This window comes from Lytechinus variegatus, chromosome 10 (assembly GCF_018143015.1).
Source record: "Lytechinus variegatus isolate NC3 chromosome 10, Lvar_3.0, whole genome shotgun sequence".
In the NCBI taxonomy this organism is placed as follows: domain Eukaryota; kingdom Metazoa; phylum Echinodermata; class Echinoidea; order Temnopleuroida; family Toxopneustidae; genus Lytechinus; species Lytechinus variegatus.
The window spans coordinates 30,766,841-30,890,304 of NC_054749.1; the positions used below are offsets into that span (position 1 = coordinate 30,766,841).

The 123,464-nt window shown below is 36.1% G+C and overlaps 2 protein-coding genes, 10 non-coding genes and 1 pseudogene across 17 annotated transcripts; 3 read left to right on the top strand and 10 right to left on the bottom strand.

Moving 5' to 3' along the window:
• The first annotated feature begins 14,292 nt into the window (after positions 1 to 14,292).
• LOC121423301 (cAMP-dependent protein kinase type I-beta regulatory subunit-like) lies at positions 14,293 to 50,064 on the top strand. 2 transcript variants are annotated; one of them, XM_041618642.1, is made up of 11 exons: positions 14,293 to 15,006; positions 32,241 to 32,423; positions 34,188 to 34,279; positions 36,673 to 36,734; positions 40,957 to 41,003; positions 43,068 to 43,166; positions 44,202 to 44,261; positions 45,760 to 45,820; positions 46,502 to 46,623; positions 48,382 to 48,463; positions 49,030 to 50,064. In XM_041618642.1, the coding sequence occupies exons 1-11, from the start codon at positions 14,938 to 14,940 to the stop codon at positions 49,200 to 49,202; spliced, it is 1,050 nt and encodes a 349-aa protein (XP_041474576.1). In that variant the 5' UTR covers positions 14,293 to 14,937; the 3' UTR covers positions 49,203 to 50,064. The 2 variants fall into 2 exon arrangements, with proteins under 2 accessions (XP_041474576.1, XP_041474577.1); XM_041618643.1 differs by lacking the exon at positions 14,293 to 15,006 and adding an exon at positions 31,266 to 31,345.
• A 3,753-nt stretch (positions 50,065 to 53,817) lies between these two features.
• TRNAR-CCU lies at positions 53,818 to 53,890 on the bottom strand. Its single transcript has one exon. It is a non-coding gene; the product is annotated as a tRNA-Arg (tRNA).
• Positions 53,891 to 56,090: 2,200 nt separating this feature from the next.
• On the bottom strand, positions 56,091 to 56,163 carry TRNAR-CCU. The gene has a single exon. It is a non-coding gene; the product is annotated as a tRNA-Arg (tRNA).
• Positions 56,164 to 56,407: 244 nt separating this feature from the next.
• On the bottom strand, positions 56,408 to 56,480 carry TRNAR-CCU. Its single transcript has one exon. It is a non-coding gene; the product is annotated as a tRNA-Arg (tRNA).
• A 2,506-nt stretch (positions 56,481 to 58,986) lies between these two features.
• Positions 58,987 to 59,059, bottom strand: TRNAR-CCU. Its single transcript has one exon. It is a non-coding gene; the product is annotated as a tRNA-Arg (tRNA).
• Positions 59,060 to 59,606: 547 nt separating this feature from the next.
• Positions 59,607 to 59,679, bottom strand: TRNAR-CCU. The gene has a single exon. It is a non-coding gene; the product is annotated as a tRNA-Arg (tRNA).
• Positions 59,680 to 60,259: 580 nt separating this feature from the next.
• TRNAR-CCU lies at positions 60,260 to 60,332 on the bottom strand. The gene has a single exon. It is a non-coding gene; the product is annotated as a tRNA-Arg (tRNA).
• Positions 60,333 to 60,926: 594 nt separating this feature from the next.
• On the bottom strand, positions 60,927 to 60,999 carry TRNAR-CCU. Its single transcript has one exon. It is a non-coding gene; the product is annotated as a tRNA-Arg (tRNA).
• Positions 61,000 to 61,787: 788 nt separating this feature from the next.
• TRNAR-CCU lies at positions 61,788 to 61,860 on the bottom strand. Its single transcript has one exon. It is a non-coding gene; the product is annotated as a tRNA-Arg (tRNA).
• A 21,540-nt stretch (positions 61,861 to 83,400) lies between these two features.
• On the top strand, positions 83,401 to 83,473 carry TRNAR-CCU. The gene has a single exon. It is a non-coding gene; the product is annotated as a tRNA-Arg (tRNA).
• A 153-nt stretch (positions 83,474 to 83,626) lies between these two features.
• On the bottom strand, positions 83,627 to 83,699 carry TRNAR-UCG. The gene has a single exon. It is a non-coding gene; the product is annotated as a tRNA-Arg (tRNA).
• Positions 83,700 to 83,771: 72 nt separating this feature from the next.
• LOC121422451 (DNA polymerase subunit gamma-2, mitochondrial-like) lies at positions 83,772 to 120,149 on the top strand. Of its 5 annotated transcripts, XM_041617511.1 has the most exons (12): positions 99,181 to 99,414; positions 99,904 to 100,142; positions 104,248 to 104,425; positions 110,893 to 111,024; positions 111,814 to 111,863; positions 113,806 to 113,932; positions 114,530 to 114,635; positions 115,905 to 116,078; positions 116,953 to 117,171; positions 117,771 to 117,865; positions 118,878 to 118,974; positions 119,500 to 120,149. In XM_041617511.1, exons 3-12 carry the CDS (start codon positions 104,268 to 104,270, stop codon positions 119,557 to 119,559), a joined length of 1,218 nt encoding a protein of 405 aa, XP_041473445.1. In that variant the 5' UTR covers positions 99,181 to 99,414; positions 99,904 to 100,142; positions 104,248 to 104,267; the 3' UTR covers positions 119,560 to 120,149. The 5 variants fall into 5 exon arrangements, with proteins under 5 accessions (XP_041473443.1, XP_041473444.1, XP_041473445.1 ...); XM_041617509.1 differs by lacking the exons at positions 99,181 to 99,414; positions 99,904 to 100,142 and adding an exon at positions 83,772 to 83,802; XM_041617510.1 differs by lacking the exons at positions 99,181 to 99,414; positions 99,904 to 100,142 and adding an exon at positions 83,777 to 83,808.
• LOC121422452 lies at positions 105,386 to 107,866 on the bottom strand (annotated as a pseudogene).
• Positions 120,150 to 123,464: the final 3,315 nt, after the last annotated feature.

Here is a 123,464-nt window from a genome sequence, read left to right on the forward strand (position 1 = left end):
ATTTTAGAGTCTTCATAAACATTATTATTAACATTTATTATTTTTGCTGACGATAATACTTTTTGGCAAATATTCAAAGCGATGACAAATTAAACCAAAAAATATAGAAAATTCTACGTACCTTGAACGAAGCCCCGCAAGTGCTACCGTTTATCAATTAACGTTCCATCAAAGTCTTTACAGTAAAAAGATTGGACACTTTGTTGACTCGCATAACGCTTTGCATCGATTTACGTGTAAGATAGTTTTTGTGTTTAGTCTTTCCCTTGTAGTGTCTTTGAATCGCTGGCCCTCTTTCACTCATTAGACAAAAAATTTGAGAACTTGTAAGGTTGATCCCTATTTTGTCAATGAGAAGAAAAATCAATGCTTAAATTATGCTATTTGAGGGACATTTATCATATTAGGAGGAATTCAGTTCACATCATTTGGTAAGTTTCGTAGGAGGACTTCATTCTGTAAATCCTCTTATCAAATTTGCAGGAATTTGTTGCATTGTTGAATGCGCCATGCCTTCATTTTTCCTGTGCGCAGCAGCAGAGATGCACCCATGGGTGATAAAATCATGTGTATTTCTGTAGTACAAATGCAATGTTGGATATTAATGTCATAAATTATAATCATAAAAAAATATGGTAGGCCTCAGATCTACATGATCTAGACGGAAATTATTTAGGGCTTACTTACTACTAGACAGCTGGCAGCTGTCTGTTTCGAGGAGTTTTTTAACATTTTTCTTATATTCTCCTCGTACACAGACGGCTCGCTATCGTGCAGCCACCATTAGGGGACTTGCAACGCAAAATCCCCCCGTCGGGGCTTTTCAATTTTTGTCTTTAATTAATAAAAATTTTGAAAATTAACGTGACCAAAATGCAAATTTATATTCCCTCTTGGCATTAATTGCCAAGAAACGGAGAAAAATGAAGTTAAAAGGAACAAAAACAGTGACTTACCTCGGCTGTCCCGCATATTCACTTCCCCGTTTTATCCGATCTTAAGTACATAAACATATGGCTATTGAGTCCCCTGTACAGATCGCGCTTGAACTTCGGTCTCTGTATTTGGTGAGTGAAGCCAACGAAGTTCAGCTGAACAACCAACAAAACAGAGACCAAAGCTTTTGGTCTAACTCACTACCAGAACTACTAGTAGCTCGTTTTTTTCCACTCACACGTATTGATTGCGAGGTTAGTTAGTATACTAACCTCGCACCATGAACCGTGTTCGGCAGTGGATTTCTAACTAGTGGGTCGTGCGCGCTGTGATCCCACTTTTGGTGTCCAACAAACGACTTCTATGGCTTGATTTTTCTGCACGTCGGCTCGGCGACATTTAATGAACCCTTGAGTAGTTTTTTGCCAAATATCAGACGCAATTTCCAAATATAAATTCAACCAACCGTGTGTATGTCAAATGATTTTTGGCTGACAATATATTCAATACCTTCTAAGTAAAATATTAAAAAGCTGGAGACATATCATACATGTATCTTGTTTGATTTCTAGCTGTCCTGAAAGTTGACGTCCATGTACATGATACTCACTACAGTCCCTCACATATGTATGTAGGATGTAGTGTTGGATAGCCTGGAGGCTTTTGGGGAGTAAAAGTCTGATCTACTATACCAAGGCTTACTCCCCATGAAGCCTGGGGTAGGATACCATTGGCTCACATGCACCGACGAATTGGGCAACAACAATAATGCGCCAAACTGCTAGTTATGTTTAGAATGTGATGTTAAAACTTAAAGGGGAATGAAACCTTTGGAACAAATAGGCTTGTGTAGAAACAGAAAAATCAAAGAATAAGAATAAAGAAAGTTTGAGAAAAATCGGACAAATAGTGAGAAAGTTATGAGCATTTGAATATTGCAATCACTAATGCTATGGAGATCCTCACATTGGCAATGCGACAAGGATGTGTGATGTCACTGATGAACAACTTTCCCTTTGATGGACTATAAAATACCCTCAAAATGTCTCTTTTTGCTTTTTCTTATGATGATACAAACTCTTTATCCATGATGTATTCTTAAAAAATGTGTATTACATGCCCTCATGTAGAAAGAACAGTATGATTTATGGATCGATGTGATAAAAGAGGCAATTCAAGTGAAATATACTAAAGTAATGGGGAGAGTTGTACACAAGTGACATCACACATCTTTGTCGGATTGCCAATTTGCTATCTCCATAGCATTAGTGATCGCAATATTCAAATGCTCATAACTTTCTCATTATTTGTCAGATTTTTCTCAAACTTCATTGATCTGTTTCTTTGATTTTTCTGTTTTCACACAAGCTATCTTGTTCCAATGGTTTCATTCTCCTTTGATATGTCGATGGGCAATAATGTTGGTTGGCGACGTTTGGCAAAAAATTGTTAGTTTTTGTTACAGAATGACACTAAAATGAAATTAAATTATTAAAAGTAGAAGAGTGTTTTACTTACATGTTATTGACGCCATCTTGTCTCCTTTGTGATTGCATCCTAGTGATGTGACGCATCTATAGAGGGCAGCAAAATCATGAGCAGTGCCAACCTAGATTTGAAAAAATACTTGCATCGGCCGATGAATTTCATGAATCGTAAAAAACTTGCAGCGGCCGGTAAATATCATGAATTGTATGTTATGATATTTACCAGCCAATGTACTCGTAATTTATCTCAATTTTGGTACATGTAGCAACTAGCATTAAGATATTTTTTCAACTTGCTCTCGCTTCTTTATTTTTGCATCAATTGTGTTCATACTTGGTAGAAATGGTTCTTACAATGTGTAGGTAATATCATATGTATGATAATGTGTTGAATTTGTTCATTAGGATGATGGGGTTAAAATGTCAAATGATATGAGGCCATGCCCATCCTTTTTTTCAATTTGCTCTCATAGGCCTAGTAAATCACTTTCCTGTTGGTCTATTAAAAGATGTTTTAACAATTTTTGTTCAACTTAACTCTTATTTCTTCATTTTTGCTTCAATCATAACTTAGAAATTACATGGACCTAATTCATAAAACTTGGACATAAGGGTAATCAATTATTACTGAACATCCTGCCTTGGTTTCAGGTCACATAACCAAGGTCAAAGGTCATTTAGGGTCAATTAACTTATACCATATTGGGGCAATCAATATCAAATTCTTTATCCAAGACTAACTTTTTGAAATGTCATCATAACTTAGAAAGTATATCGACCTACATGTAGTTCATGAAACTTGCACACAAGGGTAATGAAGTATCACTAAGCATCTGCCTGAGTTTGAGGTCATATGACCAAGATCAAAAACCATTTAGGGTTAATGAACTTTGGCCATGTTGGGGGTATTGTTAGATTGCCATTGTACAGTGTAACTTCAAACTGTTTATAGAGCTAGGACAGAAGAGTAATCAAGTATCACTGAACATCCTGTGCAAGTTTTAAGGTCACATGAAAAGGTCGAAGGTCATTTTATCATTTTTATGTCGATGAACTTTGGCCATGTTGTGGGTACACAGTAATTGTTAAATTGTTAAACTTTGAAAGTTTATGGATACTGTACTACATGTAGTTAATCAAATGTGGACAAAGGGGTAATCCAGTATCTTTGCTCATCTTGCACAAGTCAGAGGTCACTTGATCCAGGTCAAATGATGTTTAGGGTCAATGAATGTTGTAATATATGAATGGCATTTTTTTTGCGGGAATAATTAATTTATACTCAGTTTCAAAGTCTGCACTGAGCACTGATATATTGAATGGCGTAATGCAGACGGGACTGCCAGAGGTGCATCAACTGTTTTTACACTTGGTACAAATGATCCTTGGTAATACCACACGTGTGTTCATGAAGATGATGGGGTCAAATGTCAAATGATATGGCTCATGTCCAGACCTTCATTTTTGAGGACCGCGATTGTGCCGGCACTCCTAAAAAAAAATAAGGAGAACAAAAAAAAGGCTAAAATTTCACATTTTACATCATTAAATCCATGAAATGGCCATCTATTTTCTCCTTAATTCCTTAAAATTATTTTGATTTAGTTGAAAATTATCGGAAAAATGAAGAATGTTCACCTCTTTCCCTACTCTGATTTGAATTTAAACTCGGTGAATATTGTAGTCCCATATGTAGATTTTCATGGCAACACCATGGAAGTCTACATGTGGGACTACAAATGATCATTGGTTAAATTATTAATACCACATGTGTGTTCATGAGGATGATGGGATCAAAGGTCATACATGGTTCAAAAGATCATTATGCACGTTTTTACTGATCCCAAAATCAGGCGAACTTGTGATTCGTGAACCACCTTTGTTTAATATTTTGCTTAGAAGGTATTGAATGTACTATGACGATTAAAGGCCAAAAATGATTTGACAAGCAGTATGTGATTGAATTCAAGGTCAATGTATTCAAACTTGCTCCTATATAAAAAGTAATATTTTAAATTTAGTAGGCCTGAATCAAACTGGTCAGTCCACTGGTGTCAGCACAAGGCTGTCTGTCTGTCACAGATAAAATTTGTCCCAGACTAGTTGACCACTAAAATAAAGAAAACCATTTTAGGAATTCAGTGTCACCAAAGACACAGCAGAATTCATATGAATCACTTGAAACTTTTTTCCTTCTAAATTTATATCAAAACTTTTATGTGGCATTTCTGCAGTGTCAGAGTAACTAAAAATGCAAACAATGCAAGAAAATTGAGAAATCCTGCTTGGCACTACTGCTTCTAGCAACTTGGGGAATTTTATGTTTGGAAATATTCTGTAAACTTTTTGATATACATGTAGATCTTGATATTTAAGGATATAAAGGCCTGAAATATAATACATATAGTCTTTAGTGACACTGAATTTCTTTATGTTTATTATGGTGGTTCACGGGTCTCTGCCAAAAAGTCCCGGGTCAGGGTAGGGCTCAATCACAAGGTCAATTACGTAATTAATTACATTTTTTTTGAGTAATTGTAACTGAAGTTTTAAAACAGACATTTATTGTAATTGAAAAAATGTAATTGACTTCAATTACTGTCAATTACATTTAATTATTTTACAATAAACCTATTTAGTTTATGATTATGGATGATTATGGAGAATGGCCAGCATGACTGAAATACATAGAAAAAGTCCAATACCCCATCTTTCATGCCTGTTGTAAATAAATTTTTAATGTTTTCTTTTGTACAGCCAAATTATTAAATTGTATTTACCTTCTTCAAACTCCTGACGTAAAACTATGAAGCACAACAATATAAAGTCAAATTATACAAATTACCACTATATACTTTTGAAGTCTCTCCAGTCTCCAATCTTCTGAAATTGATTAAATACCCGATGACTTAAAGTGCAATCTCTTATACTACTTTTCTCCATATTACTTTCCTTCAACAGTGATGTTTCCTAAATTTTGATTTATATGTTTGAGTTTTTTTTACCATATAGATTATATCTTGATTTACATTGACTTCAACATTGTATTTGCATACCCATGATACCATGTACATGTATGGTATATGCCTTTGTTTTTTTTCTCACTTTCCATTACATCCCTCTTCTTTCAGAGTACTCTCCCTACACCTCCTTCAACTCCTTTACCTGTCTATACCTGCCTATACCACCCTCTGTATTATCTGTCACTTATTCCTTCTAGGTTCTCCTAATTTCTTTCTCTTTCCTTTATCAATCTTTGATCATAATTTGAAGATGTTACAGAATGGGTGTTAAATGTACATACATGTATGTTGTATTTTATTATACCATGTAAATTTCACCCAATTCAGCCTTGGGCTGCCATGTGATTTCTAATACAAATACATTTACCAAATTCAAATTTCATGACACTTTTGTCTCACTTGCGAAGCAAAGTGAGACTATAGGCGCCGATTTTCCGGCGGCGGCGGCGTCAACATCAAATCTTAACCTGAGGTTAAGTTTTTGAAATGACATCATAACTTAGAAAGTATATGGACCTAGTTAATAAAACTTGGCCATTAGGTTAATCAAGTATTACTGAACATCCTATTAGAGTTTCATGTCACATGACCAAGGTCAAAGGTCATTTAGGGTCAATGAACTTAGACCATGTTGGAGGAATCAACATCGAAATCTTAACCTGAGGTTAAGTTTTTGAAATGTCATCATAACTCAGAAAATATATGGACCTAGTTCATGAAACTTGGACATAAGGTTAATCAAGTATCACTGAACATCCTGCATGAGTTTCACGTCACATGACCAAGGTCAAAGGTCATTTAGGGTCAATGAACTTTGGCCGAATTGGGGATATCTGTTGAATTACCATCATAACTTTGAAAGTTTATTGGTCTAGTTCATTAAACTTGGACATTAGAGTAATCAAGTATCACTGAACATCCTGTGCACGTTTCAGGTCACATGACCAAGGTCAAAGGTCAATGAACTTTGGCCGAATTGGGTGTATCTGTTGAATTACCATCATAACTTTGAAAGTTTATGGATCTGATTCATGAAACTTGTACATTAGAGTAATCAAGTATCACTGAACATCCTGTGTGAGTTTCAGGTCACATGATCAAGGTCAAAGGTCATGTAAGGTCAATGAACTTTGGCCATGTTGGGGTTTTTTGTTGAATAACCATCATATCTCTGTAAGTTTATTGGTCTAGTTCATAAAAAGTGGACATAAGAGTAACCATGTATCACTGAACATCTTGTGCGAGTTAGAGTAGTATTCAAAGTGAGCACTGCTGCTATATTGAACCGCGTGATGCAGGTGAGACGGCCAGAGGCATTCCACTTGTTCATTTCAAAGTCCTGCTTTGAACAGCATCAAAGAGAGTAGCAGGCAAAAACCCATGCTCTTAAACATAAACTCTTCATCTTGTCAGGTTCTCTGGATAACTCAGAAATATGTTGAAATACATCATGTACATGTAGGTGGTACTGTGTACAGAATGAAAATGGCTATCATTTATGACTTTTCTAGAAAGTAATTGAAGTTGTAATTGTAATTGACAAAAGTAATTGTTACGGTAATTGTAATTGAAAAAATTGTAATTGAATTGAAAATTAATTGTAATTGAACATTTCTTCAATTACATAATTGTAATTGAAGAAAGTGATTGAGCCCAACCTTGTCCCGGGTGGTCACCAGTCAAAACAAGAAAACAAAAAACGGGATGACTCAGGCCTATTGGCAATGTGACAAGGATGTGTGATGTCACATGTGAACAACTTTCCTTTTGATGGACTCTAAAATACCCCCAAAATGTCTCTTTTTGCTTTTTCGTATGGTGATACAAACTCTTTATCCATGATGTATTATTTAGAAATCTGTATTACATGCCCTCTTATAGAAGGAACACATGATCTACTGATAAATGTGATATTAAAAAGAGGCAATATAAGTGAAATATATAGGCCTATATACTAAATTAATGGGGGGAGTTGTTCATAGGTGACATCCCACATCTTTGTCGCATTGCCAATGTGAGGATCTCCATAGCATTAGTGATCGCTATATTCAAATGCTCATAACCTCCTCATTATTTGTCCAATTTTTCTCAAACTTTCATTGATCAGTTTCTTTGATTTTTCTGTTTTTACACAAGCTACGGTATAAAGGTTTCATTCTCCTTTAATTGTTACTGAAAACAGTACTAGTTAACTATCTTTATTGTCAATCAACGTAGGGAATGCATGAGGGCAACAGGCGATTTTACCCTCATGATGGCCCAATCGGCCTTTAAATTTATCCAAAATGCATGCTTTGGGGCAACCATTCTTTCTATAGTTGCCCCAAGATTTGTCACAAGCTATACAAGATTATTTAGAAAACTGATATAAGATAGCAGAAAAATGATATTTGCATAAACTGCATAATTGCTTATTGCCCCTAAAAAGTACAGCAGCCCTTAATGAAAAAAATGTCCCCAAATCCTGCAATTGCACCAATGGGGAGATAAGATAGCCAATGAAAAATGAAAAATTATTTTTTACCCTGTTGTCAATGGCTTTCTAATAATGGCTTCTTAGAAAATTAATATATTAATATTAATAATTAATAGTCCGGGGTTAAGGGTAGTATGGGGTTAAGGAAATGCAGTGTGAAAAGCACATCGGGGGTCTAGCAAGGAGCACGAATGTAGCACCCTTTGTTGTCAAAAGTGCACATTCGATCATCATCAGTTGTACCTTTCTCAGTATGCATGCTGAATAATTAATAGCATTACATGTCAAATCTGTATCATGGTTTGAACTCCCACTTGGAACACGTACATGTAGCAAAATGTGCCATTACATGTAGGCCGACTGTAATCATTCATGTATTTATGTAGTAATTAAATTCTGTACAATGCGGTGATGATGTGAAGAATATTCTCTGTGGCAGTCGTTCACATTTCATATCTACATACATGTGTACATGTACATGTACATGTGTATAGGCTAGCTTTATATTCCTTTCCAATGCACAGCTGCATAGCTCATACATGTACATGTACCAGGCCAGCTCAGTTGTTCAGTCTTATCATGTATAGAATCATTATGATGAATTATGAATGCATGGAAAAAACAGTTTTGCAATATATACAAGCCTTTTATCCCTGTAAGGCTGTACTGCTGATGTGCATTGAGGGTGATTATCATATCGGGTGGGTATAAATGTCTGTGTGATATGATGTTATATGTGTCACGTGTTATGCAGCCAGCAGGCATGAAGCATCACTTTTCCTGATTTTGTTTGGCAGCCTGAGTTTCTGCATTTTATTCGTAAATAATGTTCATGTGATAAAAATTATATAAATGAATCCATTGATAGATTTATACAAAGACTGATGAATGCATAAAAATACAGGGGCCAGCTATTATAAGCACAAACTGCTTCAAGCAATAAATTAGCAGCCAGCTTATTTGGAATGTATGTATCTCCAAGCAAATGTATGGTACATACCGTAGGCATGTAGCACTGCTGGGCTTATGATTCAAATAACCCCCATTTTGTCTATAGAAATGCACTTTCAGTTCAGGCATTGGGGAAGTAAATTCTCCCTTTTTAAATGGGAGGAGGAGAAGAAAATACCTCCCCTAATCTTATGGGTAGTACCTTTACACCGGGCTGGACAAAAATACCTTTCAGTTTGCTGTCATGGAGCTCGAGTCGGTAATCTGGGTTTCCCCGACGCAGTTGTGTAGGCCCATTAGATTTTCTAACAGATACATGTACCTTGGGGTTTATCGTTGGCAGGCCACCACGGTATATTCTGTAAAAAAACTGGTCACGCCAGGCTTATTCCGCCCTAGTTCCGGTTCACTTTTTATCACCTCGGATAATGGAGCTGATCGGGCATGTTTTGACCTGGACATACGCGAATTCATGCTAGCACACCTAGCAGGTATTGAGTCCCTTTCCCACACATGAGCACAGGCTTTGGGCTTTCGCTGCTCTGCCCCCCCCCCCCCCCCCAATGCTGTCGGGAATGGGCTAAGGTTGGTTACCTCTCCTTGAGGGAGCATTCACACCTCATCCTTTTGTGAAAAGGTCCACTTCTTCTGAGTTAGTCTTTTCTAACTTCAGCGCAGTGGCGGTTTGGGGCTTAGTACATGTATATGGGACTATTCACCCAACTTCCCTTAGTGTAATACGCCGCTGTGGGGGCTTTCACACCGCCCAGTTGGCTTTACTCATTGTAGTTTTTGCCTCTTTCGGTGAGGAGTCTGTTGGTTTTTTTACCACAGATTCATCAGGGTGGAACACACCCGAGCTGGGCAACACCCATCAGGGAGGCTTTCACACCCTCCTGTTGTAAGTTCCTCACCTTTTTGCACAAGTGTGCTCTTTTGGTGTAGGATTCTGTGAACAGGTCTCAGGGCTTTTCAGCACAGCCAGACCTGAATCTCCCTGGGCCAAATCTTGTTTTGCCTGGATGTGTTATCACCTTCCCTTTGGCATAAATTCTTCACCTTTTGCACAGTGTGCTCTTGGGTGTAGGAATTTGTGTACAGGTTTCTAGTTTTCAAACACATCCAGACCTGGGCCTCCCGTTTTGCTACACTTCGGGCCTTTCACACCACCCCAGTATCATTCCCTTCCCCTTAGCACTTTAGTGCACTACAGGCTTGTTCTTGGACTACTTGGACGATCGACTTAACCTTAAGCTGTTTTTGGTGTGGTGAGGTAGTACTAGGATACCTTTTACCCTCTATAGTGCACTATTTATCTGAAGCCTTGCCTCCCCGTCAATTTTAAGGGGAGTATGCTGGGCTGGAGCTCACGCCTTCACGCGTACCTTCATTTCTGTCGTGGAAATAGACTTCAGATTAGACTAGGTTTTTACACATGAAGCTTTTCAGAGATGCTTGTTGTGTCTCCTCAGACCGGGTGTATATGAGCTTACTTCAGACTTGGCTGCCAACGCCAGTGACAACTGTCTCAACCTGAGGTGCCGTTGTAAGGTAGTCTATGGCGCCGGGCTGCACCGTGAAAGACTGAGGTTCGATTCCTGGCTAGGTTCTTGTCCAAGACATAACAACTCTTGTATTCTCGCATGATTCCTGCCTTTCCCGCTTTTTTGTTTTGGATTTCTTGGGTGATCCAAGTGGCGGTGTAGGAGCATTGCTATAGATGTGAGGCCGGAGGCTCTCGATACTAAGAAGTATCCATTCGTCTTGAGCTTAGTTCCTTTTTGTGACATGCCTCCCACGGTTATCCGTGCCAGTTTAGCAAAGTAGATGGATACATCACGATTATTGAAGTAAATCATGAAAATACCTGATTTTCTTATGAACAAAATAATCAGATGTATCCATCTCTATTCCTGCCCTCCGTCTCCTCTCCTTGCTTGGCAACATGTCACTTTTGCGAGTGCTCAAAGAGGAGGTTTAACGTACGTGTGCTAGCTTGATATAGGTGTGAGCAGAAGTAGAAGTGGTCATGGGTTCGCCGGGAGATGGCGCTATTGTGCTGAAATCTGTGTACATATATTATTCGAGGGCAGTCCATGAAACATGAACTAGCAAAGTAGATGGATACATCCGATTATCTCGTAGATAAGAAAATCAGTTAAGTATTTTCATGACCTACCTTTTTTAATGGACAAACACACGCATACAATCTTTGTCACTTTTAATTCAGACGTTATAGAATTTAGGAAAGTGAGAATTATGCGATAAACCTATCAAATTTAAGCTTGCAAATTCAGCTCTTTAAGGCCTGGACACAACGCCTGAGCGTTGTTGGAGCGGTCGTGGAGCGGAGAGAAAAAAATCATCACTGCTCTCCACCATTCAACATTTTTTATTTCGATTGTTTTTTTTTCTCGATTTTTTACCCCAATTTTAAGAGCAAAATTCGACCCTCTTTCCCTACCGCTCCACGACCGTTCCAACAACGCTTGGGCGGTGTGACCAGGCCTTTAGAATTAAAAAATGTGAGTTATGTATAATAGCTGATCAAAATTAAAATGCATGTGATGTGTGTACATTGTTGTGTTCTGCTATTAATTTTCACTCATGTATGGTACGGTAATAACATGCACATATATGGCTTATGAGGACATTGATAAAAAAGGGGGAAAACGTGATCATTTGAATAAATCTAGATGTAAGGATAACCGAAAGCCGTAGTCTCTATAAGCTCAGAATTGTTTTGCTGACACTTGGTTCTGCTGGTCATTGTATAAAAATTGTCCAAAACGGGCAATAAAGTTTTTTTCAGAGGCTACTTTTTACAACCTACTCCCTATATCTACATTAGATAAACCTTAACATGGCAGTGAACAGGAATTTTCTAGGGCTTTTTTTTCTTAGGCTCTATCGAGCATTTCAGGGGCAAAACTGCTCCAAGCTCCAAATTAATTTTTATGTAGCGTAAAACTCCTGTTTGTTCTGAACAAACAGATTGAGCCGTCAAGCATTACGGTACACTGTACCCATGTACGTGTATAAACACTCAATCCTCTACAATAGCCATCATCTTCATTGAATCTTTAAAAAAACACTTTTCTTGATGAAAGGGGAAAAATAAAAGAGAGTGGCCGAGAGAGAGAAGGGGGTGGGGTGGGGAACCTCTCAGCAAAGCACAAATGAAATGCTGTTCTCCCATTGTCAAAAGAGGGCACCAGACCACAAATGCATGTACCTGCACGATTAAAACTCCAAAGGAGAGGCCTGGAGGGGGGAACGTAAAGCGGCAATATGGCAGGTTGTAGGAAGATCCTGATTTAATTGAAAATTTTCGGCATGGGCTGATTTGTCTGGAGAATTTAGCTCGCAGCGCTGCATGCTTTACATGCATGTTCATCCTGTGTGTGTATTAGGCAATGCCATTCCTATGATGTCTGTACATGTATATATAGTATGGCAGGCAATTTTGCAAGAATCCTGCATTATATTCTGTATATATGGGATGAAAAAAAAATCATTACAAGGAAAGATCATTTCGGTGGCACGACATGCTCTTGCGACATTTGTTCCTGTTTTTTTGTTCAGAATAATATAAAGATTATTAAAGATTAGGGTTTATTTAATTCTGCAGGCTAGGTTTCATGTTTGGCTAATAACATGCAGATTTTTCACTGTGGCAAATGTCATGGAACCATTATTTCATGTGGGTATTTTTTTTAGAAACATACATGTACCCTACAACTTTAAGGAGTATCATCTGGTTGTTTGTATACATTATGTAATTGTCGTCAGTAGCAGCAATGATATCGTCGTATGCAATAGTACTTTACAAGTTTGTGATACAGCTAGAACACATGCAGTAAATGGTTTCCACAAGAAGGTTATTAGCACTTTGTTCATGTAATAATGATGCTAACAATGTTCTTCCTGGGAACTGTCGATTGGTGATAGTTAACACCCATTTTGATTGTCGGCAAATGATAGATCTTTGAAGGAAGCAGGTGCGTGCATTTGCATTGTGCTACTATTTCTTAAACCGAGATGGCTTGCTTCATAAGAAAGTAATCGAAAAAAGGAGAACCCTTACACAGCGTCGTCTTGGTGAGAAGTAATAATAGGGAATGAATAGGAGAAGATGTGTCGCTCATTAGCTATGCCATCACTAGCAACCTGCCATATAACGGAGCATTGTACATGAATGTACTGCAGCCAATAGAAACACATTTAGCCTAGGTTAGATCAGCCTATTAGTATATCATTAGATGAGAGAATGAGTTAGAGAGAGAGAGCGGGGAGAGTGGGGGGGGGGGGCAGATGGAGGGGGAATAGATAGAGCATAGTGTGAGAAGGAGAGAAGAAGGGAAAATACTGGGGGATGAGAATACCGGTAGCCATTGAAATCAAACGAAAGGGAAAGATATAAGAGCTGGGGGCCGTTTCACAAAGCTGTTCGTAAGTTAAAAGTGACTTTAATAACGACTAGTGATCCTTTCCTACGCGCAAAACCATCGCTAATATGAAGATACCATTCACCGTAAAAAAGGATCACCAGTCGTTCTTAAAGTTGCTCTTAATTTACAAACAGCTTTATGAAACACCGACCAGGAGAGATAATAACGAAGAATTAAAAAGAAGGTGAGAAATCAAATTTTGAAAAGGAAGGAAATTGAGAGGAAAGGGCAGTTGAGGAGAGATTGGTAAATATAATCACTTGTGTCTAGAAAGCAGAAATAAGAAAACCAAGGTAAAAAAAAGAAGAAATGTGAGAAAAGGAGAGAGAAGGGAGGGATGTTGTTTAGAGGTACATGTAGGTAGGGGATGAGAATAGCCATAGGAATCATATGAAAAGAGACAAATATAACAACAGGAAAGAAAAAATAGATGAGATAAGTGAAAATTTGAAAAAGGAAAGAGATAAAAGAGAGGGAAGGGCAGTTGAGAAAGCAGGGAGAGAGGAAAAAAGAGAGATGAAAAAAGCCAATGTAAAAAATAGGAAATGTTAGAAAGGCAGAGAGAAAAAGGGGGCGGGGGTAATTTAGAGGTGGGTGAATAATCACAACACTGTAAACTTGTGTCTAGTAGGCAGGAAGAAAGAGATGATTAACACCAATCTCTATGATAGAATAGGGGTTGGGGTTGGATGTAAGAATTGAGAGTGTATTTATCAATTTAGGACTTCAGTTCATCAGCATATATTTGCATTATGTATTTATTTGGGCTTCCCAGATGGATGCTTTGGGTGTCCATCCCTGCACCATTGTCCATGCATGCTGGCATCACAATACACAGACCAGAATATATAGAGCATACACACCCAACACATACACACACACATATACACAACCAACTGTAAACGTACACTGAGCATTGATCATTTGCACGTTCCCATATGCATGGGCTCTATCTCATGCAACCGTGGCGTCGTCATCTTCAGTGTTGTCCGCCGGCGAAAGAGGGAATAAGAAACCTGCAGCGTCCCTCGCTGGAGAGCAGGCCTCGCATGCATAATGCCAACATCACCCTCCCGTACCCTGCCACTTTGCTCGGAAACTCTGCAGCTGTAGCCTTGCACAGGGAGCAGTAATCACCTCTTCCCAGCGCCTGCTATCCCACTCGCGACTCAAAACATGCGCAACCACCGTGCCGAACCCAATTTGAGTGTCTTTGATCTCGTCGCATAAGATTCCTCTCTTCTGATCTTCCGCATTCCGTTTCTTCCTTCCAGCTGTAGCGTCTTTGCTTTACTCATTCATTCTTAATTCTCATTCCAATCCATTCCATACCAAGGATGCTGCCTGTCAGAGGTCTCTTGGATTTTAATTTGAGGATAACCCGTGAATAATGTACTTAGAGGAGAAATATGTGTTCATATTGGTGTTGATTGCAAGGATTTGAGCACTGCCAATCTGTGTCTATCGTGCTCCAGGGGGCACTCAAACACTGGGCAGAGCCCCCAATTTGAGCCAGAGTGCTTTTAGTGCTCACATTGTGCCACTGCACTGGCAAAAGAAAAGCATTCCAAGGAGCAACTTTCCCATTGTATTTTCATTGTACACTCTTTAAGATGAGCTTCATCAAGTCAGCCATTAATCGTAGGAGAAAAACTTCCAATGGTGGTAATCCTACCGAAACAGTAAGTTTTAAATCTTTAAACCAACAGGTGTATTTGAGAAGGTAGAGGAGGTGACAGTAGAGGTCTTCTGTAAGGTGCTAAAGTGGTATTTTCTAGCCTGTTATTTGCCATTTGTTATGAAAGTGCACCATGTACATATGAAATTATAAAGCAGAGTTGTTCTTTGCTTCTCATTTTCCCTGTAGATTTCACAATTTATGCAAATTTTGCATCATAATGTGTTGGAGCACTTTCCAGTAAATAAGTATGTACACACAGTTGCTATCCAAGTTAATTGTAGCAGTTTGCTGTTAAGAGGGGAAAATTCAGGTTTTGGAAAGGGTGAAAAGGGTCATTGTGTCTTGTGTGCTTTAAAGTTTCTTTCATGTTATTTAAAAAGAGAATATAGATAGACCCTCTGCGTAGTGACTGCCCTTACAAGGCTCCTTAATTTGAGATATAATATCATCTACATGTACATGAAGGTTTTCACCTTTTATTTTCAAATCGTATTTTTCTCATTCCTTTTCTGACTTTTTTCAAACTTTTTTTATTCTCTCTCTCTCTAATTTTGTTATTTCACACGAATAATGTTACTCGTACCAGGGTTGCATTCCTCTTTAAAATTCACCAAAAAATTATGCATGCAGTAGACATGTGATTATTCTGAATGGATGTTTGAAAGGCCTTTGCAATAAGGTATTGAAAGTTCTTCTGAAAAAAAAACCCAGTTGAATTTATATGACTAGTCCACCTTTCATATGATAGCCATTGTACCATCTGAATACCAATGGAAGGTGTACAATGTAAATAGTTTTAAATAATGGTTGCATTTAGCAAAATAAAACACAGAGATGCCAAATTCAAATATCAGCTATGCGTGAGATTTTCTGTGAATCTGAGTGAGATCACAGACATTGTGTACAAATGTATATGGGAATAGGCTGTGATAGTTGCGTGAGACAGAGATTTGAGGGATGAACAAGAGTCCAAAATGCTTGAGTCTCACGCATAATGCGTGAGACTTGGTAGCTCTGAAAACAGAAGAGAAAGAAAATATGATACAAAAGGAACAATGCAATGAAAACAAACTACATGTTTATCCTGCACAGTACATGCTCGTGTGGTTGTTATTGCATCAATAGGCAATATTCTACACTATGTAAAGTCCTCTTGCCACTAATTGCAAACACTATTCAAATAATGGGTCCTAATTGGGACAAATTGAGGAAACCAGTCTGATCAAAAGCCTTGTGCTGTTATAATGTAATGTATGGATAAATGAGAGAAGAGAGAGAAAGGGAAGGGGCACAGAGAAACTGGAGAAAGTAAAAAAAGATTCTCAGTCGGTACGTTCACACATAGGTATAAACATACATTACACTTAATGGATAACTAGGGGGATGTGTATTGAAACATATCCGGGGCTCTGTATCACAAAGGTTTGCGATGGATTGCAAATATGAAAGAACCGCACTGATTGGTCCGTGGTCAGTTTTTTAAACCAAATGCGCATGTATCGTTGATATTGATTTGTTACGGAGCCCTGGTTCCATGCAAGTTCATTGATCTCATGAAAGAAAATGACTGCAAATTTTACTGGTAGGATGAACCCCTCCATTATTTACAGCTACATACATGTCTACTGGTACTTGAGTTTGAGTGAGCAATAATTTAAAGATACCTACCATATTTAGAATTGAAAATGAGTTTCTAATTGATCAGCCAACAGCATTCAGATAAAATATGGAGCTCTGCAGTCCTGGCTTTTACAATACCCCCCCAAAAGAATATCATTGAATAATAATATGTTAAAAACTTAGTGAATAATAATATTTTTATTATTATCATCATCATTATTGTTGTCATTAATAATGATAATTACAATTATAATAGTACTAGTAGTAATACATAAAGAAAAAAAAACTTAATAAATAAAAATTAAAGAAACATCAAACATATATTCAAGAATAAATTTATTGGTTTTTAATAATTCAGGTCATCTTACAAATATCAAAATCACATTTAGTGTATATCAAAATCACATCCTTTTTTCTTTTTTTTTCCAATTTAGAGGTTATCCTATTGAGAATGTTTAATGGTCTGCAGCCCATTGTGTAAATTAAAACATATTCTTATCAGTAATCTATGATTTTACCATAGTAACCCGTCAAGAGACGTTTCGTCTCAAACCCTTGAAACAACAAATTAATTTTTTTAGATCTTTCAATTCTTATCTCAATACTACTTAAATATTCTAAATCAAAAGAAATGAGTAGTTTAAAAAGTGGTGCTTACATGTATGTCAGATTTGTAGATAAATGCATTGATATAGGTGGAATTGTACTGCAGAAATGATGTGATAGAATCTTGACATTTTATCCCACAAGGTTTTAGTATTTGATAAATTACTTTCGGAAGGACGTCACAGATGTGGGAAGCTAATGCATTTTCCTGGGCTTGTTGACATTTTACCTGACCCATGCATTTTGCTCCTCAGCTCTTAGAGTGACCGGATAAAGCTTCATCTGTCCCATCATTGCCAATTCAGGTCACTTGAAGGAGGTTCCCACAGCCTAAATAGTTATTAGTCATTGAAAGAAGCATTTGTATTGTAAAAATATCATCAGAAATTATGGTGTCGCCAAGTTATAACCAAAAGTATGGTAACAGTTCAGTCTTTTTTTTTCATTGCAGAATCACATTTTCAATCATGTGGAAGCCATGACCTCATTACCTTCTAATATTGCATGCTTGGTATTCTGTACATTCAAGTGCAAGTATTGCCTGGAATATTTAGACTATCAGGGCCAGATACATTTAATACTAACATGCATTCATTTTGACTAAAAGATCATTTTTTATGGAATTCTGATTTCAATCATTTTACTATTTTTTGTTTCACCTTCCAGTTATTACCTTATAATGCTAAGATCACCAGTCAAGTTGGTTTTAATAAAAGGAGAAAAATAAGAGAAGTATGAATGAAAGATTGTGAAAATTTACCAATAAGAGTTCATTATAGATTGGTCTATACATGTATATGTGACATGCAAGCACCCAACTCCTAATTATGTCATGGGATATTTAAACTGGCATTATCTCATATAATACATATAATAAGAAAATGATAAAATAAATAAGAAAATGGTGATGATTTCGCCTGTGCATCCATATTACATTATCAGACACCTTTTTTTCAATACATGCCTCTTTGTGAATATTTTTTCAGTTCAAGTTGTGAACCACTGGATAAAAATTGGAATTTGTAAATGATGTGACATTGTATAGCAACACTTAAAACATAAAATGAATAAAATTTTGATAACCAATACTCTCTTTATTGGGTTGTCTTTGCCTTTTCTCCTTTTGCTATTAAAATGCAACTAAAGATCATGGTATATTTCCCCTTGATGAATATCATATGCAAAGGTGACTCAGATTCAAAGGTTTTGATGGATGCTCTTAATAACGCCAGTTTTTCTGCTCTACCCCATTAAGTAGAGTAGAATATACATGTACGTACATCATATCGAATTTGATGTATAAAAGATCACTGTTTGTCCATCTCGGTAGGAAATGCAGGCTTTTATTCCTAGTTAATATGAGAGATGATGGTATTGCCGTGCATCCCATTTTCTCTAATGAAATTGTAAGCAGATATACGGGGTGTATAATATGGGTTTCATGTGGGTTGGACAGCGTCTGGGATGTAGATTGGGCCTAGTTTGACTTTGCTTCTCTGCTTTCCCGGAAATCCATGCATTCTTCAAAATCTACAAGCACAGTATGCGTATCCATGCCTAAACTCCCGTTTCGTAAACCGTCCGATCGCTTTTCATTACGGGAATATGAACCAATGGCGGGTTTGCTGGTCTGGCTATTAATAACCATAGGATTTAGGCAGATTGATGATCATGGTGCTGATAGCATTCGGCTTTGCCAAAATAACCTTTGTTTTTATGTGGCTGCTGTACTTTACCAAGAAAATTGATCTATATATTTTTTTTAAGAGAACCTCTGTGAAGTGCATATTCAAAGGTATTGTTTAAGTGCAATATGAATGTTGTTCATCATATGCAGACGTTTCTGTGTCACCTTTGTGCTGAATAAGCAAAAATGAATATTTTTTCAAAGTCTGGAATATTTGCTTAACAACTTGCAATCTACTCAAGATAGCAACATGCGAAGTAGCTCATTTAATAGTGTCTGAAATCATCTCTTCTCTGTAAGAGCTGGGTTTTTTTTTAATTACCTCACTGCTACATGTACTTATACTGCTAGTAGCTTTTGTTGTTTTGGAAGTATACATGGGGCAGGGATGTGTAGTCTAGGCGGGCATTGGCCACATTTTCCTGGCCATGTGTAGGAATAGTAGTAGTAGCTACATAGTATACAAATGATGCATGGGTTAGAGTGGGTCAGTAGGAACTGTGTGCACAAGGTAACTCTGGCATGGTTTAACCCACGAGGCACAGCCGAGTGGGTTTAGACCATAATGCCAAAGTTACCGCGTGCACACAGTTCCACTGACCCACGAAAGAAACCCATGCATCATCTGTTTTATAGAATGGAAAAAAATTATTGAATAAAATACAAAAATTAATGATTTACCGGATGCATGATAATTTCATGCGTCCGGTAAATTCAATTTACCGGACGCATGATTTTTTTTACCGGACGCATGATTTATTTACCGGATGCATGAAAATTCCAAAATGTAATGCAGACACTTTGATAACCCTGGACAACATAAATATGGGCTTAACTGCATAATATGTTGGCACAAAGGCATTATTATACCCAAAATGCCAAATACAGCTTTGCATTGACAAGATCTTGAGGCAGCCTCCGACCCCCAATAGCTGCGTGTGCATGCCCGGGCCGCGCCGGGGGCCAGCGCTTGCAGCTGCCTGGGGCCCTGCAGTGCAGTGGAGAATTTGGCTGTTCACAGCTCAGGGCAGTAGATCTAACATTAGATCGTATGTCTGGACTTCTCTACTAACAAGTATGCGGGCAGTTTTAATCCCAATGACGATTACGGTACCGTATTTGTACTTACAGATCATTTTGCATCCTTTATTTGATTCATTCTGCCTTGATCGAAAATTCAAAATTTTGATGTAAACAAGCGTAACAGTACATGCGCGATGACATCACAATGACCTTTTCGGGCGATAGCTTGTTTACAGTGGATATCGTTTTGATTATCGGGATATCGTTCGTGCAGCCCAGTAAAAATACTTGCATAGCTCTCAACCAATCAGATTGCAGGGATTTTCTCATCCATTCTATAATAGTACTTGTAGTTGTAGGCGATAGAGAGAGAGAGCAACAGAAAGTGTGATAGTCCTATCACTGCATGTCATGTAGTAGTACACACAGACATAGTAGTTGCAGTACATATAATAGCAGTTTCCATCATAATTTTTTACCGAAGTAGTCAAAGTAATTCAGCAGAAAGAGGGAATCGTACTGTTAAGTGATGCTAATGTGAAAGATAAAAAACCAAATGATTCATAAGCACTTGCCCATCCTGTTCCCCTCTATCACCACAGACTATATACAGCTTACCCCTTGCCATGGAACACTACATGTACATGTACACGAATTTATTGTGCAACAGGTGCAATTTTTTAAATTCTTTGATTCATTTCGAGATTAGAACTTGTTTATATTCACTGTTTTGTCATATCTTTTCCTCTGGATTTATGATGGATTTCAGCATATTTCAGACAAACACCATTGATTCTTTGTCCCTTGCTAAAGATCATTAACGTTGACATTCTATTGCCAGCAACATTCAAGTAAGGTCTCAGGACTCTATTGTTAATGAATACAAATCATACTCTAGAGATTTTATTCATGAACGATCACATAATTGATAGTTAAATTGCCTATTTCAGTCCATGAGTGATGTGTTTGGTTTAGATTGGTGATGAATCATGATAACTAGATTATTAAGATCTATCATTTTAATATCAAAAGTAGGGCATAAAAGAAATATGCCAGACGTTACTTTTAATTATTTCTCCTCCGTTGGACTGACAATATTGCTATTTTTCCATAGGAAATTCGCCCCTAGCTGTAAAAAAATAGTAATTTGCTAGTCCATTCATAGACAAATAATTTGTGGTTCACTCCCTCAAAGCCTGGTATACTTTAAAACTAACTTGCGATCTACTCGAGATAGCAAAATGCAAAGTAGCTCATCTGTTCTTTTAGGAGCTGTCTCTTTGCATTAAAAGTTTGCCTCACTACTACTAGTATTTGTGTCTCTCCTGAACAAAGTTTCGCAGAGACCTGCATGAACATGTAGTTATCACTTTTCCTGTTAGACCATTGTCTGTTGGATTGGTTGAAAATCTTAAAGTTTTTGTCCACCTTGCTCTCATTAATTTATTTTTTTGCATCAGTTATGTTCATACTTTATGATCCTTGGGTAATACCACATGTGACCTTATTAGAATGATACAAAGTTTATGGGGGGAAAGGTGTTTGTCATGACTCTGAACTCTCAGTTTTTATTACATCGCTGTTAAAGGCGCTGTCAGTCCTTGGCGTTTTAGACAGCGTATGCCCGACGTATGAGGAATTTGGCGAATATCCTGGCGTACGCCGAATGCGTAACGGGTAAGTTTTGCATACGTTAAGAGTACGCTAAAACACGCTGGTATACGTCGTCATACGGCGAGGTCGTCGAAAAATTTTGTGCAAGCACAAAATTTTTCGACGTATGCCAGCGTATGGCTCATACGTCCCGCATACGCGGGTCATAAGTTGTAGGCAGTTACGCGATCGTTGACACACGTTACTCGTAAGTTACTCATAAGTCGATGTACGTCGAGATAATGTCCAGCGTACCCTAAAACTTACTTCTAACCTATGAGTAACGTGCTTTGAACGTATGTGTAACTTAACTCCAACGTATATTGACGTATGAAGACGTGCTCGGACGACCACAAAACTTACTGAACGTGTTTATAACTTACAGCTACCGTATAATGGCGTATTGACAAGGTTTATAGAAATATAAAGGTGGGGTTCACAGGAGTTTTCTTCGACATGGCGGTGGTGTTGATACGGTGATGTATCGTACGGTAGCCTTTTTATAGGCTACGACACGTGTTCGTCAGCGATACGCTGCCGCGCGCTATGCGTAAGTTAGGCTATCGTAGGGCATAAGTTGTGTACACCAGCAATACGCTAAGCATTCGTTGGAATACGTTACTTATAAGTTAACGAAGCGTTCGATATAAGTTACTAATACGTTATGTATACGTCTAACTCGTTATGAATACGCAAAGTATACGCCCAGAGTTGAAAAAAAAAAACAAAGTTCAGCGTATGCCGACGTTTTAGAGAAATTTTGATACGTCGGGCATACGCTGTCTAAAACGCCAAGGTGTGACAGCGCCGTTTAGGAATAGCAGTAATAGTTACATGAAGAGCAGCAGAAATTTTGATAGTCTTTTCACTGTATGTCATGTAGAAGTACACACAGACATGCATGTAGTAGTTGTAGTACATGTAATAGCAGTTGACATCATCATTATTATCGTAGTAGTAAAAATACAGCAGAAAGAGGGAATATTAATTTTTAAAAAGTGAATCTGATGTGAAAGATAAAAAACCAAATGTTTCATAAACACTCGCCCCTCCTGTTCCTCTCTATCACCACCGACTATATACAGCTTGTCTTGCCTTGGAAGTTGGAACACTACATCAATTTCTTATGCAACATTCTTATTCTTTGATTCATTTCTATATTAGAACTTCTTTATTATCACTGTTTGTCTGTCTTTTCCTCTTGATTTACTACAGATTGTAGCGTAATAGTGAAACACCATTGACTCTTTATCATCTTGCTTTGAGAGCATTGCTATTCTATTACCACCAACTTTCACATTCAAGAAAGGTCACATGACTGAAACATATCGTTGATTAATACAAATCATACTCTAGGCTCTTGAGATTTAATTCATGAATAATCTCCTAATGGATGGTTAATTTGCCTACAGACTTTTTTAAATCAAATTTTATTTCAAGTTTCGTTCTGAATGGCAACTGCTTGCTATAAGCACTTACCTAAAGTCTGTATGTTGTCTTTAATTAAGAATCCCGCTATAAGCGTACAGCTGCTTTTCTGTATTGACTGTGTTTAGTCTGAAATGTGAGGATTACTGATCAAAAGAGGCTTGCGGACTCCTTTCAGAGAGATCCATCTTGTTATTATTTGTTTTTACAATTCATGAATAACCCTGCTATTTCTGGTTTGACAAACCATCAGAATAAATCAGGGGACAAATTGTTATGAGAAAGTAAGTGGGCTATTTCCTTGGCTTTACCAGGAAATTTTGATCTTGGGTCAAATTAGGATTTTTTGCAAAATATGTGCAATTTCATGACTTTTCCAGCTGTGTACATGTATTTGGCAAATAGAGAGGTACTCCAGTTTTTTAGGGGGATAATTCATCTCTACCATATACCAATTCCATGGTTTTACACTTAGAGCCCACCAAAAAAAAAATATTTGGGGCTACTTTTTGAGCTCACCAGTCCTATTTTGCCACATTTTATTACAGTTTATGATATTAGACCCTATGATAATTCAGGGGCTTGTTGAATAATTTCCAGAGCTCTATAGGACATTTTGGGGGTCAATCCGCCCCAGGCTCCCCCCCCCCCTTAGAACCTAAACTGAGCATGCTACATGATTGTATACATATAACCCAAGGTCACATTCCTTGCTCATGCGAGTATTCACCACTCAAGCTGGTGGATGTGGTGTTCTTTGAATCTCAAGATTAATTTCAAAGAGGTTCTCATTAGCTAGTATTTTGAGATTGAACAAATCAGGATGATCTAGGGGCAGAAATACAGGGAGTAGGGGCTATCCTATGATTTTTCAAGAAAGAAAAAGGGAAGAAAAAAGGGGCTTTCCTATGTTTTTTCAAGAAAGAAAAAGGGAAGAAAAAAGGGGCTATCCTATGATTTTTCAAGAAAGAAAAAGGGAAGAAAAAAGGAACAAGAATAATTAAGAGAGATTTAGGTCATGTCACTCTTCTATTACCTCGGTTTAGAAACAAAATTATTATACTGTGCACCACCGCTAATGAGGACTGTTCCATATTTAAAGCTGTTCGTAAGCTAAGCATGTCTTCACAAGTAATTATCCTTGGGTTCTATAAAATCAGATATACCGTTACTTTGTTGTACAACGCTTGCTTTTTTGCTCTTATTCCACATTTTTGACCTTGCATTTTTGAATAGTGCATATATATCTTCTCTTTCACCCTAGGCAAAATTTTGTACCATGTCACACTCAAAGATGGCCTATATGTGTGTAATGAAACACAAAGGACAATGTGGAGTTTCGAATTTTGTAGCCTTAAATCCACTCCAGTCATACATATTTGTATGGACACTAATACCCCTTTCATAAACCCATCCTCCAATTATCCGCCTAAGAGTAATGCGGATAATTCAATAAAAATTGCAGCGCCCAACCTGAAAAAGGCGGATAATTATCATGGCAACTGCACACGCCCCCTGCGATGGGGTTGCGTTGGAAAAGGGTGACCTTGTGACGGCACCATAGCAATTATCCTCATTACTTTGGAAATGCGGTCATAAAGTCAAAATCTGGTCCCGATGTTGCTATAATGCGGATAATAGCAGCATCGAAATAATGCGGATAACTCTGGTCCTGCTCCGATTTTACGACCAAATTATGCAGATATTATCCGCATAATTGAGTTTGTGAAAGGGGTATAAACAAAAAGCTTTGAAACAATCGCCTGTATTTCCTTTGCATGACCCGAAGTGGGTCATGCTAGATGAATATGTCATGGATTGTTTATGTGGACGAAAATGATTCTTGACTGTATGATTTCTATAGACATGCAGGTGCATCATTAGTCTAATTTACAAGTATACCGTGTTATCTCTTGCAACCAAAATCATTCAAAGCAGAGTAGTTACGTGGTACTACATGAGGTGGTATAAGGTAATTGTTGCTTGAAGAGTGGTCTCCATCTGTGCCTTGTTTTTATTCTCTTCAGTGGATAGGATGTTGTGAAGGGTCTTTGAATGGAGAAAAGGTCAATGTATGATCCAACAAAGCTGAACAATATTTTTTGTCTGTTCTTATATGGTTGGAATATTTGCACCCCTTACTAATGCGCATTATATGCATTTTATCTTTTGCATTGACAAACATACATAATATGAGATGTGACGTCATAAGTTTGTATACATGTGTATATATATACAAACACTGGACAAATTTTATTCTAACTCGTAATTCTGACTAATTTTTAAACAGTATTCTTGACTTGAAAAGACAGTGCCCATGCAACAACCCAAAAAATTTGCTTGCCTCTGCAACTATTTTTTGGCTTAATATTCCAATAAATTGTGCACAAAATATTGATACGCTTTTGCAACATGTCAGAACAAGCCTTACTCTTTTTATTAATTTACACATGTATACATGTAGATCTCAATACTTTGCAAATGTATACACATTTGCAATTGTGTATTGTAAAATAAGCTGAATTTGGATTTATATTAAAGGGTTTAGGGAAGACCAGGCTAGTCATACATGTAGGTATCACAAGAATAAATAAAAGTGGATTGATCTCATATTGATAATCTAGGCCAGAAGGATTTTAATTAGGCCAGGCAGGCGGGGCTGGTGGCAACCAGTGTAGAGAATACTTCAATAAATCCTTGAGGATAGATTGAGATTCAATCCATGGAATCCTGATAATACCTTATGATTAGATTGCCATGGTTACAAAGGTGTTTTTATGGCTGTCACTTTCACCTGCCTTTGTGTACCGACATATTTTATGTATGAAGCGCATGCCAGGCTTGCCGCGTGTTGTTTGTACATTTAGACAGCGGAGCACTTTATTTGCATGATGGTTTCACAAAGGGAAAAATTGATCGGTGATTAGCGGCAAGTTTGCCCAGTGGCAACTGCACCAAGGAGAGAAGGTGGAAAAAATGCAGGGAGTTTACATGGCAAATACCGGACACCTGCTTACGATTTGCATTCCTGACAGTGATGGTGAACGTAGTCGGCGGCGGCTTGTTTTCCCCCTTGTTATGAACAGCTCATTGGGTTTGTCATGAATCGTCTGACCATGCCATTGCTTGTGGAAGCAGCCATCGCTACTCCCCGCTTGCTCACTGTAGGGTGCTAAATGCAGGTATGCGTTGTAATCGATGGCAACATGTATTGGCTTTTTGGTGTTGAAGGGAGACGTATGCGATGTAACATGCCATTCATGGCACATGAATGATGCCATATTAGGTCTTTATTGATTGACCAAGTTAAACAATGCATACTGTATAGCGAGGATATTGGTTGATCAAGAAGTCTGAAGGTTATCTGAGCAAGTTCCGCTATGATATAATTGTATTCACATGTATAACATGATGAATATTTTAGAAGCAATTATTATCAATGTCTGGTTTTCAAGAGATGAATTCATTTATTCATTCCTTTATATAATGCAACACGATTCGATTAATGAGGTGATTAGAGAGGAAGTCCACAACATCAATTTGATTTTGATAAAAGTAGAGAAATGAATGAAATTTTGAAATCAATCTAATGATAATAGAGATATGACCTGTTTTACTTTTGAATTCTTTAAGCCGTATGCAAGCAGCTTCCCCATATGTCATGTGATAAAGTTTATCAATTCCTGTTCTCATAGAAACTTGCAATAGGAAAATGACACATAGCACAGATTATGGTCCCTTGTCATAGGAAAGAACCTTGACTGGCCATTGTAATGTCTGTTGTGTTGGGTAAATCAATTAGCCAGACTCCAAAATGCCTCATTCGGGTAATAGTTACAAATATGTATTAAAAGTGATATTCTTTGCATTGAAGAATAAAAGAGAAAGTTTTCTCCCAATTATCATTATTGTAATAGAAGCATTTGAACTATCAATCCTGTTCCGATAGCCATTATTTTGATGGAGTAAAATACATTCATGTGTGCAGCTATCTCATGTAGATGTGAATGTGTTTGTGAGAATGGACAGTTTGACACAGAATCTATATAGACTTTACACTGCAAACTAGTGGTGTTGCACCACCAGTATTTCACAGAGGACTACACCAAGCATTTTACACTTGTCAGTGTTTATTTCATGGTGTTCATGAAAACCTATTGGTGAGAACACTCATTCTCTCATGCTTGACCATCCATGCGGAATACTCTACTATAGCAACTCCATTTTACAGAAAACGTTTTTTAAAATATCTAAAAAACCCAATTCTTTTCAAGTGATGTCCTTCAGATATGTTAGATTTCACATCTCGTTTTTCCATAGGAGTTCATTATTATGTACATGTATGTACAGTGCTCTGATCAGTTATCTGTAAAAGTGCTGAAAAAAGAACCAATCTTTATTAAATTGATATGTAACAGATTCTGTTTATTATTCATCTTAAACACTGTTTGACATTAAATTGGTGTTATATTTGTGATCAGCATCTGTAAACATTGTAGTGTTTACACTGTATAGTACAGTGAACATGTAGGCATTACTTTGGGTACTAGTGTTTTTATAATGTATACACCACTGGCGGATCCAGGATGCACAGCCAGCCCTTGCCCCCCCCCCTTGAGAAGCAAAATAAAAATTTGTAATTTTTCTCTTTTGCTTCTTGTCAAATTTTTTTCGGGGACGAAATATTAATTTTTGCTTAAAACCCCCTTTTTTTTCTTATCAAATTCTACCTCGGAAAAATGTACCCCCTCCCCTTGGAAAATCCTGGATCTGCCCCTGGTACACATCTACATTACTCTCCTTTTATTCTGGCTTATTTCAAGGGAGACTTGTTCTGGGCATTGAATTGAACAGGAGAACTTCTTGAGGTGATTTTAAACAATGATGATTATCATGGCTATTACATTTTTTTTACTTCTACATGTGTACGCTTCATATGTATCTGCTTTTGGAATCACCAGATTAATGAATGAATACATGTAGCCATTTTGGTCAGTTTTAGGTGCTCCACACACAAAAATATACATATGGGACAACAAATGAATGGTCACCCATTGTGAATATTTCATATACTTTTGTCATATGTTTTTTGTGAGGACATCTGTTAGCAGTTGTTTGCTTTAATGATATGATCAAAACATGAAACTGCACAATGTTAGTTTTCCACTTCCATAAAACTTGCCCTTTTCTTTACATTTGATCAATGTCCTGATGATGTTTAGAGGCAAACAAAAATTGAAATTTTTTGAAGAAAATTAAGATATTAGATGTAAGTGACATATACTCATGTAGGTGTTATTTCCTCTGCAAAAAAAGAGAAGAGTACTAAGACTTGTAAGAAGTTGTTTACAGAAACAACACAGTGGATCACTATCAGAGGTTTCATCCTTTCATCTACTCTTTGCCTCGGGGTTAGAAAGTGTGAGCGTGTTGTAGCTTGGTGTCTTGAACTGGCTGAACAGGCTTTATACTGGTTTGCTTTTGAATGATCGGTATCAAAAAATAGACATAGGCGCCGGGGGCTCATTGCTCTGCTTCTGTCATGTTGTATGCATGTTTACATGTGCAGTTGGGTTAATTCTGTACCCAGTCTTGTCACCATTGATAATAGTAATTATGTTTCCCCACAGTATGGCTAGTTCAATCACCTAGCAGGCATGTACTGTAGGTCCCATGACATTTGCTCTGGCGACAATTGCTCTGATGGAATTCAGCATAATGATAATAATACTCAATATTTATAACGCGCTTTTCCCCACATGGCCCAAAGCACTCACAATTTCAGTTAAACTTATTTATATAAACAAAAAATCAGAATGACATACATGTAATAAGCCGAACATAAGATTTAACCTCCAAAACTATAAACCCTAACTAATCCATGTCTTAATATTTTGAAGCAGAAACTCTTCAATATTACAATCCTAAACTCAACCCTATGCCCACTGAGATATTAACACCAGAGCAAAATATCTGTCATACAGTTGTCTCTATTTAATTTACCTCTTGAGTGTTAATTGCTCACAAAGATGTTAGCTTCGATTGAAATTTCACAAATGTACCTGCATTGATTTTTATTAGAACTTTTAATTTATTAGGTGGCATTCATACACAAGGCAAAGAGTTCCATTTGAAAATCAACATTTGCTTGTTAATACATACATCCAAAATATGTGATGGAGAGGCTCATTAGCATTTAAGTTTTTGCTATATAATCAATCAGATCAAATAACGACCCAGTTCAATCATGCATCCTTAATATAATAGGAAAACAGGGATCTGTGCTCCAACGTGAGCCATTATTCCCAATTTAACGTTGGCATGGCACGAAGTCTTGCCTGGATGTGCTTAACGGCCTTGATTTTCAGTTCATCATTGGACGGAATGGATGCACAATCTGAAACTGATTACATTAGTAGGGCCTTGATATATCTTCCCAGCATTCTCTTTTATTGGGAGTGCGAGGCAAACCACACACTGACGTAAATGGCGTAAATTGCACAAATTTGCTTTTAAGAAAATTATTAGTGATTTTGTTCAACTCCCATGTAAATGTATAATTCAATTTTGATGTGTGCGTCTAGAGAATGGGATTTCTGATTCTGTAGTATTTGAATATTCATAGAAAATTTGCCGGTGATAATTGTTCAGGGAGCATTAAGCTAGATTTTATTGACATTTTCTCCTCTCTTTTTCACTGATTTTTTTTTTCATTTTCATTTCATTTATTTCATTTTCAACAAAATATTCTCTCTTTCCTCTCATGTTCTTATTCTTTCTTTTTCTGTCCCATCTTCTCCCTTATATTTTTACAACCTACATGTAAGTATCTAGTCTACTATTTCTTTCACTCTCTTCTCTCTCTTTCTGTATGAATCCCCTCTCTCATTCTCTATTTCTCTTTTATCATAATTGTTTGTTGTCTTGTGTTTATTTTGTTTGAGAACCCTGGAGAGTTATTAAACTACAAGATAATGTTTTTAATGGGTTTTCTTGCAAAATTTTAATTTAAGGATGCACATACTGCATCATGCAAATAATTTAATCTAAATGTACATGTACTTCCTTTTTCAGCCTCAAGGAGAGTGGCTACTCCCTGCATGTTGTGAATTTAAGGAGTGTTTCCATGAAGCAATTTGTCAGTGATTTTCATTTGATATTGCTATAAGCTACTGAAATCCTTGCATCTGATCGGCTGATTGCATGTTTGTTCACTGATAAGATACTTCATGAAACACTTCCTTGTCCACTTCAGCATTGATTACATGTATATGTTAATATGACAGACAGAAGGTCACAACTGGTCTGGTGCCACTCTTCATTGGCTTTACTAGGATTCACCCGTGTTCTCTGCAGGGCCCTGGGAACGTGTTTTTTTAGCAAGGGGTGCTGGTTGAAATTTGAAAAGCAAAAACAAAAAAGGGTTTTTACTGCAAAATAGGGGTAATTTTGGTCCTGTAAACTTGGACAAGCAAAATATAATAAGAAAAAAGGAATTTCAATGAAAAATGTACATTATTTTGATTATATTTCTTATTTAGCAAACCTACATGTACCAGTTTACAGGGGATGCTGCCTATGGAGAATAAATCCCCAGGTAAATCTTGTTGGTACTTCAGCACCCCTGCTTCCCAGGGTCAGGTTCTCTTGCTATTGATATATGTACCTGTGGACTTCCCCCTCTCCCCATCCTCTATCTAATTAGTGTGACTCACGACAACTGGATCAAGCAGGAACTACCATGTTAGCGTACAGTTAGTTTTCTTAACCCTCAACAGTTCAAATAATGTTTTCCAGGTTGTGTCGTTTAGAAAGCGTAGGCTTATATTTTAAAGGGTGGCAGCTTAGTGGCAGTTAAGAAAATTTACTTTACCATCAAAGTTTTACCAAGGAAAAAGGGCAAACTTTGGGCTGTATTTTAATGTTTTTTTTATGGCTTTGCATTGTTAATACATATATGAGGGTGATAAAAACTTTGTAAATGATCACAATTGGCAGTGTGGTATGTATGACTTATACCAATATTTTGCAAAAAATGGCATTATTAATGTGCATGGTATAAAATATCTATTTGGTTGATATATAATTTCATCTGAAATTGACAGAGTATTCATACACCAAATATCTGTGGTGTATCATCTGAGAGGAAGTATTAATTTGTGTAGGCTGTGAGATAATTCTGAACGGTTATATGAGGAATACCCCTACCTCCTACTCTTGTGAATGCTTGAATGTTTCTACCTGCATAGTTTCTGTGTATTGTGTATTTGGGGTCTGACTTGGAAGGTGAATTGGATTAGAAGTTTCAAGGCCTAAATTAATGGTAAATTATCGTACTAAATTTGATTATGAGCAAGTGTAATAATAAGCAGTGTTTTAAGAAATGTTGATGGTAGTAGACAGTGTTTCCAAGTTATAACAGTACAAGCATAGTACTCAGTATGTTATGAAGTTGTTGAACTTCCCATGTACATATATGTGCAACATCTATTTTTTTATGTACTGCAAGAGAGGTTGTTCATCTACATGTACTGTGTATGTGATTATCTTATGAGCGCATACACATGTCTTCACATGAATGCTGTTTTGTGTAGATGACTTTGAGATTTATTTGTCTGGTAGAAAGGAGGATTTGATTGAAAATTAAGAAACATTTGCTGAGGTTTTGTAGAAGGTGCATTCTGAATTGGCAGTTGTGTCTTGGATTGTAGATAATAATGAGAGATATTAATGTCAAATGTCCAGTGGGTTCACAGTTGACACCGATTAATGTGTGAACCTCAAGTAGATACATTAGGTCTAATGAAGACATGTTCATTGTAAAGTATTGTTTATGAAAAATACTTACATTAGCTTTAATAACCATTTGAGACAAAGTGACCGCATGTTTTACCTGATAAAAACTATGAGAGAGAGAGAGAGATTTTTCTTCCATCAGCAATTTTATTGAACTGGTTGTTTTTTGTTGTTTTGTTTTTTAACGAAATGTATGGCAGTGTGTTGGAACACTTTTTTCTCTAGGATGCCAGAGTAAAGACCTAGAAATTAATATGTACAATATGATGGATTGACTGACCCAAAGGAGTCCAAATCACTGAATGTTTTCACCTTTACATGCCTACTATAAACAAGCACTCTTCGTGAATTATCCAAATGATTATACTTTTGAAAAAAAGTTGTGTTGCTATAAATCTACAACACTTTTGTTTTGTCTATAGGATACCAAACCCAAGTCCTCTCAGGGGGCCCAGTCTTCCCAGGCACAGACCTCAGTGAGTGAGGAGCGAGAGGAGGAGATCTCCCCTACCCCACCGGCAGTTCAGCCCAAGGGCCGTCGTCGCCGCGGTGCCTTCAGCGCCGAACCGTACACAGAGGAGGATGCCACGTCATACGTCAAGAAGGTAATTGCTCTCTCCATCTCATGATTGAAACGAAAACAAATAAGATATTTTCTTTTTCGAAATAAATGTTTTACCCTCCCCCCCCCCAAAAAAAAAATTGAGCATAATAAATTTGCAGAGTTCCCACAGTCATGGAAAATCCTGGAAAAATTTGTGGTCATGGAAAGTCAGGAAATTTTGAAAATATTTGAAAATTCATGGAAAAGTAAAGGAATTGTATTTCCCTCTTGGCTATTGCAGCTGTCCAGTTTGTCATGTCTCGCAACTCTCGTACTCTGTGATCATACTCTGCTATTACAATTGGTGTCCATGATTTCCATTTTTCCCAGTTTTTTGACATCCATAATTCTACATAACTCTTAGGAAGTCATGGAAAGTAATAATTTAGTCATGGAATTCTATTTTCAAATTTCTGTGGGAACCCTTATTTGGATCGTGGTCCTATACGCATCGACTAATGTTGATCTGTGAAGAAAGCCATGAGGCAGCAGGTTTTAAAAAAGTTGTATGGCATTTGAAGAGAAGAAAATTTATAGTGTTAAACCATAAAAAATAAATATAGCGCAACTATAGGTAGGCCTACCGTTTTTGGAAAGCGGCAGCATCAACATAGAAATATTAACTAAGTTTTGGGTGTATCCATAGCAGATATAGGTCTTAGAGATGCAGATAACGTACATGGTTAGCTTTCTATATTGGGACTAAATGCATATGACGACATTGAAAATAAGACACAGTTTTTGCTTCCTCACTCAATATGAAAGGGGTATACAATCATGTAGCACATCTACTGTATGTAACATCTGCAGCTTGTTCATGCCCTGGCGGCATGTAGACAATATGCGAAGAGAAAAATGTGGTTATATTAGATTTTGATACAATCAATTTTGGATGTTCATGTACATTGTATAAGGGAGGGAAGGTAATATTCTTAATCATATTCTGAGAAACAGGAAGCAGAGGGTAGCACTGAGTCAGGTAATACAAGAACAAATATTCTCAATACTTAACATCTCTACTGGTATACCCTTTTCTATGTAGATAGAAATTGTCAATATATTAAAGCAAAGCACTCATTTAAAAGTTGTGAAGGTAATACTTGTGAGCAATATGATATTGTTTGGTTAAAAAAAATAATATTGTACATAATTTCAACTATACTTGTTTAAATTTTGCCCCTCTGCCTACTGAAAAAAAATGGGGCTGCGATGAAAAGGATAATTTAATCTGTAATATTTTTTTCTCTCTCTTTTTTGTGTTTTTCCCCTGCCATTTTCGTCCTTCAATTACCAGGACTGGTTCAATCAAGCATCAGTTATAAACATGTTTTCCCTAAGGCATGTGGAAGACCTTTTAATTATTGACGAACAGTTTTTTATATTTTTGCATTACATGTCAAATATTGGGCTCTGTTTATTGACTGTTTTTCTTTCATTGTGATTATTATATTAACTTGGAAATGGGGAGGGCTATCAGTGAATATGCAGAATTAGAGTATACTTTGCAAGAAGCCCCATAGGAAAATCTTTGCGATTATGGGAACATCTACTATTTGTGAAATTATTTCTATCATTGATATTTTTGAGAAAGCATAACTTTAGATGTATGGAAAAATGTACATATGTAGAGGGCAAGCAAATAGAGGGATTTCATAGAGTACTTTAATTATTTTACTTGGCTTCTTTTCTGCAAAATTTCTTGTTACTTTTAGAATTTTCTTATTATTGTTATCTCTGATATGCTTTCCTTTTCTTTAATTCTCAGGTGATTCCGAAAGATTACAAGACTATGGCAGCGCTTTCCAAAGCCATATCAAAGAATGTTTTATTCTCCCACCTGGATGAGACAGAGAGAAGGTAGGTTTCTCATTCTGTGTCTGAAAAACAATTGTTTTCATCAGGGCTCAACTTAATCTTCAGCCATCTTGGCCATTGCTGTATACTCTTTTGATTGGCGTCAGTGCACCTGACATTGGCCTAAGAAATACATGTACAGGAATGTGACCTCCCCCCCTGTTTCTTCCTCAGAGGGGAAAAAGCGGTATTACCTTAAAAATGAATATTCATACCTGACTTTCGAATTTATCAGAATTGAAGGTAAAACCCAACATTGATTATAAAAAAGAATTAATAAATCATCATGCAGAAAAATAGGAAGGAAAGCAAGCTGCCTTTGTAATCAAAATTCAACCCTAACTTAATTTGGAATGGGTTCAATTTGACCGCCCACCTTGACAAATTTCATCACTACGTGACCACAAGAATTTTTTTAACCTCACCGCTCAGTAACTTTTTACCTTCAAGCCTTGCGCATCTTCTGAGACAAAATTTGCGATGCCTTGGTGCACGGTTTTGAAATTATGCAATATTTAGTAAGTGCTTTGTAAGAACCAAAATTGTTCAAAAATGTGATTCTGTGTACAGAGTCAATGCAAATAGTGTTATTAAAGGTAAATGCTAGTTTTGGTAACGATATCAAAATGAGTTCGTACAGAATCCAATGAAATGACCACCAAAGTGTCTGTTTGTATAAATAAAATGCATGTGCCAAAGAATTCTGGAAGAAATTGTGTAATTGCTGAGAAATCAGCAAATAAGCACAGGAATCGGGTAGGGCGTCGGGCCCGACGCCCTAAGCAATAATTATACATTGTCCCACGTGCGCTTATCTGTGTTGGGGATCTTCGGTGTGAACATTTTTCAGCGTAGATTTCAAGATTTCACAAAGTTCAGTTAATGTAACTGTACCAGATCTAGATCCTCGATGATATACTGACAATTAAGCCTTGTTTTACAGACTTTCTCATGAAATCAGTGTTTACTGCAACTACTGGAATTTCTCTTTAACCCAATGTGCACTAACTTTACATTACACGTAATCATGTTTTTGAGCAATTTTGGGTCTGATGTGCACTTCGAAAATGTTGCGGAATTTCGGAACCATGTATCTGGGCATCACAAATTTGGTCTCAGAAGATGCGCAAAGCTTAAAAGTTAAAAGTCATTGAATGGCTAGGTCTAAAAATGTCTTTCGGTCGCATAGTGACAAAATTTGTCAAGGGGGGGGGGGTCAAATTGACCCCATCCCAAAATAAGTAAGGGTTGAATTTTAACCACAAAGGCAGCATTTATACATCTTTTTATTGTTAAAAATAAATTTCTTGTCCAAATCAACATAAAAATTGACATAAAAATCATTAAAATAACTTATGCAGATGCCGAGATATACAATTTCGTTGAAAATGGGTTGGAGTCAATGACCTTTTTGCCCCAAATCATTTTTGGGGGGCGGTGCCCCCTCAATGTTTGACCGATTTTTCCAAAAAAGATGCTCAGGAGCACAAGCTGCATCTTATAGCTGGTCCTCTGTGATCTGAAACATCAACATTCTATAGCCCACCACTGCTTAAAGAAATATTTTTCTTTCTGATGAGCTAATTATCAATTTTGAATCTTGAGGTCCAAAATCAAAATGACCATATAGCTCATTACAGAAAAGCTGGACTGGCTATTGTGGTATTCAGCTGGGATGTCATGTCACATAAATTTGACATATATTTTCATGTGAAGTTAAAAATAGATCAGATTCAAAATTAAAAAGTAATAGTTTTTATTCAATAAAATATAAAAAAAAATAAAACTTTATATTTGATATCTTTATGGGAAAAAGCATTGGTATTTAAATTAAATAGGCATTTCATCATTATCAATCTTGCTTTGAGAGATCTTCCCCAAGATAGCTTGCTTAGTACCATTGGGTATGCCATTTTTTTTTTTACATGTAATTGGATTTGTTTCTACATGATAAATGGATCTCATCTAATGTCTTCTCATGAAGATGATTTGACCACACATTGATAGACCCTCTCCTTCTTTCTTTGTTATCTTTCTTCTTCCTTTACCTCTTTCTCTCCCTTTTTATTCTATCCATTATCTTTCCTTTGTTTTCTTCACTCCTTACCTCTATTACACTCAAAATCCCTTCATCTTTTTCATTTATCTTGTTTCACTTGCTTACTAGTCACTTCCCAATTCTTTCAATGTCCATCTTTTTGTTTCTTTGTTACCTGGTATTGATGAAAATTGGCAGAGGCACAGTTGCACACTGCTTCATGCTTTATTGTACTAAGTATCTGTGTGTGTCTATTGACATAAATGAGAAAACAATTATTTTATCCACAGAATAGTGCTTGATGTAGCCAGCCAATATTAATGTTATTTTCTTTGATGTTCCCTTTCAATTACTCCAGTGACATATTTGATGCCATGTATCCCGTCAAGCACGATGCTGGCCAGGTGGTCATACAGCAAGGTCAGTTGACTTTAAATAAATAGTACTACAGGAATATAGCCTACCATATTAGTTATAGAGGAATCCAACCCAGGTGGAGGTTGTTTGGAAAGGAAAGGAGAAGAATCAGAATAGCTTTATTGGTTGAATACTTCAGTAATATATGTAGTGCAATATTTGTCGATGGTCCTAATTGCGAAATAACTAGTAAGAAAGGAGGAGGTATTAAAAATTCTGGAATATTCATTGACCTCATTCAAATATGCCATCCAAAGTGGCCTTTATTTGTATGTGAATGTTACATGGATAGCTGGCATACATTATGTGAAAAGGGAAGAGAAGATGCAGTAGTATTGTTATTCTTTGAAGTATGTGAGCTGTTAAATCCCAAGATGATAACTAGGATTTTTGGACTTGCCCGATCTAACGCGACGGGTGTGGCTCGTGCCCTTTACCCCAAACTCATTTGCGTAATTTATGTTACCACGGGCAAGCGGTCTTAAAGAATAGAGTTCTACAACAGTGATCACCTATCAAGCATATTTACAACAGATCGCAAAGAACTCGCTTTCGCAGCTTTACTAAATTAATCAAATCCTTGAAAATTATTCTAGCTCCTTAAACTAAATTAGGAATATAAATCACAAAATGTTAATTTTGAATATCCACTTGTGACAAAACTTACAGCAAGAAGATAATTATTCTGTTGCACAAACAACAAGCTGCACTCTAGCAAATTATGATACGGAACCATCATTGATATTAGAAATCCTTCCTACCTACTCTCATAACTGACAGTGAACAGTCATGATAAAACTAAATGTTGCTTTTGACAGGTCATTGGTAAAATCCCCAAATAAATGTATGTGCCCCATTGCATTAAAGTTACAATTATGGTAATCTATAATCAACTCCCGCCCTGAGCAATTTTTAAGGGGAGAAAGAATATGAAAAGTATTTGGTTGAATTCATGTAGAAATTGGCATACTTCAATTTTACTTGTAATTGAAATAAATGGCAATGATGTGTTTGCAATCACCTTCCTATGATTAAGGAACTAGTTTTAAACTCTCATGCAATTGGTATCATATTGTTTTCATGATGCTATCATTTTTCATGTGGGCATTAAGCCCATTAACGTAATGACTGTCCATGCTCTAACGCTGACATATTCCTCATACCATATCATATTGGCTGTTGCGCTAATTTTACTAATACCATCTTTGACTTCATATTTTAGTGTGATAATTCAAACTTTTTAAGATTAGTCTATGGCTGTACACCACAGCATAGTTCCATAGTAAATTTCGTCTTTTTTTCAAGCAATTACTTACATGTAGGTACAGTAAAACAAACTATGTACATGTATGTAAAGTGTAAAATGAGATACAGGAAAAGATGGAATTATAAAGCTACATGTAGCTTTTTGCATTTTTAAGAATTGATACAATTATCAAATTGTAGTCAACAGGTTTAATGAAAGATTGATGATAAATGAATATGCAAATTACATATAGTGAAAAGATAAAAGGAAATAAATGCTATAAAAATCTTAACAGAAATGATGGAAATCGAATTGTTTTTAAAAGCTAAATTGTTCCCTTTTATTGGGTAACAGTAACCTTTGTAGTGTTTACACATCTACTTTAGATGAAACCAAAGAGATATCTTCCTCATTACATGTAAAACATATACTTAGCTGGATTTTTTTTGGTGAAAGGACGTGTTTGGTCACTGTGCTGTATATTAAGATGAATGTAGATATTACTGCAAGTACAATGAGCCATTTCTATTGTACCATCTATCTTTATAAACGTTCCTATTGATTTGTAGTATTCTATCTTTGTTAAAATATGTTTAATGCAAGTGTGGAAGTGATTTGAGTGGATGTAGTTGGGAATGATGCTGCCATACAAGTAGAAAGTAGGCCAGGTATTTGCTTATTAGCTATGTCCTCACATAACACCTGAAATTGGACGTATACCCCCCCCCCCTTGAGAAGTTAGTTGTAAAAAGCCTATCAAAATTTGGGCTAAAATTATATTTAAACTTAAGAAATTAGAGACTATTTTTAATACACTTCTAGGGCCTTTATAGAACACAGCATTGTAAGAGACCTATGCATAAAATGTCAGAAATCATTGGGTTTTTTTTTTATTTTTTACTTCTTGGTTTTGAATGTTTTGTATAAGTAAGTAATTCCTTTGTCAGCACTGAGCAAGTAGTATGGCAGATACATATAAGGGCAAATATATACAAATATCTATAGGGCCTGTGATCCTTGCTTTATAAGTTAGATCATAAAAAAGTGATTTTTATTCGATTAACTCATCACAAATGATACAATTACAATGCCTTGTTGATATTCTATATATATATATATGCCTTTAATAACATTTCATAAATGTGCACATAGGGAACATTGCAATAAAGAAATCATCACTATTTCCACTTGTATAGTAATCAAAACAACTCATCTGTTACTGTCATGTTTGTTGCACTGTACATGTAATTATCACATGTGGACTAGGCACTTTAAATGGGAAGGAAACGCCCTAGGAATGTTGTCAGCGTTTATTGAAGTGGAAATATGCACATTTCTGATTGCTCAATTTTCACATCAGGCATTGTTTCTTTTGAATTTTATACTTTTATATGATTTTTGTTTTAGATTAGAAGAATTTAACGTTGATGTTAGAGACTTAGGAAGCAATCAGTAATATGATCATATAGAATGTAACAATTTTGAAATATTCATTATTTTTTTGTTTCTACTAGTCACTTTATACAAAAAGGGGAATAAATGAAATGGATCGTTTCAACCAATAGGAACTTAGGAAGTATCTTATTCATATGACTAAAATGAACTTTTTTCTCCCCATCAGACTGGGGGCAAGACTAATTTACTGTTAGGCCTTAAAGGGGAATCCAACCCAAATAAAAACTTGTTTTTATATGGAAAAGAAAAATCAGACAAGTTGATAGGTGAAAGTTCGAACAATATTGGACAAACAACAAGAAAGTTATGAATTTTTAAAAGTTGTAAATATTGGTAATCACTATACCCATGGAGACTTCAAATTGGCCGCATATGGGATGTCATAGTGATGTAAGGCAAGGACTACTCTTCCATGTACTCCAATACATATTATGGCTAAAATGTCATTTTTCCCAAAAGTTTTATTTCAAATTATATTTTTCTTTCATGAGGACATACTACAATATACTACCTGGGTTATATTTAGATTACTGCCCCAGGGGAATGGGTACTTAGGAGAAAACCACAAATCACTGATAATAAAGTACATGGCCTATGGGAAAGTTGTCCTTGCCCCTTGTCATAATTTACTTACACAGTTGCCAATTTGAAATCTACATAGTATTAGTGATCTCAATTTTAAAGCAGCTATAACTTTCTCATTGCTTGTCCGATTTCTTTCAAACTTTCACCATTCTGTTTAATTTATTTTTCTCTTTCCCAACATAACTTTTTATGGCCAAGGCTGGATTCCCCTTTAAATAGCCAATCATTGCTCACTATTTTGCACTAGTCTGATTACGTGCCATTTGTTATATTCTTTTGTTGTGTTCGCTTCCATTCAATTTTGCATCATCCTCTGAAGAGTGCACAACGAAAAGCTATAGTATGGCTCCTCTTCGCGTTATTTTCAAATGACAAAATAAAAGTTTTTTAGTGTTCATATGTGTGGGTGAGTGTAGAAGTAACACTTGCCTACATTATTATGATTAGGCCCAATTAGGCCCAAAGCGCTTACAATGTAAGATGTAATATTTCAAAAACTACAAAGTATTAAAGAGATAAGTTTTTAATGACATGTATAAAGATACATGTAACATGATAAACTTTTTATACTTGAACATAATAATATATCTGTACCTTTCAGAATGAAATATAACGATTTCAAAAACAAAACAAGCAAGGTGTCTGTTCATAAGCGATGAACTGAACTTCACAATTCTCAGATATATTGCTAGATAGAGTGGAAGAATGAATTAGAATGGTTGTGAGTCGGATGCTTAGATTTTCATATTGCCCAGTTGTGTGTAATCATCAGACTGTTCACATCAATCGTTCATCACTCACTCGTGGCTAACCGGACCGATTCACCATGAAAAGTTTTAAATGCACTGAAAGGAATTTATCAACATGATTGTCACTTTCATCTATCGTTTTTTTTTTCTTTCTTTTCCTCTCTTCCCCTTGCTCCCTTGGCTTGTGTAGGAGATGAAGGCGATAACTTCTATGTCATTGACTCCGGAGAAGTTGACGTAAGTACTATTCCCTAATTGATGTTTATATCTCCTCTCTGTGATGGTATTACCCACAAATTTCAATGATTTACCATATGGCTAATTTACCTTCATGTAGAAGGAGAATACACGAATATCCTTATTTTTCGGTTGTAAAATAATTTCTGTGTACTTTGCAGTTTTATCCTCCTTATTCCTCAAAAACCACTTTGGATTTTGTGATTTTTAAAGCCCCTCTCACCCCTTTATATTGAGAAAAGAAATTACATAGATTACACAAAACCAAAAGAACAATTGCATGGAAATTATGTCTGTCGTCTATTGCAATGACTGTGTTGTGTTTATTGTTTTTTACATTTCTTCTTCCAAATTCTATAATCAATACAAATTTTGCTTCTATGAATTTGTTTGAGTACTGTAAAGAGTATATATTTAGGCATAGGCCACGGTACAGTGTTAAAAGGGGGGGGGGGGGTTGACCAGGAAAAATGGACAGGAGGTCCCCTGTTATTTACTCTTGATAGTAATTTGACACCCTTCCACAAAGTTTGGTAAAGGCCTTAATAATGTGAAGTATGTCCGCTTATCACCTTGCGAAAGTGTGAATAATAACCATTCTACAGTTTTCATTAATTAATTCTATAATACAAATTCAAATTAAGGGGGTTAAGGGGGTTAAGGTGGTTTTTTAAGGGGATTGAGGAGACCCTCTCAGGGATGTTCTCATTATGTTTATTAGCAAATGCCCTTGAACAATTGCTTGTGAATTTGGTTATGTTAATGTATTTCTGAAAAGTACTTGTACACCCTTGAAATTTTTGTCCCATTGTATTCTTGAGAAGTGGCAATATACCTTAAAAAAACAGCACACAATGAAAGTTGGGAACCCAGCCATTTTTATTTTGATATTTTGAATGTACATTTTACCTATAGCTGTACGATTTTACCGCAGATCACATCTGTTACACAACAAATACATGTATTTCATGATAATCATAATTTTTGTGACAATGAGTTCAAATTTTTAATCTGAATAATAGTTAGATTTAGCCAAATTTGATTCATGCTTTCAAGGATAAGAATAAAGAAAGTTTTATTGGAATCCTGCTATCGATCACTTTCACAACATAATCCAATGAAATACATTTACCTATAATTCTAGACATACATGTACTTGATAATTCTATTCATGCGGAGTTAATTGTTTGTAATTCAATCGTCTGATCGTGCATTGCCTTGGAGTTTGGGTTTAGATTAGATAATTATAATGGTTGTTGCGGCATATTATGATAAATGACTGTTCATGCACACTCGATTAGTATATCGTAAAATTTGATATGGATGTTAAAATGTGATTTCCTTGGGAAATGTGTACGCATCATATGTACATATTGCATGTACGTGTACATTTATATCCTTGTAGACGTGCAATTAATGTTGTAAGCATTGAGAAATTCCCAGGGCATTAATTGCCATCATTTACGTACTTAATCCCCATTTGCTTTGCAGTGAAATCTCTGTATTAAGGCATGGTATCTTTGTAAGATTTGGAAAAGAATTATTTTGTATTACTTGAGAATGATGTTAACATATCAGTTACAATTAAAGACAAATATAGATGTCTAAAATTGTATTCTAAACCAATGTTTGAAATTGATATGAAGCAAATCAATCTGTCTCTCTGTTATGTTTTATCATTTATTTTTGTCTTTTGATGAGAATATATAGTGATATTCTGAGGATTCTGGACCCAATATTCTTTCAATGTTTCAGTGTGAGAATATTTCATCACCATTGTCATATTGTGATGCAGCCATATAATATATTCTTATGAGAAAATTTATTCAAGGAAAAAAGAAATCATAGTCTTTATAATAAAAACAGAGATGCTCACCTCACCAGGACATTGCACTGCTTAATGAATTTCATTTTCAGTACATTCTGTCTCACAAATTTGCTATACGCTAATCAGAGCCTATAGTTTCAATAAATTGTCACAGCAAGTTTTGTGAAACCTGTCCCAGATTTGACTGCGCATATGGTAAGATGGTATCATTTTGTGACTCTCTTGTGTACGTGTAGATCTTTGTTGATGGTGAGCGTGTCGTCACTCTGAGCGAAGGGAGCAGTTTTGGAGAACTGGCCCTCATCTATGGCACCCCAAGAGCTGCAACAGTCAAGGTACGTGTTGGATTGTTTCATGATTGTTTGTTTGTCTTTTTGTCTGTCTGTGGATCCTATGACTATGTTCAGAGTTGCCAATTAGTAGGATTTAATCCTGTTTAGTAGGATTTTGAAGGGGAAAGTGCCACTAACTAGGATTTTCCCCTAGAAATAGGATTTTTGAAACTTGTATGATTTTTGGTATGTTTTTCAAAATTTTTAAGAAAAATTATTATTTTATTCTTGAAAATAGGTTAAAAAGAAATGAGTTTTTCCAGTTTGAAGGTTGGCAATTCTCTATATCTGTAGCACTTTAAGATGATGTTCAAGTTTTGTGCCCGATTACATATAATATATAATCAGCCATGATATTAAAGTGATGGGTTAACATTGGTTTGACTTTCAAAAAATCTGAGCTAGAAGGTCACACTTGTCACCTCTGTCTGTGATATGTTACAAAAATGAAGCCCAGAAAAAATTGCATTCGAAAATAATTATTTAGTGCTTCAAAAATTGAAATATAAAGTGACTGGAAACACCATCCTAATTTCATCCCATACACTTATGTGTACTATTTAGGCGTCTATAAGACGCCTATTTACAAAATCGGGGTTTGCCTTGTAGTTTTAGCTTTTCATTCTCAATAATGGTTGTTTTCAGGGTTTATTAGTTCTAATACATGCACTTGTACACATATTTCATCTTGGTTTGAGAATTTTTTAAATCGGCTGCTCACAAAGTTAAACAATACCTTTAAGCCTAATTGTAAGCTATTCATTTCTGTTCAAATGTAATGAATGATTTGTTGCATGTATGCATTTATATCTTTACATTATTGGAATGGGCTAAACTCAAGGATGATTTGATGGTTGGTCACAGAGAGAAGCATCTATAGCAAAAAAAAAATAGATACAGATACATGTAAACACAAGATCATCCAAATAATCGTAAAGAAAAAATATCCCGTATATGCTTCTATCTACCCTAGTACATGTATGCAAGATTGTAATGTAATAATGTTTGTAATAATCTCTTCATGTGTTGTTTTGTCAGGCTAAAACTGATCTGAAATTGTGGGGAATTGACAGGGACAGCTACAGACGAATTCTCATGGTAAGTAATCAATCACCTACGTCCTTGGGATTACAAGGGAAAATCAGGGGCAAAGAGGTTTTTTGCGTTCAGTCACACTCTCCTAGTTTCTCTCCTAATCTCCTAGTTACATGTGTTTTTTACGCATCACCTCACTGCGCATTTATTAATGAGATTACTTTTTATAAATGTTGTTTGCAAGTTGGTATTTCACAAGGTTATTAGAATTCCTAATAGAAACAGCAAATTTTTCAAATTTTCAATTTGTAAGTGCATTTGTTTTTGATGGATGTTTTTTGTAATCCATGAAATTAAAAAAATTATTAAGCCAATGAAAAAAAAATATACCATATTGCCAATTTGAAAATGTAAAACTGATCAAATGGGGAATATGCTCCTAACCAATCAAAATGCTCTATAGCAGTAGTATGTAACACTTTCCATTGATCAGTGGTTTTATGAGAGTGGGCCCTGATTTCCTAGTTTTAGCAGCAAGAAACCATAATGTAGTGTCCTGGGTGGGATGACAAGTCAATAGAAAGATATTGATTTCTGTGTTAACTCACCAAATTAGCCCATACTGCTGTAGAAAGTACAGCTTTTACACCGCATGCCCATAATGAATGTTCTCTGGAGAAGTACACGTCCAAGTGACGTAGGGTAATATGATAGGATGAGGGAGAGGGGTAGGTGTTTTATTAAGTGCTTGGGGGTATCGATCGGCAAGGAACCTTCAGACTCTTGAGGTGTATGGCCGATGTTTATACAGCTCTATGACATCATCCATGTAAAGGATAGTGCTCTTAAATGAGGCAAGACGACAATGGGAGCGCGGGTGGGAGAGATGTTGAATTATGGCTGTTTGTGCCATGTTCATCAATTATTGGGATGAATGTGAGACTGTAACATTGACTTCAGATTTATTTTTGCCCTAATTGTACGATGTCCCAAAGAATCAATGGGCAATGACTCTACAAATCTTTAATGCAATTTGAATTTACTTGCAAGCATGTTTAAGCATTTGATTTGTGGACCTAAGTCTTTATTTTTCATTCACTCTTTTAAATTTCATATTTGGAATTATCACAAATTATTTTTACACCAAGCATGCCAAAAGTTTATTGCAAAACAACAAATTTTATTGTAGAATAGTAATGATGAATTACTTCTAAAAAAATGATGATGATGCCAGATGACGATTATGATGATGATATGAATTGTTGCAAAATCGCACATTCATACAATTAAAAGCAACAATCTGGATGACAAGTTTTCTCCTGTATACATTTTGTACCACAGAAGCTAAGATATGTTTATTGTTATTATTTAATAAAAAAAGTCCATGGAATCGGTATGAATGAAAAGAAGATTAGAAGAAAATGGAATTTACCAAATTGAATTCACCAATTGTCATTACTATCTGATCAGAATTACATGAACATAGCAGATAAAGAATTGTAATCCTGTCTGTTCTTATCAGTTGAGTAGCTTGTAATTTTTTTGATGTTTCGTTTTACAGGGAAGCCAGGTACGCAAGAGGAAGATGTATGAGGAATTCCTCACTAAGGTTTCAATCCTTGGTAAGTCAATAGTTAAAGTCAATTCATGTAATCATGGTAATGATAATGCTGGTGAGGCTGGTGATAATAATGATGATGTTTGTGATGATGATGATGACGACGATGCCGATGGTGATGATGATGATGACGACGATGCCGATGATGATGATGATGGTGATGATGATGAAGATGATGATGATGATAATGGTGGTGGTGATGATGATGATGATGATGATGGTGATTATGATGGTAATAATGATGATGATGATGATGATGATGGTGATGATGATGATGATGGTGATGATGGTGATGATGGTTATGGTGGTTATGGTGGTGGTGGTGATGATGATGATAATGATGATGATGATGATGATGATGATGATGATGATGATGATGATGATGATGACTTTGCTAATGATAATGATGATCATAATGATAATGGTAATTGTGACAATACCAGTAATGCTGGTGAATGGTGATGGTAATTATGATTGTGATGGTGATTATAGTCTCATTGATGATTATGGTGGTGTTAGTGGTTATGGTGATGGTGATAGTGATAATATTGCCAATGATTGTAATAATGAAGATGACATGATAAATATGATTATCAGACTAATACCAAACCAACATTAGCTAAATATATACACACACAAGTCAATCCAGTCAGTTTGAAGAAGAATCATCAATCTTCTCTTGCAGAAAACCTTGATATGTGGGAGAACTTGACTGTTGCTGATGCCTTGGAGCCAGTACAATTTGATGATGGTGAGAAGATTGTTGTACAAGGAGAACAGGGTGATGATTTCTTCATGATCATTGAGGTAGGTATACATATGGTAAATCACCACTTGGTTTACAACCACTTGGTCTACAATTGGTTTGTTCTCTTCTTGCTAGGTCTACTTTCCATTTGGTCTCATCCAACTTGGTCTAGTCATAGTTCCTCTGGTTTATTTCCAATTTGTTTAATACCAATTCAATTACCAACTCATCTACTATCATTTGGTCTACCATCAGGCCGTCCACTATCCGCACAGTCTAATTGCCATTTCGTCCACGCACCATTTCTTCCAATAACCAGCTGATCTTATCGCCATTTGGTTGTAATGGGAACAAACCTAGCTGTATGGCAGAGCGGCCTCTCTTAATACAGCTAGGTTTGTTCCCATTACAACCAAATGGCAATAAGATCAGCCTCCTTTTGGGTCTCTTATGCTGTAAACCAAGAGGCAGTTTTTACTTGCACAGTGCACATTCACTTTTAATGTATATAAGTTAAATTTCAAATTACTTCACCATGACACCTCGCACTGATACACAAAATGTTTTCATCCCGGGATAGCTTTGAAGCTGATGAAAGGGATTACTATTCAAGGTTCAAGGTACTTATACCATTTCATGTAATTGGATTAAGTGTTAATTGGGCGAAATGAATGAAAATGAAATGGGTATTTGACCAACTACAATTACATTATTAGACAAAATGGTCGTAGACGAATTGGTGATTAGATGAAGTGATTATTGGACCAAATATTTATCGGACCAAATGGTTGTTAAACAAAATGTTGATGGACAGAATGGCATTAGAGTAAATGTATGTAGACAATGTGATGGGTGGACGAGTTGGCAATAGACAAATTGGCAATTTACTCTTCCTCTACACCCAATTATATTTAGTCCATTTACCATTTTGTCAAAATTGCAGTTAGGCTTTTCCCATTTTGTCTAATATCCATTTGGTCTAACACCACTTAGTCTCTATGGCTCGTATTAGAGGAATTGCTTATGAACCAAATTTACACACGACAAAGTGTGAAAAAGGGGAAGTAGGAATCAGACCATATCTGCATTTGAGTAAGTGACAGTCCAAGTGATGTTGCATCAAATATTAATTAGACCAAAGTTGGAGTAGACCAAGTGGGTGTAGCTATATGGTAGTGCTAACCGATCTGATAATTAAACCATCTGCTAGTAGACATAGTTTTCTGAAGTTGGGTTTAATTTAAACTCTGATTTTAAGTTGTGGTTTAACTATGGAACGCCAGTTGTTTCATAAATCTTTAACTCTGGAGGTTCAATGTATCCGCTCATTTGCTCCCAAAACATTCTTAACTGCCTGGGAAAGATAAGTATGACAGTTGTCTTCACCTTTAAAGAATTAGTAAAGAGCACAGTAAACATGTGAAGCAATCACTGTAAACAAAATTTTGAAACATTTGGCTTCCCATAATTTTAGCATAGAGTTAGACCATAGTCTAAGTTAAACCCCACTTCAGAATACTGGCCAAAGTGAATTCAAACCATCTAAACAACATCTTGCATATTGCACTATTGCATTACTAATTTGAAATGCCTTTTTAAGTATCATAAGATGCTCTGCTTTATATCATCTGTAGTTCCTCCCATTGTAATCTTATCTCAGCTAAATATCGGAATACCAATTTTCTTTTAAATGTAAAATCAAACAGATTTAAAAATAAAAACCTTTCTGAGAATACTACCCCTAAAATGAAAATAACCTGGTTCATCTGTGACTTTATGGTGATGTGTGTTTTTTTCTTTCCCTGTCCTTAATCTAGGGCCAAGCAGCTGTTCTTCAGCGCCATGGCAACGACTCAGACATGATTGAAGTGGGCAAACTAGGACCATCGGATTACTTTGGTAAGCCCATGCCGAACCCGGGGTGTTGCCAGAATTTATTTGTGATCGATTGCAAATTTATTTTGTAATCAATTTTAAGCTGTATTTGATCAGTGTATACTCCTTATGGCAAGTAGCAAATTAAAGTGCAAATTTGCAATTAATTGCAAGATTTGATTGATGATGGAACCCAGAAATGGCTTGCAATTGATCACAAGTTTCTAGCATCGTCCCATTATGATTCTATATTTTTCATGAGGAATCAAACCAAATATTTCAATTGATTCAGAGGAAAATTGAAACATACCATATTTCATTTAATAAAATACAAAGATAGTGAGTGTGTGACATCATCCGTTCCCTTATTTTCACTGTTTGATCAAAATAAGCGTAATAAATATCCTAACTTTCTTATTTTCCATCTGAATTTGATGAAATTGTCAGTGTTATCCTTGTTTGATTTATTATGTGTTTAATTAAATCAACTTTTGGTCGAGGTGGAGTTGCCCCTTTAAGGTATTTTTTTTAATGAAATATCGAGTTCAATGATTTTCATATTGTCACTTTCTTTTTATTTTGTCAATTAGGTGAGATTGCCTTACTGCTAGACCGACCCCGTGCTGCCACCGTGGTGGCCCGTGGCCCCTTGAAGTGTGTCAAACTGGACAGACAACGCTTCGAGCGTGTTCTTGGACCTTGTCAGGAGATCCTCAAGAGGAATATCTCCAGTTACAACAGCTTCGTACAGCTCTCTGTATAGATCTCATCTCTCGTACTATTCCTCTCCATTCTCCAGCTTGCTCCCTCCATCCGTATCCCATTCTCTCCTACTGTCTGGAAACCTCCCTTGCACACCCCATCATGTCCCTTCTCTCTATTCCAATTCTGTTTGTCTCTCTCAGTCTCTCCTTCCTAGTTTCCCTCTGATCACTTCTTTCTTCCTTTCATAACTCCTCTTGTTCTTCCTCTCTTTCTCTTTAAGAAGATTACTAAGGTTTGTCTTCATTTTAATTCAACAATTAAGAGGGTATGGTGTAGGACTGTAGCTTCAGAGATCCACAGTGTTATGTCATAGGGTCCCCTTCCCATGTTACGTTACACCTCAATTGTCTGGTTCGGAAGGTTTCATTACCTCTGAGTACAGACCCTCTTATTAATTGCCATTAATGTGGTAATAGAGGTTGAATATAAAGGTAGTTTCTATGGTATTAAGGTATTTTTAAACCCAGGAGGGTAGCTCTAGCATTGATCAGGGTAGCATGTCATGAACAAATAGTCAGTGACATTGGCCGACTATTTGTTCATGAAATGATACTGCAAATCCTTGCATCTGATTTGCTAAGAGCCATTTAGTAAGTGAAATCACTGACAAAACTGTTCATGAAACTCCCCTTGTAATACTCTTGATTGATTCTCTATTATTATGGGGGGCTGCTATGGAGCTGTGTTATTTTTAATCTGCGTGTACATTATCCCACGACAGATATGCATCTCATGCTTTGCAGAACAGTAGTATGTACATTTAATTATGCGGATTACATTGAGGCAGTGCAGGAAACGCCTTGTGTCCTACATATTCCAAATCAAAGGATTCTAGGTATTGGATATGCCATGATATACTAGTAGGTGATTTTGACTGAGAGCACGTCATGTCTCATTATATCTGAAGAAATAGGAGGCTGAACACTAGCCAGCAGTACCATTTTTCTGAAGATACATCATTCTGTAGAATATGTACACATTCTCGAGATAACACCAATGAAGGAAAAATAAATTGTGTCTTTCCTCTAGAATGAGGAGACAATTGATGTACTTCATTCTAATCTTTGTTATCTTGGAGTATTCATTAGTCATTAGAGTATTGAAGGGTATCTGAAAACAGTTTCTCAACATGCTTGGAGTGCTGAAAGTCCAATTCTCATTGAGAGAAACTATTATGACACCAGTATATGAGTTTATCCCTGGCAGATGTACATGTAATTTGCTTTCATATAATATACCTGCCTTTTAGCAGTTGGAGAGGAGGTGGGATGTAGACTACTCTAGATGAATAGATAATATCTTATTTATTGTGATTGAAGGTCCCCGAACCGATGAGGTGGGTGGGCTTGAATTTACCATGCTTGGATTGGCATGGGTAGTCCAGGATCCTTGTCTGTGTCCCATGGGTTTCTGTTTAACCCTGTGTATGTATATAGATGACATTGTTTATTCATTAGTCACTGGTGCTGTGTGTTAATGGAGAGAGAGGGTTTGACATCGCTCAATAGTACAACGTTTAACTTGAATTTGTTCTTGTAAACTTTTAAGAGGTTATGCATGATTTTCATAACTCTTCTTATCATTCTTAACATGAATATTTGGATTTGTTTTCAACTAGTGCATCATTGAATTTCTCAGTACAGTTTTGTGTGGGGTAGTATTGATAATCGAGACTCGACCAACTCTTTGTTTCTCTCTCTGATTTCTCTTATTTACTTTTGTTTCATTGTACTTCGTATGTACAGAATTTTATGTGCGTTGATATCAGCAAAATATTTGAGATCCTCTAGAGAAAAAAAGGTAGAGGAAATACTGCCTCTGGACTTCAGTATTAAATTCATATCAATTCTGTTTGAAAATCTGCCCATGAAAACTATATATATGCTGTAAAATCAATGTTATAATGCCCATCTTACTAACAGATGCAATCGATCCAATCAATAATAATTATGGAAATCAATGTCAAAGTTCTTCATATAGGAAAAGTGCACAAAATGTCTCTTTGGAAATGAGGAGCACAGTTTTACTCGCAGGAATATATATCTGGGGCCTGTTTCACAAAAGGGCAGTTACAAGCTACTGAAATCTTTTGATTTGATTGGCTGATGGCAAACTTGTTATAGAAATTATGCATTTGTTATTACTATTCTTTATGAATTGGGACTGTTATCTAGAAAGTTCCTGGAATTGACAAAATTATAAGATTTTGGGGTCATTAGCTTTCCATATTTGGGGTTAGTTGGATCAATCGCAGCTTGTTGTAAGACAGGGCCCTGGTTAGTACATCGACTCCGGGATCAGACTGAGAAGCACAAAGTTTCTTTGCATATTATTATAAAGGGGCACCACTCTTGCAGGAAGCCGATTCTTGTTTCATACACTGCAAAAATCAGTAGTGTTGAAATTACACCACAGGTGTTTACAAGAGGATTACACCAGTGTTAACTTCATGATGTAAGTTACTAAAGAATATTCTGCTTGTTAGCACCTTTGGTGTTATATTCAAACCTAGTCATGTACCTTTAACACTTTAGAGTAAAGTCCTCTCAGAACATCTATTGGTGTTATTCCTAACACTGCAGTTTTTGCAGTGTACTAATATCTTCTTGGTAAGACGATTAACAGATATGTCATTATGACTTCATCGAGTGATGAATGTCAATGGTAATTGGAATGATTTTTAATGTGTTTTCTCATGTATCAGATAAGTGGTGTGCTTTTATTATTGTATTAATGTTAATATTCCAGAACAACCTTTGAAATGTGTTCAAGTACTTGTCTTTTTAACTACCCGAAGCTTGTAAATAGAACCATGTGTAGTTAGAATCCCTATGGTCTTTTGGAGATATCTCTTATAATTTTTGCCCATTATAAATAAAGCACCAAACGTCTCATTTGATATGATTACATTTTTAAATTGATATATTATTTGTTAATATTTTCTGTAATTCTACATGCCACCATGAAGGGAATTATGATAATATCATTCTCTGGACTTCATGTATACCTTCTTTTGAACTATTTTTTTTCTTGCACAATAGATTGTTTATAGATATATAAAAAGAGCATTAACTATTGAATATCTGTGTGTTGTCTTTTCTTGTAGAGTATACCCTGAAAAAAAATGTTCTGTGAAATTATATTATACTATCATTAAATTCAATGAATGGTGGTGTCTAAAGAAATTACCTTGGTTTCTTGAGCTTGTTTTATTTATATGTGTCCATAGTGTAATGTTAAAATTTAGCGTAAATATTAGCATTATTTTTTTTTCTTTCTTTCTGCTACAAAATAAGCATTAAAGGAAAATCCAAACCATATGAAAGATTTTTTTTAAATAATAGCATAAATATGGAAAGGAGCATAAAGGTGAAAGTTTGAAGAATATCAGACAAAAAATGGAACAGAAGAGAATGGAACAACATCTGAAGTTGCAGACTGGAAATACACAAAGATAAGAATACATGTACAAATCTATAGTTTCCCTATGAATAGCTCATAGATATTGTTGATTTGTTGTAAATATCAGGGTGGATGAAAAAAAGTGAGAAATTTGTCAAAAGTTTTAAGATTGACAGGTGGTATTTTAAAGCACTTACAGCTTGAATATTATGTTAGTAATAGTATAGACCTGCTAATTACATGTATAAAACTGTTTATTTTTTTTAGTTTCTCAACATTTCGAGGGGGGTTATGTTGGGGGGCAAATACCTGAATGCATTCCACCTCCATTATTTGGTGCTCCCACGCTGTTAAAGACATTTTTGTTTTACCTGGTCCAAGAAGTCCTCTTTTTCCTGAACCAGTGGGATAGTAGTCCTTACAATTTGTCACAATCTACTCACAAGGATGCCAATTTGACATTTAAATCATCTATAAAGTGATTTTATATTTGAAACAGCATTAATTTTTCAGATTACTTTTTCTTTCTTTCAGTCTTTTACTTATCTTGTCAGTTTGCTCCTTCCAAATAATCATTTATCATTTTATTATTTCAGTGCTTGTATGTATTATCAAACAACTAAAGGACCAGTGGCTGATATGCTATCCAAGGGATCTGGTAATGCAGATTAATCAATGCCTCACTTTAGAGCACAAACACATGCATCAAGGGAATCGAACTAATCTAGTGACATGAAGAGGCAGGAGCCAGGGAGACCCCCCCCCCCCTATTTCCATGATTTTCAATTAATTAAAAAAAAATGACGAGAGCAAGGGGGAAGGAAGATTAGTATAAAAGAAAATAAGAGAATGAGGTTTGGATCGTTTAACTTTATATACCTATTGTTGAATCGAGAATAAAAAAGGATGTTCCTTAAGGTCATCTTGCCTCCCCTCGTCAAAATATTAACGAGGAAACTGGGCCGCTATGACTGTACAAAGTTTTCACACAGTTGTCAAGAATAAATGGTTGTAAATAAAATAACACCTGCCATCAGATCATGGTATCTCCAAATTATTTTTCAACTAAATGAAATTTAAAAGATAACTAAATGAACTAAAAATATCGATTCAGGGATATACATAAAGGGGACATTCGTAATTATGTATGTTTGTTTTTTTCATTCGACGATGGCAATTTAAAAAAAAGGAAAAAGGTTTGGCCAATTTTTCACCTCCGGTGGGACTCGAACCCACAATCCCCGGTTTAGGAGACCGATGCCTTATCCATTAGGCCACGGAGGCAGATATTCTACAAACAACCTTTAGGCAACCGTAGTCCTCGGATTAGAGATCATTATGGAAGTGCCGTGGCCGAGTGGTCTTAGGGGGTCTAAGGCGCCAACTAGACTTTGAAAGTCCGGGGTTCGTTCTATGCCCGTGAGCAAAGTATTTAATCGACAGTGCTCTTTTATCCTGCATTCAAATAAATGGAAATGTTATATGCACTCTTCGAAACTAGGTGTGGATTTAAAAAAAGTAGTGACCTATATTTTGGAGCCAACCCGTTTTTGTGATTTTCCTATTTCTCCAGACGAAAATTACCTTCCTTTTATAGTGAACCCTTTGTTTTTGCTTGTCAAATTTCTTAGGACAAAAATAACTTTCATTTTGGTAGTGAAACCCTTTCTTCACTTTTTTTTGAGGGGGGGGGTCGTCAAATTTCTTGGTACCAAAATGTCCTTTATTTAGTAGTGAAAGCCTTTTTTGGGGTTGTCTTATTTTCTCTGTACCAAAGTAACCTTAACTTTCTAAAGTGACCCCCCCCCTTTTGTCATTTTTTTTTCATCAGCACCCCCTGTAAATTGTTTCCCAGCTAAGACCCTGGTCAAATCCCAACCTTGGAAAAAAAAAGGAAGAAGAAACTAGATGCGCCCCTGCAATGGCTATTCTAAACATTTGATCAACTATCATGGTCATCTTAACTGTTATCATAGAAGGAAACCTGATGATGATCTAACACTTGACCTAGTTTTATTATCATGATTTTCTCAATGCATTCAACAAAATATTACAAAAAAGTGATAGAGAAATGGGGAAGAAAGGCATGCAAAGAAAGGCGAGCTTTAAAGAAAATGAGAAGTTTGGGTCGTTTAACTCTTTAATAAACCTTGAATTGAGCCAAAGTCATGTTCCTTAAGGTAGTTTTGCCCCCCCCCCATAACAAATAATGCCGACCCTGGTAACATGGTGAATGTAGTAACATGGCAATATGAATAGAATGGAGGGAATAGGGCCGCTGGGATTATAAAAGTGTTTACAGACTTGTCAGGGAGGGGGGTGTGAGTATAATATAAACCGATCTGCAATTAATGAGATCTCCAAACCATTTTTCTTTCAAGTTTTACTTCAATTCATATACTGACCGTGTCATGGTCATTTGAGGAGATTACAGAGTGTCGAAAGAACAAGAAATGAGAGACAGAAAATTTCATGATAGGGGGTCGGACGTATATGGAATTTAACCAATTAAAAATATCGGAACAGACATAGACATTACGGGAAATTCTTTGACAGTCGTATTTGCTACTTTTTTAACGACGATGGCAACTTTTAAAAGAGAGAGGGGGAGGGGGTTATGGTCCATGTTGACCATTTTCATCTCCGGTGGGACTCGAACCAAAAATCCCCGGTTTAGGAGACCGATCCTTATCCATTAGGCCACGGAGGCAGATAATTTATAATAAATCTATAGGCAATTACTGTCCTGCCATTGAGTATAGGCCTTTCTAGTCTTACTCCGGATATTTCAGCAGAAGCTTGCAAAAAATCGCTGTTCTATACATTCGACCAAATATCATCGTCATCTTATTTGTGATCATTGAAGTAAGCCTGGTGATATTCTAATATTCCTAACTTTTCATTATTTGCTCGCTGTAAAACGTAGGCCTATATAATATATATATATATATATATATATACACATATATAAACGTAGGACATATACTTATCAACACAATTTTCAATGCATTCAACAAATAAAAAAGACGAGAAGACAAAAAACGAAAATAGACGATAGGGTCGTTCAGTTTCATTATACGCCTATTATTAAGTTGAAAAAAAAAAAACATGTTCCTTTAGGTCGTTTTGCCCCCCTCCATTAAAAATAGTGCCGCCCCATGCAACAGTTTGAATAGTTTGACGATTTACAGTAAATAACAAATGGATGGAGGGAAGCAGCTTGTAAAGATACACTAAGTTGACCCCTATGACTGAAGAATGTTGAAGAGTTGTCAAAAATAGCAAGCCTGACAGTGGCTATAAACCAGAATACTTGCCATTAGATCAGTGTGTCTCCAAACTATTTTCCAACTAAATCTAGTAAAAAATATCAGAACAGCCATAAACATAACGGGAAATTTGCTACTATGAGTTTTTACCGACGATGGCAAACTTAAAGAGAGAGGAGAAAAAGGATTTGTTACTGTCCATGTTGGCCAATTTTCACCTCCGGTGGGACTTGAACCCACAATCCCCGGTTTAGGAGACCGATGCCTTATCCATTAGGCCACGGAGGCAGATATTCTACACATGGTATTTAGGCAATCACTGCCCTTCCATTGAGTAGTCCTATCTAGATCATAATTATGAATGGCGGAAGATTTTTTTCTGACTCTTGGTGCTTTATTCAAGCAGTTATTCGCCCAAAATCATCGTCATCTTATTTTTCATCATCGAAGGAATCTTGATGACATTCTAATACTCCACATTAATTATTTTGTTAGCTCTAGAAGGTATCATTACTTAAAAAAAAAAACTTTTCACCTCCGGTGGGACTCGAACCCACAATCCCCGGTTTAGGAGACCGATGCCTTATCCATTAGGCCACGGAGGCAGATATTCCGCCAGATATCTTAAGGCCATCACTGTCCTGCCATTGTATATAGAGATCATAATCATGGATGGCAGCAAAAGCTTGAAAGCAATCGCTGTATTAATTCGGCCCAGGTTATATACTCTCCATTCATTATTGTTCTCTCCCAATAGATATATGCTAATTTCGTTCATATGGGAGTGTTTTGATAAGCTTCTGCTCGTCAGTTTAGGCCTACTAAAGAAATTACCAATGATGAACACTCTGGTGAGAAATGTTTGATACTGCATGCCCCCCCCCCTGCGATATGCAGCTTTCGCCAATAGGGGGGGCCGAAAATATTTTCATCAAAATTTTTCTCGATTAGCCGCTATAATCTGATTTTTTTTTTGGTTTTTCAGGGGGTAGTCCTAACTAAAGACTGAAGTTTTAAATATATGTTAGTTTTTATTGTTATAAACAAGATAAGGTATCTCATGTGGTCTTAATATAATGCGAGCGCGAAGCGCGAGCTAAAATTCTTTGATATTTTATGTCCTTAGAACTGAAGATTCTGAGCAGTTTTTATAATCATGAAAAACAGATAAGTATCCAACTAAACAATGCGAGCGCGAAGCGCGAGCCGAAATTTGATTATAGTAACGTGAAAAGGGACTCAATTAGGACTGTTTTTAGTGATTAATGAAGAGGATATCAGCAATAAATAATGAGAGTGCGAAGCTCGAGCTCAAAATTTTTGATATTCCGACCTGAAAACTGGACTGTCTAAGCGCGTTTTTATTTAAATAAAGAACAAGCTGTGTGTCTCAAGCAATTAAATGCGAGCGCGAGCATATGAGCTTAATTTTTTGATATACTGACATGATAAAAGAGCATTTTGACAAATTTTGGAAAGAATTTCCAAAGAAGATAGGTATCTCACAAATCAAACAATGCGAGCGCGCAGAATTTTGATATAAGAATTTGTGTAAATCAAACAAAATAATGAAAGCTTGATGTGCGAATATTGTGTGCAAATTGATTTCAGAAGTGGATATAATAGGAAGTGTCATTTAATCCTCTTGAATGGGATTCATTACACAGGCAATGCGAGCGCGAAGCGCGAGCGAAATTTTTCATATAAAGTCTATTTTACAATTGTTTCCCTAACCTTTTTCTTGTTTCCTTTCGGGGTCGGGCCGGCCGTTACGAGACTGTAAGTTACACATCATGGGTATAATACCTCTTTCTTACTTTTCTTTCTGTTTTTCGTAGTTTCTATCAAGATAAAGAGTACACTTTTTCTGCAGGTTGTCAAAAAATAGGGGGGCCGGGGCCGGCTCGGCCCCCTCCTGGATCCGCGCCTGAAATGGTTAATGGATGGAAGGTTGGATGGATGGATGAATGAAGTGTATTATCTCGACACGCTCTAAAGAAACTCGGCAGAAACCTATGAGAATGGAATCAAACAAAATGATAATAATAATCCGCTTTTATCATGTTTATATAGCGCTTAACATCGGAACGACGTGTCTCAGCACTTTACAGATATATTATTACCCCGGTCATCAGATTCAATCAGACATTCCGCACACAATGTGTGCACATCCTCCACTCCCTGGGGAGTATTCCAGTCAGTCAGTCATTTAGCAGCTGGGTCGAGAGTGGCAAAGTGTGGATTAACGTCTTGCCAAAGGACGCCAGACCGCGGTGCATGGGATTCGAACACAAGACCCTCTGTTTATCAGAACCACTGCACTACGGCTCCTCCAGTGATACCAGTGATAAACAAAAAATGTTTGATACTGCATGCTCCACCCCCCCCCCCCCGCGATATGCAGTTTATCATCAAAGGGTTATATGGTTAATGAATGAATGAATTAATGAATGGAATGTATTATCTCGCCACGCTCTGAAGAAACTCAGCAGAAACCTATGAGAATGGAATCAAATACTAAGAATAGAGAATCACCTATTGATATTTTTGGCATTAATCGAGATATCAAAATTGGCATCTTAAATGAGAGGAATTTCTGTGACAATGTATTGTTTTTTGTCACCGACGATGGAAAACTAAACATGTCCGTGTCCCCTTTTCACCTCCGGTAGGAATCGAACCCACAATCTCCAGTTTAAGAGACCGATACCATATTCATTTGGCTACGGAGGCAGATATTTAACATTTGATTTTCAGCAAAATTCAAAAATTCAAGCATCATCAGCTAGTAATCGCTGTTAATCCGCGCAATGTAGCCTAATTGTCATCATATAAATTCTTCTTTATCATCACCGTTTCATCATCAATCATCGTCATTATCATCAAATCTGTTAAAATTATTTGTGTATTAACTCGTCATAAATGATTTTTCGTTCTAAAAAGCCATCCCCCCTTCCCAACCCCCCCCCCAAAAAAAAAACGTGTTGTCACCACTATGCCCCCACCCTTAACTAATTTTTTTCTCCTCTCTCTCTCTCTCTCTCAACCTCCTGCAAAGTACTGGAAATTCAACATGGCAACGAATAAAAGTTATAGCTCATGGCCTATTTTCACCTCCGGTGGGACTCGAACCCACAATCCCCGGTTTAGGAGACCGATGCCTTATCCATTAGGCCACGGAGGCAGATATTCTTAAAGTGCATCTTTGGGATATGTGTTTTCTGCGATTGTATCATTATGGATGGCAGGCGTTATGCTTCGTATTGATGGTTTAAAAGAAATATTTTACAAGAAATCGCTATTAATGCATTTGGTGCAAGTTTTATCATTGTATTCACAGCATACTCCCCATTTATTGTTCTCTCTGAATAGATGAAATTTCCTAATACAAATATGGGACCAGTTCTTATTACCATTTATAAATCACCCACAGGACAGGAGATGCAAAGAAAACATAAACGTGTGTTTACAGGGTAAAGGAATGCCCGAATATTTATTAAAAATCCTGGAAAGATTTTAGTATATATAGGATGGCCTGAAACCCACCAAGATGTAAAAAACCGACAATAGAGAATCACCCATCAATATCTTCGGGTTTTTTTTCGAGAAAATGAATTGAATTACTGTAATAGGAATTTAAAATGAAAGGACATTCTTAGTAATGTGATTTCTTTCTTATTTGTCACTGACGATGGCAAATTAAAAAAAATTGACTTTGCTAGTCCCATTTTCACCTCCGGTGGGACTCGAACCCACAATCCCCGGTTTAGGAGACCGATGCCGTATCCATTAGGCCACGGAGGCAGATATCTATCGCTTGATTTTTAGCCAATCATTTTCCTATGATAGAAACAATCGTTCTGTCGTCATCACTTAACTCATCTTACCGCCTTCTCCCTCTCTTTTTTAATTATATCTCATCCATTCTCTCCTTTCCTGTTTTTTTTTTAGTTTTTAATTTGTGACTCCATGTGCAATTAAGCAACTTCTAATATTATGTAATATAAATGCAGTAAAATAATTTATTTTTGGAACATGTTGAACGAAATTATTTTTCTTGTGTGAAATTATAAGTTACCCAAAGGACAGGAGATGCAAAGCAAACATAAACGTATGTTTACAGGATAAAGAAATTCCCGAATATTAAAAAAAATCCTGGAAAGATGTAAGTTTATAGGATGGCCTGAAACCCACCAAGATGTAAAATACTGACAATAGAGAATCACCTTTCAATATCTTCGGATTTTTTTTCTCGAGAAAATGTATTGAATTGCCGTGATATAAATTTAAAATGAAAGGACATTCTTAGAAATGTGATTTCTTTCTTATTTGTCACTGACGATGGCAAATCCCCCCCCAAAAAAAATTGCTATCGTCCCATTTTCACCTCCGGTGGGACTCGAACCCACAATCCCCGGTTTAGGAGACCGATGCCTTATCCATTTGGCCACGGAGGCAGATATTTAACGTTTTGATTTTTTAGCGAAATTCAAGCATCATCAGCTAGCAATTAAGCAATCTCTGTATTCCGCGCAAAATAGCCTAATTATCATCATAATTATAATATTCTTCTTTATCATCACCATTTAATCATCAGTAATCATAATTATCTTCATTATCATCAAACGTGTTAAAATTATTTGTGCATTGACTCGTCATAAGTGATTTTTCGTTCTAAAAAAGAGGTTTGGATCGTTTAACTTTATATACCTGTTGTTGAATCGAGTAAAAGGGTGTTACTTAAGGTCATCTTGCCTCCCCTCGTCAAAATATTAACGAGAAAACTGGTCTGCTATGACTGTACAAAGTTTTCACACAGTTGTCAAGAAGAAATGGTTGTAAATGAAATAACACCTGCCATCAGATCATGGTATCTCCAAATTATTTTTCAACTAAATGAAATTTTAAGAAATAACTAAATGAACTAAAATTATCGATTCAGGGATATACATAAAGGGGAAATTCGTAATTATGTATGTTTTTTTTTCATTCGACGATGGCAATTTAAAAAAAAGGAAAAAAGGAGCAATTGTCTAGTTTGGCAAATTTTTCACCTCCGGTGGGACTCGAACCCACAATCCCCGGTTTAGGAGACCGATGCCTTATCCATTAGGCCACGGAGGCAGATATTCTACAAGTGATCTTTAGGCTATAATTTCCCTACGATTGTATCATGATGGATGGCAGGCGTTATGCCTTGTATTGATGGTTTTAAAGGAAAAACCTTACAAGAAATCGCTATTAATGCATTTGGTGCAAGTTTTATCATTGTCTTTATTGTCATCACAGCATACTCCCCATTCATTAATTGTTCTCTCTAAATAGATGAAGTTTCCTAATACAAATATGGGACCAGTTCTTATAACCATTTAAAGGGGAAGTTCACCCAGACGATATAAGTACAAGCAGAAAAAAATATTAGATCACGATATTGGTGAAGGTTCGATGAAAATCCATCAAAGATTGAGGAAGTTCTGTTGTTTTTTTTAGTTCTTAATTTGTGACTCTATATGCAATTAAGCAACATCTAATATCCATAAAATAATTGTTAATGAAACATGTTGAACGAAATTATTTTTCTTGTGTGAAATTATAAATCACCCAAAGGACAGGAGATGCAAAGAAACGTGGGTTTACATGGTAAAGGAATGCCCGAAAATTTGTTAAAAGAAAAAAATCCTGGAAAGATGTAAGTTTATGGGATGGCCCGAAGAAACTTGTCAGAAACCCACTAAGATGTAAAATACCGACAATAGAGAATCACCTATCAATATCTTAGATTTTTTTTCGAGAAAACGAATTGAATTGCCGTAATAGGACTTTAAAATGAAAGGACTTTCTTAGTAATGTGATTTCTTTCTTATTTGTCACTGACGATGGCAAATAAAAAAAAATTGCTATCGTCCCATTTTCACCTCCGGTGGGACTCGAACCCACAATCCCCGGTTTAGGAGACCGATGCCGTATCCATTAGGCCACGGAGGCAGATATCTAACTCCCGATTTTGAGCCAATCAATTTCCTATGATAGAAACAATCGTTCTGTGATCATCGATCACTTAACTCATCTTCCTGCCAGCTCTCCCTCTCTTTAATGATATCTTCTCCATTCTCTCCTTTCCTTGAATTATTCCTGTTTTTTTATATGCCATAATTTGTGAGGTTTGTTTCTCGTAATAAACTTTTGTTTCATTCTTGGTATGTTCTTTACTATATCTTAACCTACTATTCGAATATCCTTTTCTTTTCTGCGAGTTTTCTCGCCAGAGCCACCGTAGCACATACCCTTATCCCTCTTTCGCCCGATTTCTTTTTGTTTTCCTGTTTCTTCCTCGTCTTCTCTTTTTTGTCAAATTCTTCTTCTTCCTTTTCTCCTCATACGTGGGCATCATCATCATCATCATCACCATCATCATCACCATCACCATCATCATCATTATTATCATTACCAACACCACCACCATAATCATCATAATCATCACCATTACTTTGGAATAATCAAGAGCGCCATGCCAGCACTCACTATTGACTTCTGCTGTGTTTTTTTTTTCATTTTTATTATAAGGGCCTATACTATATATCTATCGTAATTGCAATCGGAATATAATTTCCTCTCGATTAAAGATGTTTTAGAATTCCTCTTGATCATTGTCATTATCATTACTGTTATACTGCAACTATCATCGTGTTCATCATCTTCATCATCATATTAACTACAAATACTGCAATTAAGCATCATATAATTGGTGTAGTAATTAACATCACCATGAAAATATTATCTTCATTATACACAGCAAAAACTGTGGTGTTAACCGGTGTACATATAAAGGACAACACCAGTTATTTTACACCGGTGTTAAATACATCTATAGGTGTTATTACAACACCTTTGGTTGTTACATGAGTGTACACTCTTTAATGCTATGTTCAATCTTTAGGGTGAAATTTAACACGTCAGGGAGTAGTCCTCTATTCACACCAATTGGTGTCAGTTTTAACACCACAGTTTTTACAGTATAAGAACAATGGTAATAACGGATCATATAAAGCGTGCATTGCATTCGAATCAATTCGATTTACCGAATCATAAGGCCTTTGCTAAACATTGCCGTAAGTTTATATTCAGTAAACTTTAATAAATCTCGTTGTGTTTTGGGAGCTCTTTACCTACCGCCTGCTTTTTAACATTACTACAATCATTATATTGTAGTTATTTTCACGCTATGATACTAAAAGTTTAAACGAATCACAATCATGACTATCTAAACGCATTATATACACAGCAAAAACTGTGGTGTTAACCGGTGTACATATAGGACCACACAAGTTATTTTACACCGGTGTTAAACTGATGGTGTTAGTTTTACACCTGTAGGTGTTATTACAACACCTATGGTTGTTACATTTACACTCTTTGGTGTTATGTTCAATCTTCAGGGTGTTATTTTAACACATCAGGGTGTGGTCCTCTATTAACACCAATTGGTGTCAGTTTTAACGCCACAGTTTTTACAGTGTAGGGTATACATATTTTTAGCTTCATACAATGATCAAATGTTAATGTTTGAGTTTTAAAACACGGTTCTTTTCCTTTAGATTAACCGTTGAACAGCATTCACTTATTATTACATTTTTTATCTTTTAAATTTCGTAATGTAGATAACGAAAAAGATCAGTTTTATTTGTTAAACAAAAAGATATGTTTGTTTCTCTTTGCTCGTGAGGTTTTGCCTACATGTATTTCTTAAGCAAAATGATATGAATATTAAGGCTATCTCTTTCTCGCTATTAAGCCAGTCATTATGCTAGCTGAGACGATATTTTAGGAATTGACCTAATAAATCTGATGTGATTTTCTCCGTACAGAAAATCACATCAGTCTCCCAAAACCAAAGTCAAACAGCTGTAAACGGACATTTTTGTATAGGGGGGCTACACTTTATAACAAATTACCAATTCATTTATCGTCTAGTTCAACGATACAGTCATTTAAATCAAATATTCAATTGTATCTCAGTTTTCCGTAATGATTTGCCTGTTGTTGCATTTTCTTTTTTTTTGGGGGGGGGGTGGGTAGTGATTTTTCATTCTTTTCATGCATTCGATTAAGCTTTGTGTATATTTTGTATATTTGTTTTATATGCATGTATTTATGTTTTAAGGACCCCATGGAAGAACAGTGGTATCTTATTGATACCGCTGAAATGGGCCATCCATCTGTATGTTATGTTAAATAGATCATGTATATATTTTATCTTTTTATATGGAAATAAATACAAACAAACAAACAAACAATCTTTGTTAGCAATCATGTCGGAACACGACACATTTTACTAACATTTTCACAGCTGATATTTGAAAACAAAAAGTGTTTTATGATCGCCCCTAATTATCGATGGGGATCATATTGAAATTTATGTTAACTCAGTTCGGAATTATTTACAAGTCTAGATAATTTATTCCAGTAAAAAAAAAAGAATTTAACTCCATCTAACGGATGTTCAGCCGTATAAAGCATCATGAAGTGTAATAATGGCCTCGTTCTTCATTAGTGCTTCCATACATCGAATAAAAATATCATGAACTCCCAAAACTCCCTTTGATTTCACAAAACATCCTAAATTTGTTTTCTTTATTTTCTCTAATTTTAAACGAATTCTAGGGAGATTAAAGCAAACAGTATCACCACGAACGTTCTGCAATAATATCAACTTGCCAGTTTGAATTCTGCGAACGGGTGTGTAAAAAAAAATCAGAGCTCACTGATCATGAGATTGTCAAAATGTTGCACTATATTTGTGCGTACCAAAATGGTACCAAAACATCCTTTACATCAATGTTGGAATTAGCTAATTTCTAAGAATTAGTGGAAATTTGAAGACATGGAAGCACTGTATAAACATGTATGCTGGAAAGAACATAGTACCCATAATGTGACAAAGTGTGGCACACAATGTGTTTCATAATGTGCTACACTGTGTGTCCCACAGTGACACACTATATGTCCCACAGAGTGACACACTATGTGTCCCACAGAGTGACCCACTATGTGTCCCACAGTGTCACACTATGTGTCCCACAGAGTGACACACTATGTGTCCCACAGAGTGACCCACTATGTGTCCTACAGAGTGACACACTATGTGTTCCACAGAGTGTCACACTATGTGTCCCACAGAGTGACACACTATGTGTCCCACAGAGTGTCACACTATGTGTCCCACAGAGTGACACACTATGTGTCCCACAGAGTGACACGCTATGTGTCCCACAGAGTGTCACACTATGTGTCCCACAGAGTGACACACTATGTGTCCCACAGAGTGACACTATGTGTCCCACAGTGTGTCACACTATGTGTCATACAGTGTGTCACACTATGTGTCCCACAGAGTGACACTATGTGTCCCACAGTGTGTCACACTATGTGTCCTACAGAGTGTCACACTATTTTCCACATTTTGTGTTACACAATGTACCCCCACAGTAGGTTACACTATGTGCTCAACAGTGTATTACCCACACCCCAACAGTGTGTCACACTATTATCCACACAGTGTGTTACACTATTTTCCATACAGTTTGTTACACTAAGTTCCATACAGTGTCACACTATATATTCCATAGTGTGTTCCACATTGTGTTACACAATGTGTTAATCAGACCCCGCAGTGTATTACACAATGTTCCACAAAGTGTGTTACACTATGTTCCTCACAGTGTGTTACGAAATGTACCAAAATGTATCATATTGTGTGCCCAATAGTGTGTAACACTACGTGCCCCACCGTGTGATACACAGTATGTAATCATCTTTATGCTGTTAAATTATAGCATTTTAACAGTGTGAGTCACAGCTTAATGTGAACACACTATGTTACACTGTGTTCTTTCCAGCAAGCTAGGCCAATCAATCCGATGACAATGTTGGTTCCCTTAAAGAACTGGCTCAAACTTCGCTTGATATTCTGGTGGCTTCAAGAACAGCGCACTGTAAACTTCATTAATGTTAACATTTACATTCGGCACCAGAGACATCCTGAAGTTCTGAACTAACCGTACGGTAGTCTTGAAGAAAATATTGCGGGCGAGTAACTCACCGGGGCAAGATCTCCTTCCTAAATGTTTATGAGAGAGAATAAAAGAGAGGGAGGGAAAGAGGGAGAGGGGGGGGGGCGCAGACAGGGATAATAAATCGGTTACATATAGACCTAAAGGTAAAACGTTTTTAAAACCTGCTTTCATATTGCTATCAAAGTGTAACCATTGTACCATTATCATACATTTTTCATTTGATCGAATATAATTATAGGCCCATATGATCTGTACAGATTCCTTTTATAAATCATAGCATTGGTCGCTTGATAAATATATTTGGCAAAGTCATCAAACAATAGCTAAGCATTGGTATTTTCGATGATTAGTGTTATTCAATGGGTATTACATTGGAATAATAAATAAACGCAAAATAAGTTTCCTGGACAAAGAACCCCCATCATGCCCACCCTACTGGTATTTGGAATGAGGTTTGATCCTGGGGTTTGATGTAATAATCCACTTTGACTTTATCTATAGCTCAAATAAACGTTTAGGGAACTACATTGGTTTGCTGAAATGGTTATTCGTATTTGCGAAGAGGAAGAGAGACCTACCAGTGGAGAATGAAATAACTCGGGTGGCATTGACAGATCCAGAATCAAACGTAAGGTCTCCGTCGTTCAATTGCAGAAACCTTGTGGTGTTGAAGACTTCAGGGTTCTTCCAGTAGACGGGGTCGTTGTGTATAGAGTAGATGTTAGATACGATCCTTGTATCCTTGTTGATATCAAAGCCACCTATCTTCCCATCGGCAGAAGCCACGTGTGTGACTCCAAGAGGAACCAATGGATGAAACCTGTATACCTCGTAGACGCATCGTCGTAATTTACGTTGTCTTCAAAGTTCGCGATTTCCTTGCGAATCTGAGAGAAGAAAACAAATTCATGCAAAATTGTAAAAGATCAATTTCTCATTCATTATTATGATTATATATAATCCATTTGGTCTTTGGACAATAATTTGAATGTTGATTTGATTTAGTATAGTGATCGATGGCGAATCGAAGCTATAGGTACCCGCATGAATGGCTGAAGTCCCCCCATCAGCCTTCTTTTTTTTAAAGTAATCTTATACTGTTATGATATGGTCAGAACAGACTTAGTATTTTTTATAATCAAATCTCTGTGGTACAAGAAATAACTTTCTATAAGAATTACCCTGTCTTGGAGGTTCTGATCTTCGGCAAGGCGATAGATGATAAAAGCGAGGCCCACTCCAATGTTAGTCCTGCCTCCTACAAACAGGTCCATCATGTGACGCCAAACATCCTCAGGTCGGGCAATAGGGGATTCAAGGTTGTTGATGTAATCGTGATACAATCCGACGAGAGATTTCTTGTCACCCGCGGAAGCTGCCGACTGATCTTGAAGATACTTTTTCACAATGTTGAGCTGAAATGAATAAAGGTGGAAATTAACCTCAGACTTCAATATGCAAAAAGAAATATCTAACCAACTTTTCCCATGGAACTAGAAAAAGGGGGGCAGTTACATTCATTAAAATAAACATATTTACAAACAGGCTCCTTTTTTATAAATTTTAAAATTGGGAATAAAATTAACGAAGTCCTTGACAAATACTAAAGGCCTAATTTCAATAAAAACCGTACTGATGGTTTTCAAATTTTGCAAGATCCTTGAAAGACAAATATTCATGTGAGGAAGTAAAGAGACCATGATCTAGAAAATTATGGCGTTTTTATTTTAAAACCTCAATTGTTTCATTTTTGGGTAGTGAACCTTATTATTTGATGTTTAATTTTACTTAATTTGAACGTTTTACCTTTTCTTTTTTTGTGTGTTTTCTGCAACCACTCATATCGCTTCCTTACGAGATTCCTTTCAAATGAATGTTAACCTCTAATGCTGCTAACTATAGATCACGCCTTTAAAAATGTAGTTTTGATTCAGAACTATCACAGCGGCGTGAAATTAAGCAATCCTTAACGGATTTACACGAGTAAGCAGCCAACTATACCGGGCTTTCATGGATGTCCTCATCTTCGATTGAGAGAACTGCAAATGTTTTAAATACCCCCTTTAGTTCCTCTTTTGTTTGCTTCCTTCTTTTGCGCCCACCAGTGGTGTAATGACTAAAAAAGATGGGGACATGATATGGCATTTTGGGGGCAAAAAGTTCTTAAATGTCGCGAGCGAGTGAAAAATTTTGGCATTTTCAACTAAAAAAGTTCTCTATTTGTGATAGATTTTGACATGCTTTTTATGAATATGTTCATGTTTCGCTGTCTTTAATTCCCCTCTTTTCATTCTTTTTCTTTCTTTTCTTAGTGGTAATGGCATAGCTATCCAAGTCCCCGCCGCCTACCCCGCCATGTAAACGCCAGTGGCTCCGGTTCAAAGTACCCCTATACGTAAAATATTGGGTAACAAAATATTAAACCTATTATATAGGGATGCCAATGAGTATATTGATCAATTCAGATCATGGAAGAATATATAAATATAGGTCGATGACCCAATGTGAACCTTTTTCTATAAATATTGGTTTATTGAATATTTAAAGTTTAATTTCCGTCTTCGCCTCTCCAAATAATATCAAGGGCCTTGCGGCTTCCGTACCTTATACTTTGGTATTATTTGTCGGGAAAATACTTATTAAGTTCTGCTTTATTACTTTACTAATACTTCTTACTAAAACTATCTGCATAAAGAAAAGATAAGTATAGCGCCAATTAGCTGACAAACTTCGTCAGAACAACCAAGAAAAATAGTCATCAAATTTTATCAGGGGCACCCCCCCTATGCACGCTAGAGATAGGCCAATCCACTTTTCTTTTACTATGATATTTTGAACATTCATGTTTTATTATTGTTTTAATTTATTTTTATTTGAATATGCATAGTCACCTCCGGACTGTTGCCTGGTGTTGGGACGAAGAGCTGTGGATTGAAAAGTTGGTAAGCCAAAATACTGAGATCGGAACCGAAAGTGCCTTGTGCCAGGTCATAACTACCAACTTCGTTGAAGGTGATGCGGTGAAAGAGGTCATCGGCGTAGCCTAACATTGGAGTGATCACTGTGGTGTAATCAGGGTTTGTTTGCAGCTGGCTTATCAAGCCCGTGATGGCTGTGTTCATCCGAGGAGTGATTTCATTCCTCATGAATTCGGGATTCTTGATGTATTTGTGGACAAATGCTTGCGTTTCGTCATGAGCAGGACCATTAGCCTGAATAGAAGCTATAAGGAAAAAGAGGAAAAAATGTCCAACTTATGTGACTGGTTAATTTGCAAACAAAATATTTAATGGCAGGTATCTCGACATGGAGTAAATGCAATTAAAATCGATGATTCTTTTTGTATATATTTTGATCTATCTTTGATTTTTTTAATGTAACTTTTACAGTGGAATTTGATGTAAATGATTTGTATGTTGAGGATTTATCAATAAAAACATAAATAAAAAAAATCAACGATTCTGCTTTTGTCAGATCATAATTCACTTATGCAATTTTAAAATAATTCACAATTAATTTCACACGCAGGGCGGAATAATAAGGAGCGGTGCAACCGCTTCGTACGATTTATTTTTTTTTTCAGGTAGTACTAAAAAGGGGAGGGGGGAGACATACGAAAAAAATTCTGGGCTGTTTGACTCCATAATCTAGAGAGTGGCGGAATGACGTCACTTCAGATCAGTTTGCCCCGCCCATCAAAATACCGGCTCATCTTGCACAGTTTGCAAATGAGCCAAGATTATTTAAATAATAAGAGCAAGTACTCAAATTATCATTTATAGGAACGTATAAGCTTCAGAGGGACAACGCTGTATATTAAGCACGTTGTTGAAGTCCGTCACTCTAACAATCATTATTTAAGCTTTTCTACAAGATTTTTAAACATTTAAACAAGTTGTTTAACAAATTTAATTGTATAAAGCTTTAAAAAATAATTGTTGGAGTGATGGGTTTAAAGAATGTGCTTGAAAGTTCAAACAACGTCTTTGCGGTGTATTCAATGTAATGGCAAGATTCCATTGATTCAAAAGAACACTTATACCTTGGTCACATTTGCTCTACGGGGACCGTACGGCGAGTCGAAAACAGCCGTTTTATCAATTTTGATTCAACCTACCTATATGTAGATGGTTTTAAAAAAATGTTTTCTAAAAAAAAAAAGTTTTCTACTCGCCGTACGGCCGCCGTAAAGCAAATGTGACCAAGGTATTACTGTCATTTTTTTATACTAAAATCGTGTTATGAAAGGAAGTTAAGTTCCCTATTGTGTTAATAATGAAGGCTACATGCATCGAGCTTAAAGTTAATCTCTCTTGAAATGGCTGATGGTGTCTGAAGTCAGAACCTATTACGTCCTTAAGATGTTAAAAATCATAAAAATAAAATAAATGACTCTAAAAATAGTTTACTTCACCTGTGAAGCTAGCATTCTTACCAGTCAATGTGACCCATAAGTGACTCTAAAAATAGTTCACTTCACCTGTGAAGTTTGCATCCTTACCAGCCAATGTGACCGGGATATTGACGGTATTGACATCTACATCGATATCTAAAAATTCTTGTTTGTTGAATGCCTCCTGTAGATAATCAAGATTGTTGATGAAGCACATCTTAAGTCCCAACTCTTCGATGTTCAATTGAAGAAGTCCATCATCCAAACCAAGTTCGGTATTCTTTTGAGCCACCTCGAAAAGCAACTTATAAGTCGGCGTCTGTATCATGGTAGGTTAAGAGATCCAGCAGATAAATGAATTGATACTCAAACGTCTCTCATCAAAATTTATTCTGGTCAACGACCTTAACGATACGGGGGCCCTAAGGCCAACTTTAATGATTTAGTAGTCTGTAACGATTTTCATTGCAACATCAATGAAGAAAACACTGAACAGAATACATAAGTAATTCTAAAACAAGGATATGAGAAGGATATAAGGACAATTTGACTTTCACAATGTTTCTCAGTCACAACACTTCAATGAGATTACATGACATATGCAATACATTATGTATATATATATATATATAATGGGGGGGGGGGTAATTCGTACGCCACTGCTTCTACCCCAGTCACATGACTCCTGAATAGTAAGCCACGTAGGATTATTCTTACATGTTTTTTTTCCTTCATAAGTAGTAACATCGAAAATGAGAATGATGTTTTCTTGTTTCAAAGGGAACTCGTAATACATAAAACGGGACTTTCTCACAAGTGATAGGGCACAGAACACGTAGTCTGCAAGCACAGATCCTCATTGGAACTTTGATCAACAAGTGTGCCTCCACGCAAAGACTAGCACATACAAAACTTGCTGTTCTTCATTACACAAGGCATGAGTAGGCTGCACATTCAGACCCTTATTTCGAGTGAAGGGTTTTCCCAGCAGACTACAGAACACGTGAGGAGCACTTTTCGTGGGTAAAAAGGGGCACTGATTCGAGAAAGGGTATTATAAGGTGGCAAACTGGCACTTGCTAACGGCATCAGGGGGTATGAAAGGGGCACAAAACACGTACGTTAGTAGAGGGCAATTTTCTTGGGTAAAAAGGGGCACTGACACGAGAAAGTGCCCTTACAAGAAGGCAAGGGGGCAATAGCTTACACATAAAACGGGCCCTTCTCAGAAGAAAGGGGCATAGAACACGTTCGTGAGGGGGCATTTTGTTAAAGATTGACACTGATGAGAAAAATATTGTACTTGCTAACACATAAAACGGGTCCTTCTCAGATGAAAGATATATAGTAATAAAAATGCACCTACATCGAAAGCATTATGATTACCAGATAAAGTATAAACAACAGTGAATTATTTCAATCTGGACTGGACAAATCCAGATTTTGTCAAAAAATTATGCCAAATTGTGTTTTTCTTAACAAAAAAGAGGATAGGAATATCTTTTCCTTTTCAGACATATCGAAAATAATGAAAAAACATGTTACAACTCACCATTCATGTAAAACAATCCCGAGGTGACATTTTAGATTTGAATCATTCACACTCATTCAATGACTCATGATAAATTACTCTAGCAATTCACACTGGGAATTCAAACATCAAATAAATTGGGAAAGAATAGGGAAAAATAGGTTTAAAATATATCATTTATTCACAAAACGAATCCAAAGAGAACTTTACAAATATTCAACAATAAATACAATTGAACATCATTGGGCTTAAACCTGTATGATACTCTACAATGTTTGAGGCAATACAAATCAAAGGGATAAGCTTATACTTTTAGGATACTCTTCAATGTATGAGGTAATACAAATCAAATGGGATAAGCTTATACCTGTAGGAAACTCGACAATGTATGAGGTAATTCAAATCAAAAGGGATAAGCTTATACCTGTAGGATACTCTACAATGTATGTGGCAATACAAATCAAAAGGGATAAGCTTATACCTGTAGGATACTCTGTAATGCATGAGGTACTACAAATCAAATGGGATAAGCTTATACCTGTAGGATACTCTGTAATGCATGAGGTACTACAAATCAAATGGGATAAGCTTATACCTGTAGGATACTCTACAATGTATGTGGCAATACAGATCAAATGGGATAAGCTTATACCTGTAGGATACTCTGCATGTAGGAGGTAATACAAATCAAAAGGGATAAGCTTATACCTGTAGGATACTCTGCAATATATGTGGCAATGCAGATCAAATGGGATAAGCTTATACCTGTAGGATACTCTACAATGTATGAGGTAATACAAATCAAAAGGGATAAGCTTATACCTGTAGGATACTCTACAATGTATGAAGCAATAAAAACAAAGGGATAAGCTTATACCTACGTGATAGTCTGCAATGTACATGTACGAGGTAATACAAATCAAAAGGGATAAGCTTATACCTGTAGGATACTCTACAATGTATGTGGCAATACAGATCAAATGGGATAAGCTTATACCTGTAGGATACTCTTCAATGTATGAGGTAATACAAATCAAATGGGATAAGCTTATACCTGTAGGATACTCTACAATGTATGTGGCAATACAGATCAAATGGGATAAGCTTATACCTGTAGGATACTCTACAATGTATGTGGCAATACAGATCAAATGGGATAAGCTTATACCTGTAGGATACTCTGAAATGTATGAAGTAATACAAATCAAAAGGGATAAGCTTATACCTACGTGATAGTCTGCAATGTACATGTACGAGGTAATACAAATCAAAAGGTATAAGCTTATCCCTTTTGATTTGTATTACCTCATACATTGAAGAGTATCCTACAGGTATAAGCTTATCCCTATTGATTTGTATTACCTCATACATTGCAGAGTATCCTACAGGTATAAGCTTATCCCATTTGATTTGTATTACCTCATACATTTTAGAGTATCCTACAGGTATAAGCTTATACCTTGTGATTTGTGTTACCTCATACATTGCAGAGTATCCTACAGGTATAAGCTTATCCCATTTGATCTGCATTGCCACATACATTGTAGAGTATCCTACAGGTATAAGCTTATCCCATTTGATCTGCATTGCCACATACATTGTAGAGTATCCTACAGGTATAAGCTTATCCCATTTGATCTGTATTTGCCACATACATTGTAGTGTATCCTACAGGTATGAGCTTATCCCATTTGATCTGTATTTGCCACATACATTGTAGAGTATCCTACAGGTATAAGCTTATCCCATCTGATCTGCATTGCCACATACATTGTAGAGTATCCTACAGGTATAAGCTTATCCCATTTGATCTGTATTTGCCACATACATTGTAGAGTATCCTACAGGTATAAGCTTATCCCTTTTGATTTGTATTACCTCATACATTGTAGAGTATCCTACAGGTATAAGCTTATCCCTTTTGATTTGTATTACCTCATACATTGAAGAGTATCCTACAGGTATAAGCTTATCCCATTTGATTTGTATTACCTCATACATTGAAGAGTATCCTACAGGTATAAGCTTATCCCATTTGATCTGTATTGCCACATACATTGTAGAGTATCCTACAGGTATAAGCTTATCCCTTTTGATTTGTTTTGCCACATACATTGTACATGTAGAGTATCATACAGGTATAAACTTATCACATTTGATCTGTATTGCCACATATATTGTAGAGTATCCTACAGGTATAAGCTTATCCCTTTTGATTTGAATTACCTCATACATTGCAGAGTATCCTACAGGTATAAGCTTATCCCTTTTGATTTGTATTACCTCATACATTGAAGAGTATCCTACAGGTATAAGCTTATCCCGTTTGATTTGTATTACCTCATACATTGAAGAGTATCCTACAGGTATAAGCTTATCCCTTTTGATTTGTATTACCTCATACATTGCAGAGTATCCTACAGGTATAAGCTTATCCCATTTGATTTGTATTACCTCATACATTGCAGAGTATCATACTGGTATAAGCTTATCCCTTTTGATTTGTATTACTTCATGCATTGTAGCAGAGTATCCTACAGGTATAAGCTTATCCCTTTTGATTTGTATTACCTCATACATTGCAGAGTATCTTGCAGGTATAAGCTTATCCCACTTGATTTGTATTACCTCATACATTGAAGAGTATCCTACAGGTATAAGCTTATCCCGTTTGATTGGTATTACCTCATACATTGAAGAGTATCCTACAGGTATAAGCTTATCCCTTTTGATTTGTTTTACCTCATACATTGAAGAGTATCCTACAGGTATAAGCTTATACCGTGCGATTTGTGTTACCTCATACATTGAAGAGTATCATACTGGTATAAGCTTATCCCTTTTGATTTGTATTACTTCATGCATTGCAGAGTATCCTACAGGTATAAGCTTATCCCTTTTGATTTGTATTACCTCATACATTGAAGAGTATCCTACAGGTATAAGCTTATCCCGTTTGATTTGTGTTACCTCATACATTGCAGAGTATCCTACAGGTATAAGCTTATCCCTATTGATTTGTATTACCTCATACATTGCAGAGTATCCTACAGGTATAAGCTTATCCCATTTGATTTGTATTACCTCATACATTTTAGAGTATCCTACAGGTATAAGCTTATACCTTGTGATTTGTGTTACCTCATACATTGCAGAGTATCCTACAGGTATAAGCTTATCCCGTTTGATTTGTGTTAGCTCATACATTGCAGAGTATCCTACAGGTATAAGCTTATCCCGTTTGATTTGTATTACCTCATACATTGAAGAGTATCCTACAGGTATAAGCTTATCCCGTTTGATTTGTATTAGCTCATACATTGCAGAGTATCCTACAGGTATAAGCTTATCCCGTTTGATTTGTGTTAGCTCATACATTGCAGAGTATCCTACAGGTATAAGCTTATCCCGTTTGATTTGTATTACCTCATACATTGAAGAGTATCCTACAGGTATAAGCTTATCCCGTTTGATTTGTGTTAGCTCATACATTGCAGAGTATCCTACAGGTATAAGCTTATCCCGTTTGATTTGTATTACCTCATACATTGAAGAGTATCCTACAGGTATAAGCTTATCCCGTTTGATTTGTATTACCTCATACATTGACGAGTATCCTACAGGTATAAGCTTATTCCATTTGATTTTTATTACCTCATACATTGAAGAGTATCCTACAGGTATAAGCTTATCCCATTTGATCTGTATTGCCACATACATTGTAGAGTATCCTACAGGTATAAGCTTATCCCTTTTGATTTGTTTTGCCACATACATTGTACATGTAGAGTATCATACAGGTATAAACTTATCCCATTTGATCTGTATTGCCACATACATTGTAGAGTATCCTACAGGTATAAGCTTATCCCATTTGATTTGTATTACCTCATACATTGTAGAGTATCCTACAGGTATAAGCTTATCCCTTTTGATTTGTATTACTTCATGCATTGCAGAGTATCCTACAGGTATAAGCTTATCCCTTTTGATTTGTATTACCTCATACATTGAAGAGTATCCTACAGGTATAAGCTTATCCCATTTGATCTGTATTGCCACATACATTGTAGAGTATCCTACAGGTATAAGCTTATCCCTTTTGATTTGTTTTGCCACATACATTGTACATGTAGAGTATCCTACAGGTATAAGCTTATCCCATTTGATCTGTATTGCCACATACATTGTAGAGTAACATACAGGTATAAGCTTATCCCATTTGATTTGTCTTACCTCATACATTGTAGAGTATCCTACAGGTATAAGCTTATCCCTTTTGATTTGTATTACTTCATGCATTGCAGAGTATCCTACAGGTATAAGCTTATCCCTTTTGATTTGTATTACCTCATACATTGTAGAGTATCCTACAGGTATAAGCTTATCCCGTTTGATTTGTGTTACCTCATACATTGCAGAGTATCCTACAGGTATAAGCTTATCCCGTTTTATTTGTATTACCTCATACATTGAAGAGTATCCTACAGGTATAAGCTTATCCCATTTGATTTGTATTACCTCATACATTGTAGAGTATTCTACAGGTATAAGCTTATCCCTTTTGATTTGTATTACCTTGTACATGTACATTGCAGACTATCACGTAGGTATAAGCTTATCCCTTTTGTTTTTATTACTTCATACATTGTAGATTATCATACAGGTATAAGCTTATCCCGTTTGATTTGTGTTACCTCATACATTGCAGAGTATCCTACAGGTATAAGCTTATACTTTGTGATTTGTATTACCTCCTACATTGCAGAGTATCACACAGGTATAAGTTTATCCCTTTTGATTTGTATTACCTCCTACATTGCAGAGTATCACACACGTATAAGCTTATCCCTTTTGATTTGTATTGCCTCATACATTGCAGAGTATACAGTTGTACATACACATGTTTATTTATATTCCATTGAATGACAAATTAAATCAAACATATATACTGTGAAAAGATTTTACATGGTCTAATTGTGATGTATTGCTGTTTTGAATTGTGCCATATGAATTAAATCAAGTGATAGAGAGAGAGAGGATGGTTGAATTGGTGATTTCATTGAGCTAATGGCACTAATTTTTCAACTTTTTTATACAAAATTTGGACCAGATGCCCTTACAAGTGGAACAATATTACAGCAAAAATGCATCTTTTTTGTGAATTTGAGCAGTCCATTTTTGGTCATTTTGTCCAGATTGAAATAATTTACTGTTAAACCCAGTCATTCGGATCTTAATTTAAAATTAAAATAGAATTGGTCAACTAATCTGCTGATTTAAATGTGTCCACCCACCAAAATAAATCATGAATAGATAGATCAATAAACAAACAAATAAAATATACATTTAAATAAATGAATAAATAAATAAACGATAAAACATCAAACAGCATTTTGGCAGTTTGGTACATGTAAACAAATTGACAAATCTATTTCTCATCTATTTCCTTTTCTTCTTTTCTCTCACGACTTTGCATCAACAAATAACAACTGTGTATGGTCTGATTTGTTTTCAAATGACTTCATGAGGGTGCCTAACTAACGAACAATAGAAGAAATAAAAGATGGAAAACTTACCGATGGTGGGAGGTCCTTTAGAAATAACTTCAGGAAAAGAAACCAACTTGGAGAAGGGTAAGTAGGACCCGGCGGGGGGGTTTCTAGTCTTGGTGTCGTCCAAATCATGTTCGTCAGATCTACTTTCGTCCGGTTGGCTGTCCATGGGTTTTGGCCGGACCTTCCCACCATTGCAGCTTGTGGTCATCACCATCAGCCCAAAGAGCAATGCTGTCCAAAGACGAGACATATTTCAACAGGTAACAGGTTGATTGGTTGCCGAAGTTTCGAAGTTGATTTGACTTTTTGAAATTATTGGCAAATAGAAAAGAACGAATATAACACGCATTAACTTCTTTGATGGAATAAATGATAACAGTTTTATAATTTCCAAATACGATGAATCACGAAAACACATACAAAGAGTAGTAGCGCTAATTAAAATAAAATAAGAGCAATTTTGATTGCTTGAAGTTTTCGATTTTTTTTCTGACAAAAGATATGCCTTTTCGTAATGTAATGAGCTCTTGAACGGGAAATCGTTTTGCATTTATGCTCTCTAAAATATTATCGAATATCTGCCATTACATACAAACGGTTTATGACGGTCTGGAAAGAAAGCTGACGAACCACTCTCGCCGAAAATTTCTTTCCAACTGGCTGAAAAATGAATGTGAAGGATTGAAAAAGATTGATCACACAACATAGACAGAAATTCTGTACTCGACTTTTTCCATAATATCTAATTTGCAAATATTTACACATCTTGTTATATACCGAATACTAATTAGGAGAATAAATATGTTTAGAAGATGTACACTGTATGTATTCGGATTCAAGGACTCCGAAATAAAAATAATGATTTTGTATTTTCTATTTGTATAATCTAATAACAGTTTTTTTTTCATGATGATGTCTTAGAATGTTTCTCCTCCAAACAAAAATCCATGCTTTGTCTACATGATGTAGGGGAGAGCGTGGCTAGTCCGCCCCTTTACACTCTTTTATATAGAATCGCCATTTTTTTTTAGCAGGAAGGTCGTGTTTTCAGATGTATAAAGGTCTATGTAATATCTACACAGCACAAACTGTGGTGTTAACCAGTGTACATAGAGGACTACATCGGTTATTTTACACCGGTGTTAAATTGATGGTGTTAGTTTTACACCTGTAGGTGTTATTACAACACCTATGGTTGTTACATTTACACTCTTTGGTGTTATGTTCAATCTCAAGGGTGTTATTTTAACACCTGAGGGTGTGGTCCTTTATTAACACCAATTGTGTCAGTTTTAACACCACAGTTTTTACAGTGTACCTAATCCTCTATTTTCGGTGAGGTAATGCATACGGTCTTGGCAAAAATGGGCCATAAGGAAAATTTTCGCTCCAGGGCGAACCTGTCAACCCTGGAGCAAGTTCGCCGGTTAGGCGGGGCGAGTTCGCCCACGGGAAAAAAAACAGTGATATATGAAACAAAAATGATGTGTTCAAAGAGATTTTTTCATATTGGAACATCGAATGACCTCTAGTTCGATAATCGATGAAAAGTTATCATAATTTAGCACATATACTGACATAATTTCATGTCATGTCATGTCTACGTGAGGATATATTTGTAGGCGTATGTGTCTATAATGTAGATAAAGGGGGGGGGGGGCGGACCTGCCCCGTCGCAAATAGAGCGAACCAGTCACCCCTCCACCGACAGCCATTTTCTTTTCTATTGTTTTTCGCAATATTTACAACACATTTTGAAGTATCAAGGGAATATTTCAGTATGCAAATCACTCCTTTGTAACAAGAAATATCATAACTGCATTCATGAGTGTCTATATAAAAAAAAAGAAATTTGAAAATTTCGTTTTTTACAAAATGGCCTCGAAATGGGCGAGTAGCCTTAATTTTCTGGAATTCCGAGAAGATGACCTCTCGTCAAGGTATGTTACTACCGTTTGGGCAGGTTAACATTACATCATCAACAAAACCTACATCCAGTCCCAGCAAAGTGGAAAATCACGTGGTAGGCGGGCTTGCCCCCGGGCGGATTAACCCCTCTCTCCCCTTATTGCTAAAAAGAAATCATTATTGTGTAAATGTGATACAGGACCTGGTCACAAAACGGTTTTGAAAGTGGAGGCTGAGCCAAAAATGTGTGTGTGAGAGGGGGGGGGGGCTGGTCTGACCATACAAAAATCACAATATTAGAGCTTTTTACGCTTTTTTACACGATTTTGGAAAAAAAAAAGTGGGGGCCCAGCCCCCGGTTCTGCGGCCCCTGGATTATTATTGATAAGAAACAAAATCGTAGTTGTGCTTTTTATGCCTATATTTGATAATTATTTAGGAGTGTTTTCTGTGTCAGAATGTCAGGAAACCCAACTCAACATCTTTAATCCAAACCCTTTTAAGAGGTACCTTAATAATTGGAAAGGTATTTCACCAACCGAAATTACGATCACGTTTTTCCCCAACTTGTATGAATCCAAATGGACATAGACTATATAGGCAATTCTTTTTATCTATCTTATCCATTCAAATTCATCGAAGATCAGTGGCGGACCGTGACCCCGAGAAGACAGAGCATTGGGGGGGGCACGGCATTATTCACAAACAATGCAGTGCCCCCCCCCCCCCCCCAATGCTTTGTCTCCTCCGGGTCACGGTCCGCTACTGTCGAAGATGATCGAAATTTCTTTTTTTTATGTTTATTATCTTACATCTCGCACGTGATGTCAGAGCCCGTGTCAGAGTCACATGTGTACATGCCTAATGCAAATATCGTTGTCTAAATTTACTCAAATGTTTAAATAACATAATTATGTAGGCTTTTGCATGATTATAATAGATAAAAAGTCTACATATTTTCCTCTTGTTGTCACGTTCATTTCATTTGGTGCAAATATTTTTCAAAAATTGACAAGAAACGATGACTATATAGTGAACATGAAGGAATGCCATGCACTCGGGTGGTGTCATGCTATCATTTCATTTCGCAAGGTATACATTTTTGTAAACATAAATTGATACAAAAATTAGTTTGTCATGAAGATGTACGTTCCATGTTTATAGAAAAACTTGAATTTGCAAGATTAAAAAAATTAAATCCCGCTTTGATTTAGATTGCAACTGTTTGGATTTAAAGTTAAAGTCAAGTCCACCCAGAAGAATGTTGATTTTGATAAATAGATAACAATCAAACAAATCACTGAAAATCTCTTCAAAATTGGATGTAAAATAAGAAAGTCATGACATTTTAAAGTTTCGCTTACTTTTTCACAAACAGTGCACTTCTATCCTTTCATTGAAATCAAATATTCAAATGAGAGTCGATGATATCCCTCACTCACTATTATACTGTGTTCGAATTATACAATATTTCAATTTTTACCGATTTGAATAAGGTCAAATTTCACTGAACCATGGAATGTTAAATCAATATACTACACGTTCAGGGAAGAACAAAACTTTGTCTCACAGGACATGACAATGAATGAGGAGAAAATTTTAATATTTTATATTTTTAAGTAATAAAATACAAAAGTAATAATGAGTGGATGACGTCATCAGTTACCTCATGATACCGACCAGGATGTGCATGTATCTATTTTGTGAAATTGAGCGAAACTTCAAAATAAAACTTTTCTTATTTTACATCTGATTTTGATGATATTTTCATTGTTATGCTTGTTGGATTTCTGTCCTTTTATTGAAATCAAATTGTTGTTGAAGTGGACTATTCTAGAATGCAAATAACATCATTTGAACAGATAATCTTAATCAGACCAACAAACCACGATTTAAAAAAAAATCAAAATCGGGGATGGAATAACGAAGTAATAGATTTGTTTTATCCGGTAAAACAGTTCTATGCCTAACTGTTTTCATGAATATTCAGTGAGCAAACTGATAACGTCTTATCTCAACCTATTTTTCCTTTTTGTTAAATTTAATTTTATGTAATTATGTTTTTTCAAATTCTGCCGAATAATAATAATAATAGTACATTTCTTAAATACGCATAACACCTACAGGTCTCTATGCGCGAGTGACATTCTGCCGAATGTGTTGAAAACTTATTTAATGCTATTGCTGCAACTTACTTTGTTATCAGAGAGACATACCATGCACATATCAATGAAAATGTATTATATTCATAATTATTTTCATGTAAGAAAGAGGAAAGTGGAGATATGGCACTCAGCCCACCTAATGAATATTCGTAATGGGGTGCATTTAAATGTTTTCACAAAATTGATAAACTCTAAAATTCGATAACCTCGTGTATTATCAGATTTTAATGAAACTTTCATCATCTTACTCGGTGAATTTTCTTTATTTATTTGGATGTTATCATTTTAAGCCCGGTTGAATTTCAAAACCGTTGGTAATCGTACGTGGCACATCCCACTCTGGTTGTCAGTTTCAATTTTTAAATTCGGAATATTGGAGTGTAACGGAGACGTTTGTACCATAATACCTTGATCAAGCGCCACGCTTCCATCTTCACTTCAAGTGTGCATGGCAGTGTTAAAGGTCAAGTCCACCCCAGAAAATAGTTGATTTGAATCGATAGAGAAAAATCAAACAAAAATGACGCTGCAAATTTCATCGAAATCGGATGTAAAATAAGAAAGTTATGACATTTTTAATTTTCGCTTATTTTTCACAAACCAGTTCAATGCACAACTCAGCGATAAAAAACGAAAGAATCGATGATGCATGTGTTGATGTCCATCACTCACTATTTCTTTTGTTTTTTTATTGTTTGAATAATACAATATTTCAAGTTTTTACATATTTGACAATAAGGATCAACTTAACTTAACCATAAACTGTTGAAATAATGGTAATTCCACATGTTCAGGGAGGAATAAAACTTTGTTTCACTTGATAAGGAGGAGAAAATTAGAATATTTCATATAATAAAACACAAAAGAAATAGTGAGTGGGTGACGTCATCAGTCTGCGATTTGCATGTCGACCAGGATGTGCATATGTTTTCTGAAATTAAGCGAAACTTTAAAATGTCATAACTTTCTTATTTTACTTCCGATTTTGATGAAATTTTCAGTGTTTTGTTTGTTGGATTTTTTCCTTTTTTCAAATAAACTTTTTGTTGGGGTAGACTTGTCCCTTAAGTTAAGAGGCTTTGTAGCCAACAAATTTTGATCGCCTTAAATTTGTTTAGTAAAGGGGAGGAATGTTGGCGACATGATGGCTGTTTCAGTTTATTTCAGCTATCGATGGCTTTTTGCTGAAGAAATGTTTCCTCATTTCTGATCTGGAATGAGTTTTTGTATATAGGGCCCCCGGATAGGGCCTAGCTTTAGGAATGAAGTCTGGTACTCAGATACTTTGCTTTCTTTGACATCGACCAATAATCATTTTGAGTTTGACCGCGCGTGTTGGTATTCTTCTTTCCTTTCTTTTCTTCTTTCTTTCATTTTTTTCTCTCCCTTTTTTCAAACGGAAAGATCAGTATACACCTTTCCCCACTTTTCATAATATTGGCCGGATCTATTCTGATGATGTGTTTTATTAAGCATAACTTATTTTTATACCTTACGTGACGATCGTAGAATGCATGCACATTGAGAGAAATTATGTTGACTTTAATTTCTCTCTATTTACAAAAATGTACATGGGGAGAGTTTCATCAACGTTTTCGTCCGACAACTTTCCTAGATTTTGATTGGCTCACGGTGATTGTTACTATGGTAACTGTCAGATAAAAAGTCCATGCAGACAAGTTCATAAAATGCTTCCCAGATAATAATTTCTCTGGCAAACATGATCAGTTGGGATCGGTGGGAGGGTCGTGGATATAGAAGGGGTGATGTGGGCAAGCTTGATAGGCCTTATTGATGGTTTCCAGTGGCGCAGTATTTGGGTATTATCATGCAGGCATTTAGTGAGATGGATTAAGGAAAATTGTATTTAAATGATAACATTAATTTGCTGTTAACTGCCTCCGTGGCCTAATGGATAAGGCATCGGTCTCCTAAACCGGGGATTGTGGGTTCGAGTCCCACCGGAGGTGAATATTTTTTATTTTATATATTATGCCTAATTATTATGTTGGTCTGTAGCGTCTTTTTCATTTTATTAAAATGATTCTAATCTATTTGCTATTTACTGTAAGTGCAAGTGTATTAATGAGTCAACAAATATTATTGATGATAAAAAAAATTGACGACCACGAAGGGACTCGAACCCTCAATCTTCCGATCCGAAGTCGGACGCCTTATCCATTAGGCTACGCGGCCAGTTGGCATCAAAAGAGGACATCTTATTCCTATATGCTATGCATGGATATGTGCAGTACACAGACATGTGCATATTTTCTGTGTGTACCGAGCTGCAGTGACTGTGTCTGTGAGTACCGTACTTTATCAATTCTTGTATTGTCTTAATATGTTCTAGAACGCTTTTTATATCGGTTAAAAGTTTATTTTACGATGTGTTTTGCCATGTCTGTGAGCAGTAATCAAAATTTCTACAATGTAGACTGTTACTTGACGAGACGAATAAATGCCCGATTTACTCGGTCGTCCATGAATTTTAGTCCCACACGTGTTAATTTATGTTGTTGCTGAGGCGTTAATGCAGTTTCGCACCGGCCGACTTCGAGAGAATTTCCCCAGCAGGCCCCACCAGTTGAACAGTCAGTAGGTCCCCTGTAACCCAGGAAGCTCCGGCCCGCTTCGCGGGCAGCATCCCTGGACTCGTCCGTGTAATTAGGCGGACATGTGCTCTTCAAAATGGTAGAAAGAATCACTTGTTCACTGCTACCACCCTGCCTGTGGGCACTCTAGGCGACACCGCAATACTTACCCGTGTTAAGAAACTGGGACTCCACTCATGCGCATTTGGGCCGCCCTAGCTTAGAACTAAGCTTTCTTTCCGTAAAAAAAAATTATTCTTATGATTAAATAAATATTAATTAATACATGAATACTGTTAAATCGGTACTCACCGGTTCTCTTCTTGAATTTTCTGCCAATTTCCCACGCTGCTGGCTACAATTCCGCGTTAAATTTTGTCGCCATAGAGAGCTGTTCATGCAACTTTATTTATAAATGGAGCGCCCTTTACGAGAGTTGTTAATGCCGCGGAGAAATCGTTAGGCATTTTGGCCTGTGTTCAAGGCGTAGCTGTTCTATTTTTTTATAAAATTATGTGTGAGATCGAAATCTCAGCGAGTAAACACAATATGGAAGAGTGTATACTCGCTGTGATATGATCCCGATAGGGAGGCGCAACACCCCCACCCACATGGGCGCAAACCCCAGGGCCGGGGGACATGTCCCCTCACCCAAAATAGTAGGGGGCACATTATGAAATGTCCCCCTACTATTTTTGGTCATTTCGTTCAAAATCGAAATGTATTTTGGAAGAGACGATCTTACTTTTGGCATGCCCCCTTTTTTTTGCTTGTTTGCTTGTCAAATTTCTTTTGGTCAAGATGACCTTCTTTAGAGGGTGATAAACCTTCTTTTTTTGTTTGTTTTTTGCTTGTCAAATTTTCCAGCCCCTGGTCCCCCTACCTTTGGGGAGAGATTTCCGCCCTTGCAAGTAGACATACTCTTGATATTGTTTGCGAATCTGCACGGGCGTCGATCGAGGGCTGGGGATGAGGAAAAGCGGTGAGACGAGAAAAAAAATAGAACTTAGAAGGGAAAAGGCGACAGAAAAAAAGTGAACGAAAGAAAAATTAATGGAAAATAAAAGGGAAGAGTAAATAGGGAGAAATGTGATGGGTAAAATAAATTATGGGAAAAGAGGACAGAAAAAAAGTGAACGAAAGAAAATTTAATGGAAAATAAAAGGGAGAAAATAGGAGAAATGTGATGGGTAAACAAAATTATGGGGAAAGATTCTGGACGCACTATTCATGTTTTATCATGAAAAGGATAAGTTATTTATCCGCGAGCAGACACTTTTTGATATTGTGATCTGAAACTGGATAATGATTTAAATAGAGAACAATCTGCGTATCTGAATTAACGTGTGTTTTAGATTTCGACTTTGGGTATTCTAAGTAACTTTCTTATTTTGGGTATTCTAAGTAACTGAAAATCAATAAAGAGAGCGCAAAGCGCGAGCTAAAAATATATGATATAACAAAGGGTGAATTTAAGCTCTGTAATGCAAACACTTTGTGGGAAAATTGTGAATTGTGATGGATCACAGTTAAAAAAGAGCTGATGTATTTTATTTTTATTACTTTGAGTTTTTACATAGGACCGGAACATGCTATGAGGGCATTATGTCATCATATGAAAATGATGACCATCTTCCTATTTCTCTCGCATGGGAGCGCAAAATGTGTTAATTTTATGGCCTGAAAACTGGACATTTAAAGCACTTTGTAATTATGCATAAGAGGCATTATATATCTATCAATGCGAGCAGAAATCGCGAGTCGAATTTTTTGATAAACTGTCATCAAATTAGTTTGATTTAGAATTAATATTGGGATATACATAACCGACTAATCCAAATGCTATAGCGTGCGGCGCTAGCTGATACGTTTTAACAATCTGACCTGAATAGGGAACTTTTTGAGAACTTTATGGAATACAGGAAAATAATACGTACCTGAAAATTCAAATTTTGCGAGCGCGCAGCGCAAGCAGAAAATGATAATGTTCAGATGATAACACAGACATTTTTACAGAGCACTTTTTAAAAATCAATTTGTAAATGAAACAAAATAATGAAAGTTCAATTTCCCAGCTGAAATATGTTTTGTATAATGACTTCAAAGTTTGATTTTTCAAGCTCCATATTGAGCAAGATATGCAAATACCCTAAAAGACAATAAGGCGCGAAGCGCGAGCGAAAATTTTTTATCCTAACAAATAGATTTAAAAAAAAATTATTTTCAGAGTCTTCCCCTAATGTTATTTCATTTAATCATGTTCCTCCTCTTATGTTTGCCTTTCTTCTTTTTTCCTCTCTTTTCCCTTCCTTTTCTTTTTTCCTTTCTTTTTTTTCTTTTTTTGCTCCGCCAATAGGGGGGCCCGGGCCCCTCGGCCCCCCTGGATCCGCCTATGTTAGCGGTTGTAGGTATAAATCGCGCTCTAACGCTCTAAAACTGTGTTCTTTATCAAAAAGCTGTCTTTCATATTCATTTTGTTCGCAAAAGAATATAAAGTTAATTTCAATCATTGTATATAGTTATCCTGTTTATGATAAAAATACTTAGAAATTGGGTTAGGTTAGGGTTATCAAATTATCAGGGCAGAAAATATATATTTTTTTCTCATTTTGCGCGTCGAGCTGGCACTATTTGATCTGTGTTATTATGTTTTTGATGACATTCATTGTATTCACAGCAATAATTATTAAACATTGCGCACGCGCCGTGCGCCGCATGAATTATGTAGATCAGGTGAATAACTTACCGCTACACACAAGCAGTTGCTCTATATTCTATGTAATATAATATATAGAGCAACTGCCCATTTTTAATGGTCCATAATATACCCACTTTCTTCTTTTTTGGAACGAGTATGAATTTATCTACTGATATACTGAATGTACAATAAAAGTCATTATCATGTATTTCTTGGCATTTCATTTACTTTTTTACCATAATTATATCACACAGCTGCTCGCATAGGCCTACGCCGTCACAAATAACAAAACAAAATCTCACTTTTTTTCTTTTTTGGTGGGGGATGGATTTTCCATACGCATACGTACAATTTTTCAAATTATTTTTTTCTGCTATTTTCATAATAAACTTTAAATGATTTCGCCTTTGCACTATTATTTTTTTAAAGACAAAATAAAAAACTCAAAATTACATCATCATCATATCATCGTCACCAACTTCATTCTCATCTTTATCACCACTACCACCATCATTATTATCATCATCATCATCATCATCACCGCCACCATCACCACCACTATCATCTTCACCAAGATAATTTTCATCATCATTATCATCATTGCCATCATCGTCTTTTTTTCTTATTTTTTCTCCTTCCTGCTTTTTTTCCTTCCTATTTTCCTCTTTTTAGAGGGCACACCACCACGCCCCCTTACTGGATATCCGCCTCTAACGTTTGTTGTTGTATATAAGTTGGCGGATGCCTCATGAAATGAAATAATATAAAATAAGGAAAGGGAAACTAATTAGAAAAAGGACTGAGGAGAAGAAAAAAGAAAGCCAAACAAACAAGAAAAAACAATATCAAAATTTTGTTGTAAAGTCTTCTACGTCAGTTTAATAATTATGTTTTCAATTAAATGAGAACATAAAAAAATGAAACAAGTAAGATGGGCTATACATCGTAGCAAAGAAATAGAGGGAAGCTCCGAGACAATAAAAAGGGTGAGAAAAAGAAAAGACTTTGAAATACTCACAACACGAGCATAATAAAAAAATATGGAATAAGCAAGGACAAGTAGCTGAGGGACACCCCCCCTCTCTCTCTCTAGTTATTTATGTATCAAACTCGCATACACAAGAATTTCTTACTAATCAAAATATTGCGAGCAAAAAGCACGAGCTGACATTTTTTTAAATATTCAAAACTGATAGAGAGACACATTTTAAACAATTCATGAATCATAATAATTATACAACTAGCTTACCAATCGAATCATTCGATTGCGACAAATGATCTGAGAATTAATGCTTTTAGGAATTCATTAAATTAAAGCAAAGTATCTCAACATTAAAATAATTAAGGCGGGCGCAAGGTATCAGCTAATACACCGATAATTTTTTTTGGACATTTGAAGTATTTTCGGTAATCATGAAAAAGATTGATATTTCATGAAAGCTCAAATCCCGAAGAGCGGAATATTTTTATTAATTGACTTTTTAAAAAAATGTTCTAAGCCCCATTTAATATTTGATTATAAGTCGATGCATTAAAAGCTGAAAAAATAAAGTATTTTGTGTTCCTCTATCATAATTGTCTTTCTCTTTAACCCTGGTTCTTTTTTTTCTGGGGGGAAGCATTTTGGTTAAAAAAAGAGAGAAAAAAGATAATTGCTGGCTTGTGGACGCCCGGTGTGGACGGTGGTAGGGACACCCCCCCCCCCCCCCGTAGTTACGCCAATATGGGACCAAATGATCCTAAATGTCCGAGGCGAAACTTGTGCAATCAAACGTTATTTCTGAATAAATTAAAGCTTGCGCTGTTCAACTTCAATCTCTTTCAGCTAAATTTGCGATGAACGCTGCGTTATGAAATATATAATTATCAACATCTGGCGAAAAGAATAACCGACCGATCACCTGACGAGAACGCGTATACGTGATCTGCATATCAGGTCCGATCGAGAGTCAGAAGTGAAGGACAACTGCCAAGAAAATCAGGAAAAAGTCGTCAAAATGTAAGTTCCCCTTCATTTCTTTCAATTTTTTGTTACTTATTCAAGCATAAATGTATCATTAAAGCAAAATTTCAACAAAAGCCTCAAATTTAGCTAGTACTTTTGTTGAAATTACAATAAATTTAGATCCACATAAATCTCTAACCCAATTTTAGCACTGATGTCGCCTATGAGGTCCATACATGTAATGTTTGGACCTCATTGGTACTAGGAGTGCCTGTGGGGAATCTACAGGTAGGACTATGGAGTATGGTTAGACCAAAAGCTTCGGTCTCTGTTATGTTGGTTGTTCAGCTGAACTCCATTGGCTTCACTTACCAAATACGAGGAGAAATAAAAAAAAATGTTAAAAACCTCGAAACAGACGGCTGCCAGCTGTCTAGACTATGGTATGCCAATGTTGTACAGAGCACACACTTTAAAAAATCATTGAAATATCACTTTTGTGACCAAAATTACTAATTTCCATACAGTTGCAATTTATTTTTCATTAGTAACTTGGGAATAATTTTTGTATTCACTAGAGCGCTCAAAAACTTGAATTTTGGGCATATTTTTGTGTACGCCCTCTATTGGTGGAAAGTAATATGGCAAGAAAATTTTCTTTTTTGATCTCTGTTTTTAATTAAGAAAAAATGATTTTAAGAATCAAATTTAAATAAGAGTCAAGTTGTATGAATAATAAGTGTATTGGAAACTGTCAGTGTAAAGAAATCAGGCATTTGCCCCAAAGAAAAAGAGAAAATAAGCCAAACATTGCCACCCTTCTTTTGCCACACATGGAGATATAACTGAGAACAAGGTTATATCATAACCTTGTTCATTGAATGAGTGGAAAGAATAGGGTCGCAGTAGCACTCCAACTCCAAGAAAGGGGATAATTATGCACTTCCCATATTATTATTGGTGTATCGTGAGACACAGAATAGATATCGACTCAATCGAGGCACACCTAGCCTGGTCCTGGAGGCGTCTGGGGAGTAAAAAAATATTTTGCTACGGTAGGCTTACTCCCCAATGACGCCTGGTAGTGGATCCCATTTATCTCTTCTTCTTCTGGAAACAGTACAGTCCACCGTCTGGTGTATTGTCGTACTGGGTATCTCTGTGTATCACTGTATGGATGAGATTCCCGCGGTCAAAGTAAGGCTAAATCAACAGTTGTCCGTGACGTTCGGAGCCCAAACTAACGTAAATGGACCCAAACCATATTAACCCCCCGTTTATAATAAAGGTCTTTATAATATTCAGGGCTCCACACTTACCCATTTTTTCTACTGGTTTAACCTATTCATGTCGGACCAGTAGATATACCCAATTTTTCAAATTTTTACTAGTCCGAACCTAAAATCTACTGGTCCCCAAAATATTAAAAGAAAACATAAAAAAAGGCGCAAGTTTATTTTTCTAGCCTTTCATTACCCCCCCCCCCCCTAGAAATAAAATGAAGGAATGAAGGACAAAAAGAAAGCAAGACAAATGAAGAATGAAAGAAAGAAAGAAAGAAAGGAAGGACAGAATGAAGGAAGGAAAAGAAAGAAAGAAGAAAAGAATGGAGGGAAGGAAGGAAAAGAAAATAAAAGAAAGGAAGGAAGGCCGGAAGACAAAAAGAAAAGGTAAAAAAGGATAGATGTGAAGGAAAAAAGGAAAGAACTAAAGGAAAGGAAGGAAGGAATAAAAAAGGAACAAAAATTAAGAAAGAAAGAAAAGAAAAAAGAAAGGAAGCAAGCAATACAGAAAGAAGGAACAAATCCAGAAGGTATAATAGAGGAAAGAAAGAAGAAGCAATAACAAAGCAAGGGTAAAAGGAGAGATGGAAAGAAGGACAAAAGAAAGAAAGAGGAAAGAAGGATTGAAAGAAGGAAGAAAGGAATTAAGGAAGAAATAAAGGAAAGGTAAAATGATAGATAGAAGGAAAGAAATGAAGGAAGGAAAACAAGCAATATAAAAAAGGTAAAAGAATAGATGAAAGGAAGAAAAGAGAAAGACTGAGAGACAAAGATAGGAAGGAATGAAAGAATAAAGGAAAGGAAGCAAGCAGTCAAAAAAAAAAGAAAGGAAAGGTAAAAGGATACATTTAACAAAGGGAAAAGGAAAGAACAAGACAGATAGAAGAACGGAAAGGAATGAATGAAAGAGAGGGCTGAAAGAAGGAAGAAATAAAAAACACAAAAACAAAGGGTAAATAAATGATGGATGGAAGAAAGAAAGAAACGAAGAATGAAGGAAAGGAAAGGGTAAAAAGAAGGAAGGAAAGAAAGGAAGAAGAGAAGAGATGAATATAGGATGGATGGACTCGAGAATTAAAGAAAGAAAAATATCAAGAAAGAAAGCAAGAAAGAAAGAAAGGAAGGAAGAAAGAAAGAAAGAAAGAAAGAAAGAAAGAAAGAAAGAAAAAGAAAGAAAGAGAAAAAAGAAATAGAGAAAAATATTTTTAAAAGGATAGAAAGAATGAAAGAACAAATTGAAGAAAAAAAAAGGGAAAATAAAAAAGAAAGACAGTAACAAAAACATGAAAGAAGAGAGGGACGAAACAAAGAAAGATTGAAAAGAAAGAAGGAAAGAATGATAGGTAGAAAACAGAGGAAGAAAGCTAAATCTATCATCATAAATAATTTATCAGTTTCTTTTTGGCTCAATTAAAATAGCTACGAAAGAAAGTCAGAAACCAAGTGTATCAACACACATAAATGCATACATGTATGTGGGGCTAATTTGTATTCAGACGATATCGCCCGAAACCCGATCTGTTTGAACCTAACAGAAGTGAAAATATCTCCTACTGTTTATAAATGACAGAGTTACTCCAATTTTTAGGAAATATAAACATAAGAGCCTTTCATGAGTATGAACCGTGAATTTTGACAGTTCTGTGAGAGATTTCTGCCAGAGTTTAGCCAAGCTTCGTTCGCGTAGCCTGCAGAGAATCTACCACGTGGGTTGTGTGGCTGGTGGCTACATGTACATTGTATCTGTAACACTAATACGTGTGATTCATTCTGTGTGTATTCTGTGTGTGAATGACAGAATTTATTGGGGGAAATGGTTTGCATTGAATTTGACCATTTCTGGAAAAGTTATTGCCCAACAATGATTTTAATAACTGGTCATGTCGGACTCTTAAAATCTTGCTATTTTTGGAAAAATTACTGGCCTGACAATGATATTTTTCTGAAAATCTACTGGCCCGACAGTGATTTTTACCAGTCTGGGACCGTCGGACCGCCGCTAGTGTCGAGCATTGTTATATTTATTAAATAAATAGTACTAAATTTGAAAAAACATAAGAGCACGAGCGTTAACTTACCCATTTACGTCGCCATTTTTTAATCTTTTGTTATCGATACCAATATACCACACGCGTGTAGAGCTGCCAACTTTAAAAAATACTTGAATCGGCTGATAAATATCATGAATTGTAAAATACTTGTTTCGGTCAATAAATATAACAAGTGCTAAATGATATTTTTTTTGACTGAAACAAATATTTTACAATTCGTAATATTTATTAGCCGATGCAAGAAATTCATCCACATTGTGCTGCACTCGACCCAGGTGAGGTGAATGTGTACCCGGCAGGATTTATTCCTTGAATGCTTTAACGCCTATTAATATGGCGGCTTAGCTACAGCCGGGGTAATAATATGATACCAAGTATCAAAGCGCAGTTGAGTATATGCACATAGTAACTGCGCTATATAAATGGACATATTATTATTATTATTATAAGTATTTTTTAAATCTTAGATTGCAGCTCTACACGCGTGTGGTATCTGTGAGTGGGCATGGAAAAACACGCCCAAAATCTCACAGAATTATGCAGATTTTACGGTTTAAAGATTCAGCGTAGAGTAAAGAAGAATTGAATGTATTGATTATTCTGAACAAATTAACTTGATAATCAAAACATACGTTGAAAATGATAAAGAAGATGTACACCCCCATCCCCTGCATGTGTCAGAAATGCCACAATCATCAATCAAAAAGAAATCTGTGGAGTGGGTAAGGCACAGCAGGACAGAATGCAACAAACTTGCTGAAATAAAAACAGGATGCTTTGGAAAACCTCCAAAACGAAAAAAGAATGGGGTATGTGAGGGAAAAAAATTACATCCAACCACCACCTCGAAAAATCCCATTCAAATGTTGCCATGAATGACCATAATTATATATGTACCAATCCAAACATTTAAACAAAACAAGAGCAAGAACAAATTGCTTATGAAGCTATTAAAGAAAAAATGACTCAATCAGAGGATGGTGCAACAGCCTTATTGACATGAGAGAAAGGACAGGTACAGTAGACTCTACATTATTATTTAAGTGTAACATGATAAATGCACATACTGTAGCACTTTTATATTGATAAAATATTCTAAAAGCAAGTTTTGAAATTGCATTTACTTATCAGTTATCAGCATTTTTACTTTGAAATTTGAATACATTAATATTAGCATATTTCATGTCTGTTTTTTTAAGTACATAAAAACATTTAATACTGCCTTAAGAATTATCTTAAGAAATTAAAACCTTTACTTGTTTACTGGATAGACTCAAGGCTCATTGAGATGCTCTCTTTCAAGCAACATCATAGGCCAACGGGGGGAGGGGGTGTTTTTGTTTGCCACCAGGAGAGGGGGCATACAGTCTATTTCTCATTCTCCAGCTCTCTTAGACGATGGGGGCATATCTCTCATTCTATCTTTCAAGGGGGGGGGGTTCTAATTCTATACTGGGCATTGAACTCTTAGTGGAAGCATTTGTTGAATAGATATAGGTTTTAGTGTTCAAACCCCCTCTTCTGGTAGCCACAAACAAATAAAGGAACTTATTTTGGTACAAAAATTGATAAATTACAAATTTGAAGCATGCCAATCAAATTTAATAAATATATTTTGCTATAAAAAACAAACATTTTGTGTTTGTGAAAAATCATACTAAATATCAACATATTAGTTGGCAGCTTTGAAACATTGGCATATACATGTATGTAGACCTATTTTGAAATTCAAATTAAGAAAAATAAACTGTTTCAGAAAGCAAATTTAACTGTTACTCTTTCTGTCTGTTACTTTTCTTTAACAAATTCATCTTAGAAAATATGTCTCAAGCACGTACCCCACGCAGCTAAACCGGATGTCTGCTCCAAGACACTTAGAAAGAGAAAAAAGCTGTCTCAAATATCAAGGAGGCTCTCCAGTTATCCCCCAAAACAGACCTTCAAACTCCCATTCTGTACCTATCAGCAGAGGAGATGTTGGACTTGAAAGCCATGGCGATAATGTCTTGGGCCTAAATGAGGAAGCTGAAACAGTAAGTGATGTATTGACATATAAATTATTATATTATTGAACAGTAACTCATCAGACTTTACCTCAATAGGAAATATAGAAACAGACATGAAAATTAATGTTCAATAAAATTTTTTCCTATCATTTCCTAAATGGGCATTTTCACGGTAACTGACGTTACACGACACAATTTTACACACTTTTCATTGTGTGTATGATTATCTCTCGAACAACAAATGATGGGAGTTTGCATAAATTTTTGTATGTTTTTTATGGCCAAATAAATAATAATGATAATACTTCCATCATTTGTTGTTTTAGAGATAATCACACACACAATCAGAAAGGTGTGTAAAATTGTGCCATGTAACGTCAGTTAACGTGAAAATGCCCCAATGCCAAAATTATATATATTTTGCAGATGGCTGCTGAACAGAGGAATAACAACTGGGGGAGAAAAAGCAACAAGAAACAAGAAAGATTTTGGGCGGCATCATAGATAGGATGTTGCAAGGGAATATGCTGCCATTGCAGAGTTTCAATGAAATAGAGAATGCCTATGAATTTGTAGAGAGACCAGTGGTAACAATGCACAGTATAACATGTACTGTAATACACCTGTTGGAGCAATACTATGAGTAAGTCATGAAGACAGAGATAAGATGAATATGAATGAAAGAACAGTATAAGTGAAATTGATTCAAGAGAAAAACATGCTTTTAAATCATGTCCTATGTGAATAAGGACAACCGTTTGTGAATAAGGATATAAGAGCGATATGTACAGATGTTGGTATTTGTGCTCTTCTTCCAACTCACCGATCTTCTTTGTAAACTGCTTCTTTGTTATGAACCTGCTCAAGGCATCATCACTATTCCTTATATCTCCAGTGGCTAGGATGGAGGCTGCCTCTAAGTCAAGTGCATGGAATTGATGTTAAAATGCTTGAAAAATCCCAAAGAGAGGTGGAGTCAAGATGGGCAAATCTGAAAAGAAAGGCAAGTAGTAATGAAAAACAACTGTTTCTTATTGATTTAATCTAAATTAATGTAATTCAAATTTCATATTTGTTATCTCCTTTTGCAGGGCTTTTTTGTTATTCCTATGCAATAATATTTTGTATGCTCTTTTTTTAAATTAATTTTTTTTTTTAGATAATACCAAAATATTACAGACTTTTCAACCTGTTCAACCAACCTGATTCAACGGAATTCTGAAGAGTGGTTGCCTGATTACATTGTTACACTCACTCCTTTGGGACATATTTCATCTTGAACTTTTCAAGGTCTTCTGCCATGGTCTCAAGATCTCTCTGTTGATTGTTTCTCTCTGACAGGTGTTGCAATGTCTGCCTTTGTTGCTGTGCAAAACAAGCAGCAATGTCGCCCAAATGAGGATGAAGAAATTTTAAGTAATTGCAACAAATTGTTGCAATTACTTAAAACTAATCTTGGTACTTGATATGATGTTCCTCCGAAATACTCCAAGAAGAGTTTTAACTGGAGGTGTGCCGGAGAGTGTGATCTAGTTTTTGTAAATTATTGGGTCTTTTAGTAAGGGCATTTTTGAAAGTTGTCATTGTTTGCTGATCTACAGTTTTTGGTAGAAGGCCATTCCACTGGTTGATAGTTCAGATGAAGAAGGAATAGGCAAATGAGTTTGTGTACTGCTGTTGGAATTGTCGAATGTGTCCTCTTCTGCCTCTTGATGGCTTTTGCTTGGTCTCGACTATTGACTGTACATAGGATCTGTGCCTTGCAGAGGATTCTGTCCACTTGCGAATACAACAGAATGTTACCCAATCAACTCTGGAAACCACTTCTCTTTGCTCTTAAGTAAGCCTTTTCCTTCTTACTGCAGAGATGTTTCAGCTTTGAGTTGAACCACGGTGCAGATGGTTTACCTTTCACACGCTTATGTGGAACTATTTCAGCTAAATCAATGAATCATACTTGTGTGATATAATATAACAAGAAATTGAACAAAGAACAAGAAAAGAAGATAATAACATACCACTTGCACCTCATATGCTATGCACAAGAACTCATAAGCACCAAAAAAAAATAGGTGTATTTTCTTCTCTCTGTGTTTGGAAAGAAACAAAAAGTGTGATGGAGTTAATATGTAAAGTGAAATGTGATATATGAATTATATTATAAGCCAATCATCAATACATGCTTTGCTTGTGTACTCTGTAGAGATTATATTTTTCACTTTAGGTCTGATAATAGCAATTTCAGACATACCTTCATGTGATGGTTTGAAGAATTTCAACATCTGCAGCCATCTCTTGCATTGTCACTTCCAGATTGTAAGCAGAGTCCTGAAGAGTGCAACCAATTGAGTGTTGTGAAGGCAGTTAGGAGACCTGACATTGGCAATCTGAATCATCATTTTGAAGGTGTCCCCTCCCTTGTCTCTACCTATCTTGACCCAGACTTCATCACTGGGTACATTATCAAGTTGAATTAGCTCATCAAGCCTAAAAACAAACAAAAATAAATACTATAATTACTTTCATCATTTTACACTGAAGTGTAAAATGGCCTGTAAATTCGCAAAACAGACTGTAGAAATGCTAATATAATATTTGCAAGGATCTCTTCTTGCGAATGGCAAGTTCTGAACTTTTGTATGAAGAGAGAAAAGAACATCTCATTTAGGTTTTTATTCTTTTGACATGTTTGACAAAAAAGAAAGAAAAAAGCAAAAGCAATAAAGCTATTCCCAATTCTCCCTTCGCTTTTTCTTTTTCTCCCTTTTCCTCTTTTTTTTTTCTTTTTGGGGGGCGACCGCCCCCTGGCTACGCACCTATTTAGGTCAGTAGCAACAGTCTTCTATAGCTTATTGGTTGCTCCAGTTTCCAGGTAGGCACGCATCTTATCCTCAAGAAAATACACAATACATGTATGTAGCATTGAAGAAAAATATGTTAAAATGGTTACCTCTGAATGGCACATGGGGTAACAACCTAATCTTGTTCTCCAAAAAATCCTTGCATTTTGTCTTAAACTGACCATGATTCCCAGACTTCTCGTCTCCACCTCAGGCGAATGCTTTCAAAGAATTCTTGATAAGACAAAGGACTCTGTTAGGTTCGGCCATGAATGATAAACCCTTCATAGCTGCCCCTGAACCATTCCCTTCAAAGAGCTCCTCTTCTATCAAAAGTAATGTCTTCTCATAGACTTCAGCATACTGAACTAAACTACGGAGACCACAAAAACGAGATGTCATGCTTTCTAACAGCTTGTGCTCTTCATCCCTAAGGTGCTGCCATTGGTTGATGACTTGCGGCAAGACTTCTTTTCGGTGAATCTCCAACAGTTCATGCCATTTTAGTACTGTCGCAGCATGATCCGACATAGTGTTCCTTACATTACCTAGCTTGGAGCTTCTTTCCTGCTGCACTTGCCATAGATTTGTGTCTGGAGATCAATTGCAAATTTGGTTGCAATGTCTCTCAACCCCAATATATAATATCTTTTGTGCAGTTTTGGCAATCTTTTGTTCTTCTACCTTTACTTTCTTGTGATGTAACTGTGCTTTTGTAGTTTCAAGTTCTGTTTTATTCTGCTTGAATTCTTCGTTCATTTCCTTTGCAGACTGTTCAAGCGAACATACTTCATAAAATATTTTGAACACATCTCTGTAGTGTGACCTCTTCTACCAGGATCTGAATCTGGATAATTGAATATTTCCTTGAGGAAATCATCATAGAAGGGATTACCTGGTGCATTTGTATTCTTTTCTCATTTTCTCCTTCAATCTTGTGAGGCAAACAAGCAAAACTTAAAAGTAGTTTTTCCACTCAGCAAGTTTGCTGATTTCTTCCATGATGAGAACCCTGGCACTATTGAAAACTGTGTGGCATGAGCCATACAATTTGAGCAATGTGTTGAACTTCTTGGCTGATAATTGGGCCTTCTCGCATAGAACAGGGCACACTTCAATTGTTTTGTCTATAATGATGTTGGTTATCTTGTCAACATTCTCCTCCTGAGAAGATAATAAAGAGCACTTGGTTGATGTATACTCTCTTCTCTTATTTATATCTCTATAGCACTCATGCATAATCTGAAGTGATCAGAAACCATTTCCTGTCAACCACGAACGTAGAGTGGTAAAAAAAATCTGTCTATCCAGGAGCAAGCAAACATAATAATTGAAAAAAAAAATCATGGTTTGCTTGTTTTAGAAACATATTTTGCTTCAGGTAAGAGAGTTCATGTTTCTGGCTACTGATGAAGAGCATGCATTTTTCAATTAGTTTGAACTACATAAAACATCACACATTGACCAGAATAGAGTAACGTGCATATTTTCCCTTACAAGGAAACAATGAAAGCAATCATAAGTTGCCTTTGGCATATGTGAACATGATTGCCTACCAAACTCTTGCCGTGGTTTGCCTGCCTCTTCACATTTATGGTCTGGAGTACACCATTCAAAGCCTTCACAATGGGTCCCTGTCCTTCGGTCATCTCTGGTATTTTCCTTACCTCAGCTTCCTGAAAATATATTTTATTTATTTAATTAAACTGGTTTATTTCAAGAAGGGTATCTATAGCGGCTGAAAAACCGAATTGCATTACCTTTTACAATCATTTAATACATAAAAACACAATATCATATAAAAAAACTAAATTTACACAAATTCTACATTATAAGAAGTATCAAAACACATAAAAAGGTTGTTTATCATGTTGGGGTGCATGTATTAAATTACGACATACATCCCCATCATGATAAACCAAAATTAAAAATACATACTGCCAAATAACATAAAAACAATGAGTTCTGTCGAACCAGAAACTAGCATGGAAGAGATGGGAATAAAGAAAAGAATAAAAAGAGGAAGAGAGAGAGAGTGTGTGTGTGTGTGAGAGTGTAACATTCAGAATTTCTACTATCATAAGATACAAGTTTAAATTTTCAGAAAAATGTTTAAAAATATGTTGATTATTTGAGTGCGTTTTATTACTTGTAAACATGATTAATATCGAATTTAAAATATTGAATTGAAATAAAACTCATCAGTTTCTTCATCTCTCTTCTCTTTTCTTTTGCAGTTTCTTGAAGAAGAGCAACTGGTTGTGAATCAGGATATAAGAGCAATATGTACAGATGTTGGTCTTTGTGCTCTTCCTCCAACTCACTGATCTTTTTGTAAGCTGCTTCTTTGTTATGAACCTGCTAAAGGCATCATAATTGTTCCTTATTGATTAGGATGGAGGCTGACTCTAAGTCAAGTGCATGGCATTGATGTTCCAGAGCATTAAAGAAATTTGTGGCTATAGTTTTTACAATCAAATCTGATGTGACTAAGGTAGGTGTTTTATATCACTTTTGTTCTCATTTTTGTCTCACCTGTGTAGCAGAGTGAGATTATAGGCACCGCTTTTTTTGACAGCGGCGGCGTCAACACCAAATCTTAACCAAAGATTAAGTTTTTGAAATGACATCATAACTTAGAAAGTATATGGGCCGAGTTCAGGAAACTTGGACATAAGGTTAATGAAGTATTACTGAATATCCTGCCTGAGTTTCATGTCATATGACCAAGGTCAAAGGTCATTTAGGGTCAATCAACTTAGACCATGTTGGGGGAATCAACATCAAAATCTTAACCAAAGGTTAAGTTTTTACATTGAAATTATACTTTTTATTCAATGAAAACTGTCTAATGTTCTCTTCATCATATTAACTCTGCTTTGCCCAATACTTAGTTTCACAACACATTTTCAAAATAATAGAATCATTAAATAATAAAACTAAAGCAAAACAAATGAAGTCATTTTCTTCTGCTTTACTACAGGCGCAAATACACAGGCCAGCAAAGGAGGAACAATGGAGATCTTTTTCTGATTGCACGCTTTTTACGGATGTATAGACTGCAGGAAATATGCACGCATGGAGGATTCTTAAACCATACAGTTTATCAAATTTTTCAAGTTTGTAAAGAAGTCTTTCTGGTATGGAATCACGGATATCTTTATTGAGATCATGTTAATAGATATAAGTCATGACGGGTACTTGATGTCATGTAGATTACAGGTATGCGCATTATATTCTTAAAGGGGAATGAAACCTTTGGAACAAATAGCCTTGTGTAGAAACAGAAAAATCAAAGAATAAGAATAAAGAAAGTTTGAGAAAAATCGGACAAATAATGAGAAAGTTATGAGCATTTGAATATTGCAATCACTAATGCTATGGAGATCCTCCCATTGGCAATGCGACAAGGATGTGTGATGTCACTGATGAACAACTTTCCCTTTGGTGGACTATAAAATACCCTCAAAGTGTCTCTTTTTGCTTTTTCTTACAATGATACAAACTCTTTATCCATTATGTATTCTTAAGAAATATGTATCACATGTCCTCATGTAGAAAGAACACATGATCTATGGATAGATGTGATGAAAGAGGCAATTCAAGTGAAATATATACTAAAGTAATGGGGAGAGTTGTTCATCAGTGACATCACACATCTTTGTCGCATTGCCAATTTGCTATCTCCATAGCAATAGTGATCGCAATATTCAAATGCTCATAACTTTCTCATTATTTGTCCGATTTTTCTCAAACTTTTGTTGATCTGTATCTTTGATTTTTCTGTTTTCAAACAAGCTATCTTGTTCCAATGGTTTCATTCTCCTTTAAACATGAACAAAGGCATAAAAGCATAATGTGTGGAGCGTTGTGGCCAAGTGGATAAGTCTTCTGACTTTGAAACAGAGGATTGTGGGTTCAAATCCCAGCCATGGCGTAATTTCCTTCAGCAAGAAATTTATCCACATCGTGCTGCACTCGACCCAGGTGGGGTGAATGGGTACCCGGCTAGATTAATTCCTTGAATGCATGAGCGCTGAAAGGCAGCTCGAGCTAAAGCCGGGGTAATAATAATAATAACAACGTGCCTCGCAATAGAATATTTCTAGATAGATGGCGCTATATAAATGCCTATTATTATTATTATTATTATTATTAAAAGCATGGAGTCAAAATGTTGTATACTACATCTACTTATATCCTATTAGTGCATAATAAGATGGATAATATGAAGTAACTACCGAGTGATCATTTTAATCTTGTATACTTGATACAAATTACACAAGCTTCAATGGAGTGGTATAGATATGAGATATCTTACATCCTATCATTTGCATAATATATTCAGATATGTATAAGTAATTATCAGCTATCATGTGCATATCTAATAAGCAATATACATGATCAGCAAAGTAATGTTATTATCACTTCATAACTTCCTAAATTCATACATCATAATCCAATCTACATAAGAAATCCTCTGAATAAACATGAAGGAACATGCACTGGAAATGTTTAAATGTAAGTTGTTAATATACAAATGATGCATGGGTTAGAGTGGGTCAGTAGGAACTGTGTGCACAAGGTAACTTTGGCATGGTTTAACCCACAAGGCGTAGCAGAGTGGGTTTAGACCATAATGCCAAAGTTACCGCGTGCACACAGTTCCACTGACCCACGAAAGAAACCCATGCATCATCTGTTTTATAGAATGGAATTTTTTTTTTGAATAAACCACAAAAATTAATGATTTGCCGGATGCATGATAATTTCATGCGTCCGGTAAATTCAATTTACCGGACGCATGACTTTTTTTGCCGGACGCATGATTTATAATACCGGATGCATGAAAATTCCAAAATGTAATGCAGACACTTTGATAACCCTGGACAACATAAATATGGGCTTAACTTGATAATTTGTTGCCACCAAGGCATTATTATACCCAAAATCCCAGATACCGCTTTGCATTGACTAGATCTTGAGGCAGCCTCCGAGTCCAATAGCTGTGTGTGTATGCCCGGGCTGCGCCGGGGGCCAGCGCCTGCCTGGGCCTGCAGTGGAGATTTGGCTGTGCACAGCCAGCCCAGGGCAGTAGATCTAACATTAGATCGTATGTCTGGACTTCTCAACTAACGAGTACGTGGGCAGTTTCAATCCCAATGACAATTACAGTACCGTATTTGTACTTACAGATCATTTTGCATCCTTTATTTGATTCATTCTGCCTTGATCGAAAATTCAAAATTTTTACGTAAACAAGCGTAACATTAATTACAAGTACATGCTCGATGACATCACAATGACCTTTTCGGGTGATAGCTTGTTTACAGTGGATATCGTTTTGATTATCGGGATATCGTTCATGCAGCCCAGTAAAAATTCTTGCATTGCTCTCAACCAATCAGATTGTAGGGATTTTCTCATCCATTCTATAATATGGCCAATCAAACAGTGATTCATTGCTTATTTGCTTGATTGAGATAATTACTGTAGTAGGGAGAAATGCCATATGTTCAAATTTCATCAAAGTGACCAGGTAAAAGATATTGGTTTGAATTCCTCCAATAATCTAGTGGAAAAATATTGAAATTCGCCTCATTAATTATGGGCTGATTTTCATATACATGTATATGAGAAAATCACAAAAATCGTCTTCTTATCAGAAAGAGAAATGATAAAGCTTCAAAATGAGTACAAACGTGTATGACTTTTTATGAAAAAAATAAAAATCATGTGATTTGGAATGGGGGAACCAGCTTGGAAAATTCTCTTTAGAGTAGTACACACTGGTTCTCATTTTGAAGAGTAGAGTAACCTAGTTTACTAGTAAGATTTTGTCAGTGACGATTGTGAGAGGTAAATTTCACTAGTAAACTGTATTTACCTGTGGAAATGGGAACCAGCGTGTATTATAATTTTGCAGAATTTTCGAAAAGCTGGTTCCCATTTTCACGAGTAACGTTGGTTAAAAATAGATTGCTAAAACAAGATTTATCTCGTTGGTGAAGATTCTGACAAAATAGATCTCACTTGTAAACTGTCTTTATCTACTCGTGAAAATGAGAACCAGCATGTACAATTCTGGAAAATTATATAGCTGGTTCCCATTTTGAAGAGTAGATATAAAGACAAATTACCAATGTGATTTATTTTGTCAGTGATGATTCTGATGAAATAAATATCACTAGTAGACCTAAAGTTTATTAAAGTGATTCATCCCAATATACAGTATATCTTGTTTTTTATTTATTTAGTGAATCGATTTTGTAACCTTTTTTTTCAACATTGTGAAAGTGGCAGAGTGGTCTTGAAGAGCAGGGAAATGTGGAGTAGATGGATTAGTTGCAAAATTATAATTCCACTTATGGCTAATTAAACACTTGCGCGGAATCGTCAATATCATCTAAAAACCTGCCTACCCATGGATATCTGAGCTAAATGAATATCGCGTAAGGAAAGAGGGAGCCAGTTGTGTAAAGAGCTTCGCATTGTAAACAAAGCATTTTGCATGAAATGACCAGTTCCCAAAAGCATGGAATTGCTGTCAATCTACCACTTTAGCCCAATTTAAGCAAGTGGTACACGAAAGTCAGCTCCGCAAGATGGGGTCACTTTTACTAGCTGCAGTCATGGCAGTGTACATAGCTAATGACATGAATTTGTTTTGCACTGTACATATTAGAATCCACACCATACACATACCTGCCAAAATTATTAATATATATATACAACAGAGGTGGACTGTACTACATGGAAGAATAGAAAGAGGAAGAAGAAGAGGTGGAAGGAGAGAAGGAGGAGAAGAAGAACAAGAAGGAGAGATAGTCATAAGTGAAACAAATCATGTTTTGAGACTGTCGGTGTTTGTTTATGAGGACAGTTTTTTTTTTAACTCCCCCCCTGTGGATTGAGAGTGCTAAAATAAGATTCAATAAGTGTCATGTGACCTCGATTCCCCCCAGTTCACTGCCTTTTCTTTATGACTTGCTGCCTTCCATCTCCCTCCATCAACCTGTTATGATATGAAACCTGACATTTGTTTACATTGACTACTGGTACTCGATTGATGTCCGAACTTGACAACAGGTGAATGAATGAACTTTCCTAGATGGCTTGTTTGGAGGAATCTTTGAAAACTGAAATGATTTCCTTTCTGCTAAATCTGCATCCTGGATTAGATACTTGGTGTGGATGCGGGACTTAGCTGAAATGAAAGCAAAAAAGGGGGGATTTTGTATTTTGAGCTACCCTGAGTGAACTTATTAGCATTTGCTGTAGATTTCTAGGTGTTATTTTCATAAAATATTTTTCTCATTCTTTCTAGTCAATAAACAGTCCACAAGCATGAGCAGCAGAGATGTGTTGGGAAGAGTGATCTCTCTATCAAGTCGCCATGGTTACGTGTACTCCTCAGGACAGCTGAGGCCAACAATAGGGATCAAAGGATGCTTCGACTATGGACCTTTGGGAGTGGAGTTAAGAAGAAATCTTGTTAATGAATGGTAAGCGCTCTAAGAAAAATTGAGTAATATGGTCACATGGTCGGAATAGAGTAGAGTTTAAACTACTCTTAGTTGAGTAAAAGTTTGGTCATATTTGAGCTAATCTTTTACCCAATGAAGAGCAAAATTTGCTTTGCACTATTATTTAGTAATTTGACTTTTACTCATGTTTGACCATGTGTCCTTTTTGATCAGGGTTATGTGTAAGTTTGATTTTAATCCCAAATGACCAATCTGATTTTTACTCATCTTTGACCATGTGTCCGTTTTGATCAGGGTTATGTGTAAGTTTGATTTTAATCCCAAACGACCAATCTGATTTTTACTCATCTTTGACCATGTGTCCGTTTTGATCAGGGTTATGTGTAAGTTTGATTTTAATCCCAAATGACCAATCTGATTTTTACTCATCTTTGACCATGTGTCCATTTGATCAGGGTTATGTGTAAGTTTGATTTTAATCCTAAATGACCATTCTACAGAACTTGAAGAAAGTGTTACCGGTAATTGTATTTTACTTTTGTGACAAAACAATTTTGGTCCACTTGCATATATATTTGCAATGTACAATTCATTTTAAAAGTACAGAATGATATACATGACATAATATGTAAAATGTGACTTGAAATTTTTCATTTTACAATTAAAAATGACAAGACAAGCCAGCAAGTGCATGCTATTGACCTAAATAGTTTTCAACATAAAGCCCAAATAGCTACACAATGCATGACAAAAAATATATCATTATTACCTTAATTGCATGTAAAGGTAAACAAATAATGTTTTTCAGCTGAACTATTCATCTTAGTTGAAGTCAAACACATATTTAAAAAAACATACACAAAAAACTTGTATGTTATACTTTAAACTACATGAATTAAGAAAAACACCATGGAATTGAGTTGCTATATTTGCAACTTCTTTTTCTCTATAACTTTGGAATAAACATGTAAAACTGAAATAAACTGATTTATGTACAGCATTACGACATACTACATGTACATGTATACATCACTTCCTTTCGAGTCTCTGGCAGGAATGGCACTCTGAGTCTAGATCTCATCAAAGCTTCAATTACTACATTTACAACTTGTTTCTCTACTTTGGTCCAATCCAAACATTTCTAAACACAAAAATCAAAACAAGGACACCTGCACAAAGTAGAGTTTTCTTTCCTATTAAATGTATGTTCAATATCCTTACCATTTTGAAGGCACAAGTATTTTAACAACTGAAGGTTATAGCAATGTTAGTACAGCTTCAGTTCTTTGGTAGCTCTACATTTATACTTCCAGCAAAGTCTTACATCACATTATAAATCTTGAGCATATGAACACCCTTTGCAAAATATATGCTGGCCATATGAAAAAAACACATGAAAATGGGTTATTTCCAACTTCCTTTATACACTGCAACATTGAAATTGACTGTCTTTTGCATGCAGAGCTTGTAAACATGTAAAGGTTTACATGATAGGAAAATAAGGCATGCAGTTGAATGATGACACCTCAAGGCATATTTTTCTACCAACTTGAAGGATTATTGATATATATTCATTGTTTTTAAGAAGATATGTGTTTCACTGTTACAAAGACAGGTCGATGAATTTTCACTCTTAGATTTCTTAATCTTATGCAAAACAATGGTATTCAAAGAGATCATGTATGTGCTTGTAATTGAGAGTTTACGATATTTGCCATGTTGGGGAAATTTTTCACAAGAAGATATCAAACTAAAAATGCCATGCAACTCACATTAACTAAACTCTAAATGAAACAATATGTACCAATAAATTGGTATAAAAATGGTGTACTAAATATGGATCTGAAATGGAATCCTCTAAACAGATTATCATTCTTTTTTTTTTTTTACAACATACGGGCATGTCTTCCCCTTACCTTCCATCAATTGTTCGTGCATGTACCTGTTTTCATGTGAACATTTGTCTACTTCTTGTTAAAATGGTAGCAGGCTCTGAAGGCCTTTACTGCCCCTGTTTCTTGGGCACCTGCTTCCACCTCATAAACCACAGTGTCCGGTAGCAGGCTCTGAAGGCCTTTACTGCCCCTGTTTCTTGGGCACCTGCTTCCACCTCATAAACCACAGTGTCCGGTAGCAGGCTCTGAAGGCCTTTACTGCCCCTGTTTCTTGGGCACCTGCTTCCACCTCATAAACCACAGTGTCCGGTAGCAGGCTCTGAAGGCCTTTACTGCCCCTGTTTCTTGGGCACCTGCTTCCACCTCATAAACCACAGTGTCCAAGACCACCCACATTGGCCGTGCCTGTGCTGGATACTCCAGATCAAAGATCTGAAATATTTTATAGCAGAGATCAAGAGCAGATACGAGGCTCTTCTGCTCAAACACTTGTCTCTCCAGAATGACAAAGCACTGGGTTGGCTGGCAGACATCGTTTCTATAGCCAGGACGAAAGGCTGGTTCCTTGTATGGTCCTTTCTGTAGGCCTCTAGACTTGTTCCTTCCTGCAAAGAATAAAGATAAAAACAGTACATTTTATCTTATGGTTCATAAAGTTTGACGAACAAATTTTACTGTTTCTTCCCCTATACTGGAAAGCAAAAGCTTCAATTAAAAAAATAAAAATCTGAAAGAAACGACCTCCATCAATAGTGATATGAAACATTACATTCCCGTGGTGATATTTTTAAATTATTGATTTCAGTCAATCTTGCTTTAAGTTTAACATCTGCAACACATTACACTTGTTGAACTGCTTCAATTACATTTGTGAACAGCTCTTGTGTGTGAGTGTGTCACAGATTATACTTTGCACTGTGGAAGATAGCAGGGATGAGTTTTTTTAGTTTTGCTACATATTCAGAAACAGACTGTTTGATTGCTGATGAAATTTCCTCTGTGGGTTTTTCATTTGGAAGCACTTCTGACTGCTCTGATGCACTTTCATCACTAAAAGCGGTGTTTTCAACAGAATCTCCATCACTGACATTTTCTACAATGGAATCATGATCTTGTTCTAAATGCAGCTTGTAGCTATAACCATGATAGAATGTTTTAAAACATTCTTGCACATGACACTAGTTTTGTTTTGGTCTTTGAGTTTATGCTGTGTGGACCTTTAAGTGGTTCCACAGGTCTGCATTTCTTTCAAAGGACTTTACACATTTGCAACAAGCAAACATTTTTGCAGGAATAATTTTTTAGATGTATTTGGCAACAAAACTGACCTGTTTCTTCCATTTTTTGAAATGGTGAACAAATTTAAGTCTTGGGCCCAATTGGGAGATCACATCCTTCACAAGACTTGCATCCAGCAGCTTGAATGCTGACAGATCAATGCCACAATCTAAAATAAAAAGAAAATAAGGTAAACTCCACTTAGAAAAACAAACAATAAAAAAGCAACCAAAATAAAAAAAAAAGAGAAATGAATGATACATTAATTAGTGAGCCATTATACAATTCATGAAGAGCAAAAAGCCAAGTTTCAAGTTTGTTACCATTAAAAAAATAGTTAAAATTGCCTTTTTACTTTATTGTCATTTAAAAATCATGAACTATGATGTTGCTTCAAAAATGATTTGTGCCCCCCCCCCTCCAAAAAAAAATGTTACATCAACATTTTTCATTAGGGTCTAGATCGAGGCCTAAGTATTTTGTTTCTAATTGTTTAGGTAGAGGTCTAGGCCTAGATATACATTTAGGAGTAATGCATGATTGGAGAAAAAATTGAAATGTCAAGGCATGGCCTATATCTTACCTTTTAGTATTTAGTCCAGGTGAAGGTTTCAATCTGTGTCTGTTTGGCAGATTTTGACATTTTAGAAATGTGTCTTGAGGCAGATTATTTTCCAAAATGTCAGATTCCACTGAACAGGCAGATTGAAGCCTTCAAACTAACTCTAAATTAGATCTAGATTCTAGTCTCTTCTAACTTTAGATCTACATATGGTACTGTTCATTTGATAAATTATATTTCCTAAAAAAAAGAGAGACTTTCTTTAGGGTTAGTTTAGTTTGGACCAGATGTGGAATTTTATTATGCAAAAAAATAATGAAAATATATTTTAAAAAATCCCCATTGTGGGTACGAGTTAGACATGGGAGCTAAACATTAGGTCGAACCCGGGGCCGAGCCGGGCGGTCGGTCTTTGAAATGTCATACACAGTCCGAGCTGTTCACTGACAGCTAGCTCTGTCGCAAAAGCAACAGCGCTGTGGTCGATCTATACTGCTACTGAACTGTACCATAGAATACAAAAAAAAAATTAGAAGCATCTACACTATTATAAACAAATATATTGGTAAAGTTTGCTTACTTCTAAAGTTGGGGATTTGGTCAACAAGACCCCATTGACGCAGCAAAAAAGCGACTTCGCTGTCTGCCATAATGCTTAGTCCCTGCCCTTTCGAGTCGAAATAACCACATGCGCACGTAAGATCGTGCATGCGCATGCCTGGTGGTCCTTTTTGTCTCACCTGCATAGCAGAGTGAGACTAGGCGCTGCTTTAAAAAAAAATTTTGAAATTCATTAAACATGCTAATTTATTCATGTATTTTCAAAACTCACAAAAATTACTTATTTATTTGTTGATTGATTTTGATTATTTTTGTTTCATCTGAGAGCTACATGAGGTTCACCAAGGTTCTACACAGAGTTAAGAAATTTTGACTAGAATGTTATTTATGCTTAATTTATATAAAAATTATTCATAGTTTCATACATCACAAAAAAAATGCTTCTATGTCATTTGTTCATCAATTTCAATTCTATATCCTCAATTTATGTCACCAATATAATTTACTACAGTGTCAACTGGGCTGGAATTAAAATTGTGTTAAATTTCGTTGGGAGATGCCAGATGAGCTCCACATCATTGATGTGCTAGTTTTCATTCACACTAATTGCACAGTAAACATGCAGTATTCTGTATGATGAGTACACCCCATACATGTACAAACATTAATGTTGCAATTGAAAATTTACTAAAAAATTTTCCCCCAATGTAATCATTTGACCACCAACAAATCAGTGTCAGAAATATTGTGTATAAGTGAAAAAATTATGGTCAGATTTGAGGGTCATTATTTAATGCAAATGATTAAAGTTTCTTCAAAGCAGTGACAACATTCTATGTAGAAATACTGGTGTCCCAGGAAGGGGGGTGTATACATGACGTTTATTTGTGAAGTGAGATGGTCAGGGTCAGTTCTTGGAATCATGTAGCAGGAGGGGTAGAGAATACAGTCCTCTGACGTACAATTCAGGCTGCACAGACCTTGCCATCGGCTGGGCACAATATAGCATCACAACTCATCTCCATTTTACCCATGTTTTAACTCTCACTGATTCAAAATCAATTTGTTTGTGTTTTTGTCTCACCTGCGAAGCAGAGTGAGACTATAGGCGCCGCTTTTCCGACGGCGGCGGCGGCGGCGTCAACATCAAATCTTAACCTGAGGTTAAGTTTTTGAAATGACGTCATAACTTAGAAAGTATATGGACCTAGTTAATAAAACTTGGCCATAAGGTTAATCAAGTATTACTGAACATCCTATTAGAGTTTCATGTCACATGACCAAGGTCAAAGGTCATTTAGGGTCAATGAACTTAGACCATGTTGGAGGGATCAACATCGAAATCTTAACCTGAGGTTAAGTTTTTGAAATGTCATCATAACTTAGAAAATATATGGACCTAGTTCATGAAACTTGGACATAAGGTTAATCAAGTATCGCTGAACATCCTGCACGAGTTTCACGTCACATGACCAAGGTCAAAGGTCATTTAGGGTCAATGAACTTTGGCCGAATTGCAGATATCTGTTGAATTCCCATCATAACTTTGAAAGTTTATGGATCTGATTCATGAAACTTGGACATAATAGTAATCAAGCATCACTGAACATTTTGTGCAAGTTTCAGGTCTCATGATTAAGGTCAAAGGTCATTTAGGGTCAATGAACTTTGGCCGAATTGGGGGTATCTGTTGAATTACCATCATAACTTTGAAAGTTTATTGGTCTAGTTCATTAAACTTGGACATTATAGTAATCAAGTATCTCTGAACATCCTGTGCGCGTTTCAGGTCACATGACCAAGGTCAAAGGTCAATGAACTTTGGCCGAACTGGGTATATCTGTTGAATTACCATCATAACTTTGAAAGTTTATGGATCTGATTCATGAAACTTGTACATAAGAGTAATCAAGTATCACTGAACATCCTGTGCAAGTTTCAGGTCACATGATCAAGGTCACAGGTCATGTAAGGTCAATGAACTTTGGCCATGTTGGGGTTTTTTGTTGAATAACCATCATATCTCTGTAAGTTTATTGGTCTAGTTCATAAAAAGTGGACATAAGAGTAACCATGTATCGCTGAACATCTTGTGCGAGTTAGAGTAGTATTCAAAGTCAGCACTGCTGCTATATTGAACCGTGTGATGCAGGTGAGACGGCCAGAGGCATTCCACTTGTTTTCTGTAGGTGGAGCGAGATGGTCAGTTCTCAAGAACATGTTGTTGGTGTAGAGAATTCAGTCCTCCAAGGAAGTAGAGCTACACAGATCTCACCCTCACCTGGGAACAGTGGTACTGCGTCACACCATCTCAATGTCAGGTATGCCAACATATAAAAGCACATGTGGGAACATGTATTACGGGTTGGGGAAAAGACCTGCTACCGTTACTTGGCAGGAATGTTTCTCTGTCATCATAATAGGACAGGAGGGTTGTGTTTACATAGGTCTGTATATAGAAAAAAAGATTGTTATTGTTTTTTTTTATTCAAATTAAGTATTTCATTACACTACATGGATATATAGTGGAAAGCATTACCAGTAACTCTGGACTATTTGCCACATGTTTGGCACAGCTTTTTTTTTTATAATTTATTTGAACAATATTTCAAAAGGGTGCACTTTCAGCAGGTATCAAGTTGGTATCTGCATTTGGATTACTTGTAACAGGTGTTTTTCCTTACATAACAATCATGGATCCCAGGAAGCCTCTCGATTTTAAGATCAAAGGTTAAAGATCAAGGTCACAGTGACATGTTTTCATCTTACCCTTTTGAAGTCCCTGTTAACGCAATAACTTTAGTTGAACTTAATTTAGGCTCATATAATTTGGTGTGTATGATACTAGCATAGATCCTAGCAATTCTATTGATTTTGAGGTCAGAAGGTCAAAGGTGAAGTCGCCATCTTCCACTTTTCTTGCCTGACCAATAGCTCCATTTTCTGCATTACAGACGGGCCCGTCTTAGCGACACTCTTGTTATATATGGAATAACAATAAATTTGTAATCACAATATAAATCTATGGGGATAAATTAAACAAGATTTATTTCCATACATTTCATCAAAGATGTTATTCTAAGTTTTGGTCTAATGTTTTGTCCATGTAGATTTCATGATGATGAGGAGGAGGCGTGGCTTCAAAGCTCCCTGCATGATGGTGAGTGTTGCAATGCTCTTCTCGATATGAGGTTTAGCATTAGGGGGTCACATGATTTAATATTAGGGCTCTCAAAACTTGCGACTATAGACCAGTACGTAGTTACTTCATGGACAATTTTGGTCAATAACCTTTTATTTCTTTGATTATGATAGGCACATTTCAAAGTAAGACAATACCTAAGCATTCCTTACATAGCAGGATGAAGAAATTGAATAGACCAGGCGACTAGAATAGCACACCAATGAACACTCTATGAACATATTTGTTGCATTTCTATTTGAATGCATATTATAGCATGCTGCATAATGTACTTGGCAAACTGTGAAATACCACTCATTCTTGGACGCATTGTTGGAAATGGAAATGAAAAACACAATTCAAAAGAATATATGAATAATCAAGACATCAAAGTTGGTGCTTATCTCATTAGATTTCAAACCACCATGTCACTTTAGTACCAATGACCTTCCTCTGATGATGCGCAGAGTGGAACTACAAACCGGCATGTTAGTTGGTATCATAATGGTAAACTTTAGCTGCCTTGGGTGACCCCCATTTGAGGAAATATGTCCCCTTACAGTCTGATACCATATTTGCAGTAGGAATGATAAGTAGAGAACTGCATTAAAAAAAAACATCCACAGATAGACAAGAAAAGCAATAGGTGGTGTTCGGGGCAGGTTCCTGTATTACATGTTTCAGTGAGGAATACAATTTAAGGGAAACCTTACTTGTCGCTTTATGCATAGATGGTAGCTAAGCAGGACTCATCATTATGTTTTACCTGATTGCTTAGAAAGCATAAATGATTGTAAGCAGGCAACCAGAGGACCAAAGGCTTAAGGTCCTGTCTGAGGAACCTGATGATTTTCATAGATTATATAAAATCATTTTATCCTTTACACAAAATTTGTCTGTAATTTTCTGATAACATGTCTGTTTTGAGTTGATTTAACGATCTTGGTATATATGGCTTATCATGATATTGAATTGTTATTGTATTTATGGTAAGTTCTCCTAAGTCTGAGCACGGCCCCTTGTCTGCGCATACGTGTATCTACGCGATTCTAGCAAAAGAAAATATGCGACACTCACAGACTGCAATACATAAAAAAATATTCATTCAAAAATCTGACTCAAAATGGTGGAAAAATAATGATTATCGGCATTTCATGTGACAGCCTTTAAAATGCAGCCTTTTTCATAAAATCGTGTTTTAAACGGGTGCTCAGACATGGGGCACCATTATTTTGTTCACTCTGAAAATGTGTGGCTAAGGATTATTCCAAGAAAATCAGATATTTCTCTCAAATGTTTATGAGAATTTTGGCACACATACTCGTAAGGATACAATAAACATTATCAAGAGAAAATTTTCTTGAATTAAAGAAAAATTATGATTTTATGTTAATCTAAATTGTTAGGTCCCCAGTCATGGAGCCCACCTTTATACTGTTTAATATTTTGTTGAAAATTAGATGAAAAGAAAGGAGGATAAATGCCTTACCATAGGGCACTCTTGCACCAAGTGGAAATCAATCCTGGGCCCCGTCTTACAAAGAGTTACAATTGATCCAATCAATCGTAACTCTATGGAAATCCATTATTGTCGTAAGTTTTTCTACAGGAAACTTGTCCTTTGCAAACAAAGGAGATCACACCAATTTGTCAAGAAATAACTGAATTTAGGGATATACATTCATATCTAGATATTTTTTTGAACAAACATGCATTTGTATATGTTGACTTTGCTGGTTTTCCACAGTTGCGAATGATCGGATCAATCGCAACTCTTTGTAAGATGGGCCCCTGGTCATCAGATTGCTAAACCACTTCTCTTCTGACTTCTCCTCTCTTTTCTTATTGCGTTGATCTTTTTTTGGCCTGAAAACCTAATAATGGTTTGCATTTCATGTCAATTTCCATCCTTTACCCATAGGTTTATTCAGTCATTATTTCAACACATTGTGCCTCTTGAACAGAAGATTACCATTCGGATTGGCTCAGGTTGGGCCCTGCTTCAACAGACCATCCTCATCTCAAGGAATTGTTACTTTCATTTTCAAGTGAGTGAACTTTGCTCTTGATAATAAAGTGGGGTAAGAGTTTATTTTGGCTATCTCTGCCCCCTTCTACTTACAGTTTTACTTGCTATGATCAACTTGCATTTGCAGACAGTGTTCCTACACTTTAAAATTATGCATATCAGTCATTCCACTTCTCTGTTCTACTCTGGGCGATTTTGTCCAGCTACCCATTCAACCAATGATAATGTTCCTTTATAACATTGATATGAACATTACACTTTCCGGATTTCTGAAATATCAATAATCATAGGAATACAAACATGGCTATTCCATTCTTCCTTTGAGGTGTACAAGTAAAAAATTGAAGTCCTTCTCAAAGTAACGATAGGCCAATCCTGTGATTGGCTACAAATCGAAGCATTCCTTTACTTGGACTTCCATGTAGAGGCATGAGATTATCTAAAATTTCAACTTAAAAAAACTCTTTTTGTGATGCTTCCCCCAAAATACCCAAATTGCCAGTTTTTTTCTGAAATCAGATTGCATACTACTCATGAGGTGTGTGATGGCCCTTAGGACCTTTGTAAAACATGACAATACTTTTACCTTTTGTTTCCTGATTTATTTTCCCATCAGTGGCCTCCAAACATCTGAGATGTCCATGCAATTCTTCTCGACTCCCAAAACAAGTAATTTGTGGTTTAACACCTGGCACAGAGACAGATTATCTTGGTGGAGGAAGGTAAGAATAATGTGTCTTATCTGAGCCCTGTCTTATAAAGGGTTACAATTGATACAATCAATCTAAACTGTATTGAAATCCATCCATACCTAACTTTCTACAAGATATTTGGAGTAAACAAAGAATTACTATTATTTTCAGGAAAATGATAGATGTATGAATATACATCATATCTAGAAAATATTGTGCACGAACTTGCACTTCAGATGTTGATGTAGCTGGTCATCCATAGTTGTAGTTGATCAGATCAATTTCACCTCTTTGTAAGACAGAGCCCTGGGCCCTGTCTTACAAAGAGTTGCAATTGATCCAATCAATCCCAACTATGGACAGCCATCAACTTCTATTATGAATGTTTGTTAAAATATTTTCTATGATGTATATTCATGCATTCATTGTTTTCTTAAAAATTCATTATGCTTCTCTTTGTTTACAAGGACATTATGCAAATTTCCTGTCGAAAAAATTATGACCCTGATGGATTTCCATAGAGTTATGATTGATTGGATCAATCGTAACTCTATGGAAGATAGGTCCCTGGTCGAAACAAAATTTTGGTTTGACTATGGGTTATCAAATTTGAAACATACCTCAAATATTAAGAGATTTAAATTGTAAGCACATTTGACCCTTAATGCCTACAAATATTAACTTAAATCGTTGTCTATTAAATGTTAACATTTGAAGAAAGGTGAATCATTAATTAAGCATGAGAGATGTAAACAAAGCAAGCACAATTTAGCACAGATTTAGACCATTTCTAATTCAGAATGCAGGCTACTCACTTTTTGATGTGATATTGGTATATTGGTACTTTTCTGCACTATGTAAATGGGGCTTTTATGTAAAAAAATATAAGAAGTTAGTAATGACAAAAATAAGAATATTATTGATCTATATAGCAATGACCAATAATTTAACAGCTGACCCTTTCGGAGTAGGAGGGCAAATAAAATATAACTAACCATATGATTCCTCTCAACGTATTGTTGGAGTTTTCTCCATCAATTGAGTTCGAAAAGCTCTAAGTAGTCAAAGGGTGTGTTCTGTTTATATGGATGATGTTTATCAAATCTGCTTGAGTGACTACGGCTATAAATATCAAACATTTGGTTTCCCTTTGATAGTATTCTCCATTAAATGTATTATAGGAACCCGTTCATAAAGACCACTTTTTCCTGTCTCCCTTTGGCGGTCTTTATACAGGTTTCAATGTAGTACACGTATATCTGTGTTGATCTCTCGTCACTACATTTTTTATGTGCATAGTTTGCTGGGATACCATCCGACTTCACTGCAACAGATATCACAACGTCTGGACACGTGCAGTCGGCAGAGATACAATACAAGTTCCCATGGGGAGTAGATACAATCGAGAGAATATCTAACCATGGGAGTGTACCTGTTGAACAGATGCAAGACTTGTTCAAGACCGACATGCAGGTAAAAAGGATGGTTGGGGAACATTTCATGAAAGGACTTGTCGGATATTTGTCTTACTTTTTTATTTAAAGTCCCTGTTTTATCTGGCAGTAAACACTGGTTCTCAAATCTTTCAAATTCAGGGAAATTTGTCGGATCTGACAACTTGTCGGACAAAGATGTCAATGAAACCCTCTCCTGGGAATGTTTCATCAAGAGTTGTTATCTGACAAGTTGTCAGATCCGACAACTTTCCTTGAATCTTATTGGCTGAGAACCACTGTTACTATACTAATGGTGGAATGAAACATACTTTGTCAGATAAAACCATCCGACAAGTGCTTACATGAAATGTTCCCATGGTATTCAAACCTTGAAGCATAGGTTGTTATTCTTTCAACTCTGAACGTTTTGATTAAAGTTAATTGACCTATGGTTCAGTGGTATAGGGATAGTAAGAATTGATCACTTTTGTTAACTGAATGTTAAGTACAAGGATCTTCCTTGCATTTATCTCAGTTTTAGTTAAAAACAGGGTATTTCATGTGACCTATAACTATTTTTACCGTTAAAAATTTGGATTAGGGATTGTATCCATTTTTCTCACAGTGATAATGGTGATTAATGTCCTAGAATTGCTTACTTTGTCCAATCTACTTTGTCTAATCCTGTAGTTATCTGGTTTTGTTTAATGAACGAAAAGTCAAGATTAAAAAAAAAGAGGTAAAAAGTATTATAGAAGCATAATTGTTACCATTTGTTCAGTTTGTAGAGAAAGGATGGGAGAAATTTAGCAATCCTTCACATGATTGAAACCTCTGCGTCCTTGTTGGGCAGTCTCTTTGCTTACTAGCAAACTTTTCATGTAAATATCATATATCTGTTCAATTAATAGGGTAAGGATGGGAGGAAGTCTGTAATCCCTCACACTATTGAAACCTCTGCGTCTCTAGAGGGCGGTCTTCTTGCCTACTTGGTTGATGGGTACCAGGAGAAGCAACGCACTGACACCAGAGGTCAATCGGTATCCCGGGAGATCCTACGGCTTCATCTCAGGTTGGCACCCCTCAAGGTTATCATCTTGCCACTTAGAGGGACGAAGGAACTCAGAGAGGTATGAATTGTATATAAACAAACTTTTACACTTATAAATTGTAAGACGCACCCCACGACACCCGGGAATGGTGTGTCACTTGTCAAACATGACTGAGATTTTCATGTACCATGACGCACCTGTGTGTCTCGACTATGACAGACCTTTTTTTTACAATGACTGTGCCTCAAAAAAGATATTTGACGCACCACCGTCATGGTAAAATCATTGTTGAATGGAATTGCAGTGTTTTTATTAAAGAAGAACAATACACATTTCCAGATCCTTGAGGAGGAAACTATGAACAATATTTTGAACACAATAGCTGCGTAAGTATCTAGTTTTATACATAAAACTTTTACTTTTGTGATCAAGAATAATTTTATAAAACACTTCATAACTTCACAAAGTCAACTCTGCTGATATTTAATTTTGATGCAGGCGAGACTCTGGGCCTTTCCGCTATTTTTTTCACATCCTAAATGATCATATTACTTTTGTTATTGTTGTACATTTGTATATCAATATAGTTAGGTGGCCACTCCCAAAACTCAACAATCGGATATGTAGTTCTTTTGTGGACATGTTTCATGCTTTCCTTACATTCTTTCATCTTGTAGCTTTCTGATTACTTGGGCAAGGAATTCAGAAAAGCCAGCGTCAATGTGAGGAGCATAATAGAAGTCTCTCCATCTTTAGAAAATTATTACACCATGTAAGTAGAAAATATTCAGGGTTGTTTCAAATCAAACTGTGACACTCTGAAAACTTCATGGTCATTGGTGTGCTTTGTCAAGATCAGCCTCAATGGCCTGAATTTACAAAGGTGGTTTTGAAAACCATCGGTTGAACCCATTGTTTATGCAGATTTCCTGAATAAATTACACTTGTTTGCCACGAATACTGAAAAATATCCAATGATGATGCCCACTTTTGTCACAATATGACGCCTGTTGCCATGGTTAAGTATGCTATTTTATTCATGATCCCACTGTTTGAAGAGTGGACTCATCAATTCAAAACAGCAGACTCATTAATAAAATAGCATACTTAACCATGGCAACAGGCGTCATATTGGCGCATTGTGACAAAAGCGTGCATCATCATTGGACACTTTTCAATTTACGTGGCAAATATGTGAATTCATACAGGAAATCTGCATAAACCATGGGTTCAACCGATGGTTTCAAAACCACCTTTTGTGATTTCGGGCCAAGTGATGTGATTCAATTCCTACATGAGATGATACTGATAAGAATCAAATTTATCCCTATCAGGATAAATTTGAGCAAGGTTAGCGAGAAGTGAAGAAACAAAATGGGGTTATTACGTTGGCTTGAGAACCTATTGATCAGAAGCATTGGCACATGTTCTGAAATCAGGTAAAGAAACTAATTCAGTTATTGTTTCCAGGCAGAAATGAAAGACCGGATCAAGAGATGAGCTTGTAAATCGAACGTGTACTGTTGAAGATTTGTCTCACACTCAGCTATCCATAGTTATACCACAACTCTAGAACAGAGTTTAAATTAAACCCGGGTTCAGAAAATGGGCCATTATGTTTTGAAATTTGATTTTCTATAATTTATTTCATTAAGTAGCTTGAAAAGGACTGCATGAAAAAGGAAGAAGAAATGAAAAAAATGTTTAAATCAAAGCTAGCCTCAAGATGATGTGAGTATATTTCAAAATTGTTTTTGAATTCATTGTTTTGTATTTTACCCTAGGTTTGATGAGATGGGTGTACCTTTCACTATTCTACTGAATGAAAACACCTTGAAATCAGGAATACTGAGAGTCAGGAACAGAGACACAACTCTAATGGTAAGTTTTCTGTACAGGTTAAATTTGCCAAAGTTGTTTATTTGATGTATTGGCCAGCAGCAGGGCTGGAAAGGTCCATTTGCAATCTCATTACAAAGTAAAATTGCCTTGGGACCACAAACATTTTCCTTTTGGACAAGTTTGAGGGAAAAGAGCATATTAACACAATTTTGCATATTGCCCTTTTTTTCCTTTAATTTATGACTTTTGGAAGGTTTACTGATACAGACTTATAAAAGAAAGTTGTGGGAATGATGAAAATAATAATTGTGAGCTATGAAGAAATGGCCTATTGTGAATAATTGCTCTTCAAATGCCCTTATCTTCAAAATATAAAAAATAACAGTTGATTCTTTTGAGATGGCAATTTGGTTGTATCTATGTTGCAGAAGAACTTAAGTCATTTTGTTACCATTTTCAGTGATCCCAGTTTTGTACAGCCAACACAAATTCTTGCGTGCATTATGAATAGCCTTTGTGAAAAAGTAAAACATTCAATATTTCTCACTTTTTTCATCAACACAGCAACAGCTCCATATCACCGAGGTTCGTGACATGATCCTTCGTCATCTAGAAGCTGACTGAGATGTAGCAGGGAGCTTACTGTTGCTGATGTGGATAAACTGCCAGTTGACTGTGAGCTGTAGTCTCCATCCACTATCAGTTAAGGATGATGTTCTGCACCCTTAACACAACACTAGCCTGCCATTGCTGATTGCAGTCACTCAACTGTGAGCTCTTGTCTCTACTTACCATCAGTTAAGGACAAGGTCCTGCATCCTTTAGAGGGAGACACAGACAAAGACACTGGACTGCTGCTGCTGATGTGGCTATACCACTTCACTTTGAGCTATGGTCTCCATAAGGATGAGGTCCTGCACCCTTTAGAGGAAGACGGAGACACAACACTAGCCAGCTGTTGCTGATTGTGGACGCCCAACTGTGAGCTCTTGTCTCCATCTGTTGAGGAAACAATCTTTGGGCATGTAATCGTGAAGACGTGTCATCGTCGAGTTGCTGGCTTCTTCTGTTGTCTCTTGAAGAATGGCTTCCTGATACAGAAGGCTGGACTGAGTCATCATGAGAGAGGATCCTTTGAAGAGCTTCCTGTATGTCAGTGGTGAGGGCTGATTTATTGTATTAGCAATCACCTTGATGAACAAGTCTTTACTGAATCAATTATCTAAGCAGACCCACTGCAAGAGCTCTCACTGTGTTAATGGTGAGGGCTAAACCATCTTTTCATCTGATCATCCAGGAGGCTGGTCTGAGCCAACGTAGAGGACCCTTCACTGAGTCAATGGTGAGGTCTTGATATGTCATGACTCTGCAAGGCACAGTGAATAAATAGTTTGCTGTCACTATTCATTCATTTTTCAGCCAGTGAGTTTAAAAAATGCTTGCCTTACCTGTAAGAATCCTGCTCAAATGTCTGGGAAATGTTTTGCGATGGAGATATCGAGTCATTGTGAGCAAGCAGTAAAGTATTCTTTGTAATATTTTACTTTTTCTTTGATGCCAGTATTGAATTCTCAAGAATAAAGGGCATTGGCTCAATTTTGTTTTACTCATGAAATTTAGAAAGATGGCATCTTAAAGAACACCTTGCCATAATAAGTGACATCTCAAATTAATGTGCATCCCCTGCCCCACCTGAGGAAATGATTTATAGAACCCCAAGAACCTCATCTAGCATTATATATTCTGTTGGTCAGGGATAGAGGAAAAACAGGAAAAAAAAAAGGAAAAATTGAGAAGCTTGTGGAGAATGAGTTTTGAAGTAAGGTGATTTCTCACAAGCCTGTTAATTAACGAGTGATTTTACTGGTAGTCTACAATGAGCTATGTAGGCATTGCTTCTATGCCTAAGGAGTACATTTATGGTGCAATATTTTTTTCTTGGGTTAGTTTTCTTATATCTCAGACAATGCCATGAATTCATAATGGATCTACCAAAAATTGACAAAAGCTATAGAGTAATTGGTAGACTTTAGGTTACTAGTCTTATATTTTGGTGATATAACTGAAATGATAATAATAATAACATGACTTAAAAAGTGACAAATCCACTCTATAGTCCTCAAGGCACTTAAAGAGCTAAGAGTAAATAAAAAAAAATTTAGAAGATTTTTGAAAGTTTCGACAGAGGTACAATTTTTTTTCATGTCTTCAGGAAAGCTATTCCACAAAATGGGGCATGCAAAAGCAAATGATCTTTCCCCCAAGTTTTTTAAACTTTTGGAATGACAAGGAAGCCAGAAGTGGATGAGCGCAAAGACCTGCTTGGTCTGTAGTAATTGATAAATGAAAGACTGTATTGTGATGCTGATCCAAGAATACTGTGAAAAGCAAGCAACAAAATCTTAAAGATAATCCGATTTTTGATAGGGAGCCAGTGCAGCGAATACAAGATGGGAGTGATATGAGAGCGTTTACTTGACAACTTGACAATGCGAGCAGCTGCATTCTGAAGCTTATATAACTGAGCCTGCGGTAAACGATGAAGATGAAAAGATAATCTAAGATAAATATGAGCTTTTAAATTCTCTTTAGTTATATGAGGAATAGAAAATGGTCCTGATATGCATGTAACTGAAATGATGAAGATCAGGTACGGATCCAATGTTGGACTTTTACGGGGTGTTTATTTATGGTGCTATGTAGCTGTTGTCGTCTTATATCAATGCGCTATCAATGTATTTTTTTTTAACCATGGTTTTGAAAACAATGATAAATTACTTGATTTTGTACTTCCTATGTAACAATTTCTGTTTCCTTTTTTCTTCTCCTTTTTTAAGGAATTGCAATATATAATTAATAAATAGAAATATATGTCAAATGCATGAAATTAGTTTTTTGGGGACGGTGGGTGGTTTCAACATAATAAACCAGGTTTACTGTTGGCCTGCTTAAATTTATGAAGCCAATAGTCTTCTTATTTCCCTTCTCTAGCCAGCAAACATCCACATTGGTACCGCTATTTGTTTTTGCTCTTCCATTCTTCGCTTGGATAACCGGCTTGTTATTGATATTGTATGATAACATTATTTTGCCTGGTGACTAGGCCAGGGAGTAAACGTCAATTGATGGAATGGCCTGCCGCTGATTGCTATTTGACAAGTAAAAATTTACACTGATCGAATGTTCGGCAGATCCCGATTAGACACTTGGGATAACTTGAATACCCAAGTAATATTTCCACCTACTAGTATTGGCCATGTCATTATTTCAATACAGAAGTATTTAATAGTTTGCTTTCATTATTACCAAACCTTGTAGAATATGTTCATGTATATGTGTGACTTCATGGTGCTGACTTTGATGAATTGATCAAGGGAAGTTTGAATAAAATACTCATATTTTCAATATTAATGTTTGTTTTGTTTTATACTTGGTGTGATGGATAAAGATAATAACTTCAACCTGCTACTACTCAAACCATCGCTACTCAAGCCATATTCAGCTCATCTCATCTGGTGTACAGTCCTTTTCAGGACTTCACTCACTTTCAAGAAAAGAATACTTCTAATTTTCTCTTTTCATCCTATATCGTCTTTCCATTTCAATCTTTCTGCCTGTATTTCCTTCCCTTCTTCATATTACACATGGTGAACCATAAATCTTCTCCACATTAAAGATAATAAAGTTACAATGTAAACTATTTCAGTATTATGACCTGGAATACATGGAATCACGCTTTCACAATTTAATGTACAAAAAATGTTTTATTTGTAGAATCAACATACTCAGAAGAATTACTTGATAGATTTCTCTTTTTTTTTCATTGCACACACAAACACAGAAAATTTGAATAAATTAACAATTCAATATCAAATTTGTACCCTAAGAAATTTTTGGGGAAAATACTAAAAATATTTATAATTAATAACAGTACAATAGCAGTTTCAAATTAAATCAACATTGGAATGTTTTTAGAAACAATATTATAATGATAATAGTAGGGGTGGGCAAATAAAACCTTTTTTGGGAAATTCACTTTCAAACGAGTGGATTCTGTTGCCATTTTGGCTGCTGAACACAAATCTAATAAGTATTTTTGTTTTAGAATACGTCTGATATTGGTTCCGAGCGATTTTTCAAAATGGCCGCCGAATTCCTCAAAAATCAGTGTTTTCACTTGTAAATCCTTAAATATCTGTACAAATTAGGGTTGCAACATATCTTACTATATGTTTTCATGGTCACTAAGCACAAAAATACATGAATCAGATAAGTTGGGTCATTCCAAATGATGTTTTTGGGTGAAAATCTGCATTTTTTTGATCATTTTTGGTAAAAATTGTCCTCAAATCACAATTTTTGTACATAAATCCTTAATTATTCATTCATCTGTAACTTGTTGCATGTCTAGCTCTATGTTTTCATGGTCACTAAGCACAAAAATGCATGAATCAGATAAGTTGGGTCATTCAAAATGATGTTTTAGGTGAAAACAGCATATTTGGGCCATTTTTGGTATGAATTGCCCT

Excerpts from the sequence above, each read along its gene's own strand:
- LOC121423301 (XM_041618642.1), top strand. The coding sequence starts at position 14,938 with ATGAGCTTCATCAAGTCAGCCATTAATCGTAGGAGAAAAACTTCCAAT. Across the intron at positions 34,280-36,672 it reads CTGGATGAGACAGAGAGAAG|TGACATATTTGATGCCATGT; the intron begins GTAGGTTTCTCA and ends CAATTACTCCAG. Across the intron at positions 46,624-48,381 it reads ATTTCTTCATGATCATTGAG|GGCCAAGCAGCTGTTCTTCA; the intron begins GTAGGTATACAT and ends TCCTTAATCTAG.
- LOC121422451 (XM_041617509.1), top strand. The coding sequence starts at position 104,268 with ATGAGCAGCAGAGATGTGTTGGGAAGAGTGATCTCTCTATCAAGTCGC. Across the intron at positions 114,636-115,904 it reads GATTATCTTGGTGGAGGAAG|TTTGCTGGGATACCATCCGA; the intron begins GTAAGAATAATG and ends TTATGTGCATAG. Across the intron at positions 117,172-117,770 it reads GGACGAAGGAACTCAGAGAG|CTTTCTGATTACTTGGGCAA; the intron begins GTATGAATTGTA and ends TTCATCTTGTAG.